General features: G+C 40.3%; 14 protein-coding genes and 1 long non-coding RNA gene across 23 annotated transcripts; 10 read left to right on the forward strand and 5 right to left on the reverse strand.

The window, feature by feature from the left end:
- Positions 1-21,848: 21,848 nt before the first annotated feature.
- On the forward strand, positions 21,849-26,711 carry rgs18 (regulator of G protein signaling 18). Of its 2 annotated transcripts, none has more exons than XM_034555696.1 (5): positions 21,849-22,192; positions 22,672-22,772; positions 22,967-23,028; positions 23,548-23,714; positions 25,301-26,711. In XM_034555696.1, exons 1-5 carry the CDS (start codon positions 21,878-21,880, stop codon positions 25,553-25,555), a joined length of 900 nt encoding a protein of 299 aa, XP_034411587.1. In that variant the 5' UTR covers positions 21,849-21,877; the 3' UTR covers positions 25,556-26,711. The 2 variants fall into 2 exon arrangements, with proteins under 2 accessions (XP_034411587.1, XP_034411586.1); XM_034555695.1 differs by having other exon boundaries at positions 21,855-22,188; positions 22,668-22,772.
- Positions 26,712-30,365: 3,654 nt separating this feature from the next.
- rgs1 (regulator of G protein signaling 1) lies at positions 30,366-31,792 on the forward strand. The gene is made up of 4 exons (XM_034556047.1): positions 30,366-30,376; positions 30,680-30,759; positions 30,836-31,002; positions 31,267-31,792. Exons 1-4 carry the CDS (start codon positions 30,366-30,368, stop codon positions 31,441-31,443), a joined length of 435 nt encoding a protein of 144 aa, XP_034411938.1. The 3' UTR covers positions 31,444-31,792.
- A 4,000-nt stretch (positions 31,793-35,792) lies between these two features.
- LOC117746995 (regulator of G-protein signaling 13-like) lies at positions 35,793-37,568 on the forward strand. The gene is made up of 5 exons (XM_034556363.1): positions 35,793-36,013; positions 36,128-36,187; positions 36,276-36,337; positions 36,421-36,587; positions 36,696-37,568. The coding sequence occupies exons 1-5, from the start codon at positions 35,943-35,945 to the stop codon at positions 36,879-36,881; spliced, it is 546 nt and encodes a 181-aa protein (XP_034412254.1). The 5' UTR covers positions 35,793-35,942; the 3' UTR covers positions 36,882-37,568.
- A 5,400-nt stretch (positions 37,569-42,968) lies between these two features.
- LOC117746367 (regulator of G-protein signaling 2-like) lies at positions 42,969-45,091 on the forward strand. Its single transcript, XM_034555445.1, is given in 4 exon segments — positions 42,969-43,065; positions 43,396-43,529; positions 43,531-43,563; positions 44,882-45,091. Coding segments are annotated over 4 exon segments (474 nt in total).
- Positions 45,092-49,245: 4,154 nt separating this feature from the next.
- Positions 49,246-65,655, forward strand: cdc73 (cell division cycle 73, Paf1/RNA polymerase II complex component, homolog (S. cerevisiae)). The gene is made up of 17 exons (XM_034555613.1): positions 49,246-49,422; positions 50,113-50,218; positions 50,389-50,458; positions 50,585-50,647; positions 50,928-50,980; positions 51,258-51,346; positions 51,565-51,778; positions 52,919-53,017; positions 53,236-53,314; positions 54,603-54,667; positions 60,238-60,295; positions 61,179-61,214; positions 61,374-61,461; positions 62,136-62,297; positions 63,573-63,673; positions 64,486-64,627; positions 64,769-65,655. The coding sequence occupies exons 1-17, from the start codon at positions 49,292-49,294 to the stop codon at positions 64,803-64,805; spliced, it is 1,593 nt and encodes a 530-aa protein (XP_034411504.1). The 5' UTR covers positions 49,246-49,291; the 3' UTR covers positions 64,806-65,655.
- Positions 55,155-58,514, reverse strand: LOC117746472 (beta-1,3-galactosyltransferase 2-like). 4 transcript variants are annotated; one of them, XM_034555618.1, is made up of 3 exons: positions 58,058-58,514; positions 56,886-56,990; positions 55,155-56,741 (listed from the first exon to the last, which is right to left on the reverse strand). In XM_034555618.1, exon 3 carries the CDS (start codon positions 56,730-56,732, stop codon positions 55,590-55,592), a length of 1,143 nt encoding a protein of 380 aa, XP_034411509.1. In that variant the 5' UTR covers positions 56,733-56,741; positions 56,886-56,990; positions 58,058-58,514; the 3' UTR covers positions 55,155-55,589. The 4 variants fall into 4 exon arrangements, with proteins under 4 accessions (XP_034411509.1, XP_034411507.1, XP_034411506.1 ...); XM_034555616.1 differs by having other exon boundaries at positions 55,155-56,990; positions 58,058-58,124; positions 58,294-58,317; XM_034555615.1 differs by having other exon boundaries at positions 55,155-56,990; positions 58,058-58,129; positions 58,294-58,316.
- A 573-nt stretch (positions 65,656-66,228) lies between the features above and the next one.
- LOC117746368 (complement factor H-related protein 1-like) lies at positions 66,229-70,380 on the forward strand. The gene is made up of 4 exons (XM_034555447.1): positions 66,229-66,290; positions 68,024-68,215; positions 68,759-68,938; positions 70,163-70,380. Exons 1-4 carry the CDS (start codon positions 66,257-66,259, stop codon positions 70,378-70,380), a joined length of 624 nt encoding a protein of 207 aa, XP_034411338.1. The 5' UTR covers positions 66,229-66,256.
- Positions 70,381-73,839: 3,459 nt separating this feature from the next.
- On the forward strand, positions 73,840-75,396 carry LOC117746455. Its single transcript, XR_004611339.1, has 4 exons — positions 73,840-73,996; positions 74,092-74,253; positions 75,137-75,162; positions 75,281-75,396. It is a non-coding gene; the product is annotated as an uncharacterized LOC117746455 (long non-coding RNA).
- A 1,063-nt stretch (positions 75,397-76,459) lies between these two features.
- LOC117746369 (coagulation factor XIII B chain-like) lies at positions 76,460-81,032 on the forward strand. Its single transcript, XM_034555448.1, has 10 exons — positions 76,460-76,517; positions 77,423-77,614; positions 77,873-78,052; positions 78,167-78,351; positions 78,918-78,995; positions 79,094-79,163; positions 79,261-79,326; positions 79,715-79,792; positions 79,927-80,088; positions 80,941-81,032. Exons 1-10 carry the CDS (start codon positions 76,460-76,462, stop codon positions 81,030-81,032), a joined length of 1,161 nt encoding a protein of 386 aa, XP_034411339.1.
- A 641-nt stretch (positions 81,033-81,673) lies between these two features.
- On the reverse strand, positions 81,674-89,150 carry zbtb41 (zinc finger and BTB domain containing 41). Of its 3 annotated transcripts, none has more exons than XM_034555593.1 (11): positions 88,912-89,150; positions 86,989-88,269; positions 86,515-86,722; positions 85,799-85,868; positions 85,503-85,650; positions 84,804-84,933; positions 84,622-84,717; positions 84,438-84,544; positions 84,241-84,346; positions 84,022-84,110; positions 81,674-82,962 (listed from the first exon to the last, which is right to left on the reverse strand). In XM_034555593.1, the coding sequence occupies exons 1-11, from the start codon at positions 88,916-88,918 to the stop codon at positions 82,328-82,330; spliced, it is 2,877 nt and encodes a 958-aa protein (XP_034411484.1). In that variant the 5' UTR covers positions 88,919-89,150; the 3' UTR covers positions 81,674-82,327. The 3 variants fall into 3 exon arrangements, with proteins under 3 accessions (XP_034411484.1, XP_034411483.1, XP_034411485.1); XM_034555592.1 differs by having other exon boundaries at positions 88,803-89,150; XM_034555594.1 differs by having other exon boundaries at positions 88,695-89,150.
- Positions 89,151-90,058: 908 nt separating this feature from the next.
- LOC117746370 (protein crumbs homolog 1-like) lies at positions 90,059-97,172 on the forward strand. Its single transcript, XM_034555449.1, has 9 exons — positions 90,059-90,092; positions 90,233-90,416; positions 90,627-91,589; positions 92,932-93,482; positions 93,609-93,774; positions 94,848-95,766; positions 95,879-95,920; positions 96,053-96,175; positions 96,754-97,172. Exons 2-9 carry the CDS (start codon positions 90,368-90,370, stop codon positions 97,004-97,006), a joined length of 3,066 nt encoding a protein of 1,021 aa, XP_034411340.1. The 5' UTR covers positions 90,059-90,092; positions 90,233-90,367; the 3' UTR covers positions 97,007-97,172.
- A 1,989-nt stretch (positions 97,173-99,161) lies between these two features.
- Positions 99,162-103,963, reverse strand: LOC117747072 (sentrin-specific protease 5-like). Of its 3 annotated transcripts, XM_034556473.1 has the most exons (12): positions 103,803-103,963; positions 102,205-103,306; positions 102,019-102,124; positions 101,452-101,599; positions 101,309-101,356; positions 100,841-100,918; positions 100,288-100,425; positions 100,082-100,165; positions 99,924-99,974; positions 99,729-99,822; positions 99,531-99,609; positions 99,162-99,429 (listed from the first exon to the last, which is right to left on the reverse strand). In XM_034556473.1, exons 2-11 carry the CDS (start codon positions 102,974-102,976, stop codon positions 99,536-99,538), a joined length of 1,593 nt encoding a protein of 530 aa, XP_034412364.1. In that variant the 5' UTR covers positions 102,977-103,306; positions 103,803-103,963; the 3' UTR covers positions 99,162-99,429; positions 99,531-99,535. The 3 variants fall into 3 exon arrangements, with proteins under 3 accessions (XP_034412364.1, XP_034412363.1, XP_034412365.1); XM_034556472.1 differs by having other exon boundaries at positions 99,162-99,609; XM_034556474.1 differs by lacking the exons at positions 99,162-99,429; positions 99,531-99,609; positions 99,729-99,822; positions 100,082-100,165 and having other exon boundaries at positions 99,952-100,067.
- Positions 103,964-106,262: 2,299 nt separating this feature from the next.
- Positions 106,263-109,338, forward strand: ahsg2 (alpha-2-HS-glycoprotein 2). Its single transcript, XM_034556135.1, has 7 exons — positions 106,263-106,731; positions 107,423-107,533; positions 107,675-107,756; positions 107,872-108,026; positions 108,139-108,195; positions 108,354-108,425; positions 108,528-109,338. The coding sequence occupies exons 1-7, from the start codon at positions 106,534-106,536 to the stop codon at positions 109,149-109,151; spliced, it is 1,299 nt and encodes a 432-aa protein (XP_034412026.1). The 5' UTR covers positions 106,263-106,533; the 3' UTR covers positions 109,152-109,338.
- A 616-nt stretch (positions 109,339-109,954) lies between these two features.
- Positions 109,955-115,345, reverse strand: LOC117746594 (protein piccolo-like). Its single transcript, XM_034555836.1, has 6 exons — positions 115,050-115,345; positions 114,659-114,847; positions 114,407-114,528; positions 114,166-114,331; positions 113,621-113,736; positions 109,955-113,541 (listed from the first exon to the last, which is right to left on the reverse strand). The coding sequence occupies exons 1-6, from the start codon at positions 115,297-115,299 to the stop codon at positions 110,281-110,283; spliced, it is 4,104 nt and encodes a 1,367-aa protein (XP_034411727.1). The 5' UTR covers positions 115,300-115,345; the 3' UTR covers positions 109,955-110,280.
- Positions 115,346-116,176: 831 nt separating this feature from the next.
- LOC117746794 (profilin-2-like) lies at positions 116,177-121,250 on the reverse strand. The gene is made up of 3 exons (XM_034556101.1): positions 120,908-121,250; positions 119,368-119,560; positions 116,177-118,213 (listed from the first exon to the last, which is right to left on the reverse strand). The coding sequence occupies exons 1-3, from the start codon at positions 121,034-121,036 to the stop codon at positions 118,116-118,118; spliced, it is 420 nt and encodes a 139-aa protein (XP_034411992.1). The 5' UTR covers positions 121,037-121,250; the 3' UTR covers positions 116,177-118,115.
- Positions 121,251-123,934: the final 2,684 nt, after the last annotated feature.

Below are 123,934 nucleotides of genomic sequence, written 5' to 3' on the forward strand. Positions count from 1 at the left end.
TGCACTTACACTTGTGCTCAATGTGGTCACAATGTGTCCCTGACCACTTCCTTAGGTGGTTGGCCAATCGGATCATCTTTTGGGTGCATTAACACCTCTACTGTCATGTGGCCGAGCACTATCCGATTGCAGTCCGATCACCCAAAACCACGGGTATTTGTCAACTATACATCTCTGGTGTTCTGCATTTGAGAGTGCAGCTGTAGTATATTTCATATGCTGGGAGTGCGAACAACAGAGTATAAACCAACACATACTGTAAGTACCATTAGTCCTTCCAGAAGCACCACCAGGAAAATAATCAAAAATATAAAAGTACAGAGTGGCATCTAGTCATGTGAGCCTCTGAGAACTATTGACAGAACAAAAGTCTGCAAATAGAAATAGATTAAAGTTCAGGTGCACTGAGCTCAGTCCTCTCTCTGTTCTTTCAGACCTGTGATCAGCCCCGAGGCTCAGATGTTTGAGTCTGATTCAGGGAAAATTATGATAAGCCTAGGGCTAATTTTGTACATGCAGATTTTCCCGTCTCTGGCTTACTGGGATTTTTATAGAATCAGAGAAGTTGTGGTGCTGAAGATAGAGGGATTTGAATTCCTCTCTATAGTTCATTTTTTATTATCAGGCAGGACTTAATTTTAGGTGTCCATCTGTAAAGCGCTAATTAGTCCTTTCATTTTGATTTTGTTGAAGAAAGACACCAATTGAGTCATCTTGGGTGAAAGTGATTTATTTTAATACATGTTCATGCTGGTGAATCTGTCCTTTTGATCTTTCAAATATGAACACCAGAAAGCTGTTTACCCTACAGACAACAACATTGTTCAGAAAAGTATGGACAGAAAAGCCTTCTGTACATAATTTCCCGAGGTATGATTTCCCTGTTCTAGAGCTGCACCATGTCATTTGATAGCTTATCTTTCCCGCACAACATAGCAGAAATCCAATTGGTTTGGGTTTTATTGTTTGCACACAATCCACCTGCGACACAAACATACAGTATGATTGAGCACAGACATAAGATCCCGTTCCCAGTTGATTAAGTGGACATCTGAGCCCTTGGATTTGAGCAGCTCCAACTTTTGGAAACTTTTAACGTGATAAGCCCCAGTGCTCTGGGAAGAACAGTGTCAACTCTGATCCTAAGAACAAATAATGCATTTTAATGCAAAAAAACATTAAGCTTACTCTGCATAACAGTATTTGTGTGCTGTGGGTTTTGTTTTAAGATGTACTTGCTGTGGCATCATATACAGCAACTGAAAGAGCTCAACACATCGTAACTTTAAAAAACACAAGTAGAAAGAAAACAAGCAAATAAAAAGAAACATTTTGACACATTGACAATACATAAAAATGCAACAGAAATACAGAAACACTGCAAATTTCAACAAAAAAATCAATAGGCTCTTGTTCTGGGGAATTTACTTTGACAAACCGTTCCCAACTCAATGTACACAACAGCTTGTTCTGTTGCACATGGTCGTCATCAGTGTGTGGAGTCTGCTATCATACAAATGTGTTCATTGCATGCTGAGTAGCTGTTCTGATTTCATTCCCATGAGTTGAGAATGAAAGTTACTCCAAATAGAGTTTGTAGTATCTTTGGATAACAGAACTACTCGTACACACACACACTGATGAATTGTACTTATTCAATCGAATAATACAGCAGTGGGCGTTGCAGACACTAGAGATCTGCACTCAAAGGAGTGCACCTTTTTAGTTCTTGTGAGGTTATTAGTGCAAATGACCACTTTCACATACACTTTGTCATTTAATGCATCGTTAGTATATAAGGATTATTGCAGGTTTATGTCATACTTGTTTTATCAAGTTTGAGTATACCCAACTCTCTTGGCTACATGCCCATAACATTTAATATAAATAAATGTCCTCAAAGATAGTGCCATCTTCTGTTATCATAGTCTGAGCCCTGACGCCACATTACCCCCTGAGACCTCTCGCTCGCTCACCATGCATTACGTGTTCCCAGACCAGCCCCTTAAACAGATGAGATGTTTGTTCCTGTGGATCCGACAGAAGCCGCCACCTCTCAGTGCTGCAGTGAAGAGGGAAAATAATGACATGTCATCTGATAATGGCTGCATTGCGGACGAACCCGCCCTTTTAATGGATTTCTAATTAATGCTTGTGTGTTGGCCGATTCCACTGATGGCTGCTGAGAGGCAGGATAATGTTCTGGAACTACAAAGTCATTTTAGATCAGTGTGGATCAAGCCGAGGCCACAGAATCAGAGATAAGAGGTGCATTTTTATTCCATGAGAGGCGCTGGGCTGGCAGCTGCAGCCCAGAGAGCTTTTTTACTCTTTCCCCTCCATCTCTTACCCCTCACAGTCAGGGAATTAGAGGCCAATGACTCTACAGGCTGCTCAATACTTACCACTTTAAGGACTCAGGTTCATTATTATTACATATTATTATTCATGTTTTGGGGTCAGTGATTCATACCTGGTTAACAGTCATAATTGCTCTTCATGAAGGGGTGATTTGTCATTCAATAAACTTATATGCAGGCTTGTTAAAAGCAGAGTCATAAGGGAGTTGGTGTATTGAGTTCTGGGCTTTTCTCCCGAAAAAAAGGTCATTGTTTTTATGCGCAGAAATGAAAGGCACAGGCAATAAAAGAGAGTTTTCTTTACTGGCCATCTGGTGTCCTGTAGTATTGTATACTGTAGAATTTCCGACACGAGAGGCTGGCTGATTCTTTGATATTTTTTAGATTAATTTCCAACCGCTGTTGAGCATGTTTACTTCAAGGTTAACTAGAGCAGTGGCTCCCATAGCGAGTGCCACGGCACCCCCGGGGTGCCTTGAGGACATGAACAATGGTCATGCAAGATTTATCATATAATTTCGACAACATTGACATTAACTACAAATGAAATATCGCTGTATTGAGCAAGCTAACTACTAAACTAAAATCAGACATGATCAGACATGGCTGAAGTTGTGAAACTGTCAGTGGAGTCAGACTTGTGGGTGGTTCTCTCTCCACATGTCCAAGAAAAATGCCTGCAACCTACAAAATAAATGAAATACTTTTCACATATTGGCATATTGAATTGTAATTATTAATTCATAATTTTAATTAATCTGCAGAGCACCTGTTAGCTGAAGTATATTGGTCCACTTAATATTTATATGATAGAATATGATTAATCTGTATATACACAGTACATTTATAATAGTCAGGAACCTTCGAACAAGAGAGACCTCTTCCGACGCTGCACAAATCTCTACAAAACTTCACGTTTATAATTTTAAGAAAATACATTTCAAGAAGTTGCATTTGGATACAGATATGTATCGAAATACCCACAATGATGTCATGCTTTTAAGGAATATCTGAATCCTGGGGCTTGTACAACACAGATATATATGGAGGAAATAACAATTAACTTGAAGGAAAGGACAATGACATAGATTTGAATGAGATTAGAAGAGAAAAGAAACATGTGGTTCATACATCAGGGAAAATACCCACCGGACACAAAATGTCCCATTAAAGTAGATTTTTGGTTGTCATAAGTACATGTTAACTGACGAAGGAAGTAATGGGCTACCATTATCTGTGGTTAAATTCTTAGCTTTGTAGTTTGATCATCTAAATATTACGTTTGCACGAACAACTGCATGACGTGGCATATCCATGAGCACAGCAACGTCTTGCTTTGTGGCCATATGTCTATTTGTAATTTAATTTCCTTAATACACACTGCACAGTTATTTGTATTCTATTGTGTATATATATATATTATATATATATATATATATATATATATATATTGAATTTTTTATTTTGTATATATCTGTCATCCCTGTTCTTATATTTTATTTTATTTTGTTTATTTAGTCTATTCCATTTGGTGTCTGTAAAGTGTTGGGCGCTACAATGACAACAAATTTCCCCATGGGGATTAATAAAGTATCTATCTATCTTTGAAAGGGACATTGGTCTGATCCAAATCCATATATACAATCCAGTTATCTGATATGTGCTGCATGTGCTATCGAAGACATATTTATATTTGTGTGGAGTTACGGGAAGAATCGCGTAACACGCACAATCTTTTTGTCTCGGCACAGAAGCCCTAACTCTGCCCCTGGATCTCAAATGTCTCCCGCTTCATCACATAAAATTATTTTCAAAGCTTTCGGATGCTGCGCCCTTGCTCTGCTTCTTCTTATTTTAACAGCAAGCATATTCGTTTTACGACTGAGCGAGTGACAGGTGTGCAAATGTTTCCCTCTCTCATCTGTCTGAGGCACATCAGACTGAAATGAGAGGCGGCGGTGTCGTCGCCGGTCAGTGAAACTCAGTGAAGATTCAAGACACATTCACAGCCTTTTATCCTGTGTTGTTGAAACAATAATGTCAGCAGAGACCCTCGCACCCCAGCTCATCTGAGAGAAGTTGTGTGCTTCATCTACATGACTTGCCATATTTCAGCATATTAGATAGAAGGTTGCATCACTTAACTTCCCCAAAACAGCTCAAAGGCTTCATCACTTGACTGGCGAGAGGAGTAGAGCAGTGACACGGATCACGAGCCTTGTAATATGATATGGGATTTTTTTTTTTTTTTTTTGCAGTGAAGGGTTGTGTTCTTAATGAGTTAAGGGTGGGGATAGTGTGACTCCTTCACTTAGCCTGCCCACATTTTCCCATCCAGTCTGAGGGTTTGAACAGACAACCTTTGAGTCTCACCTTTAGGCAGCCGTCACTCAGCTGCAGTGTTTCCTCGTCCTGGTATCACATTCCAGCACGAGGCACTCATGATGCTCCCAGTGGAGATCCTTTCTAGGACACGCACTCCTTCCTAGATCAAAAAGACTACAGCAACAATTTGGCTGCAGCGAGCAACAAGCATAGGAAACACTTTTGTTTCAACTTTTCCCTCAAGATGAACAAAGGACAAAAAACGGGGCACAATTCCAGATTTAGCCCTTCAAACAGTTTTCACAGAGTAAGTATGAATTGTATATCTGTAGTTTTTGTATTAGTTGTTATTTGAACTTCTTTTGCTCAAGATTTATTACAGTGAAGATGATTTACGTGCACTTGTATTGTTCTTAGAAGCATAACAATGTCATGTAACCTTCAGATTAAGGACAACACTATATCTGACTAAACATTGGATGCTTCTCTTTACTTTATTTTTTTTAATCCCTGTGCACCCACTTTAAATTTCAAACACGGTGAATCTAAAAGCCAATTTCACCTATGTGTGTTATATATTTTAGTTTTTTTAACTGGAGACGTTGACAAAATAAAGACTGATACATTTTAATAAGCAAACACACACAAATACAATACAATGCAACTTGATACTGTCAGCTATATCTACATTCATTTCTTGACCTTTTTATTGCTCAGTTGCATTTCAAGTTGCACGATTAAGCAATATTTCCACACAAACAGTGGATCAAATCGTGTGCAATGTAAAAAATAAAATAAAAACAGATACATGCAGTGACAAGAATTATCACCCAAATCTGCAGTTCATGCCAGCTCTCCAGAGCGTTGTGGTGACGTTCAGCGCTTTGATTAACAGCCGCCAGCGATACTGTTTTGGTTCACTCTCACCGCTCTCATCAGCGTCGTTTCCAGGCATATCCGGCAGCTGTTTTCAACCAAACAAAAAGATTATTCGCCTAACACCCAGAACAAAACAACAGACGGACACGGTTAACACAGTGGAACATTTAGCAGATGAAGAGCCAGACGAAGACAGAGCTAAAAGGATCCAATGGGTGTGTGATTAGTTTCTTGTCAAGTTCGCCATATCAACATTACATGTCAATGATGTGTTTTAACGCATGTTAGGCTGCACCCAAGTGGCCAAAAACACAGATCAGGATATGTATCAAATGTGAAAACACTGTGAGTGTGAACGGGGTCGCTTGTGGAGATGAAGCTACAGAGAGTTAACAACCTAATGAGCAGCTTGACTTCACAGAGATGTATAGAGCTCCAGAACACTGTTCAGCTGTCCGGCCCGCGACTTTACTGTTTTGGTTCACTCGGCTCTTTTAGAGTTGTTCTGGCAGGCGGTGTTTGTAGCGGAGATGCCCCCACCCCCCCCAAAAAAAACCTGAACACTACTACCTGCTCAGTATCAAACAGCAGTTACACAGTTAACCATTACACTTAAAACGAGATGATATGGCAAAGTTTATAACACAGAGGAGGTTGGCTTTAATAAGAAGTACATTTATAAAACTTAACGCTTTAGCATTCATTGTAATTCAAAATGCCGTTTTGTAGTAACTCCAATAATACGTAGTATAATAATCCTGCTCTGTAATTAATCAAACTATTTCTATAACGCATTCAACGCTGTCAAATAATGGCAGGCCTTGTATTAGAAAAGCTCAATTAACAATGTTCTGATTGATGGATTATATCTTCGGTCCAATAAATCTCTGAAATAATAAAACTACTATTACAGATTTGACCTTAAAGGAACTTGGATGTCCTATTTTCACCTAAGAGTATGCCGATATTTGTTTTTATAAAATAAGACTTTCATAACTTTACAGATACTGTATATTTACAGCACCCACACATCTGTTGGTATAATTTTCTTACATGACGGTTATTTTTTAATGTCTTCCTATCAAAATATTATAATATCTTTACTTTAATATAATTTAAATGACTTTAGAGGTAGTCGGAGCACAAACAAGGAAACAGCACACTGGTTTAATGACTTTATGTGTGTTGCTGTTTAGAGTAGAATCTAAAACAGTCATGTGTGATAGAAGTCTGGAAAATAGCAGGAAAGATTTATTACAGCTTGTTAAAAGCTTAAATAGATATGCAGACTGCTTTAATTTGCATAAATGTGTGGTCAAAAGCTGACGAGCTCTAACGATATAGACTTCGGTTTCGGGGGACAACTTAATTGTTAAATTGCAAACATTATCGACTTCGTGCAAAACAAAAACTGTTTATCAGTTGCCAGAAAGTCCTGGCTGAAAAAAAAAAAGACATCACGTTCAAATTAAAGGTTTAAAGCTGATCTCGATTGCTCTTCTTCTGTCAGTGAGCTATGTGGCTGCTTTCTTTAATATCTATGCAACTGATCTGTTCCTTCTTTGGATAGCAAACACCTGAATTAGTTATTCATAACTCAAGTGCCTGACTAATTCACTTTGCCAAAAATACATTTGGCACAAACTGACATTTTCAGAACAAGTGGTGTCTGCAAGGTTTTTGAATTGAATAGAGTGAATATTTGAGGCTGAATGTTTTTCTTGCCTGTTAATTAGTTCTTATAACAGAAATGTGTGAAATGAAGGGTGTCCTCTATCACACCCAGAGTTAATCCCCCTGAATATTAGAAGGGAGGTACCTCGACAGGTCCCTCATGGGCCCACATGAATACCAAAGATGGACTTTTTGAAGTGGAGAAGAATGCCTCACCTATCTAATTTCCTGTTTTTTTTGTGATAGTGGGTTCTGCCACTGAAAGTATATCACATCATATGATGAATCCCCCCTTCACTCTCCTCACTCAGACAGACAAAGAAACAAAAAGAAAAGAAAGAAACTGGCAGACGGATGCACAAATGGTTGATTGGATTCATAAGCAAGCTCTGACTTGCGTCGCCTCAGTTGGCCACACTGTGAGTTATACAATTGGTAAACCACACAGTGTGTTTTTTTCTTTTACCCTTGACTTAAAACAGAGAAGATTGTGTCCTGAAGACAAATGAGGCTGACTGCGGGCACAGAATGAAAGGTTTTGTTTAATCTTGGCCTCGGATACAATCTAAGCGGGTTAATTAGGGCAAAACATCACTCCACCACAGGGAAGATACTGTGTTGATACATTAAGGGTACAATTTGAAATGCATGGATATGGTGATGATTTGCATTGATGTTTTTCAAGTGCAGAATGTAATTTGAAAAACAGAAAGTGAGGTATCATCACCTTTCGATCCAATGTCCAACGTGTCTGAATTTGCATGTTCAGTAACAAATGATTAAAGACATGAAAGCAGACAAAACCACTTCAGCTGATCGACAATGTCTCAATTATGTGAAACAATTAAATGAAACAATTACTGGTTTTCCATTGATAGTTTACAAAGAACTGAAAGAAATGAAAAAGTAATGAAACTATGAATTCTATGAAGTTAAAAGGTTTGATCTGATCTGTTGCTCAAAGACAAATCATCAAGTGTACATCGTATATATGTTGCTATTGAAAGGATGTTTGCAAATCTGTCTTGTTCTTATCTTGGATCACACCCAGTAGGATGTAGCACAGTGAACAAAACAAGACTAAAAGTCTACTGCCAGGGCTACGGGCTCTGTGAGGAAAGTTAATGGCAGTCCAAAAAACTATAATCAGTCCAATTGCTTTTGAGACATTTCACTAGGTACTGAAACTGTCAGCCTCGTGGTGGAGCTAGAGGAAATCACCAAAGTTAGGTAGCTTCATCTTCTGGGGACTATATATTAATCCATTCAATAGGCTGGTTGTTGAGATATTTCCTTCTGCACCAAAATGGTGGACCAACTGACAATCTATATGCAGCTATTCCCCTCCCCCCTCCCCCCACGTTACTAAATATGTCTCCCCAATGTTAAAACCTTTGCCCAACGTGTCCCCCCTGATATACGCCTCATGCAAGCCTTGAATATTTGTTCTAGCGCCGACACTGAGGAACACACACACACACATGAATACAGGAAGAATATTAGTTCTGCATTCATGTTGCAATGACCTTTGTCATTGTGAACACACGTTGTAAAAATAGTTGAGTGTTTTATGTGAGTATGTGGGTGTGAATAGTACGATTTGCCATTGTCCTTTAGCCTCCTATGGCTACGGTGTTTAAAAAAAGTTTTAAATGATATTGTTTTAAGTAATAAAATAAAATGACACATATTGCACATAAGTGTAGTGAGGTAGTGTTGGGTTCTTAGCTACAGTGGTTTTGTGTTGCCATCAGTCTGACTGTGGCCGGAAAGAAGTGTGTTCTGTGGGTGATGATGCTGTCCGCTCTGCTGTGTCTCAGGTTGTATGAGCAGTGCTTGTGTCTGAGCAGAGAGTGAGCTGGGTGGAGTGAGTCTCTGATGATTCCCTCTGCTCTTTTACGACAGCGCTGCACGGAGTCCATGGAAGGAAGTGTTGTCCCTGTGATCCTCTCCGCAGTCTTTATGACTCTCTGCAGAGCCTTCCTCTCTGCCTGTGTGGTGTTCCCATACCAGATAGTGATGCCTGCGGTGAGGATGCTCTCTACCAGTCCTCTGTAGGCCTGGGTGAGAGGGCGACGGCTCAGACCAGCTTTCCTGAGCAGCCTTATGAGTCCAGCTCAGGTCAGATGTAACCTGCATTGGTACATTGTGAAAAGATTGACAACACTAGTGAGATTATACAAGATACGCTTTTTTAACTGAGCATAATCAACACTGAGAGCTATTTCTTGTCATACCTCCGACAGGTCGCCAGTCTGTCACAAGGCTAACACATGCAGCACACATAGAAAAACATGTACATTAACATGTATAGGCTATTGAGAGTGTCCAGGCCAATACACATAACCTGCATGGCATTGGAAACACTCGAGCACCTGTGACACATGTGAAACAGGTGGAATTGATTTGATAATCATTCAGTAAGTTGCAGCTCATTCAACGGGGTTTCGTGTCTCATTGTGAGCATTCTTATGTTTTGTATCTCGGTCTTTCCGATGTATAAAGTGTCTAATATATTATCGATTGCATGGTGGTCTGCTATTAAAGTCCGACACTGCTGCGGATTGTTGGATGAAGTGTCGCGCCCAAGGGCAATTTAATGTCAACACTCGGAACACAAAATGATTTTTGTCCTCAGCCGATACAGATATGAAAATCATCACACTCCCATTTCTAATCCTCATTCGCCACTGCAGCTGCTAACTCGTCTCTATACCACCTGATTCCTACCATAGTCCGCTCTGCTGCAGCCATGAACACATCACCAGTTCTCTAGAATCATATGTGGTGCCCCACCATGATGCAGGTGCACTTTATATTATATGAAGTTGTACAACATGGCAGAATAAATACTGTGAAGTTTAGAGGGTGTGGATATCACACACACAGAATGTGTCTTACATCATTATCTGTTGAACTTGGATTTAGCAGTCGTCACTTATACAATAGTCTTTTTTTAGATCTTTTTTTTTCAGACTGCGAGAACACGTTATTAACATAAGAAACTAAATATGAACTGATTGTTTCTATTGCATGCCTTACTGTAACTAATGACAGGATTGCATATCCTGTGTCGTATTTCTGGAATTTAGTCATTCAAATAAATTAACTACAGTACATGTCATTCAGCTGACGATTTTATCCAAAGCGACTTACAATAAGTGCATTAAACTAGAATCATAGCTAACTGTAATCAGTGTCAGGTCAGTGATATTTTGATTCCATTATGCATATTTGGTATGTAATGTATTTATACTTGACAAGGCTGATATGTACAGCTATATGTAGCTATTGTAATTCACCGGTTTCATTAAGAATAATGATGCTCTAAGGGAGTCAGGATGATATAGTCATGGGCAGATCCATAAACGTGAACCCACGTTCACTGTCTTTCTTTCACTAACCTATTTTTTGTTACAGTTTTACAGTATAGGAAACTATATATTGTGTGCAGGTATTTACTTTGTGTGATATAATTACAATAAGAAGCACACTGTTAACAAGCCACATTTTGCTTGTGATCAGCCAGGATCAGCCTAATGATGTGTGAATGTGAATGATTCTAATGATGTTCTTAACCATCACAGCTCACCACAACCTCACATTGGGTTGCTTTTTTATTCAGTATAAACACTTTAATGAGACCCAAATGAATTGAGTTAACTAGAGCACAAGCTATTCAGAATAACTAATAAGATGGCGATGTTGAAAATGTATGAAAATTGTTGCTAAAACATTGTGCTGCTTTCTATAACATAAAGGGGTTTGCTGTTATTAGCTACTGTAAGAGGAATGAGGTTTCTGGTACAATCTAAGGTGTCTCTACAGGTTGGACATCAATTTTAACACCACTAACGAATCAACAAGCTTAAAGTGTTTGCCTCTACCCACATTAATGGGAAAGGATGAAAGTTTACTACTGTATCGTTCAGAGCGGAGCAGTGTAGATGGCCTGTGATGAACAGGCCATTCACTAAGCCCCGCCCTCTTTGTTAACGTTGTTTTGCCTGTCAAGCTGTCCGCTCTACGGTACATTTACCAGTATGCAGTTTACAGTAAATAAAATAGCAGATTTTCCACACCTAATTCTCATGGTCAGGCTGGTGGGAAAAAAACACCTTCTGGGCCACACAGGAAAAATAAATAACCATATGTGAGAATGGCAGTAAGAATAAAACAAAACACACATGATAATATTTAGCTTTGGTGACGGAATAAAATATATTAAATAAAATTTAAAAAAATGCTGTCTACTCTTTTAAATACCGCTCTCACGAATTTGAATTGTGAAGCTTTTATAATTTTTTGCCGTAAAGTGACTAAATGAGACGAAAATATAATAATCCAATTGAAAAATCCCATTGGCCTTTTTGTCGAGGGGAAACAGCGATGCTAATTTACGGTGTTGGCCTACAAAAATATGTCATCGCTGCAGCAGTCTCTTCTTAAATATGTTAACATGTATTTACTCAGATTGGAGCTTTACGATATTAACAGTGTGCTCCACCCAAAACTGAGACATTTCTACCCCCCCAGTAGGAGTCTCCAGTTTGACCGTTGGATAGTTTTTTCTGTGACCTGGTTTCTTTGCATATTAATCACGCCTCCATCCTCTTACACTCACAGCCAGAGGGATTTCATAGATAACAGTCTGTTTATAGTACACTGATAATTGCCGCAATGTGTTTCACAGACCATCAGCCAAATGATTCACTCTAATTAGACTTGCCTCACACGATGTGAGAGCGGGAGAACTGAAATTGTAGAGTTCTTAAGTTATTGGGATGAAAGACAGAGAAGGAAAGGGAAGGAAGGGAGAGCAACCTCAATGATCAGCCATGAAACATTCCAACCTTCACAATAATTCAGTGAGAGAAAGGGGGGCGGGGGGTGGGGGGGTGAAAGATAGAAAGCAAGTGGCACTGTGGCAGCGTTTCATGATTTTACCATAAATAGTCTAAATGAAAATATGAGAATGTAACCTCTGTAATTAGAGATACAATAGCATACAGTTGGATGAATGTGACTAATTGTCTCCTTTATTGTGAAGAGCCGATCAAGAGTCACATGGAAGCTTTCTGCATAGCAATACTGTTGGGGGAATGTGCCGAACAATATCTTTGAAGTTTATTGACATTATGACTCAGACACACTGAAGAGCTATTTCAATTCTGAAATACAAGTTACTATCCTCCATTCAAACCAATGGAAGAACAAATATTGCTCGGGATTGTATAAGGTGTTCTAGAGGTGACTTTTGGGCAGCAAGGTGGCACACTGAGCCGGGTTAAGGACCTCAATGCCGGAGGACTCGGCAAGAGACACTCTGACCAAAGCGTCCTTGAGCGTGACACTGAATCCCCACCAGCTCCAGAACTACTGGCCTGGAGCTGACTCTGACCTTTGACCTCCCTGCAGAGGGGAGAAAGTAAATAGAAAAGATCTTGCTTTTACCCGTAATACACTATCTACTTTCCCCTGGCTGCACGGACGAGATAGCAGCACCAGTCAAACAGATTCAGTGAGAAGAAGCAGGAGCATAATAAAAAATAAATATAAAAATCGGCAAAAGTTGTTTCTATTTGTGGAGGCTAAATTAACAAACGTCAGTATTCATATATCTAAAATTATAAGGTTAGAAAACCAATCAAGTCCATTTCCCAAACATAATTTCTGTCTGTATCGTGTTTAAATTATTACAATTATTGAGGTTTTTTTTTTTATTTAAAAAAATATTACCCTAATATAAAATCAGACAGCAGACGACTTCACAAACTGCTGGTCGTGCAGAAAAGCTCTTCACAATTCAAACTCCAATCTGTGTCACAGTGTGAGCCTGTTCTCTGAGTCAAACTCCTATTACATTTCTTGCTACGAAGAGGCACCGAGGTGAAATATCAAGCGTCTGCAAAGTGTTAGCAGTCCGGCAGCGTCCAGCCGCGCTCCAACATCTGTCACGGCTGAAATAGGGCGACTTCCTCCTCATCCAACCTCGGGAGCAAGGCGATTTGTTGCTCTCCTCTCTGTCTTCATCAGTGAGGCAAATGCTTTCAGCTAATTGATTAAAATGATCTCTGTATTTTACAGCAATGTCATTAGCATCTTTATAATTTTGTCCGCAGTGTGCGACTGTGTTTCTACCTGCGTTCGCTTGGTGTCTGACGGTAATAGCGGTCTTTTGGTGTAGGAGTCTGGACTAGAAATAAAAACAACACATGCTGATGTGAGTAAATGAGATTTTGTTTATGTGCATTGACAAAAAAAAATATTTACAGAGACGTCATCCAATTCATGCATTATCTCATGTATCAACAGAACGTAAGATTTGATTACTAAGACAAGCTGGCAGATGCAGTCTCTCCTCAGTAAATGTTTATTGATCAAGAAAGACTTGGCATGTAAATTCTGATTTGTATGTGTGTGCTGTCTGGGGCTGAGTAGCTGCAGAGTAGAATCCATCACTATTGGCAACTGGACCTGATTACTGGAGAGACTCTGAAAGTCTCATAGACCTATGATAAAGAACTCTGTCCAGGCCTCTTTACAACCACATCACTCAGGGTGTCTGCACAAGGGAACGGGGCATGCAACAACAACAAAAAACACCTCGTGCTGCAGACCTCGTCTTGGCACAATCACCTTCACTCGGCTCCGTCCCAGCAGAGATGCTCGTGTCTGGTCCGCAGGAATGCGTCTTAAGTCTTCCGTAAAGTCATATTTTAAGGAAGAAAACTCCAATTGGATAAGAACATAAACTTAAAATCACAATGAAACATAAATTTGAAAAGCGTGTGCAGAAACAGATGCATTATTCATGGTGTGGCAGAGTGGTGGAATCTGACTTGCATTTGATTCTCATATTCAATGGAAGTAAGATGCAGTAGCAAAGCCAATTTGTTCACACAAGGAGGCGGGGTGGTCCATTTTGATTTGAAACACCACGCTCGCAAAGGAGAAAAATAAAATGTGAAAAACGATCTTTCTAGCAGCGGCTATGGTAATCAGGATGGAGTTAGCATTTTGCAACTGCAGGCAGAAAAACCCAGTCTGAATAAGCTCCTTGGCTCACGGAGCAGGTCCAGACACCACATCTTGTATGTGTAAGTGTGAACAGACATACAAATACATCAACCGGTTCAGAGTCTTCTCCCATTCTTCTAACTGAGGAAAATATCTATTCATGTTCCACAGTGGCAAATCCTTGAAACTGGATTACTCATAAGAACGTTCCACTTAGTTTTACATCTGTTTGGCTTTTGGTTGCATTACGAAGCTCCACCACATCAGGAGGTGGCGGCATTGAGTCGGTTTTGCCTGTCAAAGCGTCTCATTCGAGGCCAATATGTAAACGAACCCTTGCTGGGCTGTGTTCAGGGTCCGTGGGCGACATTGTTCATTGTTCATTAGAAATAGATGAGACAGCACACATACGCATTAGTGTTGAATTTGGTTCATTATGTTTGCGGATTGCTCCCTCCAGGTGGGGGCAAACTGCCTACCCCAAGCGAAGGAGTTCAAGTATCTCGGGGTCTTGTTCACGAGTGAGGGTAAGGTGGAGCGGGAGATCGATAGGCGGATCGGTGCGGCTGCAGCAGTAAAACAGGCGCTGTACCGGTCCGTCTTAGTGAAGAGGGAGCTGAGCCGGAAGGCAAAGCTCTCCATTTACTGGTCGGTCTACGTTCCAACCCTCACCTATGGTCACGAACTCTGGGTCGTGACCGAAAGAACGAGATCTCGGATACAAGCGGCCGAAATGAGCTTCCTCCGTAGGGTGGCCGGGCTCAGCCTTAGAGATAGGGTAAGGAGCTCGGACATCAGGGGGGAGCTTGGAGTCGAGTCGCTGCTCCTTCGTGTCGAAAGGAGTCAGCTGAGGTGGTTCGGGCATCTAGTTAGGATGCCTCCTGGACGCCTCCCATTAGAGGTTTTCCGGGCACGTCCAACTGGTAGGAGGCCCCGGGGAAGACCGAGGACACGCTGGAGGGATTATATCTCCCGGCTGGCCTTGGAACGCCTCGGGATCCCCCAGAATGAGCTGGAAAGTGCTGCGGGTGAGAGGGAAGCCTGGGTCGGCCTGCTGAACCTGCTGCCACCGCGACCCGACCCCGGATAAGCGGGTGATAATGGATGGATGGATGGATGTTCATTATTGGTACATTTGACGGTCATTTTTCTTTGAACGGACAATTTCCTGAAATCCAAGTTAATCAAATTATAATTACACTAATTATTTTGTGACAGTGTTTCCCTACTTTGGAGGCATGTGACCTCTTAAGATAAAGCAGTGTCTACTTTAGTCTGTAAATTAAAATGTTGACCTCTAAAACTTTTTATATTGTCTCATTTTAATACGGAATCGAGGTCCAACTATCCAATATTTCTCCAAAACAATAAAGACTGGAGATAAGAATTCAAATTCAGAGCCCTTCAAATGTACTCTGTGTTATCCATATATATGTTATGTTCTCTGGCAAAGTTAATAATGCATGACAATCAGTTACCCTTATCTGTTGGCTTATCTGACACAATCATAACATGTGCTGTTGATGTGAAGCTCACCTCGTAGGTTCAATTGAATTCTTGAACAATATTTATACAATAATTGAGAGAAATACTACAGTGTAAGTTCCTGAATCGGAGGTTGTTTCCCACATCACAGTCATTTCACATTAGAGCAGAGCAAACATTTGTGTGATTGCCGGTACATTCCCCATTCACTTCATGTTGTGAGCTGACAATTTGCACTGAAAAGTGTCTCGCCTCATCTGTGGAGGGAGCACCTGCGTGACTCACTCAAAGGGAAATGATGTCACCGATGTGCAGCCATGTGTGCCGTCTGTTTCTCAGACACAACAGCTAAAAGTGGAGCTCATTTCCTGGAAGCTCTCAACATTCTTGTAAAGTGCAACGAGCACGCCCGATCGCAACGCTGTGAAAGACGTTTCACACATTTAGTGTGCAGATTTAATATTCAAAAATATGATTCTGGTTAGAGTCGAAAAAAATACCATGAGGTGAATTAATAGAAGAAAAAAAAATAAATAATAATATCTTATGTTATAACATTACATTTTGATGTGGATCCTATTGCTTTGGCCTCTTTTCTCTCTGGATGTGCCCGCTGCTCTGCATCACCCTCATTCTCAGTACTTTTTGTCTTTCTACTGTAAAAACATTTAATATGAGCCACATGGACTTGGCCAGTGATTCTCAAGGTGGAGTCTGTGTCAGGAGACAGATAGATAGATACTTTATTCATCCAGCAAGTGGAAATGTGTTCGCTACAGCAGCATTTATACATGGTATACAGGTAAGCAATAGAATATATATATATATATATATATATATATATATATATATATATATATTAAAAAAAGAAAACGCACAATATATTTAAAAAATAGAATAGAATAATATGTAATTAAATTAAATAACAAAGCAAACAAAACAGTAGTGCCAAGATGCAGCCAAACAAACAAACAGCGGAATAGTGATATATTATATTATTTGGACAGAGGTGATTTATTGTCTCATTGCAGTGGATGAATGTTCTCCTGTATTTGTCATTGTGACAGCGGAGCTGGATGAGTCTGTTGGAAAAAGTGCTCCGCGGTCCCTGCACTGGGTGTTGGAGAGGGTGGTCCGGGTTATCCAATATTGATATTTCTTCAGTGTCCTCCTCTCCACCACCTTCTCCAGACTGTCCAGTTTGCAGCCAATGATAGAGCCGGCCTTCTTCACCAGTTTGTTCAGTCTGTTGGTGTCCAATGCTGCTCCTATAACAGGAGAAGTACAGAGCACTGGTCCAACAGACTGGTAGAACATCTCCAACATCTCAGAGCACTGGTCCAACAGACTGGTAAAATATTTCCAACATCTCAGATCACTGGTCCAACAGACTGGTAGAACATCTCCAACATCTCAGATCACTGATCCAACAGACTCGTAGAACATCTCCAACATCTCAGAGCACTGGTCCAACAGACTGGTAGAACATCTCCAACATCTCAGAGCACTGGTCCAACAGACTGGTAGAACATCTCCAACATCTCAGAGCACTGGTCCAACAGACTGGTAGAACATCTCCAACATCTCAGAGCACTGGTCCAACAGACTGGTAAAACATCTCCAACATCTCAGAGCACTGGTCCAACAGACTGGTAGAACATCTCCAACATCTCAGAGCACTGGTCCAATAGACTGGTAGAACATTTCCAACATCTTGCTGCACACATCCAAGGATCGAAGTTTCCTCAAGAAAAAGAGTCAACTGCTCCCCTTCTTGTACACAGCGTTGATGTTGGCCTTCCAGTTCAGTCTGCTGTCGATGGAGACGTCCAGAAACCTGCACTCCTCCACCATGTCCGCATCCTCTCCCAGTTGTGGAGCCGTCGTCTTCTCTCTGGTGGCCACGTCCAGAAGCAGGCGATATCTACCCCAAGAGTAGAAATGCTAGTAAGCACATGCTCAGTCTGTATTACGATTATGAGGATGTCTTTGGAGTGCTCTCCCCTGTTCGGGTTCCTGGCTCAAAAAGTTTGAGATCCCCTGAACCGTAATGCCCATAATGCCCATAATGAATAAGTTGTTTCTGATGGAATATATACGTTGAACATTAAGCTGGGTAAATCCGTTTGTCACCTTTCAGCACATAAGCACTGGACCGCATTAGCCGATAGTCCACCCCATAGATAAATGAGTGGAAGAAAATTCCTTTTCAAAGAGATCATATTATTTACATAATTCAAAAATATAATGTATGATATGTGCAGTGCAGAGGAGCGGCCTTGGCTAACCAGTGGGGCACGCTCACACGCACTAAGAGCCACTGGCAAGGAGAAGCTCTGATCACAACACAGAGTGAGAGCCTCACTCCACGTCGTTTGCTGCTGCATTAATGCACCGAATGACAAAGTTAGCACTTTTAAATGGCCTTGCTCAGAAATATATATCATGCACCCCTGTGTGCCTGGATGTTCCCTTGTATCCGTGGATCTCTGCTAGTTGTTCCTCAATCTCAGCTGGAGACCAAAGCTGAGCGGGCCTTTGTCAGGACCCCCAGACTGTGGACAACTATGCCTCTTAAAATCAGACAAACTACATCTTGAGCATCTTTTTTTTTATTGCAAAGCATTTATGAATATTTGATATGTTGTTGAGCTCCATCATCTCTCCCTGGCCATTTTATGTATTTTAACATTATTGTATCATCTTTCTGTTTTAATGATCAATCTGTTTTTGTTTTTTTATCTGCTTTTGTTCTACCCTGTTAAGAAAAGTGCCATATACATAACGTATACTTCAAGTGGTGCTCATGTGAAACCCTAGGCTCACGTTTGAGACAAGATGAGCCCAGTAATGTCCATGAGGTTACATATAATGTGTTACTTTATGTTTTGCATTCACTGCACAAGCAACCCAAATACCCAGTAGGAATCATTATCTATAAAACTGCAAGACCGAAGCTGGAAAGCACCACTGCTGGGTAATGAGAGGTGGGCATACATTGTTCTCCTACACCACACAGGCAGCAACCATAGTCATAGTAAGTAAGCTGAGTTTCACTTGTACACAAAATCAATATTGAAATACATCATGGCTAAGAGTTGGAGAGAATTGAAAATAAAGTTGTATTTACAATTTTATTTCCACTCTATTTGACTGCATGCCAACTCATGGTCAGCTCAAAACAGACACACAGACAACATATGGAGTCAATATACAGATTTGTGTGGGGTCCATAAAGTAGTGGCATTGTAAGTTGCCATACTTCAGTGTCAAAATGCTCTGTTAAAAGTAAAAGCACTGCATTCAAAATCATACTCAAGTACATAAGTGTTAGCATCAGAATATACTTAAATAACAACAGTAAACGTTTGGCTTGAATTAGGCTTGCACATAGCAAAATGCAGTAGGACATGTTGGTATTTCTGGCACACTGCATATGAAATACTATGTGTTGGTTACATACAGAATCTTTTTCTAGCATACTAAATAGTACTGTTGGTTCTGTAACGCACTGATAGATTTCAGTTCGGTGATAGCCTTCTTGAAAGGCCGGTGTGATATGGTGTGATCTACCATAATGCGCACATTGGCACTGAACATTGACACTGGACATAAATCATGAGGTGCAGAATTGAAAACATATGAAAATAATTTCTAGTATAGGGGGTTGCAATCCCTAAATTACACCCCTTCCTCGATCATATCCATCCTAATACCTGCACATGAAACCATTTTCTACCTGTTTACAATGGCTCAATGCACCCAGCCTGTTTGGTCCATGACACCATACTTCAGCCCATGATTGTGGAAGAATCTAAATTCATAGATGAGTGAATGGAGAATTTTCATTTCCAAGTGCCATTTCCTCAGATACAATTTTTTAGCTTTTAATCATCCAATGAATGAATGAGTGGATAACATCATTTTGATATTAAAAAAAAATGGGATAGAAGCACAAAACTGATTAAATATAATGTCTAATGTGGAAAATTATGAACAGAAATAGAAGAAGCTCTTCATCTGTCCTTCCTAGTTTGACATATTCTACTCTTGGGAAGGTTCAAGGCCTTATGGATGCCCAACCGCTCAGCTCTGCACATGCCTTTCTCCACATATGCAGTGTCCCAATTTTAGATAAAAGCAATCCCACTGAGGCATATTGTTTATTTTCCTTTTGAATTGAAATTGCAAACCATAAATTTGTTTCTATGTTTATTGAAGGTGTGTTGGTGTTTTTTTGTGTATTTGTGAGTATCTTGCTGGTTCAGTGGAGTCTGTTATGTTTTCTATTGTATATCTTTCTGTGTGAGTTTAATACGTTTTCAGAAGACGCAGACATACCAGGCAGACTAGACTTATGTGAACAGATGTTTTCAGACAGGAAGTAACAACACCCCACCTTCCCCTTCACCCGCGTAAGCAGTTTCAACTCCATCACTTCCCCTTTCACCAAGCAACATCCAAAACACACTTATAAAGATATATTTGCATATTATCGCTACCTACAGATGTACAATTGTGTTTAGTGATGCCATAATACAGGAACAGAATAAGGACAATATGCAATGCAGGTGCACATTTTCAGTTAACCAAATACATCATGTGATTTCCTATTGTGTTTATACAATATTTAATGCTTAGTTCAGTGACACTTCAGCCAAAATGTTTATCCCTGAGCAAAATTGCTTTTAGACAAACCTCTGCTCTGGCAATAAATGCAGAAGCACAGTCTCTGTTTTTCCTTCCGCCTTTGCTAACAATGTGTAATCACATTGCATGGAGAACCAAACACAAGACTTAGTGTTGGTAGTTAAATAATTAAAACTGTAAATGGGAATATTATTTCAAAATGATCAAATAACACAATCCTAATCTTTTGTCCCAGCTGGCGGGAGAACCTCCTTTCCTCTGTGTGTGTGTATTGATTTAGTTAGTTCTCTCATCTGGCGTGTTGACAAGAGGCAAATACATACAGCAACGCTAATGACTGCTATTTAATTTGGTTTCAGTGATTCAGCAGTCCTTTGTTTACCTGAAGGGGAAAGGATACTGCAGCTCCAGTTTATCGGCTCACTGCGTTGTAGCTGAACTCATCCCTTTGCAGTCCAGAATGTGTCTCTTTTAATCAATGGGTGTTGTTTTTAACGTGTGGATAGAGAAATGCTTTGCTTTTGCTTGCAGTTACACAGGTGTAATAATAAGTAAGATCACTTTCATTTGCTAGGTTGCTAGCTGTAGCTAGCATTTTCACGTTTTCTTTTACACCATAAAATACTTCAGTACGTATCCAACTCGAGAATTTTGTGGGGTTTTCTACGTGACTTTAAAAAGCTGGTTGGAAACAAGTGGCTAAATTGTTGGGGACATAAAATGTTATCACGCCGAACACGGAGACTCTGATCACTAGTGTGGCTTTAAACTATTCCAACAGCCTTCTGGTGTCAGACTCTGCACATAAATCTTTCTGCACAGTGAAGGTCAAACGTACATGTGATGTAACACGATGTAAAACACACATCTCTGAGTTGAGTGGGACTTTAAATGAAGACAAACTATGACTGAATCATTGTTGTAGACCTGCTGTTTTTTCTTAATTAGTTGTCCGAAGTAAAGAAACATTGTCATGGCCGTCTAACATGTTATCTTTCAAGACAGTTTCAGTCTCTCTCGAACAAAGACATCACATTTGTCTCCATCAGACAACAGTCTCCCCAGAACATACCTATTCCCTGTTACGGCCCTCTGTGTCACAGTGAGTTTGTCTTTCTCCATTAAGGCTTGGATATTCTGGAAAGAGCTGGGCCCAGACTATGTGCAGACACATTTTATTATTCATTACATTTCATTCTTTCCATCTCTGCAGGGCCTGTGCTTGCTGGTGGTGCAAAATGAATTGTAGAATAAGAGTACAAATCTCTGCAATGAGAGAGAATAAACAGAATATACAAAAAAAGTCTGACAACACAAGTTGGTTTTATGTTATCTGCGTTATTAGGTCATAATTGCTTCAGTACAATTTGCTATTGTACAATTGTGAGATATAACCTCAAGCAAGAGCAAACAAACCAACAAAAGAATCGTGGATGAGCCCAACCAGCTGTCTTTTTCACATTTCTCAGCACACGGTTGACAGGATGTTGAACCCAGGGGGTTTTCTGTGTCTGATGGAGTTGTTAGCAAAATGCGGTTACACCATTACAGGAAGTAGAGCAAGAAGGTATGGGAAATCAAATGTAAAAGAGAGCAGGGTTTATAAAAGTCGAGGTGGTTCATCGAGCGATGGGTTAAAAAAAGAGCTATTTGTGGCCTGCAGACAAACCAGCATGGAGTCACTTCTTTTTCTATTTCCTCAATTCAACTCCATGGCCCCAAAGGAGGAAGCGTATTTCAAAATGCTTGGTCCAGAAGACTTGCAGGCACCAAAGATGAAGGACGATACTAGCAGGTTGGTGTGTGAAACTCAGTTGTTTTCTAATGTTTACTATGTGTCATTTCATTGTGTGCTTTCATGAGTGTTAAAGTTGATGTCAGAAATGAGGGAATAGGGCCATCTTTATCACGAGAAGAGATTAAGCAACAGTTTCTTTCTGTGTGAAAGTTGTATTTTACTAAAATGCTAAATAATATTGTGCAACAGCTATGCGATGTTTCTATATAATTCATTTGAAAGCCTCTACAGCTGACATGTAAGGCTGTTCGACTGTTAAAAGCTGTCCTTCACGATGAGTCTCTGCTTCCTTTTTGTCTTGCAATTTGTTTTGTTCCACAAAGATGTTGTGTAATTTATAGCTTGTCTCGTAAGCCACTTTAGAAATGTGTCTATGAGGCGTAATTCACTTATAAGTTGCTGATTTGGTGAACAATGCCACAGTTGCACGTACAGACGGTTTGTGGAACTTGATGTATTTACTCCTCTGTTGGCAGACAGAAAGACAAGGAGAGGAAGAGCCGACTAAGCCTTTTTCTCACCAAGTCAGGCTCTCATGAAAACGTCAGTCCCCATAAAGAGATAAATACGGCATCCACCAAGTGAGGCAACATCTATTAATTTCATATACGTGCAAAGTTGTATTTCTTCATGTCTTACCTCGGTTTTCAGCATCCTCCATGACTCATTACACACTCATAGAAACTAAACGTGTCACGAGAATCCAAAACATTTCTTGCAGCATCGTTAGGCAAGAGTTGACCTTAACTCTTTTTTTCTTCTTTTTTTTTTGCAGCATCTCACCAGAAGCAGCTCTGCAATGGAGCGACTCATTTGAAGAATTGCTGAAGCACTCAGGTCAGAGTAATGCCCAAAACTTCTCAAGAACGTTCAGGCGAATCGCCGTCCAAATCAGTTCCTTTTGCTGTCAAACAATTTGCTCCATTTGAATTGTAAACTGTTAAGAAGAGCTCGAGGCGATACATAGTTAATGGAGAAAATAGTGAGAGTTTCACTACATCTTTTAATGTGTTGACGTTGTGATACAGAAACTGTGCAACTTCCCCATAAGCACAAAAGTTGCACTTCAGTGCCACATTAAAACAGTATGTGCTCATTTCATAATGGTTTATATAGGCAATGCTGTATTATGAAGACTATAATACTGTAATAAGTTTATTGAAGTAATTAATTATTGTAATTATGTGTACAGTAGTGCCATTACGGAGAAGTTATGTAGAGTCTATGCCTCCTCGATGCATCCTGCCACAATCAAATGTGAACCAACAGGCTCAGATAGTGATTCTGCTTTGAGCAGCAGTTCATCTCTGTATTGTGTCCCTATAGTAACCAACAGTGTGTGTTTCTCTTCATCAGACGGGGTAAAAAGCTTCTCTCAGTTCCTCAGAACAGAGTTCAGTGAGGAAAACATTGAGTTCTGGCTGGCCTGTGAAGAATACAAGACCATTGATTCAGACACAAAGCTGCTGTCCAAAGCCAAATATATTTATACCATTTATATTGATTCGGAGGCCCCTAAAGAGGTATGGCATGGCGTGTTTATTTATCATACATTGCACAGATGTAATGCTGCATAATAGGCTATACAGTGGAGCTACAAAAAGCGGAGGTTTGAAATATTATGTCATTGTATAAAAGGAACAGTGGACACATTCCTAAGCACTGCATAGTCATGGGCCTGCAGCAGGTTGACCTTTATAAACAATGGTTAGGAGCAACAGCCGGCTGAGGTCATGCATCTAGTGCACGCACCACTGCAAAGCAAGTCGGGTTATTTCTGTGTGAGACAGTTTTAGATTAAAAGGTTTCCGTTGCCTTGCAAGGATAAGGCGACCCCCCATCTGATATGCTTTCGTGGCCTCTAGCAGATCTGACCGTTAAGTGTTTGGTGTCTGGTTTGAGGTTTTGACATTCCTCTGCAGAAGTGGAGAGACCATCACCCACACACTTTCCGTCTAAGATGAATGTCTGTGTAAAAATGGCACACGCTGTACTAATATGAAAGTGTATACCAGCTCGAGTGATTTGCAGAGATCCAAATGTAAATGCATGTTCAATATTGATGGTGGGAGAGTTGCAGTTTGGTACACATGAATATTTTGAGAGCTGTGTTTGTGATGAATATTTTGAGAGATGTGTAAGAGGCTTCACTATACTGTTGGTCTTTTAAAGAAAAACTCCTTGCTTAAAGACAATTCACAGCCAATAACTCCCATAACTAACATTTTTCTAGTCAGTGTTTTTAAACAAAAAAACTAATTCACAAAAGCAGGCACCAGATAATTAACATTCATATCTGTGTTGATATCCAGGGAGCTGGTGTGTGTCAGTGATTGCCTGTGTGAGCTTTAAACTCAAATTAGCTCGATGCCAACCAAAACAGATAATCAGTCCTTATCAAGTCTCAGTCGTATCTTTCAAAAATAAGAGCAGGGTCATCAATAACACAAAATGTAGCTTTGGCTCACAAAAAAATGTTGAGTAGAAGTGTCCTCGTGGAAAAAGATCCCCTTAAACTGGTTTTTAAGAGAACAAGCATTAAAGAGCATCTTGATGCTTGGAAATGCATGAAATATAATACTTCATAGTTGATCTCATGTGTGTAAAACAAACAAATGTTGATATTCTCCACTGTTTTCAAGTGGCTCTTTTTTACACTGCTCTCATCTTGAATCTTGGGGCTTCCCCCCTTTTTCTTGTCCCCATCAGATGTTTTCTCACCAAATCAACCAGGCTCTTTATGCAGACCGCAACCTCGGGTTCTGAAAAGTGAAGCCAATGTGAAAAGTGCCTTAAACGTGCGTTCTCTCTCCTGGCCACCAGGGGGGTCCAATACAAATATGGTGACTTCACTTCACTGGTTGCAAAAAAAACAATTTGGATGGCCAAAATGTTGAACTCAAGGCTTCAAAAGCACAGCGTTGTGTTGTTCTAAACTTTATTTAAATCCTGACACAACACCCACAATCATGCATTCAGACATAGACATAAGTGTGCATTGTAAAATATGGCATTCCTTTAGTATAGATTTCATGTATGTGGTTGATATGCCACGTTACTATTCTGCATGGCTTTTCAGCGTTCATGTTTAAATTTCTTTTTTACTTAGATCAACATTGACTTCAACACCAAGACGGCCATTCAGAAGGTCATAGCACAGCCCACAAAGAGCTGTTTCGAAGCAGCCCAGATGAAAGTCTACAGCCTGATGAAAAAAGACTCCTACCCCCGGTTCCTCCACTCTGACATTTATCTGCGTCTCACCAGGAGGAAAGGCCCGGGGGCCAACATGTTTCGCAGACGGTCACGCTCCTGTGTATTCAACGACAGGGGCGAGGCCACAACTGAACCTTTGGCCTGGTAGTGGTAGGCTGGCATTGCAGGCGTATCCGTGATTAGAAGCACAACAAGTGCAATGTGTGGTTTGGAGACTTATAAACCCCAGGTTTGCTTCTGCAGTGTGTTATTTTTTTTATAACCACTTAAATAATACCATGGCAGCTTGACAATGATTAATAATTTAAAGTAATAGTTCTAGATTTCGGAAATACGCTTATTTGCTTTCATGCAGAGAGTAAATTGAGAAGCTTGATACCACTCTCCTACCACACAGATGTATCTTCTCATCATCTTCTTCTTCTCATCTTGGCAAGAAAGTGTATAGACTTATTTCCCATGATGTCACCCGTTAAGTACGATACTACACAGCTGGATAACAGCTGACACTAGTCACCTTTTCGACCAAAAGAGTACGTATAGAAATGTAACGAGGCCACTACGTAGGAGCCGTTTGGTTATCTGAACATAATGGACACCCTCTGGCCAATCAGAACTAAGTATTCCTTGTGGCCATCATAGAGTATTGCACATGTGGAACAATCTAACCATTCTCCTTCCCTGAGGCACTGCACTGCTTGTGGATTGAACCGTTATTGATGATTTTAAGATTTCTTCAAATCTTGCAAAACTTGAATGTCAATGGGAAGGTCAAGGGAAGTTAAGCTGAAGTGCCTCCGTGCTACTGACAGTATCCATCCAGCCGTACAGGCAGCCACACTGAGGCCACTCTCCTGACTTCACTCATTACACTTAAATTGCTTTGTCTTCCAGTCCAGTAATATCACCTTATACAACCTTAATACAGTTGATATGGCATACAAGCTAATGTGACTGTATTTCATTCAAATTGACTGGTGATTTTATCCCTCGCATTGTCCAATCCCCTCCAGGCTAACATGCAGAGAAAGCCTGCAGCCACAGTGACTGCAAAGCACAGCAACTTTTTAATAAGGGATATACTGTATATCTCTCATTTCTGTTTCTGAATGCAAATGGGATTTTCACACAAAGAAAATGCATTTATCTTATTTGAATACTAATATGACATTCTAATAATTATATTTGCTGTTTTTCATTTTTCTTTCATCTAATATAATGTATGTATTACCATGCTCATATGTGTTGCCTTGCTGTTGTACATACTAAACTCAAATAAACACTTTCTTAAGAAGCTGTTTTAATGAGGCCTTCCGTGTCATTAATTAGTGGTTGAATGATCACATCTAAATGTGAGAAATGGAGACATAATGTTTGCATATTACACTAGTGGGGAAAAATGAGCTTATCAACACCAACCCCTCTAGCACATAATTATTCATGTGACTGCATATGTATGCACACGCTATACTTCTTCCAAAGACAAATATATGTGAAATAAAAACGTTCCCACTGGCCCCCAAACTCTTGAGTACGTACATACATGTGCACAGAAGCTGTGCACACACACATATACACACAGAGATGGTTTATCTCATTAACCGGATGTCAGGGTTTCTAATAGCCTTCAGAGGGATAAAGTCCATCTCAGCCCAAAATACAAAAATAGAACCCCGTTGACTACCTCAGATTTTAGATTAATAATGCACCCATGTAGATGGCAGCATGTGTGTGCTGCAGTTCCTGCTGTCCTCTCACACAAATAGTCAGAGAAAAGGGGGAAAACGGGATGATGTGTTCACAAAGGTATAGGAGCTCAGCTGGCCTGCCAAATTCATCACATTTTAAGATTAGTTGCCCGCTAAGAATTCTGCTGGCAGATTTCTTTTTTCTCTCCCATTGGTATTTAAATGTGTGACTCAGTCTGCGCTAAAAGCCTCTGAAATCATCCGCAAGGTAAAGATGTATTGTCGGGGTGCTGAAGGGGAAACAAAAGAGTATAAAGCAGTGTGCCTGGAGATATGAGGCTTGTAAAACCAGATGAATACCAGTCGAAGAGGAGTTTAAAACTAAACCTTTGGCGTAAGGTTTGCTCAAACAAATTGTTTTCTTTCAAAAATAATTCGTCGATTGCCGTAGCCTGTCAGTCGTTTTGCACCCATGGGCTTTTTTAAAGTGGAAAATATTTTTTCTTTTATCCAACTCTACGTGAGACACATTTAGTAACAGATTTGCTGACTCTAATGCTTTGATATTGAGTCGTGAAACTTTCCCCTTAAAAATCTGTTCGCACTTGATGCTCTTGGCCTGCAAAGATATTGAACGACCTCAATAAAATATCAGCGCAACTGCAAGCAAATTGGGCCACGTTCAGTTTATGAAAGACTCAAGCTGAAACTTTGTTCCTTCCATTCTAAACACCTACTTCAAGTGAAGTATTACGCGTTAATGTGGGGGAACAAGGCACCGTCTAAGGCCCGATGGGCGTCTTCTCTCCATACTAAAAGTGGCAGGATGTTTTTCAGTGAATAGGAACCAGCTTTCTCTTAAGAATCTTTGCAGACTGAAGGGTAATTATCCTCCAAACCAATTCTGTGACAAAGACAAGTCTGTCAGCAGCATTGAACCGATAAAGACATGCAGAAAAAAAAAATACAAAATGTTTTGTTGTCTTTTCACTGTGGTTGAGTAGATGCTTGGCCTGCAGTTATTCTATGGTTAATCCGGCTGTATGTATTAGTTACGGTCCATCAGAAATTGGGAAATAATTCCTGCTGAAAGATGTGAATAGAAAGAAGATCTCTTCGGGATCCCTGCTGCTCACTGTTTTCACCATGTAAGTCGAGGGAAAGAGATGAGACACTTTCTTAATAAATTAAAGGCATACTTACTGGTTTACTTGCAGGGGAAATCTAATTTAACAGGGGGGTTTTCGGTTACATCTGCACCCTTCACCAACCTCCCACCCTGCAGGGGAATGGTCAAACCCCTCTCATCATTCATTGACAGAGACACATGGGGGGGCCTGGAGATGACTAGAGTGCCACCCTGTGTACGGTGAAAAAAATTGCAACTTGGTAGCAAGTGGATTGCTTGTATCACTAGTGAAACTCAGCACATTTCAATGTTGATGTTAGAATGAAAAGAATTAATGCTCTTTTACTAAATTGCACTGATCTTTCCTCATTCAAATCCCAAATCAAAACCCACCTGTTCAGAACTGCTTTTAATGTGTGTTTGTTTTTTTTTTTTTTTTTTTTTTTTTTTCTTATCAGGGTCCGAGCGACTCAAAGTCCCTATTTATTTGTTTTATTTGTTTTACCTGTATTTTAGCTATTCTTATTTATTTATTTTTAGCTTTTAGGATGTTTTAATTATGTGAAGTGTCTTTGAGTACTATGAAAAGCGCTATATAAATTAAATGCATTATTATTATTATTATTATTATTATTAAATTAGCCATTACAGGGCTGTGTGAAGTCCCCCTATGTCCTTGTATGTTAACACTGACTGCTCAAAATACATTTTGATTTGTAAAAAATGGATACTCGACAGTGAACGCTCAAAGAAGACATAGGTCCTCATATCTTTCCTGGCGGTCCCTTTTTTGAAAAACAAATTCCTCTACTTGGAGAGTCTACACACATGCAAATAGGGGCAGCCCGGGTGTTTTCCATCACCTGCTGTGATTTACATCCTTGGTTTGTTTGTGAGCCATCACATCCCTACGAGTGGTCAGGGAGGTCAGGACGGGTTCAAATGCACTTGATATACTTGTGAAGATCAGACCCAAAGGACTGGAGCGCATTCCTCCACATATACCTCACGAGTAATGATATTCTCTGGGCTGTGAACTGGCAAATCAGAAATATATCTCTTGTGTTGATCTATCTCAAATCCCACAAATATGTACTCAAACAGATTTTTAGTAAATGCAAAGAAATCTAAATCAAACATCTATTAATGGAAGTGTAAAGGTACCAAAGAGACATTGCGAACATTGCTGCTGACTAATGTTGCAGCAATACATTTTGTACATGTCGGTGATCCCCTGACTTTTCCTCGAGCACAGCCATGAGGTTGAAGTGAAACATCTTGGCAACTACCAGATGGATTGCTACGACATTTTTGACAGACGTTCATGTTCCCCTCAAGATGAATTCTAATAACCCTCAACATTGTATCACATCATCACTTTTCTGTATTCCAAAGCCTGTGCAAATTTGAAGAGGTTGACTAATCTATGAGCATGCAAAACATCTGTCCAAATCAAAACCATATGTTTCAAGGGCTGGTGAATACCTGCATCAACTGAGCGATGAGGCACATTGATGAATCTGTGCACTTTTGCCACCTTGATAAATAAGGAACACTGCAGATATGCAAATGGCAGGACAAAGAGAGTTTTCCTTAATCGTGTATTTGTTTATGGCTATTTGTTTATGGTCAGGATCTTTCCCCCGGAGCTTCCTGACCATTGATCATTGCTATAGTTAAATCTTTGTTCTGAATTTGATGTCATACGCCACCACAGCAGGCAATTATGTTAACATATAGCTGGTTATACTCATACAAATACAGTTCTTACTGATGGATGAAACATGTTCTGTAATCTAAAATTCATTTGTTTAAATAATCTTAATTCAATTAATTTAAAATAGATATAGACCCTCATATTGTCACATGCACGTTAATGATGAGCACTGATCCTGGACAACAAGTGAGTTTGGCGTAAATCCCAGCTGAGCTCTCTCCTCATGGTGCGACAGACACGGAAGGATGCCACGTCTCTCGTAACAACAACACTTTGCATACAGATTTCCATATATTCCATTCATGTTGGGTGGGGATCATTTAGGTTTGTTCAGTCACTTGACTCCCTCGTTTCCAAACAATCACAACCCCATCTTCAGTCTGGCAGGATCTTATCTCTGTCTCCCTTTGTAGAGGACGAGGAGATGGCCATAAAGTGAGTTACTGCACATTTGATTATTGGGCTTTTACAATTTTCAGCAAGCAACAGCTTACAGCAGCCATGTGGAAAATGCCAAGGAGTTTTTCACTCACTGTAAGTCTCACTTTGCATTGTGCCTTTTTTTCTGATGGGGCTTGTCGTGATATATGGTTCCTGTCATATGCTTAAATGCACTGAAAGTCATCTTAGAGCATAACATACATATGAATTACTTGACCTGCTGTGCAGGTGGTATGTGCTGTGGAGTTCACAGATAACTGGGCTAGTGATAGATCTTGATGCTCTTTTCAAGGGTAGATTGTGTTGCTTTCCCAAGGATCCACTGGAGGATGTTGAGACTTGGAGTGAGTCTGTGGACAAAGTCCTCAGTTGTAAAGGTGAGAGTATCCTCTTATTGTGCATGTATTTCATTGTATATATTGCGACACGCTTACTGTCGTCTGTGATTCCCAGCCGGACAGATAGCTTTCCGGGAGTTTCTGAAGTCTGAGTACAGCGAGGAGAACATACTGTTTTGGCTCGCCTGTGAGGAGTATAAGAAAATCAAGATGGCGCCAGAGATGATCTCCTCTGCCAACAGGATCTACTCAGAGTTTGTCGAAACAGAAGCGCCCAGACAGGTAAACCATTGCGAGCTAAAAACGTTTAGGAATTCAAATTTTTAAATTTTTAAAAAAGACGGTTATTGATTATAATTATAATTTTGCAGGTCTACAGTGATATAGTGACTGTTATAAGGTGGTGTCTTTGTGTATTTTACTGTGGCAAAACTTCAGAAGGTTACTACTTAAGTGCACACAAGTTGTTTCCCCCCCGAACATAACAGTGAATGATGATGTAAATAGTTTCTGAGACGCCCTCTGGGCAATATTGTTTGATTCCAGATCAACATAGATTGTGGTACCAGAGAAAACATAACAAAGAACATCTCCCAGCCTTCCCTGACTTCGTTTGATTCAGCACAGAAGCTCATCTACAGTCTGATGGCCAGGGATTGCTACCCGCGCTTTCTAAAATCTGACATCTATCAGGGACTCCTGAGAAGAACTAATTCAAGGTGACTGTTTTAAAACGGACAGCCTCTCAGACAAAAGGCTCGCAACCGCTTTTCACCAACTCTGATCTGCTGTAGCCCTCTTTTATTTCAGTGTGGATAACAGGTTTACGCCATACAATCCAGATCCCAAGCAGAAATAGCTTTTCTGAACCTGTGTGTTTCCCTAGACAGTTACAGCTCAAGAGAATGTGTGGCTTGTATTATACTTCCTTTCTTTAATTATGTCATGGTAAAATCTTTAAAAAGACTGTGCACTTAATTCTTCTATGATTATCTATTTTCTCTCCTCCGGCCCATGAGGTTAATAATAAAAAGAATCCCTTTATTGTAAAGTATTATCACCACATAATTGATTATGCAAATATGAACCCTAACATGCTCTGAAAAAATTCAACTTTCACATGCAAATAAATATGCGAGTGTATTGTTAAACATTTGTCTCGATTTTGTGTTTTCTTGTGCTGGTTTGGATGTATCCTAAAACCTAAAAAGTTGGTTGACCTTTGGGTGTGGTCCTTTTGAATGATGCAAATCACCTTCGTCATCACAGAAGACCTGTCTGTAAACTCTAATCTGGTCATTAGTAAAAAAATACACCAGATGGCAACAGACTCCTTCAAGCCGCATCATTCAGTAAACGAGATACAACAACAAAATACATAACACTTCCTCTCTCTCTCTCTCTCTCTCTCTCTCTCTCTTTGTGTGGCGTATGTCTTCAACATCTCAGTTGCGTTAGACGTTGTTGAGCATGTGAAGAGGAACTGTGTAAATCACCTCAAATGTGCCCCACACAGGGAAGGGCATGGATGGGAGATCACTTGTGTAACCAACTGAGCACATTATGTGGATCTTCCCCCAAAAGAATATTAGTATATGTTGTGTCATGCAGAGTATTCGACAGTATTCGTTATTTGCTTTGTCATGTCGAGCAAGCACCTGGTGGATTTTACAAACTTATGTAATCTTCTATGTAAAACTCTTCGATGTAAAAAGCATGCAAATACAAAACAGCATAATAAAGCAGGATTTCCACAGTGAGACGTGATTTTCAGATCCACAAAAATAAAGCAGCATATAGGGATTAAATAAAAAATGACAAGATGCATAAAAATGCTACAGTTACATTGTTCCCTTTTGCATGTACAATCGTAACGTGTTTATGGTGTCATTGTTTTTTTGGGGGGTTTTGGAAAGTGGAAGTAGGCACAGCGTGGTTTCTCCATGCGACTGCAGGGTGTTCGACCTACATTTAGTTCTGCTTGCGTTGGTGTCATATTGAACGTACGGAGGATTGATTATCAGAGGTGTTTTCGTACAACTCACTTTGACCACAGCTTCCTCTAGTTCAGACAACTCTTGTTGCACTCACCTGTTTGTGGGAGAAGGGTGAAGTTCATACTGTAAAAATATCGAGTTTGACAAACCACGTTTTTAATCTGCACTTGTGACTGTGTGTAGCCCAGCAAAACTATAGATATTGCAGGAAGTGAAGAAGACACAAATGATAGAAACTGAGCAAAGTAATAATTCTCAGAGTGACAGCATGGAGGAAACTCACAAACGAGTGCTGCCACTGATAAACAAAATGTCTGAGATAACGGTTTATGTCACCACAAGCCTTCAACAGCTGCCTTCTCACACAACACATTTCCTGTCAAGCAATCTAACATGAACAGAGACAATGTGACAAAACAGTACTTACTTGTGGTCCAAAAGCCACTCGTTGAGTTAAAATGATATATTTAAGAATCCTTTTTTTAAAAGGGACCTTCCATTTTGTTATGCTTTAGCTCAGACGTTTACTCAAAATCTATATTTCTTGCAAAATAGGTATACATTCCTGTACGCATTGCCATAGTTTTCAATTGCTTCAGTATGAAAATCAGCTTGTGTAAACACACTTGAGATGAGATACTGTTGGTATTCACTGTGAAGTTGCATTATGATTTTGTAGTAAATCAGCTGTGAGTGCAGACTGATTGAAAAACAAAAGCAGTCCAATACAATGACTGAGGAGGATGACATTGAAATAAAATAGAGAGGTGGATAGAGCAGAATTATAGGTTATAGCACAAGGTTTTAAACAAATGACACTTTGTAGGCTATCCTGTAGAAATACATTCATGGTGCCCAGAGAATGAACTCTAATGACTTTGGTGATCCTCCCTCTTTTCTTCTAGCACCAGCATGCAGCGTAACAGTTCGTATGATATGTTACAAAATGTTTTTTCCGACAAAAGTCCAGCAACATGTGTCATTACATGCATACATTGTTTTCAAAATAAACTTCTGTCTTCACTAGAAACAACTTAGTTAGGTTTGAACACAACTACTTGGTTAAGTGGAGAAAGATATTGTGGTTTGGGTTAAAATATCAACAGAAGTGGCGTTACTTAAGTACAAAAGTTACCTGACAAATAGATTTCACAGTAAAAGTTTGAAATTGATGGTAATCACTGAAGGGATGCAGGAGTTTGAGTAATCTAATTTAGTGAAATTTAGTTAAAAAAAAAAAACTGAATTAGCTACATTAAATGAATCTATATGAGATGTAAGGAAAGTCTCTAGCATTATTCTCCAAGGCTTTATATACAGCAGCGACATGACTGGGTATATTGGACCATGTTAGCTGAAAATGTGGGAGATCAAATATTCAGTTTCACATATGAGGATCGGGAACATACAGGATATATAAGGTTATGAGAAAAAGTCTATGATGAAAGTGGTGTCCATTGCTGACTGCCACTGTGTTATAAATGGGAGCGGCTTTGTGATTAAAGCTGAAGATCTCAAATGTCATGTGATAAAAGCAGATAATTATAGAAAAGCTGAGTACAAGCTATAACAAACCACACTTTTCTTAAACATAAAGTTGTCATAAAAGACAGCATAAAAAGTTCTGATCAGTGTCCTGACGTTTCCTGTCAACAGGAAGTGAATAAAACATACTTGAGTGACACGGCTCACAACACGGAGGAAGAATAGAAGATATTTTATTCAATGATGTTTACAATCTGGTTAGATCTAAACTTTCTAGATTTCAGATCAAAATTATTTCCTGAGCCAAAGATGTCTTATTTTACTGTATTTATATTGCATAGATATGGCACTGGATGTTTTGTCTCTACCACTTTCAGTCCTGTCTGAAATAGAAACGCTGTGGCGCCTTAGAACATGAACACAGTGTCTCTGGTTTGCTTCCGGCGGGCGACTTGTGTTTCATATCATCACCCTCTGTTTCCCCCCATATTTCCTGTATGCCTCCAATCTAGTAATGGCAAGAAGCTATTTATTGTGAACTGTATGAAGCATTAGCAAATAGAGAAACTTCTAATGCACCCAGAGCAAGACTGAGTACCAAATGCTACTCTGACAAAACAAGACAAAAACTATTTTAAAAGACAAGACCCAATATACACGCCAGTAAGAACTGCATGTTGAAGTAATGACATGTAGAAACTTAGATGCTGGGGCCTTACTGGAGCAACACACATGGATAATAAATATACTCTGTATCAACAATCCAGTTATTTCTAGACAGGGTCAGTGACACCAGCTGAGTTTAATTGCAGTGCACTGTGAATGTTCCTGAACAGGATAGAGGTAAATACGTGCTAAATCATAGTGTATCAGTCAAAAAAAGGAAAAGAGTCTTAAGTCACTGGTTCAGTAATGTCCCTTATCGAGCATTGTCTAGCTTTAAGGGAAAGTTTCCCACAACATGAAACTGTTCACAACTAGGTCTGTGGAGTATCATACGAAACTGGGTCACAATCTCTGGAAAGAGACCTTGCTTTTAAGTTATTCAAATGTATTTGAGTGTCATATAGTCCCATTAAATTCATGAGAAGGCAGACATCTCTACAGCCGATATGTCCCAAAAGAATCCTCAGCTCACACTAAAACAATCTAGATTGATAAATAGCAGTAGAGGTAAGTAGAGAAACATATCTTTTTAACAATTTTGGTAAAACTCCCCCTTTAAGTTAACAAAGTGAGCTGGTTAAAGGAATATTTTGACTGCCTAATGCTTTAATTCTCTAATATTTACAAAACCAAAAGCTAATACCAGACCGAATCAGCTTGCAGCAGCAAAACCCCTCAGTGTATCGATTTGAGCCAGCATGCATTTTATTGTTTGTCAGTTCACCTTTTCATTTGTAGAGGGGAAATCGTTTCCAAAGCCTGAAACAGTGGCATTGGTTCTGGGGGGAGACTGGACTAAGGCATCTGCTGCTGAATTTTCCTCTGCCATATTTGCATGCAGGTCTACGTACAGTACACACGGACCGTAGTTGCAGTTTGCGTCGGTTTGCGTCACACCCAACTTCCTCTTTTTCTGTGGTTAGTTCATCGTGATGTTGTGACGCTACACACCAACCTCATGTCAGACTTCTGCTGTGTATATATATCTAGTCGACGCCGAACAGACACAGTCACAGATCTCACAAGTCTCGAAGAGCATCCCAACACGGTCACACATACAAACGCATTGTTGCAATGCCGAGTCTAGTTGGATCACCACCACGGGAGCTGCAGCACCTCAACATGGACACGAGTAGCAAAAAGAGGTAAATATATATCACAACTATCTACTTTTTGTGTGTCATTGCTGTTCAGCCTTTTCGTATATAAGTACAACTTTCCAGTAAATAAGCTTGATTGATTTGTGTTTGTTTAACCAGGGCAGGAAACCTGAAGTCTCGACTGAAGTGTAGATCGTCTCAAGCCGCTAACACTGAGGGGTGAGTGAAGGAAATGTCTCCACTGGGAACTAAAGATCTGAAATGTTGGTGTTGCTCATGTGAGTGACAGTGCGCCCCCGTTTTGCAGGCTTTGTTATGAAGAGATGTCCCAGTGGTCACACTCACTAGAGAGCCTTCTATCATCCAAATGTAAGTTACACATAATCCCATTGTCAAGTTTCATCATCAGTGTTCTTCCTCAACGCTGACGAACTAACTTCTCATCTGTTTAGATGGCATGAAGATATTCCAGGCCTTCTTGAAGTCAGAGTTCAGTGATGAAAACATTGAGTTTTGGCTGGTGTGTGAGGACTATAAGAAGATTAAGTCTTCCTTCAGGATGTCCTCCAGGGCTAAAAAGATCTTCAAACGCTATATTCAAGCTGAGGCTCCGAGAGAAGTAAGCACAGAGGTTTTTTATATTGCAGAGATGTACTTTATTTTCGCTATACCTAACACCACTGTTGCTCCTTTTTAATCGTCCCTATTATTATTCCTCTGCGTCCAGATCAACATTGATCAAAAGACCAGAGAGCTGATCAGGCGGAACATGAAGACGCCCACCACCGTGTGCTTCGACGATGCCCAGAGGATCGTCTACGGGCTGATGGAGAGGGACTCTTACCCACGTTTCCTCAGGTCTGACATCTATCAGGCTCTACTGGACTCCAGATCAGAATCAGTTAAGATGTAAAGAAAACAGATGCCACAGACATGATGTTTGTAGAAGCTGTACTGTAAAGCTGAGCCTAATGCAGGACTACCTGAGAGAAGCTGTGGGGTTGGTTGTCTTGACTACACGGGCGTTAAGTCTTTAACACCAAAAGGAGCCCCAAAAACTTTCCTTCTGAGATGGAGAAGACATGCTTCGGGGTTGGCCATGGCCTCATATGACTGTGTTAGTCAACTCTGTCGTAAAGACAGTTTGTTCAGAACCAGCCGGTGTCATGAAAAGGGACGGAGAGAGGCCAGAAATGGTTACTGGCGTACATTTTCATATCTTGTGACAACCGCCGTAAAGGAAAGGACTTCCCAGATATGCTGCAATTATGAAGTGAAAATGTGAGGGACTTTCTGTACGAGATGCCAGGAAGTGTATGTGGTGCAAAAACAACACCCTCCACCCCAGAAACAAGTGCTTGATTTATTGCACACATCTTAAGTTTTATTGTTGTCTCACTAAAGCAATAGAAAAGTATGCTATCAAGACGTGTATTTGAATTACATTTGTTTTACATTCTGACAACGATACTGTTACAATTATAATATTTTTTAATAAGCTATATGTATTTCACAGTTTGTGAGAACGTTATGTGAATGGGAATATTGAGGTGAATTTGTACATATTTGATAATAAACTATATATTTGCTTTTAAATCTACATGAATCAAATGACTTTAAACCTGCAATGCCACAATGACTAAAGTCTGTCCTCTCACATAAACAGCTCAGGTTCCCATGACGATTTAGATACACATCTCCTTGAGAATCCGCCAAGAAACTTAGTCACCAAGTCATTCATTCATACTCATTGTTAGAATATTTATGTCTAGCAGCCCACCAGAAGTATTACTCATGTTCTCTGCAATACGTCAATCAATCTGCAGTGCGTATTAGGATTCCAAGCTTTAATAAACATTTTGGGAAAAAGCAAGAAAGTGAATAAGCATATTTCTCAACATTTTTAATCAGTCCTTTAACCCTTAACATACAGTATCCCCCGTGTTTCCACTTTAACTGCCTTAAGTTTATTTACTTTGTATTTTTCATCAGCTTGTCTCTAAGTTTACAGTGAAATACCATTCAGTTACATTTAGTGTCGTACACCATTTCTCTCACATTTCACATTTTGAAGGATAAACAATTAGGACCACCTTATGCAGAATGTCTTTCATGCACATTGTGCAGTTCATTCATGCCTTTGCTTTAACATTCAGTCTTTCATTTATTGGTGTCGGAATTAGACCTCATCCTCATGAATTGTTCTTAGTTTTAAAACTGAAACTGGATACAAAAAAAGGACCAAAAGGGAAGTTTATGAGTGGAAACCTATGAAATATAACTCTGATAAAGGTTACAGAAATTAGGGAGAAGTGTTAGGACCCAACTGCTCAGCCACATCCTCTTTTAATGTCACTTGTTCATCCTTGCTTTTGTGCAAGCAGACACACTGAGGCAAGTAATAATGCTTCTGAACCTATTTCATGCTTTTAGAGAGCAATAGACATCAAATTGTCAGTGTAAAAGCAGTAATTTTGTGTTTTTGCCAAAAGGGCTTTCAGCAGGATGAGAACATCCTTTTTATTTCTCACAGAGGTCGTTGGGGTGTTTTCACTCGGATGCAGCTGAGGTGTTAAACTGACGCAGATTAATCACTGCCTGACTAACCTTATTTGCAATGTTCTGTTTATTAGTAACAAGAAGATCCAACAAGAGATATGACCATGAGAAGCAACAGAAGACCAAAAATATGAGGTCATAACCTGAGAGACCGGATATTTGAGTTGTCACACACTGTATGACACAAATCTACAAATCGCTTTGTATGTCAAACGTTGATGATATCCACTAGAGACCATCGGCTGCCATGTGTGTTATGAGACAGAAGTCATCCTTTTGCAACCACAAGGGGTGTTGCGTACAGGAGGTCACTGGATTACTGTGTGATGTTGCTCAACCAGTTCAACAGAGGATGCTTTGTTTCAGGTCTATTTCAGAGGAAGGTGAAACATTTTCTGACTTCAGTCAAACATATTCCACCAGTGGTATAATCAATACAGCATCAATTTGAGCATTGTAAAATTAGAACTGAATATTTTTTAGAAATTGAAGACATGGAGACTAACATGGAGTCTACAGCCACGTTAGCTTCTCTGTGAGGCCGTAACTAAAGGTCCTGGGACAGCGATGTCGTATGTGTACAGATTGTAAAGCCCTCTGAGGCAAATTTGTAATTTGTGATATTGGGCTATACAAAATAAACTGAATTGAATTGAATTGAACTGAATCAACTATACTTCACCAGCATGCTAACATGCTCACAGTGACGATAGTCACATCAGATATAATGTTGACATGGCCACCTTCACAGTTGAGTGTGCTAATATTTGCTAATTAGTACTAAACACCATATACAGCTGAGGTTGATGGTAATATCATAAGTTGTACTTGATCTTATTTGATTTGGTTTATTAGACAAATGACACTTTTGACAGTGAAACATTGAAAAGGGAATGAGTCTCCGAAAATGTAAACATCATTACCGGTACATATAACAATAAATGACATGTGGATGGATTATGTTACGTCAGTGTACACAGTAGCCTGAGGGAACAAACTCCTCCTCGCCCTCTCTGTTTTTGCCTTCAGGCAGCATAGTGCCCCTTTTTGGTCTTAAATCTATCAAATCTATCCCAGCATGCATCAGTTGGAAGACGTGGAGACAGCCAGAACACACACAAAGAGTCTCCAGTATTATGCAAAACAAGGTCCTATATTTATATCTACAGCAGAGAGGGGTTATATAACTTAATTAAGAAGAACACAGTTGTATGCTGCAAACTTATTGAATCATTTGTGAGCCATGCAGGCTACAACCGCTTAAAATGATGCTGGTGATGATCAAAGATTATGCTGACCCACTCTGAGTTTCATTCATGCATCAAACTGTAACAGTTGTGTTGCATATTCTGGTCCCCTGTGGCCTAAATAGGTGTGATTGGACTAGTTTAATGTAGGAAATGGTGCAACATTCACTTGTAAGCAGACCCAGATAACTATTCTGTTTCGTTTCTCTGCTCTGCCGGTGTTCACATCACTTCCTCAGCAATGATTTAATAAGGAATCATGTGTTTCTTAGAAATAATGTAATCATTAATTCATTCTTAGAGTTTTAATGTCCAATTATGAAGTGGGTGAAAACATTTATGTTTTCCAAAGCCGTGCAAACTCCTTGCAGATATTCTATTGAAACAGAGACATGGAAGGTTTCAAGGGATATAAAGACCAATTATGGTGTCTATAAGTGGTTTGAATATCAGATTTTCTTCTTTTGAAAAAAAGTGAGAAAATGTGACTAGATTCAATTGCTTTTGACGTTATATATATATATATATATATATTGACGTTATATATATATATATATATATATATATATATATATATATATATATATATATATATATATATATATATATATTATTGATTGAAGTAGCTAAAGTTATGATAAAGGTTTTGCTTCATTCAGTATGTTGCGTAATACAGATGGTTGGAAGCTTTGTGCCAGTCTGAGAAAAAATGTGAGTCCTAATAATTATGATTCATGATTGAGTTATGAGATCATTTCTAATAATCTTGAGTATATAATATGTCATAATTATGATATCGTGAGATGAGTTGTAATTATGGGATCGTTTTGCGTATCATTTAAATAGGATTTATTATCTCATAGTTATGATTGTATTGCATATATAAAAGTAGAAATGCAAGCAGACAACCAGTGATGTGGGGTCATAAGTGCTGTAGTGGTAACTTTAAAGTGAGTATTCTAGTAATGTTTCACACAACACATATTACATAGGCCTCAATACTGTATAATCTGCTGAATGGATAGGGGGTTGTTACTGATCTGTTCTAGCTGTTACTGATATTGTATGCCCTTTTTCTTGTTTCTTTTTATTTCATAGTTATTATTTAATACAGTGATTACTTCCCAAAAGATTCAAAGAAATCACAATCTTTGTCTATTATCGCCAACCTCCACCTCCATCCACTTCTATCTCATCCGCCAACAAGAAACGAATATAATGTCAAATACATCAAATACATATCTGAAATCTAAGCAATCTGCACATTTGCAACCCTTGTATCTTTCCCCTTTACATTTATATAACTGTGAAATAGTATTGTGCATGCAACCTTCAATTCTTAGCGTATAAGGTTTCTAAATTAATTTCTAATCCTACAAGTTATCGTCTCCATTTTGTAAAAATCACTAATAATCAATCTCCTTCCATTTGTCTGTGTTGCCGTTGCTCTCAGACATTTTTGGGTTATCTGCTTAAGAGTGCTGCTCTTAAAATTTAAAAGAGGTACTTGGTGAGAAAGTAACTGAAGTGTTTTACCCTGAAGTAATACTACTAGCTCTAAATAGAGTGTGCACTGATGATATCCATAATTTACAAGCAGCAACCTCAGGTTGTGAAAAGTGGAGCCGATGTGAATGCTGAAGTGCCTTGCATTCTTTCTAATAGCCAGTAGGAGGTGACTCCTCTCATTGCACAAATAAGACATATTGTATGAAAGTCTATGAGAAAATGACCGTACTTCTCACTTGATTTATTTACTTAGTAAACATTGTAAACATTAGTTGATGGTCTCAATCCCCAGACTTCTTCAATAGAGTATGATGTAAATTTAGTAAAGTATCAACCCATTTATAGTAAATTAGACAGCAAAGCAGGGTATGCTTACGGTTGTGACTACATTGTGATTGACAGGTCTGGGAGCTATCTGTCTTTTTATCTCTCTTTTAACCCTTTGACTGTTTTTTTTAGTTCACGAAATTTCTTGGAATAGTTTGGCCACCTAAAAACAGTTGGTGGCAGCCAAAACTGTGAATTCAAGGTTGCAGGCCTATTGAATAAAGGCTGGGACACAGCCTTAAGTTATGGGGTGTGACACGTGCAGTGTGACTGGAGTCGCGATGTTGGAGGGTTACAGCACAACGCGCTAGTATTAAAGGGTACGTTCGAATGGCTGGTGGCTGATACATAATAAAACATTTGTTAGAATAGAATATTTCTTCAATAATTGCAACATTTTATTTTTCACTCATGAGGCTATAGACACCCTCCCTGTGGACACCCTGAGTGAAATGAGTCAATCATCTCATGTTGACCAAAGCATGACATCATGGCGACTATAATAAGCTTAAATATGGTAGACTGTTTAGAAGAAGTGGAGTCTTATATACAGTCTGTTATCATGTGCATATTCTGTCCCCTGTTAATATCAACAACAGCTACATCTGTGTTAAATGTTTATTGTAGTTCAAGTAATGCTTGGAAACATGATGAAACAGGCTTTAATTTCATGCACTTAAGACTACTGTTATTCTGTTTATGCAAACAAACATTTATATTGTCAACGATTGCAACCAATGGACTGTCGCAAATGTCACATTGAATTGACCCCAAGTTTCTACTGCTAATGTTACATTTTCCCTTCCAGAAAACAACTTTCACTCTATAATAACTTCTAAATAACAATATTATCACTTCCAGAATACACTATTACAAACACAATGTTTTTAATGATCTAAACTAATTAATGTTGATTCCATGGTATACCATTTATTTATCAAAACTGACAAAACCTTCAAGGAAAGAAAATGATAGCTCATTTGAATATAACGTCTTGAATTGACAGCCTTTTAAAGAAGCTTGAATAGAACATTTAAAAAGTAACAACATAAGAAAGCAACAGTGATAATGGAGGGGAGCTAATCCAGGAGCTGTAAAAGAAGAAAGACACAGAAGGAACTGCATTGAAAAAAGACAAACTGCTAATAGAAACTCGTGACTTGACCTCTGACTAGAAATAGCGGAGACTTGAAAGGTTAGCTCAATAACGGAGAGACTATGTAATGCATTTAACTGGGGAGAATGTGATGAGGGTTTTTGATACACAGCAAACTTCTGTTCTATAATTCAATATTAAGTAAGAGTGCAAGGTTTGACGCACTTAAATTATTCTTCTAATTTCATAACACTCAGACAGTATGTCAATAGAAGTTAAAGATAGAGTGCCTGTAGTTCAGGAAGAAACTTTGGCTTTGACCATCAGTAAGACGAGGCAGTCGGGAACCAGTGGTGAAGGTGGAAATCTCACTTCAATATAAGGATTCAGCAGCAGAATGTATACGGAGACATATACACTGTCAATTAGTCAGAGCAGGAAGTGCAATTCAAATTCAACAATGAACTCAAAGACGTCTCTGGACCGGGTATTTATTTAAAATGTTCACAAAAAACTTACTTTTCCTTCGTCTGCAGACTTCAAACAAGTGAAACATGCCGACTGGGAGAATCTCTTGAGACACTCCTTTCCCAGAATGTAATTTTCATCCGCTTTCAAGCAACGCAAAACTAATACCACGGTTGGTTTCTGTTCTATTTATAATGATATTATGTTCCCATGTGTAAAAGGTGGACAAATAGCATTTTGGGACTTTCTGAAATCAGAGTTCTGTGAAGAGAATCTGGAGTTCTGGCTCGCCTGTCAGGAGTTCGAAACTTCTGACAGTCCGGAGGAGCTAACACGGAGAGCAGCAAGTATTTATGAATGAGTTCATCGGTGCTGAGTCCCCCAAACAGGTAACTCAAACACAATAATAACTGGCAGCAAAATGTGCTCAGACCCAAATATAAACAAAACCCAATTTAATTTACGCATAAATATTCAGTGTGTTTATCGCACAAGTAATAATATTTGCTGTTTTCTAGAAGACGGTTCAAGAAGGTAAAGTCCTAAACTTTAGAATGTTCGGCGTTTTTAGAATATTCAGTGTTTTTAGAATGTTCAATGTTTTTAGAATGTTCAGTGTTTTTAGAATGTTCAATGTTTTTAGAATGTTCAGTGTTTTTAGAATGTTCAATGTTTTTAGAATGTTTAATGTTTTTAGAATGTTCAGTGTTTTTAGAATGTTCAGTGTTTTTAGAATGTTCACTGTTTTTAGAATGTTCAATGTTTTTAGAATGTTCAGTGTTTTTAGAATGTTTAATGTTTTTAGAATGTTCAGTGTTTTTAGAATGTTCAGTGTTTTTAGAATGTTCAGTGTTTTTAGAATGTTCAGCATTTTTAGAATGTTCAGCGTTTTTAGAATGTTCTGTGTTTTTAGAATGTTCAGTGTTTTTAGAATGTTCAATGTTTTTAGAATGTTCAGTGTGTGTTTAGAATGTTCAATGTTTTTAGAATGTTCGGCGTTTTTAGAATGTTCTGTGTTTTTAGAATGTTCAGTGTTTTTAGAATGTTCAATGTTTTTAGAATGTTCAGTGTGTGTTTAGAATGTTCAATGTTTGTAGAATGTTCCGTGTTTTTAGAATATTCGGCGTTTTTAGAATGTTCAGTGTTTTTAGAATGTTCGGTGTTTTTAGAATGTTCGGTGTTTTTAGAATGTTCAATGTTTGTAGAATGTTCAATGTTTTTAGAATGTTCAGTGTTTTTAGAATGTTCTGTGTTTTTAGAATGTTCTGTGTTTTTAGAATGTTCAGTGTTTTTAGAACGTTCAATGTTTTTTGAATGTTCAGTGTGTGTTTAGAATGTTCTTTACAGCTTTCTTCCGCTGCCTCAAAAAATGAAATCTATTTATATTTTAAACTACCAATCCCTCTTATTTGTCCATAGTAATTATATTTTAATTCACAACGACATACAAATGCATCCTGTAGCATATTTTAGTTGGTATCCACACAAACGTCTCAAGACACCTCCAGAGCACATTTCACAGCCAGCCTTTCGAACCGATCCTTCTAAGCAAGCTGACTGTAATAATTTACTGTACACCAACCACAGCAACCAGCATTTAAATACTTACTTTCAGACCATAGTAATGATGCAGCTGCCTACACACGCTGTGCAATATTGTATACTGCACAATACATTTCAAGATTTAATTTTTTTTCGTCTTTCCAGGTCAACTTAGATTACTACACAAGAGAGATCGTCGGACAGAGTCTTCAGCAACCATGTCCATCGTGTTTTGTTGTGGCACAGAAGAAAATCTTCAACCTAATGGAGAATGGCTCCTTCCCACGCTTCACTCAATCTGAGCTATACAAAGTCCTGCTTGCTGCACAGAAAGGCCTTGAAGATAAGGAGCACTGGAGATCTAATGCGGCATGATTCAAAACCAATCAGCAGCTCCATCTCCTGCACAAGGACTAGTGCCATACATGTTGATGGTGTTAAGTGACACAGGGTCAAGGACTGCTTTTGAGAGAAACTGTGTCGGCACTTCCCTTAAGTTGCCACCTCAGTCAGTGCCAGCTCTTTTATTTGGCACTTAAACAATATTTAATGACATTTTAATGAATTTTCCATGTATGCTTCATTAACATTGCAAGCTTCACTTTTTGGTAAATCCATACAAATTGTGCAACTTTTTAATTTATTGATATAGTGCGCAAAAAAATGTATCCTGTGTCCTTACAGTTGATGTGCTACTGCCACCCAGTGGTGACTGGGAACACTTCCATATATACATAATAATACCTTTGGTCTTATTTTGTTTGTTTGTTGCAGAAACATGTTATAGGTTGACTGCAATCATGAGATAACAATATTTTTTGTGATTTAAAATGGCTGTTAGTTTTAAAACACAATTTTCTAAATGCATTCTGTCAGTCGTAAAAAGCAATGTCTTGTAGTAAAGAAAATAAGAAAACTAACAGAGATGTTTTCTTTTGTCATTTCAACTTGTGCTGATCTTTTAATTGAAACTAAAACAGCTCAATGGAATCCACCCACCATTCGTTTAGTTACACCTATGGCCCTGTATACGCAAGACAAAAGATGTTTAAAATCAGGTCGTAACAAAAAAAACGCAATTATACAACATGTTTTGGTGTCCTCAAGCTAACGATATGTTGCAGCAAAGTGCTGTGCCATTTGTATTTATCCCATTTAAAGCCTGTGTAGCTTCTCACTCCATTTAACAGACAACGTCAATTTAGTCCCTGAGAGTTCAGGGCTTGAGGCCTCAGGGGGGACATTTGGATAGTGGATTCTTAACCAGCTTCCTCCTCCTACATGTAACTATGTTTTTTGTTCATCTTGCAAGATATTCGGTACAAATGGTTCCAAGCGACTACCCAAACACATATGTACTTGTAAACTGCTCAACTGCACCAAGATAGGCAGTTATGTTGTCACAGACGTTAAAGGCAAGGTTGGTCATCTTCTTAAATATAAATATGTTCTTGTCTAATTAGCTAATGTCTTGGATTCATTACTTTTCATTATATAACACATGTATTTTTTTTTTAAAAGTCATATATCTATCTCCCCGATCCCCGCACTCCCTAGTCGCATAGATGACGAAACAGTGAAAAGGGGGGAAGAGCTGGTTCTGGCAGCAGAAGAGCTGCCTGCTATTAATCAATAGTAGATTTAATTTTCTCGAGTCGACTGGTAACTTCTAATATATAATATATAAATAATATATATATAAAATACACATATAAATAAAAATACATATGTTTAAAGAAATATATAGAGAGGAATGTATAAAATGATATATAGAGAATATATACATATATAAATAATAATATAAAATGTATATATAAATAAATAAATATGTATGAATAAATATAAATAATAAATATAAATTAAAAAAAATAATTGATATTAATTAATAAGAATATATATATATATGGATAAATGAAATAACATGAATAAAAAAATATATAAATATAATATTATATATTTATACATATATAGAAATAAATAATTGTAATGTAATATATATATAGAAATAATTTAAATATATATATATATATATATATATATACAAATATATTTTGTATATATATAAATAGATACATATATAAGGTCTATATCATGGGCTGTTATCTTAATGTGTTCCAGTTTGGGGGTTAATGATGACATATTCATCATTAAATTCCTCACACCAGAATCATGAGGGGTAATTAAATATGACATCATTCTATTAAGTCTATGGTTGGCACAATTTGTCTGTGTCTGTTTGACCTGAGGCGAGGTAAAGTTAAAGGGTTCTTTCATTCAGTCTCAGCCAGTCACTGTTGCCAATTCATATAAAAGTTAATCAAATCCACTCAACGATTTATGTTTCCGTTATCCAGTGTTACATTGGAGCCATCAGGAAGTACTAGAATATCTTCAACGAGCAACCACACCCTGAACTCAAAAGGTGGTGTCTGCAGTGTAGGGTCTTTAAATCATTGTTGAAGATTGTTTTCTTATGATTACCAATTTATTTTAAATGTTGTCATATTTTCAGTAAGTTACATACCCTGTTTGTGACTACTGGATCAGAAACAGACAGACAGGCAGCTAAGTTATGTTGTAAGATTCATACTGTTTCAACTTACATGATCCTGTACATTTATAAGTAAGTAAGTACGAGTGCAATGGTCATACCTTTTGTGTTTTCAGCAATTGCCTTTATCAGAAAATATGTCACGAAAGGATAGAAAGAAGTTCAGCTTATTTACTCCAACAAAGAGAACTCGGAAGAGGTTGTCAAAGTGCTTTCTTATCTTGAAGTGGTGGAAAAGGTCAAGCACAGTTGTGATGAAACAGAGGTCATCAAATAAATAGAGGAACACAAACTGGAGAGGGAACAGCTGCTGACAGACCACCTGAAGCCCAAACAAGTCTGCCTTCCAACACTCAAGAATCAACTGCTAAACCACATTGCATTTGTATTGAGAAATACATTGGTCTAATCAGTGCAACTGAAATATGGATATGTTCTTTTTTCCTGGAGGTGTGGAGACTTTTGTTCAAGGAAATGCCTCTACAATCAGTGCTAAAGATCTTGGGTAAGATGATGTCAAGCTAAATTCTTGAACCAGGGAGTTTAGAAACACTGTGAAACACAAGCCATATGTGACAGAATACAGAGCGAGACGGAACTAACAAAGTTAGGGCCTTGCTAATGACAGTTGTTGTTTTAAGTAAACATAAGCATGTGCTTAAATACTTAACGCCTGTCTTGAAATCACCAGGCAAAGATCCACCCTTTCAACATACTCTTGTCTTCTGAAAACTACAAATGAGGCCAAGGCTATCAGGGTAAAACCAACAGACACAAAGGACAAAAGAAAACTATGACATCACTATTATAAAAATACACAAATTCACATACATACACAATGCTGCAAAAAAAAACATACTATACAAGTATTCTCAAATATTACAATTGGCACGTCTCGCGGCCAATAACTCCCGGACAATAACTGTGGACTGAAATTAATCGCACTACGGAAGGAATTTTGCAGGATTATAGTACGTGTCAATGGACCAATTCCTTCGCCCAGGCTTCCCTGAAAGATGGGCTCACAAGTAAAATACCTATATCTACCTTATAAATAGACAGCTGTACCAATGTCTCCACAGCTGGGACTGGTAGTGTGTAGAACTATATTTAATAAAATCATGATTATTTCATTAACCCGGCAGATAAATTTATACATAAGATTTCTTAAAACAGCTTGGAAATTAATAACTCCTGCACACAAACATTTCACTGGCACTACTCCATCTCGGTCTCTTCAGTAATATTCTCATGGCGTCATTATAAGCAGTGCCAAGATGAGAAGTGATAAGACATGATATGTTATTGTATATCATGATGTCAAGAGTTTAAGTGCTTTGATGATTCTCAGTGAGACTCATATCCATTGAACAGTAACTTCCACTCATTGCAAGAGGAACAATGTAAAAGTCAGAATTGTTGAGGCTTAGTGCAACTGTAGGTTTATGTTATGGAGATTTGCTGTTGTCTCTTGTATGTATTTATGGTATGATTTTAGCAGTTGGGATTGGTAGAGAAACCCTGTTCCTCGGCCCTTTATATTTCTTCAAAGAATGAAAAACAAACCGCTTGCAGCTTGGCACCAATTCCTTTTGGAGAAATCCAAGCAAACAACTACAGCAGTGCTTCTTATTTTAGTCAACACTAATTGCTGTAATTGCTGACAGCATTCACTCAACTTGTCCCTCTGGTGTAATTGACATAAAGAGGAATAGATTTCTGACCATGTTACTGTGAAAGATATTTGTCCACACAAAATACTGTCAGTTTCAATGGTAAGACAAGGCACTGGGACTTTACCAGTACTGTTTGCCAGTGTCAACAAACCATCTAATAAATATCAAGAATTACGTTTATCGAGGTCGGATGTTATTTTTCGACCTGGCAAACGTGAAGGAACAATGTGTCTTGTGGCTGCTCTGACATGCGGTCTAGAAAGTTTTAAACAGATCAGGCATCGCGCGAGGCGACATGATGTTGATAACTGGGGGCCTTGCAAACACACTACATCAAGACAAGTGAAGATGGCGGATGTGTTGAGTGTTCTCCGTCAGTATAACATCCAGAAAAAAGAAATCGTCGCTAAAGGAAATGAAGTTATATTTGGAGAGTTCTCTTGGCCGAAAAATGTGAAGACCAACTACATAATCTGGGGGTATGTCAGTGACAAACTGCCTGTGAATGGCCTCTGAAGGCCCGCTGCTGAAGTCCATTAATGCCTTGCGGTGCTGGGAACAGCGGACGGCTCGCTAGCTAGATGCTAAGATGCTAACCTAACTCGACTCCTCGCTGTTGTACTTAAAACTTTAAGCACTCTTTGGTTACTTTGGCGTTATGGGTTCGTATTGTAACAAACCCACGATGCCTCTTTTCTAGCATATACACTTTTCAATTTGTATTCGTTTTAAAACTTTAACGTGTTGTATAGAGATGCACTGCTAGCTAATAGTAATAGTGATGTGATGCTAGCTAACTACTCGGGACGTTACAAATCCTTGAGTCACAGGGGTCCAGCGGATCAAGCAGCTAGACTTCTGCTCATGGTCTCAGTCTTGACTAAAACAGCTTTCAAAAGCAAACTGTGCTAATGTAACGCTGCAGAAGGATTACGTTAGTCGGTAGATCAACGTCAACCGGTTGATACTTCTGCGTTAATTTCAGATCCAGAGTTTCGTTACTTTGAGCAGGTAATATAACGTACGTTATATTTACTTCATATTACAGACTTGTGCACTTTAAATTAACTTCATTGTGCAACCTGGAGCAGTTTAGTCATATGCGATGAAATAACGTTGAGATTTGAGTGTTTTATCGTTTGTTTTATTGCTTGTGTTTCTACCCTCAGTACTGGCAAAGAGGGCCAACCCAAAGAGTACTATACGTTGGACTCTATCTTGTTCTTGCTCAACAATGTGCATCTTACACATCCATCCTATGTGCGAAGAGCTGCTGTAAGTGACTGGAGTAACTATCAGAGTGCCATAACCTGTCAGTTTCATTATTATTTGAGGATAATCTATTATTTCATCCACCTTTTCTGTCTCACGAAGCATTTTTTTAGTGTTTTTCCTCAAATGCCATGAAAGTGTTTTTAGGTGACATGCTTTTATGTTGTTGTTAGACTGAGAACATCCCTGTTGTCAGACGACCTGATCGAAAAGGCTTGCTGTCATATCTCAATGGCGAGATTTGTAAGTAACACTTTCTAATTTGTTTTGATTGACTAAAACATTATGAAAGCTTTCAGGAGTAGCCTAGCTGTAGTTGATCTAATTGGTAATTTATTAATGCAATTTTCTAATTTTGTCTTTTCACAGCCTCATCGACAAGTATTGACAGAAGTGCACCTATAGAAATAGGTTTGCAAAGGCCAACACAAGGTAATCTTGCATCCATATTTGTTGCATGAAGTTTGAAGAGCTATTTTCACCTGCAGTAATAATTGTTGTTTAGATTCTTTGTTCTTGAAATCTTGACAACAACTTAATAAATTGTATCTTCTGCTATCTGTTATGTGTTAATCCTGCAAGCGGATCATGTTTTCACAGATATTTTCTATTAAAGGGGTCGTAGTAAGTAGTTCAGAGGTAGTGGGCAGGAAAGTTGGTACCGACTTTGTGCTGTTAATGAATACCACTGTTCTGCTTCTTTTTCTTTTAGTAAAAAGAGCAGCTGATGAAGTATCTTCTGAAGCCAAAAAACCCAGGATTGAGGTAAATTGACATAAAATATCTTCCACTAAAAGTTTTTAACACTATACTCACACATGTTAGTCAATGCAGCTCTGGAGCATTTACTCTTTGAGTTATTTGATTCTCCACTTGGAAATGGTCTCTGTGTACATTTTGTAATACATTAAATGCATTTAGTTGTAGTTAAAAACAACCCACACAATTGTTGTGGCCAACCTGGCAAATCACAGGGCTCAGATATTGCATCTCATTTTATTTAGCAATTTGCTAATGGTGTGCACACTGCTTTCCTCTTCAGGATGAGGAACGAGTGCGATTGGATAAGGAGCGTCTGGCTGCCCGTCTGGAGGGTCACAAAGAGGGCATTGTGCAGACCGACCAGATCAGGTATAATGATAATCTACATACTGTGCATTCGGTATGAGGCAATAATCTAATCTTGATAAATTCACCATTGAGATAAGTTCTGATTTTTATTCAACATTCCAGTGTCAAGTGATCAATATTTATCTGATCGCTGGATGTCCTGTTTTACTGTATAATGACACTCTCAGACCAGTTAATTGAAGCCGTGAGTTGTTCAAATGATCCTAACTTTTCTTCAGATCACTGTCTGAGGCCATGTCAGTGGAGAAAATCGCGGCCATCAAAGCCAAGATTATGGCTAAGAAACGTTCCACCATTAAAACAGATCTGGATGAAGACATAACTCTGAAGCAGAGAAGCTTTGTGGATGCTGAGGTGGACGTCACCAGAGATATTGTCAGCAGAGAGAGAGTTTGGAGGACCAGGACAACCATTCTTCAGAGCACTGGAAAGGTCAGAGTCCACTTCAAGATAATGATTCACATTGGTATTTCAAACGCTGTTCTTTCTCTCTTGGCAGCAATACGTTGCATTTCCTAAATTGTCAGACTGTCCCTTCAAATACCTCTGTTGAATTACCATGTAAATGTGAGAATGTTCTTGTATTCTTACCTGCACATTGGATTAATATCATACATTGATTTCTGTCTTGACAGGGTTTAATGATTAATGAATAAAGTCTGAACATTATATTTTATGTCAGGAAAGCATTGTTGTAGTGACCGTTTGTGTGATTTAAAGAGGATTCATTTGAAACATTTAGATCTCAACTCAAGACCACCTTACTCTACATACCTGAGCTCTAAAGCAGCTGTCCTATTTGACCAAAACTGCTGAATTCCCTGGGACAATGGCCTTGAGTGTGGGAAATGCTTCAAGACATTCCAACTGTGTAAATACCTTGTGTAGTGAGGTTACATTTTTAGCCACTAGATGGCAGCAATAGAATGAATTTGAACCCTGTTTGTATTTACTCTAAAAAAGTTTTTCACTGGGCCACTGAAGGACTTTGAGTGTTCCTCTCAAAACCATTATACTGTTGAGTGGCTTTATGCTTTGAGAAATTACTCTGGCAGCCTATAAATCGCTTTCCAAATATAATGTGTGCACCAAGATTTGTTATGTTTTAGCCTTTCATTCTTTATAAGTTGGGCATTTCTCACACCTAAATATTGTGCTTGTTTAAACCCTTTGAAAAAGACAACTTTAGTTTGTTTTCACAATGTCACATCTCTGTGTTATGTTCCACTGCCATGGTACATAAGGCTGATGTTATGTCGTAAGACATATGATTCTGTTACGGTTAATTTGTTGCCAGAAGATTCTTTAGTTTTAGACTGAACTCTAATATATTGGTAGATGCCACATTACAGTGTATTCAATGTTTTCTTATGTAATATTAAATAGGAACCATGAAAGCACATAGTAATTACTATGCAAATGTTAAGACAGTTCTAATGGCAGTTTTATCTATCTGTTTACATCGAAGCCTTTAGGTCGGGACCCTAAACCTTAGTGGTGTTCACCAAATGATGGTCATTTTGTGTAAGCATGCTGAACTCATCATACCTTATCTGTATTGCTCCTCTGCAGAACTTCTCCAAGAACATCTTCGCCATCCTTCAGTCCGTGAAAGCCAGAGAAGAAGGGCGAGCACCGGAGCAGAGACCAGCACAGAATACTACTCAAGTGGTGAGAGCGGAATTCTGTTTGCTCTGTTTGTTTGTTCATTTATTTTTTTATTTGTGTGTCTCTCAAAATTAACTGGAAGGTTGTATGTAGTTATTTATAACTACATATAACTGTCTTAGCTCATTAAATGCAACGGCTAATGACCATTACAGTTTTGACTAAGCGGTGTTCTGACCGGTATGTAACTTAAGGAATTGTTTGTTTCATGTTGTTTCCAGGACCCGTCCCAAAGGAACAAGCAGCCGGTCCCAGCTGCTTACAACAGATACGATCAGGAGCGATTCAAAGGAAAAGAGGGTGAGCTTCTGCAGAAAATCTTAATTTGGAAGGTTTAACATTTAAAAAAAAAAATTGTTTTAAGTATGTTTGTGAGGCATTTAAGGAAAACAGGGTTAACTAAACATTGACTTGTGGTTCAACGAAACTTGGATTTGATTTACCCCATTTACACACGGAATCAATAAACATATGACAATGAGAGGTTTAGATGCACATTGTATTGATAAGACACCTTCAGAAGTGGGCAGGTGAAATAGGAGTAGAGTCTGTACAGAAGCATTGCTTCCAGACACACGCAAGCTTTGCTAACTAATTTACAAATTGATCGCAATAAAATCCATATGACAAGAACGGTTATTAATACTAGAGATGCTCTTATTTGCAGTTTTCTTGGGTAATTCCAATGTATTTATTTTCGTCTGACCTGCCAATTCGAATTTTTGCAAACTCTGATTTTCTTTCTAGAAACTATTATTGGCATCAGGGCTTAAGACACATTTGTTTAACACTGTCCAGAAGAATAATTTCAACCATCCCTCGCCAATGTATCTTTTTACTTTATCACCAATAGTGGTTATTTGCATAAAAACACATTATTCAACTCCATTAGAAAGTAAATTATTGCACTTGTATTTACATACTTTCTTTGATTGAAAATAATCTTGGCATTTGTGGTTTAACTTGCGTATTATAAGATGCTTCACCGTACTTTTAGTAAGATAAACAATGTAATTCCCCCTCTAATGTCTATGTATAACATCTCCTTCAAACAACTATATTTTCTTGCCAAAAAACTAATTTCACAAGATCACATTTGAACATAAGATTTCTCAGACACTTTTTTGTTAATTCCTCGGGCTTCTCAATAGCTGGAACAATCTTTTAGAAAAATTCGCATAGTTGAGTGTTTCAGTTGCTGTGCCACTGTTGCCGGTGTCAGGACCCTGCTCCACTGACACATTTTTCTTTGTGGTAACTGAGCCAACAAGTCTATCCACTGTAAAACTCTGCCATCTAAGGCCTGTGTGAGTCCTGTGGGTCCTGGCCTACACATCATATTCTACAGGCTTAAGAAAACGTGTTTTTTGCAACACATGCAGTCATATCACATCGTCAGCTCTCAGAGCAACAGGGATTATCCTCTCTGCACTTTTGATTCCATTTGTAATAGGGATTCTACTTTTAACAATGACATACAATGAAACATTTGTAGAGATACGGTTGAATTTGGGTATTATATTATATATTATTATACTCTATTGTGTTCTGCCAGTAATCTACAACTTAGCCTGTGTTATTTTCTTAGAAACGGAGGGTTTCAAGATCGATACCATGGGCACATACCACGGCATGACCCTGAAGTCGGTGACGGTAAGAACAAAACCTGGCCGTTTGCTAGTGTTGTAAGAAGACAATTTCACTTTGCAAACTTCCAGTAAATGTTCCATGTATATGTATTGAGATCTGCTAATCAAAGCCTATATGCATATATCAATATCTTGATATGAGACCAGATATTGTCTTAGATTTTGGATATCGTAACATTGCCCAAGTGTCTTTTCTTGCTTTTTAAGGCTGCGTGACAGTATAATTATCTTTATTTCTGAACTTACCATACTGTTCTGGCCATTCTTTTATTAGCCTTTAACCACTTAGTCATTATATTCTTATTGGATTATTATTTATCAAATCTAATTTGTATAAATATGTTGTGAAAGCACCAGTAATGTTTTCTTTTTATAATTTGTAAGGCCGTCTTTAAAGGTGCGTGAAATGGATTTGTCAGGGCCAATATCTCACTCAAGTAATAGTAATTGTGCTACATCCTCAAATGTAGCTGAGTTAATGTTTTCATGTCTTTTGAAATTACTTCATTGACTATTTGATATACATGTGGAACATTTATTGGCACTGTACCCTGTCCACTCTAGTTTTAGAGTAGCCTGTATCTTTAAGGCAGCATATATAAAACACATACAGCAAATCTTACAGTATTACAAAAAAGAACCCTCACAGTGAAACACAGCTTATTCTATTGTAAAATATTATGCGATACATACACTTTCCAGTGTTGTCCAGTGAGTCAGACAAACATTGTTCATCCATTTTGTACAAAATGTTTGACAATAATCGTAAAACACTCATCAGTTTATAGACACACATGTATGTAGAAGTTGTATTGTGTTCCCAAATGGATAACGTTGGGATTAATCCCTTGGTATCAAGTTAAGAACAGAATGAGCTGAGATTTAAATAATTTATTTGTATGCAAGGAAAGTTTAATGATAACAAGTTATTTAGCTGGTCTCTCTCGGTTCATTCTGTTCAAATGTACCCTGCCTGCTCTCAACACGTTTATGCAGGTGTTGCGTTTGTTACTCTGGAGATGATGCCAGTATTTAAGCAGTTCATTGGGATGAAACCCATGTGAAGTTATCAGATGGCTGTACTTGCAGCTGGAATAAGACACCCGCCAGTGGTTGAATAGGAACTCGTTGGGTGGCGGGGTAGGCTCGATCTGGAGCTTCGCCAGGCATATTCCCACATACACATCCTCCAGATGCAATAGGCGGATCCTTAGTGATGCACGATAGATTTTTCCCGCCAGGTCTCCAGAGAAGACATAACCAGTCCCAGAGCAGAAGGTGGGATACTTTTCACCTGGGTACAGCTCAGGAGGCATGTACCACTTGCTGTTTTTGTTTCGGTTTGGCGCAAAGCCTCTCATGTTATTGCCGGTGAAGTAGTTCTTCTTAAGCTTCAGTTCTGGCCGGAGCAGCTTGTAAATAAGGTACTCTGTGTTGAGGAACATATCGCTGTCCGTCTTCATGACATAGCCGGCTTGTGGGCAGTGAATTGCCACCCAGTTCATTCCCATCAATGTCTTTATGGTGAGGTTTTTGTAGGTATCCAGAAAGTCCTGCTGGATGATATCATGATACCTCTGGCTTTCTGCTTCGAGCATCCTTTGCTGTAAAAGTCCCAGCTCGCCCTCATTTCTCCCCAGCAGAAACAGCCGGATGAATCCCAGAGCAGGAGCCACGCTCTCATTCCCCCATGTCTGCCTTATGGCATTTCTTGCCTCCACTTGCCGAGCCTCAGTGGATATCAGCAACACCAAAAATGGTGACGGTCTGCTGTCTGCGCATTTGTTTGGCTCATTGATGACATAAGGGAAAGGCCCTTGGCTTATAGTGACACGAAGGTCTCCCTCTACACTTTGGCTAGTGTTGGCTGCCAGAGTGTTTTCAAAACGTGGGTCTCCCTGAGGAGAGGAGACACCCTCCTCAGGGGAGGTGACGTTAGCATCAGACTTCTGATGAGGAACGATGACAAACCTCCACGCTGAATGTGGCGCGCTCAGGTTCCCTTTGGGTTTGGTGCTATGAAGTTCAGCCCCTCCGTACACCACAGGATAGCCTCTCCACCGGGGCATACCTGTGAACTGAGTCAGCCACACATGGTGAACCAGAAACACCAGTAGACCCAACAGTGAGAGGAGAAGGATGCATTTAGCTGTGTGTGCACAGCAGTGGCGTCGTCTCCACTGCATGATGGGAGGGGGGGTGAATTGCTTAAGGAACTTTACCCCAATAATGATCGCTCATTTGAATCATTTGACACTCGCAGACAGTATTGTTGTCAAAGTTGTAAAAGTGGGAGTCCGCCCTATTGTTTCACGTGTTGTGATTGCCTGGAAGACAGAGGAGGAGAGGGGACATATTTGAGGATGATACGACATGTCACATTTAAGCTGCTGCTGATTTTAAATAAGTACATTTATGGGAAGAGTGTTGCCCTTTGCGACTAACACAGAATGATGACCAGACTGTGTAGTTACCAACAAATCTATGGGGGGGGAGGGGTTATTATAATTTTTGGTTTTATGACGCTCGCCTCTCATTTTCACTGCTCATCAGGCTGCTGTTTTTTTTGTTTTTTATAACGACAGCCAAAGAAAGTACGCGACAAGTTGGTGAACATAGTAAAGCATTTAGCGGCCATATATTTTCTTCAGGGTGGTGAAGTTCAATACAAGAGCTGAAAGGAGAAGATATTTAGGCGTCCAGAAAAACTAAATTATTGCTCTGTAATTGCGTAAATGTGTAAATGCGCAGCTGCGAACAAGATTTATGCATAAAGATCATAAAATATGTACAATAAATTATTCTGCTACCTCCAAAGTGGTATAACAATCTGTCATTACTGGTTTAGGTTAAGTCTTTAGTTTAAACGTCTCCTCTTGAGTCAAGATCAGTGAAGTAATATTATATTATATAGTTGGGGTTCTGGAGTATCGCTCATGCCCCTTTGTTTTCATATGACATTTGTTTCATGTAGTATCATCGTTATTATAGTATACATTTTACAGTGCACATTTAACACAGGTAATTAAACTCGATTATGGACACAACATACATTTCTTTGATTCATTTCCACACAACTCTATCATAATGCTACAATACTAGTTGTACAAACATCTTACACAAGAAAGAAAACTAATCAAAGGTGCAGGCATCTTTAGTATTCAGTGGGGCGGTGTTAGCACAGCAGGCTAATGTAATACAAAAATAAACTGCAGACTACTCTAGAAGTTACTGTTACTGATGACTACTGATTGTTCACTGGACTTTGTTCCATTCGATGTCATCTTCTGTTTAGCTTGTGTTGTTTAAAAATAAACAACTTGTTCTGCTGTCTCAACTCAACGTGCTGCTCTTGAACAGCATCCAGATGAAGAATGGTTATAAACGGACCGACCTGTTTTGGCGTGCTGCTGGCATCCTGAAGTGGAGTGTGGTCTCTAGGTTGTTTCCTGAATTACACACTGCCCTTTGAAGTACCCCAACAAGACAAAGAGGAGTTTGTAAGGGCTGTTGGCTCCTTAGCATGCGAGGACGGAGTCTGTTTCCCTTTCACATCCTCCACACTGCCCATTGTTTTACCAGCATGGCTTATTTAAGTCAGCGTTGTGTGTGTTTGCATTTCAAACTCACCTGTTTTAGTGCTCTTCTCTTTCTGCCATCCATCGTTTTGTAAATGATACCTGCCGATGTTGAAGTTGAAAACTCTGGGGTTACATCCCAGGGTGGAGGAGCGTGAACGTCACGTGGCTCTGAGCAACAGTTCGACCTCGTTGTCGGCTCGAGCTTAAGCAATCTGCGGTCGCTCTTTCCGCCGTTCTGCCGCCGTTCTGCCGCCGCAGTATTTTCTGCAACTAAACCATCTGCCGTGTGTAGAAAGTCTGCGTCCTGTTTACAGCATCACGCGCATGCCCAGTGGACGTGAGTGCGAGTGCACGTGCGACACGCGTTTTCAAACGGCGCTGAATTAAAAAAAACCGATGCTGACACGCGTATTTGTGTAACTGTAGTCCCCTTCAAGAAACTCGTAGCTATCTACCTCAAGCATGCACACGTGTGTGTGTGTGTGTGTCTCTATTTGTGCGCGTGCGTGCGTGCATGGGCAGAACATGTGTCAGAGCTCCCGTGTAGCAGTCTCTCCATCTGCTTTGGCGCATTGTCCCCAGAGACGTGATGCTGCCTCTGGCCAAAGGGAGTAGAGTCAGTGGTTGACAGTTCGCTGCAGCCGTGCGTCCTTTCACTGTCCTCGCTTGTCGTATTGTGTGTATATCAGAGGAGTGGTGGATAGATGTCCGGATGATGCACAAAGCCTTGCATGTCTCCGTTTGTTCAGCATTTCTTCTATTTCAGTGCAGATCCTTTTTTCTTCTTTCTTCTCCCGTTTCCTCTTTGATTCAGAAGCTCTCACATTATTGTCCCTCCCCCCCATGTGCACCTCTCTCTCTCTCTCTCTCTCTCTCTCTCTCTCTCTCTCTCCTCCTTTTTTTGTTTCCAATTTCCTCTTCTCACCCTCCTCGTTCATCCGCCCCCTTGCACTCGTCTCTCTGCTGTCCTTGTGTTGTCTGCGTTGGGGCTAGAGGGGTGAAAGCAGCGGGGGAAGGGGAAGATGAGGAGGAAGCAGCGCTGTGAGTTGTGTGTGTGCGTTCTGAACGGCAGCTCCAGGCTTGGTGGCGGTACGCTCTCCCATCACGTCACGCCGTTTCTGCTGCTGCTGTTGCTGCCTGCTCTGTTAGGGGGGGGGTTGGGCTGCTGACCTATTTGTATTCACGCCCCCTCTCCAGAAAAAGAGGAATAAAGCATTATCTCAATTTCTCGTGCTGCGAAGTAAGCGGAGGCATGTCGGTATCTAATTGAAAGATGTAAATGATGTTACAGCAGTCTCTTGGACAGTGGCACCCAAAAGCCTCTTTAGTTGCATTCTCTCATGTGTTTCCTGACAGTCTCTTGTGTTGGATGATAATTGGAAAATGAATAATTACAGCAATGTGTCTGCTGCGCTCATTCAGCCATGGTGGTCTGCCATGTCATTTTAATTCTACCCCAGTATGAGTGGGAGCTATTTTATTCCCCCAGAGGAGGACAAGCGAATAAGGGTGCTTGTTTTTTTTGCATGTCTGCTCATTGGCAGTCACGACTTATCTTTACGCGCTCAATAAAGGGATACAGTACATTGTTTAAGTTGCTTAACTTGAGGCATTTTAGGTATTTCCGCACACACGCTAACCTCTCAATTTTAATTAAGATTATATCATTTGAAAATGGCAACCGTCTGCTTGTCACTGATGGCGTCAGCTTGTGGTCTTTTCAAAGAAGTGGTGGTTGAAATGCTTCACTGGGCTGGACAGCCACGTGGGGCTCACTGTAATACAACCGGTTGTCGGCCACAGACACACTGCCAGTGGCACAAGAGCTGATGGACAGCTTTGTGTGTCGTTTCTGTGTGCGAGTAAAATCAACTTGGGCTGAATCAATTGCCTAGACATCTGGTGATCAATTAATCATGCAGGTAATTTAACAGTTGGTCTAATGCAAAGTACATTTATTAATACTCCCCTTGGATGTTGTCGTGTGTTCCAGGAAGGAGCATCTGCCCGGAAGGCCCAGACCCCGGCGCTGCAGCCTGTCCCTCGTCCAGGTCGGTGATACATTTGACAAATCCAAGTACATTCATGCATTCTTCTGCTTACATTGTCATACAATGTTTTTGTAAAGGGCGTTGGAGTGCTAATATTGTTCCTTTTTTGTTTTAGGGTGAGAAGAATATTTAGGAACTTTTGTAGTTGTGATCAGTCTTAGGAAGACATCTTCGACATAATAAAGATATGTGCCAAGCAGGGTATCTTTCCGTTAACTCGTCACAAATTCGCCCAAAATGTTATGTTTCATCCTCCCCAATTAAATTTGGAATAATGTGACATCAGTAAGATGGAGCCCTGCTGCCAAGTGCGGCTGGGTGATATGGCCAAAAAAAAACATGTCACTTGGGGGGGTGAAAAGTGAAAGTCTTGTTTCCCATGCTTTGGGATGTGACGCAACTCGATGGTTTCATACTCTTACTTAATTTTTGGCTTTGAACTAGCAATGCTTCCACTTTTACTCACCAACCGAGACAAATTACAAAGAACTTGAGCATAAAACGTCTTCTTCTGCCATGACCATACCATAGGAAAATATGAACATGTTTTCTGGATGAATTGTCCTCTAAAAGGGACTTTTGTTTGGAGAGAAGAATCCCATGTCTGTTCACTCTTTAAATACAACCCCAAGATGCTCTTTTTGGAGGGCGGGGGGGAGGAGGATATGTGAGAATACAACAAACACATCAGTCTTGTTTGTTGTAAATGACGACTAGACTGGTTGACTGGCGTATTTTCTAGTAACAGACCTGAAACAGGAGAACAGTAAAGCGGTTTCATCGAGGATCATTTGTATTTGTATCATTATTTACCTCGATGAAATATAGTCTCAATATGTGTTTATTTGAACATTCACTTTGAAAATGTTTCTATTCCCTCTAGTTTCACAAGCCAGACCTCCACCGAACCAGAAGAAAGGTACGTTGCTTTTACTCAGTTAAATTTGTGGCAATCATATAAAATACAGTTTCTAGACTTTATGTAATGTATTAATTAATGTTATTTGTTTGTTTGTTTATTAATTAATTAATTGTCTTTCCAGCACTGCCTGTTTTTAACTTTCATGACTCTCTACAGGATCCCGGACACCCATCGTCATCATCCCCGCTGCCACCACCTCGCTCATCACAATGCTCAACGCTAAGGATCTTCTCCAGGATCTTAAGTATGTGTGCTTTTTGCCAATTTCTCTCCCTATTATTATAGTTTAATGAAAGATACTTAGGCCTAAAATGTTACAAAAATAAAAGGATTAAAAAAAGCTCTTAAAACCAACGGGCCGCGTGTGATCCAGGCGCTGAACTTAACTGAGCTGTGTCTGGACACGTATACATACTGTATACTCATAACCTAAAGAACGTAGACCCCAAGTTAACAATATATAAGCTTAAGCTGTCTAAATAAGGTTGGCCAGATGTAAGCATGTAGCTTTTGGCTCCTTGAGGTTGAAACTTGAGGTTAAAATATCAGATTAATCTTACTTAAAAATATGTACGGTTATTTAAATATATGTACTCATTTGCAAGCTCATCTACTACACGAGTAGAGCCACAAGTCTAACTGTATGCAATGCTGGATAAATTTGAGCAAGTAAAATCAATAAAAAGCCATTATAAGAATAATATAAAAAGTGTGCAGGTGAAGTGTGTCCGTGACTGCGACAGGCCTCGGAAATGTCTTTGAAGGGAAAAGTGTTTTTGTTTTTGTGCATTGGTTTCCCATTAATTCAGTGCTACTGGGTAACACATTTAGTAATTCAATGATCAAGAAACGGCATTTCTATTTGCATCTTTCTCATCTATTCCAACATCGCGTATATCTTTTTTTCTACTGTACCAGGTTCGTCACGCCAGAAGAGAAGAAGAAGCAGGGCATACAGCGCGATAACGAGGTTCTGCTTCAGAGGCGCAAAGACCAGATCCAGCCTGGAGGCGCGACGCTGAGTGTCACTGTGCCTTACCGTATCATTGATCAGCCACTTAAACTGGCCCCACAGGACTGGTGAGCATTTCCAATGAAATGTTGTATTCACATGATTTATGTGCACTCTTCTTTTAACTGCATTTGCTCCACTGCTGCTGTTTGGCTAGAAAGACGCAACAAACTAAATATATCTCTATAAATACATTTATGATCAAATTGGCGCATGTTCTGTGAGGCTTGTAATGCGTTTTAGAAACATCACCTGCACGTCAGATATGAACACATGATGCTCAGACGGCGCTGGCTAATATTGCATACCTAGCTGGCGTAATCACAGTTATCAATCATGACTCCACACCATCTTTTTTTACGTCATCAAATTCCTATTAACTCCTATCATTTATGACCTAAACTGCATAATCACAAGAGGGGCACGGAGACATTTTGACACCAGAAGATTAATATTTTCACATTTCTGTTATAATCTAGTCGGCACACAATTCTGGTCTCTTTGAGGGGAGAGGGTTGTGTTTTCTCCTCTGTTTCTTTTTTATTTCTTTTCTCAGTTATATTTCCTTTTATATTCAAACATTTGCGATAAGTGAGCACGGCCTTAACTCCTGTCGTCGTCAGGGTGGCAGTTTGGTGTGTGTCACCCCAGGGTTATTAACATTAATATTATATTAGAATAGTGGATCTCTAATTAAGATTAAAATGTCAACCGTCTGTACACCATACAGCACCAAGTGCATGGAATATAGAAACAATGCTGTTCAAAGATGTACGCATAATGTCACTCATTGATCATAACATGATATCAGGCAGTTAGTATTCATGGCAGCTGGTGGAGTTTGTATCCAACCGTGTAACAAAAGCCGCAGTTGCACCAAGAAGTTCCCGATCATTTTAGTCCAGGGACTACTTTTAATTAAAATGTTCCCCTTTTTTTTTGTTTCCGTCATGGTTGTAAGACGAGACTGAGGGCTAAGCGCCCAGTTCAGGGTGCCTTCCCGGTTCATTGTAACAACATGCTGGGAAAAACATAATTGGTTGGTAAATCCGTTTGTCTTGTAAAGTGAACTAATGAAATGAAAATGAAATTAAGTTACTCAACAGTAAATCATCTGAGTGTTTGATGGTGATTTATTTGTTCTTTAGAACGTAACCTCCGTGAAACAATCAGAAAATGACTTTCTTTTATTGGTCTTTGCGGTCCAAATGCAATGTGTTCCTCAAAAGGTTCCCGGCCCCTTGGGAAAGTTCCTGCGTTAGAACAATGGCTCAAAATGTCTCCTCACCACAACCACAACAACAACAACAACAACAACAGCCAATGCATGTGTCTTCCTGCAGGGATCGAGTGGTGGCTGTGTTTGTGCAGGGTCCTGCCTGGCAGTTCAAAGGCTGGCCGTGGCTGCTGCCTGATGGATCTCCTGTCGACATCTTTGCCAAAAGTGAGTAATGAGGTCTGAAGAGTTCTTTCAGAATTTGTTACCATACTGTAACTATGTATCGAACATAACTCAACATTAGCAACAACAAGCTGATGTCTAGAGTGGCCTCAATATTGAAATGATTTGTAGCTTGACTGGTGATTGGTCCGGTGTATTTGTGTCCCACCTTTCATACAGTCCCATAGAAAACAATCATATCTATACTAGTATCTATACAGTGTTTAGTTGCTTCAGACAAAGCTCAAGTCAACACCTGTTTTTATATTTGATAGATTTTTCATATCCTACTTAAGCTTTCATAATGTGCATGGACCTGATCAGAATGCAATCAGAGCAACTATTTTGATGATTGTTTGAGTCGCCTAATTTCATGCAAAACGATTTTCTGTTTTACCGGATTAGAAATTTAATATCTTGTGGTTTTGGATTGTTGATCAGACAAAACAAGACATTTAAGAATGTCACCTTGAACTAAAGAATTTGTTTAATCATTTTTGCCATTTTCTGACTGTTATAGCCCCAATATCGAATCGATATTGGGGCTATAACTTTGGAAGAAAGAAAACAAATACAACGTTGGTTCAACCTACACAGGCCGGATGTGAAAGTTCTGTGTCGCAATTAAATCAAGCTGGAATTATCTGCTTAGTAAAGTAAAAAAAAAAAAAAACATTCAATCTATGATTTCTTGCCATAATTGACTGAAAAAATGTGCTGGTTGACGGTGGCATACAAGTGCTGCTTGTTTATTTCTGCCCTCAAACCAGATTCATCCATATTAATGTGTGCATGCATGTATGTTTCCCTTCCAGTCCGAGCCTTTCATTTGAAGTATGACGAAGCGAAGATAGATCCCAATGTGCAGAAGTGGGATGTGACCGTCCTGGAGCTGAGCCGTCACAGGCGTCATCTGGACCGACCCGTCTTCCTGCACTTTTGGGAAACCGTGGACAGGTCCGTCTTTTATTATTTTTGCATGTTTATGTGTGCCCATCTCTCTACTGTTACTTATTATTCAGCTGTTTGAATGAAGTTGATTAAGACGATGGCTCTGCACAAACTCACCACTCTTCCTTTCTCTTTCACATTCATCAGATACTTGGTGAAACACAAACCTCACCTCAGGTTCTGAGCCCAGATCAGAGCGTCTCGGAAGATCCTGCAAATGAATTCTTCGACCCCTCCGACTGTCCTCGGTCCACCTCTTGCAGACGTAGCCCCCTTTAATTGCAGATGCCATCCCATATTCCAACATGATCCCCACTTTGACAGGAGAAGGAGAACACAGTATCCAGTGGACCTCCTCCAACACGTCCTGGAGGACTCCTCATGCAATGCGCTGGATATGTCGCTCTGGACACTGGAGAGGAGATCGAGGGGATGTTTTTGTTGTAAATGTTTTCTAATGTTTTCATGTAGTACCAAAAAATACCAAAATATGTTTTATATTAAAAAATGCAATATACTGTGGAAACAATTCAAATGCGATGTTAAGCAACATGATGGGGTCGAAGGGAGAGGAGGTTTTCATGTATGCCGACGATAAGAAGAACGGGCTTTTGAATGATATTGAATTGAATTTTTTGAATTAAGCTCAGAACTGTTTAGATTGAAAGAAACGTGGAGATGACTCTTGGTACAAACAAAATGACCACTGAGGTTGAGGAAAGACTTCCTTCACGCTTATCTTTTGTTTTCTTTTGGGTGTTTGTGTACATATATGATACGATGGAACCTGTTGAATCCAAAGCTCTTTGAGCCGAGAGATGCAGGTAAGTGATGTTAATACGACTCTGCGAGAGGAGGCAGTCAGTTCATGGCTCAGTGTTTTGGACGGATCAGCACATCTCTTGGTCATGCAATGGCCATGTTAAAGTCTTCTTTTTCTTCTTTGTTGGTGTTGTGCTAGAGGAGAAACATTATGGAAAGTATTGCTTTAAGTCGTCACGTTAAATTGACAATAAAGCTTCCAGAGAAACAAATATCTGTGCACTGCCTATTATAGATAGGTGTTCCTTTTTAATTCACCACCCCCCCCCCCCCCCCCCCTCCTGTAGTTTTATTTGATAGTAAAAGAATGAATGTATGTGAAGGTGACCCAATGGAGAAGAGTCCCTTCTTAAGGGGTCCAGAAACGAGTCCACCAACTATGCCTGAGCTGAATCAAGCTGTAAACTCAACATTGACATCATCTTTAAAGACACTATTCTGTACTTGTTAGTAAACAACAGTTGCTTTCTGAATAATGAATATACAAGTTGTCACGTCAAAACTATTCATCCGATTTGACGTGACAATCCAGGATGTTCATCTCGAGGCAGTTTTGATTCATAGTTTCACAGAATGTATTTGCAACTTGATATCAGCGCTTTAACAATTAGCCTTTTGGTGTTGTGGGATTACGTCACCAGCCAGGGAGGCCCATAGTTCCCATCACGACCCCGGGGGAACGGACTGGCTGGTGGCCGTCGGCCTCCCACTGTCTGCTGCTGCCGGCCCGGTTGACCCGGAGCTCTTTCTGCTGCTCAAAGCTCGGAGGAGAAAGAAGTGTGAAAGCCTTCAAGGTTGCCCGAATGCAGCGTGATGAGTGCGTATCAGCACTGCTCAGTGCACACAGGTGAGCTGCTGCCAAGTATGTACGTGTGTGTGTGTGTGTGTGCGTAAATGCACATCTATTAATATTACTGTATGCTCCTTTCTGAAACCATCTGTAGTTGCAGTGAGACATTCAGGCTCTTGGCCTCTTTAAAAGGGCACAAAATAAGTAGTGTTGATACCACGTTTCTACACTAAATATGAATGTACTGTACAGTGTGAACAGTGTGTGATTGCCTGCCACAATAGAAATATCCCAATCCATTTAAAGCCAAAATGCAACCAGTGTTATGGGTTTAATAATAATCAAAATCGTTACAACACTCCTGGCATGTAACTTAAGATAACATGCCATGCAGAATCTTTTTTTAATCTATATTTCTCTTGTCTAACTAAATCATTTTTACAAGCAGCATGCGTTAGATTCCTAATTTTTTTTCATGACCACAAACGCATCTAACAATGTGTGAGCAATTTGTGATGTTCACAAATGCATTGTCCAACCCACAAATGAATACAAACCAATTGGAACAACTGTAAAACAATTTAACATTTTATTTACATCCCAACTTGGATAAATAAATGTAAAATTCTTATTGATCAACTCTTTCCTGAGATATTAGATGTCCTTGTCTACCCTCTGATGAAAAGAGCGCATGAGCTCCAGCAGATGGCAACCACACACTGACGGCTCAAAGACTGGTCACATCATGATCAGCAATATCAATAGAGGTTATGTTAATACATATTGATTATGGTTCCTCATCTGTTTTGTTATATCATCAAATGTGTTTTCCTCTTTTACTGCAGTCTAAGCTTTGGCCGGACTCAGGTTTGTTGGGTATTTCGTAACGATGACCTCTGATCGTGCAATCATTTTGAAATCTGGACTCTAAACAAATGAAATCTGGACTCTAAACAAATGAATCACCTGTGGGTGCAAATCTGTCAAAACAAAAACGCACGAAAGCCTCCGAATGCTGCAACATTTACTGAAAAGTTATATGACAACAATTTTAGAGTTGAAACTAAAACCGTAGAGCATCATACAGTAAAGAAAGAAACAAGTGTCCCAATGTTTTTAATCAGATTATGGTGTTCACAATGTGGAGATATCATTCTGACTGCTAATTATATTCTATTATGATTAAGGTTAACTCATAATAATACGGTTCTGTCTTGTAAATATTACTTGTACTTGTGTATGTCATAACTCTGACTTACTATCACTTTATGAGAAACGTCCTTGTATTTGTAATATTGGTCATAATATGAAAAACATGACAAATAAAAAGACAAATGGACGATATTGATTTTATTCAAATCTTTTAAGAAGATGCCAAAGTGTTCTCTACTGTATATCTCACATGCATCTCTGATATCAATATGCAGTACGTTTGTAAGGTATATATGCGTGCTGTGTTTTATCAATGTGTTGGCTGCAGAGCAACAGTGTGATGTCAGAGTGATCAACTCACCCCCCACCCCACCCCTCCCACCCCTCAAATGTGTTGGGGAAATACCCACGACAATTATTAACTGGTTTTGATTTTAACTGGGCTCTTCGCTCTCCTTGGTTGTGCAGTACTTTAATTTCAAACCAAAAAAATGTGCGTGATATATCTTGGATTTGTTCTTCTGGCTTGTTTTCCAGGATTGCTTCATGGTAAGAACAATAAATTCTATCGCCTGTCATTTTATTTATTGATCTTCAAGTGTTTCACTGCAGTGCCTTCTTACCTCTCACCGTTTCAGCACAAAGTACAACCGAGTCTTGTCCAGCTCCCCGTCTGGAGGCTGGTTATTGGGTCCCTGTACAAGACTTTTATAAGCATGAAACAAAGCTCCCTTATGCCTGCAATAAGGGACGTAAACCAGCAGCGGAGGGTTGGTGGGCCACCAGCACATGTCTCAATGGCATCTGGTCTCCTCAACCACAATGTATAGGTAAGTGTTGACACTTGTATTTCTGCTTAAACTCTATGTCCCCTTTAATGTTATGTTGTTTTTTTCAACACTCCTTGGAAAACTATTATGTGCATAAAATATGTTTGTTTTTTTCTGAATCATAGCGTTCAATATTTATATCCGAGAATACAAAATTATTGAAAATTCTGATTTTTCATTCACATTAAAGGCACTTTTCCTTTTTAACAACAATAGTTATTGGTAAAATGTGTTTCTTTATTCCCCCTCAGATTAAAAAGCCTGCATTGCAGCAGATATAGCAAATACACTTGTATTTCTGCTTTAACTCTATGTCCCCTTTAATGTTCTATGTTTTTTTTTCAAGACTCCTTGGGAAACTGTATTATATGCATCAAATACGTTTGTTTTTCTCTGAATGATAGCGGTCAATATTTATATCAGATTTTTTCATTCACATTAAAAGCATTTTAACAACAATAGTTTTTGCTATAATAAATAAAATGGAAAAGATGTTAAAGATAGCCAAGATGGTAAAATGTGTGTTTCTTTATTCCCCCTCAGATGAAAAAGCCTGCATTGCAGCAGATATAGCCAATGCAAAATACACAGAACAGCAAGGAAGTTGGTACGAGGATGGACACACAATCAGGATAACATGTAATGAAGAATATGACCCTAAAGGCTGGAAGGACACAGCTAAATGTATCGATGGAAAATGGTCCCCTGTGCTGGTCTGTGAGAGTAAGTCTGTCAGCAAGCTGTAAAACCAATACAATGGATTCTTAGATTTGAATTGTCACCAGCTGCACCAATCCTAGTAATCAATTCAATTCAGTTTATTTTGTATAGTCCAATATCACAAATTACAAATTTGCCTCGGAGATAGTAGCTCAGTGTATCCTAAAACATCCCGCAGCAGCATATCTAGGGGCTGGACCAGGGCAAACCTGATTCAGCCCAAACTATAAGCGCTATTAAACAGGAAAGTCTTAAGTCTACTCTTAAATGAGGTGACTGTGTCTGCCTCCCAGACTGAAAGTGGAAGCTGGTTCCATAGATGAGGAGCCTGATAACTGAAGGCTCTGGCTCCCATCCTAATTTTGAAGACTCTAGGAACCACAAGTAGCCCCACATTTAGTGAGCGCAGCTCTCTAGTCGGGCAATATGGTACTACAAGCTCCTTAAGATATGATGGTGCATCACCAACCAAGGCTTTGTAGGTGAGGAGAATCATTTTAAATGTGAGCTAATACAGGAGTAATGTGATCTCTTTTCTTAGTTGTTATGAGTACCCAGAGCTGCAGCATTCTGGATTAACTGGAGGGACTTAAAGACTTATTAGAGGAGCCTGATAATAAGGAGTTGCAGTAATCCAGTCTAGAAGTAACAAATGCGTGAACCAGCTTTTCTGCATCTTTTTGAGACAAGATGTGCCTGATTTCTGAAATGTTACATAGATGAAAAAATGCAGTCCTTGAGATTTGCTTCACGTGGGAGTTAAAGGACAAGTCCCGGTCAAAGATAACGCTGAGATTGTTTACAGTGGTGTTGGATGCCAGGGCAATGCCATCTACAGAAACCACATCACCAGATAATTGATCTCTGAGGTGTTCAGGGCCCAGTAAAATAACTTCAGTTTTGTCTGAGTTTAACATCAGGAAGTTGCAGGTCATCCATGTTTTTATGTCTTTAAGACATTCTTGAATTTTAGCGAACTGGTTGGTCTCCTCTGGTTTGATTGATAGATACAATTGAGTATCATCTGCATAGCAATGAACGTTTATGGAGTGTTTCCTGATAATGTTGCCCAAAGGAAGCATATACTGTATAATGTAAATAAAATTGGTCCAAGCACAGAACCTTGTGGAACTCTGCGATTAATGTTGGTGGTCATTGAGGCTTTATCGTTTACAAATACAAATTGAGATCGATCACTCATCCTTTGCCTCTTCTTTTTATTCACAGAAAGTCTCCGTGCATGTGGAGCGCCCCCTCAAATCCCCCACGCAGTCATCATTCTTCAGGGATACCAGGACTTGTTTGCTGCGGGTACAGAACTGCAGTATGAATGTGAAGATGGATATACTGTAGAGGGAGGAGACACCAAAACATCCATCCATTGCATCGCTAGAAAGTGGACTGACGGCCCGGTGTGCAGTAAGTGGGGTAACACTTTATATTAACCATCTTTAATAAATGGTAATAAGTATTTTATTCAACTTTAGTTCATTATTATTATTTAACTGTAAACAATGAAAAGAATAGTGTGCAGTAAGCGAGCATTGTGCTGAGATATGAAATGCTAAAAAGACTTTCTTGAATGCAAAATATATAATCGTCCGATCACTAAGCAGCCTGTTAAGCTTTGGATTTCTCCACAAGATGAAATAATGTGCATGGGACTGATACTCAATATCATAATGGGGGAGGGGGGTGGGGGCATTAATAATATATTATTTTGTGAGGTTACATGAGAAAAATACTTGTTCAGGACTTGAACATCCACGTCGTGGGGGCCGAGATGCTACCACATCAAAGTTCTGAATAGCATTAGCTGTTCTGTACTGATATTTATTTGGTTTGGAAAAGTTTGAATTTCTTGTTTTGCTGCAGTAAACTTAGAGGCCATCCCAGGCCAGTCTGTAGTGCTCAATAAAACAGCTATATATGTCCGTATTATCTAATATCTCTATAGTATACTGTTTGTGTAATAATAATGTTTTTCCACTTCCACAAAGATACTCAACGGGATGCTGGACTGGGTGGCTCTGCAGATGTGGGAGCAGCTGGCAGTGGGACACAAGCTGAAGGTGGAGGTAGGTTATTGACAAAATGGGTATAAATGAGTAATCCATTTATCTAGTCTCACTATATTTATATTGTATATCAAAAGTCTTTTCTTATTCGCACTTAGCCAGCAGACCGGGTACTGGACATGGTGGAGGTTCAGCTGGCAGTGAGACACAACCTGAAGGTGGAGTTAGGTTATTGACAAAATGGGTATAAATGAGTAATCCATTTATCTAGTCTCACTATATTTATATTGTATATCAAAAGTCTTTTCTTATTCCCACTTAGCCAGCAGACCGGGTACTGGACATGGTGGAGGTTCAGCTGGCAGTGGGACACAAGCTGAAGGTGGAGGTAGGTTGTTGACATAATGGGTATAAATGAGTAATCCATTTATCTATGCTCACTATACTATATATATATTGAATATCAAAGGTATTTTCTTATTTCCACTTAGCCAGCAGACCAGGTACTGGACATGGTGGAGGTTCAGCTGGCAGTGAGACACAACCTGAAGGTGGAGGTAGGTTGTTGACATAATGGGTATAAATGAGTAATCCATTTATCTATGCTCACTATACTATATATATTGAATATCAAAGGTCTTTTCTTATTTCCACTTAGCCAGCAGACCAGGTACTGGACATGGTGGAGGTTCAGCTGGCAGTGGGACACAACCTGAAGGTGGAGGTAGGTTGTGCATATACATTTATATTATTGATTGAAGTTAGATTTACATTACAATGTACAGTCTTTCATTTTCAAAAAGGATAATGGTACAATTGTTAGCCATTACTCTCTATCAGAAAGAAAAGGATCCCAAAGAACATCCCAGAGGGATAATAACTGGTGTCTTGCCTTTATCAGGAATGAGAGAGACCGTAGACCTCTAGACACAACGGTTAAATACATTTATCAAACTTTGTAGGTCGCTAAGGTAGTCAAAAAGCTCCTTGGTGGCAAGGCGCCAGGGGTGGATGAGATCCGCCCTGAGATGCAGAAAGCGCTGGACATTGTTGGGCTGTCTTGGTTGACACGCCTTTTCAGTGTCGCATGGGGGTCGGGAACAGTGCCCATGGACTGGCAGACCGGGGTGGTGGTTCCCATCTTCAAGAAGGGGGACCGGAGAGTGTGCTCGAACTATCGTGGTATCACACTGCTCAGCCTCCCGGGAAAAGCTTATGCCAGGGTGCTGGAGAGGAGGCTCCGACCGCTTGTCGAACCTCAGATTCAAGACGAACAGTGCGGATTCCGTCCCGGTCGTGGAACAGTGGACCAGCTCTTTACCCTCGCGAGATTACTGGAGGGGTCCTGGGAGTTTGCCCAACCAGTTTACATGTGCTTTGTAGACCTGGAGAAGGCTTTCGACCGCGTCCCTCGGGGGGTTTTGTGGGGGGTGCTGCGGGAGTATGGGGTGCCGGACCCGTTGGCACGGGCCATCCGGTCTCTGTACGCCTGTAGTAGGAGCTGTGTTTGTCTCCTCGGTAGTAAGTCAGACACGTTCCCGGTGTTGGCCTCCGCCAGGGCTGCCCTTTATCACCGGTCCTGTTCGTGACCTTCATGGACAGGATATCTAGGCGCAGCCAGGGGGCGGAGAGGATCCGGTTCGGGAGTCTCGGGATCGCCTCTCTGCTGTTTGCGGATGATGTGGTCCTGTTTGCCTCCTCGGACCGTGACCTCCAGCATTCACTGGGGCGTTTTGCAGCCGAGTGCGAAGCAGCAGGGATGAGAGTTAGCACCTCCAAATCTGAGGCCATGGTGCTCTGCCGGAAACCGGCGGATTGCTCCCTCCAGGTGGGGGCAAACTGCCTACCCCAAGCGAAGGAGTTCAAGTATCTCGGGGTCTTGTTCACGAGTGAGGGTAAGGTGGAGCGGGAGATCGACAGGCGGATCGGTGCGGCTGCAGCAGTAAAACAGGCGCTGTACCGGTCCGTCTTGGTGAAGAGGGAGCTGAGCCGGAAGGCAAAGCTCTCCATTTACTGGTCGGTCTACGTTCCAACCCTCACCTATGGCCATGAACTCTGGGTCGTGACCGAAAGAACGAGATCTCGGATACAAGCGGCCGAAATGAGCTTCCTCCGTAGGGTGGCCGGGCTCAGCCTTAGAGATAGGGTAAGGAGCTCGGACATCAGGGGGGAGCTTGGAGTCGAGTCGCTGCTCCTTCGTGTCAAAAGGAGTCAGCTGAGGTGGTTCGGGCATCTAGTTAGGATGCCTCCTGGACGCCTCCCATTAGAGGTTTTCCGGGCACGTCCAACTGGTAGGAGGCCCCGGGGAAGACCGAGGACACGCTGGAGGGATTATATCTCCCGGCTGGCCTTGGAACGCCTCGGGATCCCCCAGAATGAGCTGGAAAGTGTTGCGGGTGAGAGGGAGGCCTGGGTCGGCCTGCTCAACCTGCTGCCACCGCGACCCGACCCGGATAAGCGGGTGATAATGGATGGATGGATGGATGGATGTAAATTCATTTGGGGTAACTGTAATTAAAAAAAACGTGAATGTATAGCTACTGACCATTCAAAAGAAATCTGTCTGGTATCAAGAATAATTGGTATAGAACTATAAGTGTTTGTTGGTGGAAAGCCAGTCGGGGATGTTGTCTTCATCATGGCACTAATATTTGGTTGGAGTGAAGCTGGTGACATCATGTGGTGACAAACACCACGGTGCAGAGGAACCACACAAAAACAAGAATAAAGTCAATTTAGAAAGCTATTATGAAAGGTTTTAGGTAAACAAAATGAAATCATTCATTCATTCAATTATATAATTGTATTACAATAAGATGTGTTGTTGCCGCTGTGGTTGAGACATTATAACAATGTTAAATTCTTCTGTATTAAGTTTCTGTTGAACGCTGTGGAGAATACCCACAAGTCCAAAACGGCGATGTTGTGCTAGTGGATGCACTGTTTTTGAGATACCAATGTAACTCCTACTACACACAAGTCGGTTCAGACACTGTGACGTGTCACAACAATGACAGCTGGTCACAACTACCCGTCTGCCAAGGTATAAACAATTCAATACCAACATTTGTTATCCCCCAAGTCTGTCAACCATATATTCCAAAAAGTTTAAATTTTCTATCTGTTCATTTTGTGTAGTCGCATTCTGTGCCCTGGATCCTACAACGGCCTTGTTCCCGAGAGGACTGAAGCCTGAACCCCAATATATAAAGGAAGGAGAGGAGAAGTTCCTTCCATGTATTTGGAGATATTACAGCAGCCGTGTTCGGTGCATCAATGGAGAAATATATTTTACCCGGTGTAAGTATATACGTATGCTCTTTACATTTAATTTGCCACAATGCTCTTAATTTGAACAGTGTATTCGTCAGATAACATACAGCATTTGAATATGAACTACATCTAAATCACTTAGTTCCAAGAAAATAAATCGTTACACCTTAAGGGAACTGATGGTGTATGGATTCATATTTAACGAATAAGCTTGGCATTTGTTTTCATATAGTTAATACATACCATGAAAAGCTAACCATGAATTGATGCTATGTTTGCCTGGGTAGCTAGATGTATGTCTATGAGCCACACTCTTGCATTGGGGAACATGGGCACTGTCATTTATTTTAAGTCAAACTCCCTCCCGGAAATGTAAATAAGCCCAAGCACACAAAATGAAGTTATTTTACGTTTGAAAGATCTTTCACTCTGAAATAATATCCTGTTTCCCGAACAAGTGGCAGGATCTGAAATGACAGGAGAGTTAGAAAGCAAGTAAATGAACAGGCTGGGAGAGGAAAATGGCAAGAAAGTGGTTCACATTGTGACACTCCCATTGTCGGCCTCCATCATTGCAATCCATGTGGCAGATAGCTTCTTCCCTTCAGCCTCCGCCGTGCCCCACTTTAGTCACATGACCCTCTTCTGTTTCACCACACAAGGTCCCGTTGCCCCTCAACCTCAACCCCACAAAGCACGGTTCATAACTGGTAAAATAACTCAAAACATACAGATTAAAGAAGAGAAAATATAGGATGAAACCAATCTTAACCGTTAAGAGCAGAACTGATATTCTTAAGTAGGAGCAGCAATGCACTCATTCTCATTCACATACTAAAAAACAACGTTTCTGTGAGTTAAACTGACTGAAATATTCACTGCTGTTCTGCTGTCTTTGGTCTATTTTTAGGTTGTCAACTATATTACCATGAACATGTAAGTGTTTTGTGTGTTTAATATTGAACCACTCTATATCAACCTTTATTATATCTGGCTGCGTCGCATTAATTAATGAACATTTCTCATTGTTGCTTTTTGTCTGTGTTGTAACCAGGGACGGTGTAACTAAAGCAGAGCAGAGGAATCACTAACTTCCCTGAAATAGGGTCGACGAGAAAACAACGACACCCAAAAACATGTCATCATTGACATCAGCATTATGCTTTAAATAAAAAATATTTTACCTTCAACATTCTCTTCTATCTTTATGATTGTAACTCTTAATGCATTATTATCCAGCTCTATATTTTGGATACAAAATGAAGTTACATTGGTCTGCAGTAGTCTGAATAAAATGTTCACAATGGAAATCTTAACAGAAATCTTTGCATTGTGTACTTGACCCATTGGATAAACAGTAGGTATGAGCTCTTCTTATGTTGATACACTGCAGGCAGACCAAGTCCATTGTCTGTGTCTATGGTTCATGGTGGTTTCATAACTAAATACACTATGATTTAGAAGCCCAAATCATGATTGTTTATTGAGAGAATCATAAGTTCATCATGACCTCCCAGTAAGCACATATATGGACAGATAAGCAAGAGGAGTCTCCAGCTGTCCCAGAGGGCTTTTAGCTACATGCTAACATGTTCACAATGGCAGGATAAACAAAATGGTCAAATGATAAGCAGGTGTAATGTTTACCACGTTCACCATCTCAGTTTAGTTACCATGCTAACTTGTGCTAAATAGCACTAAGCTAAGTAAATAAGCTATTGACTGATTGTAACATGATACAATGTTCTTATTATCTCAAGATAACATTAATTTTTGTCAAGACAATATGAGAGTTATCTGTCACACTCCGAACTCACCAAAAGCAGATGGAGGTACATAAGATAATTCAACACGTGTAGTGTATACGAAATGTAATTCACTTTCAAAGTATTTAATCTGAACAGCTCTTACTTTGTGTCAAGCTGTCGTTTTAGAAATGATCTGATTGAATCATGTGACATTAGATACATGTGTTTTCATATATTCTGTTGTGAAGACCTGGATGGATAAATAATTAGGCAACTTTTCTTCCTTTCTTTACACGTGTGCATGAAGCATATTTTGCCTTTTGCCTGTATCTATTTTTTTTCGTTTGGCTCCAGAGCAACAGCATGATGATGTTTACTCCACAAACATTTTGGGGACATGCTCACAACAACAATGAACTGGTTTTGATCTGGACTCGCCTCTGAGCTCTACTTTGTGTCGTGGGATGACTATATTGTTGACCAAAATGTGCATCAGATATCTTGGATTTGGCCTCCTGATTTGGTTTCCTGTAGCAATTCATGGTGAGAATATTGAATATTTTCACAAAGAACCATTTGAATTTGTTGAAAATAAATGTCACTGTAGAATCATTGTGCTTATCATTGTATTTTAGCACAACATGCAACATCGTTGTGTCGTGCTTCCAGGCTGGATGGTGGTTTCTTTGCTCCAGACTTATTCTCATGACGCAAAGCTGACCTGTACCTGCAATGATGGACGCAAACCAACAGTGAGGGGTTGGTGGGCAACCAGCATATGTCTGAGTGGTCTCATAAACCAACATGTATAGGTTAGGGGTTTAAACATACCTTTACCGTTGTTCTTTTTATTTTATTTTTAGCCCATGGCCTAATGAAACACAACTTGAAGAGTGTTTATCCAAACGTAATATGTAGTTACAAAGTGATTTTTCCCCAGCTGTAGATTTGTTTCGATATTTTTACCCATATTAATTTGCGTTCTTATAAAAAAAGACGAGTAAAGAATCTACTTATCTTCTAATCACCAGTCTTTAATCAATTAAAGTAAAATTCTCAAGGAAATATTTCAGCAGAACATGCCTTTTAAAATGGAAATGATATTGTGGTAAATGTGACTCATCTGACCAGAGTACACAAAGCCTGTTTTCCTAATTGTGTGTTCAGCATGGGGGCCGTAACTCAGCGCAATGTTTACTGTTTCTTAACTTTTTTGGGAAATGCCCATAACAATTATTAACCGGTGCATTTCTAAACTGAGCTCTTTGCTCTGCTTTATCTAAGTGGTTTGATTCCTGACAAAATGTGCGTGAGAAGATATCTTGGATTTGTTCTCCTTTTTTGCTTTCAAGGAGTGCTGCATGGTAAGAACATTAAATGATGCCTCTTAAAATCCTCTTGATTTGGTCAATGTTTAATATGTACTTTTGTTTGTCGTTGTATTTTAGTGCAAACGTCCAACCAGCCTTGTCCAGCTCCCCGTCTGGAGGCTGGTTATTGGGTCCCTGTACAAGACTTTTATAAGCATGAAACAAAGCTCCCTTATGTCTGCAATAAGGGACGTAAACCAGCAGCGGAGGGTTGGTGGGCCACCAGCACATGTCTCAATGGCATCTGGTCTCCTCAACCACAATGTATAGGTAAGTGTTGACACTTGTATTTCTGCTTAAACTCTATTTCCCCTTTAATGTTCTATGGGTTTTTTTCAAGACTCCTTGGGAAACTGTATTATATGCATAAAATATGTTTGTTTTTCTCTGAATGATAGCGGTCAATATTTATATCAGATTTTTTCATTCACATTTTAACAACAATAGTTATTGCTATAATAAATAAAAAGGAAAAGATGTTAAAGATAGCCAAGATGGTAAAATGTGTGTTTCTTTATTCCCCCTCAGATGAAAAAGCCTGCATTGCAGCAGATATAGCCAATGCAAAATACACAGAACAGCAAGGAAGTTGGTACGAGGATGGACACACAATCAGGATAACATGTAATGAAGAATATGACCCTAAAGGCTGGAAGGACACAGCTAAATGTATCGATGGAAAATGGTCCCCTGTGCTGGTCTGTGAGAGTAAGTCTGTCAGCAAGCTGTAAAACCAATACAATGGATTCTTAGATTTGAATTGTCACCAGCTGCACCAATCCTAGTAATCACTCATCCTTTGCCTCTTCTTTTTATTCACAGAAAGTCTCCGTGCATGTGGAGCGCCCCCTCAAATCCCCCACGCAGTCATCATTCTTCAGGGATACCAGGACTTGTTTGCTGCGGGTACAGAACTGCAGTATGAATGTGAAGATGGATATACTGTAGAGGGAGGAGACACCAAAACATCCATCCATTGCATCGCTAGAAAGTGGACTGACGGCCCGGTGTGCAGTAAGTGGGGTAACACTTTATATTAACCATCTTTAATAAATGGTGAATATGTAGTTTATTCAACTTTAGTTCATTATTATTATTTAACTGTAAACAATGAAAAGAATAGTGTGCAGTAAGCGAGCATTGTGCTGAGATATGAAATGCTAATTAGACTTTCTTGAATGCAAAATATATAATCGTCCGATCACTAAGCAGCCTGTTAAGCTTTGGATTTCTCCACACGATGAAATAATGTGCATGGGACTGATACTCAATATCATAATAATATATTATTTTGTGAGGTTACATGAGAAAAATACTTGTTCAGGACTTGAACATCCACGTCGTGGGGGCCGAGATGCTACCACATCAAAGTTCTGAATAGCATTAGCTGTTCTGTACTGATATTTATTTGGTTTGGAAAAGTTTGAATTTCTTGTCTTGCTGCAGTAAACTTAGAGGCCATCCCAGGCCACAGTCTGTAGTGCTCAATAAAACAGCTATATATATCCGTATTATCTAATATCTCTACAGTATACTGTTTGTGTAATAATAATGTTTTTCCACTTCCACAAAGATACTCAACGGGATGCTGGACTGGGTGGCTCTGCAGATGTGGGAGCAGCTGGCAGTGGGACACAACCTGAAGGTGGAGGTAGGTTATTGACATCATGGGTATAAATGAGTAATCCATTTATCTAGTCTCACTATATTTATATTGTATATCAAAAGTATTTTCTTATTCCCACTTAGCCAGCAGACCGGGTACTGGACATGGTGGAGGTTCAGCTGGCAGTGAGACACAACCTGAAGGTGGAGTTAGGTTATTGACATCATGGGTATAAATGAGTAATCCATTTATCTATGCTCACTATACTATATATATTGAATATCAAAAGTCTTTTCTTATTTCCACTTAGCCAGCAGACCAGGTACTGGACATGGTGGAGGTTCAGCTGGCAGTGGGACACAAGCTGAAGGTGGAGGTAGGTTGTTGACATAATGGGTATACATGAGTAATCCATTTATCCATTTATTAATAAATGGTGAATGTGTAGTTAATTCAAATTTAGTTCATGATTATTTAACTGTTATCAAACGATGAAATGATTGTTATCTCGTAACAGTTTTCTTCTTCATTGCCTGCATTTTCTTGGCAAGCAGGCAAGGATGAGTGACATGAATGCACAAGACGGTTCATTCATGTCACTCTGCTACACATGACGTACTTGGTAGACGAGGTCGCTCATTTTCTGAATGTTTTAAACATAAATTTTGGTCAGATCTTACTTATTGGACCTCTAAAAAGAAACTGCCACATTTTATGATCCATGGAAGTGAATTTCATTTTATTCAAATATTTTTTTCTCCCAGGCAGAGGAACCATAGCAGGTGGGCCTGTTGGTTCTGCAGTGGGGGGAACCGGTAGAGGGACACAGCCTGAGAGGGAAGGTAGGTTTTCATTAGTATGAGATATGAATAAAGAATAAAACAACATAAATGTCAAAGATAATTCAATTTTAATGGTATTTTAAATTGCTATATATTTGTTTCCAGAGACCTTTTTTTATTTGTTTCTATTTCAGTCAACAATTGTGGACCTGCCCCGGTAGTTCCTAATGCTGATTTTGTGGGAATTAGCGAAATGGTTGTGAGGTACCAATGCTTTAGATTTTACAAACGAGTGGGTCCAGAGATGGTGGAGTGTCAAAGAGACGGCACGTGGTCCAAAGTACCCGCCTGCAAAGGTACAAAAGAAGAAGAAACAACTCTCCTCTAAAGGAGCAAAAGCATGGAACTGTCTACCAACAGAATTGAAAATGGAACACGATTTTAATGTTTATAATAGAGGTATTAAATCGTGGTTAAAAGAGAAACAACATTGTTCTCACACCGAACACCCCTGTAAACACACTTGTACTTTGTGTATGTATCTGTGAATGTATTTGTGGATGTATTTTCTCTCTTTTTTAAAAAAAAGCCTCCTGTGGACACGTGTTGTAAATTAGCGTTTCGCTACAAACACTTAACATCTAGTTATTGTGCACATTTTAATGCCACTGTGATGTCCACATAAAGTCAAGTCAAAGGTCTGACAATGGTTTTGTTTCTTTTGTGCAGCCATCTTCTGTTCAGTGGACACTAATCGATATCGTTGGTTATTATCTGATGGAATTAAATACATAGCAGATGGGGAGCGGCTGAATTTGGCCTGTGTGCAAAAGTCTTACTGGTTGACGGATCACGCTTCTGTGGCCCTGTGCATCAATGGAAGAGCTTCGCTTTCCGAATGTAAGTATCACTTTAAGATAATTCCTTTGACAGTACTTATGTGATTCTTCAGTGTAAATTATATATTGATATGCTAATAATACACATATGAGAATGAGAAGTCAATGAGCTGCTTCACATTCACTGCTGTGCTTCTGTGTGATTGTTTGCAGGTTGTGGCTGGATAGGACAGACGTTGGTGAGTGTTAAGTCTCTTTGTAATTACCCTGATATTGTTTCGCACTTGTTTATTAATTATTACATTTGTGATTATGCATTTATATATTTTGCAATATTGTTTTTATTTGTAAAACCTGTGTTGTCACCAGGATTCTTGCTAAGGCTGCATCATCGAGGGGAAGATGCTGCTACTTTTGGATTTGCTGAAAACCGCCTGGAGGCATTTGAGAGAAAAATGTAGTGATATGTCAGAAATGTTTTTTTTCAAAAATCATTTCAGATGTTTCATTTTTATGTGAATGGCCACATAATGGAGAAGCAATTAGTTTGCATGCTTAAAGCTGCAAAAATAAGGTCTCAATAAAGTCTTGAATATCAACACTGATCTTTCTAGATTGTGGCTGCAGTTTTTGAGTCTAAATTCATCCATACAACTTTGATCCATATCCACGTTCTGCTGTTCAGGGTCACGAGACTCTTGCAGGTGGGGACCGTCCTGTCTTTCTGTCACCTTATGACTCACAATCATGCATTTTTTCAAATCAGATTTTCCTGATCATGAGACAAAGTTTGAGAAGAGCATCGCCTCTCCTTCAGAATATGAAGATTAACTGTTTGAAATGTAACTATCCAACACTTCATTGTGATGTCTGACTGCCACATAATTCATTCCAGTGTGTCTCTTTTTCTACACATTAGTTTAACAAGTCATTTCATTTTTTAGATCAGATAATACAGATTTAATGTCTGTATTGACTTCTGATCATTATACGCTGCATGAGTGAAAAAATGTCCGTGCATCGCACAATTACAAGCCCAAAACTTGAAAGTGACATGTTGTACATGAAATACCCCAAATTACAATAAATGTTAAGGCCACAGTTGCAGTTTAATTATTTATTTATTGATTTGGTAAGCCAATTAATTTATAAAAAATAGTCATGGTTTATCATAAGTTACTACAACCAAGATCAAGAAGTTACAACCAACACATTATTGCTATTTTTACTCGATAAATTACTCAACTGATTTGTCCAAATTGACAAATTACTTTTTCCGTCAATCAACTGACTCCTTAAATATTAAATAGCTTTGTCTCCTTAAAAACACATAAGTTATTTGTGCCACCATAACTCACTGACAACAAGAGATGATCAAACATCAGCCATCGGAAAATGAATTTTTCATTTTTAGATTTGAGTTCATCTCATACTTTTGGTACAAAAATGTTCCAACACCTGCTTTTTCAGACAGAGAGTTATGGTGATATTTGTCATCGTTTTACTTAAGTTACAACAGAAAGACGCTTATTTCAATCCACAGTTTTTTTTTTTTTTTTACATACCACATGAATATGTATTTTGGTGACAATGAGGAGTGAATTTCCTGAGATCAGGCTTATCAAAGAGGTTATCCCATGCTTGTCTTAAATATAATCATGTTGCATAATTGTCCTCTGTATTGAAGTGCGAGTATATTTTTGTGGTGAATACTGTTTGCTGGACGGTGCCTTCCCAGATTTCTTTCTGAGGAGCATCAGTGTGTGAGCTCAGAGTTTGAGATGTTCTGCACAGAGGAAGCTGAATCCAGTCCCAGCAGCGTGCCCAGGTAGGACTGCTCTCGGGGGTCCAGCATCTGATTGGGCCTCACAGGGTGGACAATGTTGGCGGCCTGAGGGGTGAGGGTGTACTTTTCTAAGAACGCCAGGTCTGTAGCCGCCTGGTAGCTGGAGTTCTGCTGCGGTCCTTGATCCTGCATGCTCACAACACTGTGAGTTTGGGAGGAGAGAGAAGTGGACCTACTAGCATTCGGGTCACCCTGCGCTTCACCCGCCATCTGGACCGGAACTAAAGCGACGGGCACGCAGACATTCGTAGGAGAAGGGCTGCTCTGGAGGGCTGACTTAGCTTCAGCGACGTATGCCTTCGAGGGCTCCTCATAAGGAATGGAGACGGTTTTGTCCTCAGCGAGTGTGCCGTGGGACTGCCCGGTGAAACGGGTGCTGTGCACGTGGTCAACGTGGTACTTGAGCTTGTCTTTTCTTTTAAAGGTGGCGCTGCAGTTGGGGCAGTTAAAAGGACGAGCGTCTGAGTGAGTCACCATGTGCTTCGTCAAGGTCTTCTTGATCCGAAATGACTGGTTGCACTCCGGACACCTGTGGGGTTTCTCACCTGTCACATGAACACAAGGGAATGTCGAAGAAGTGTGTTTACATTGAGACATTGAGGATTTCTATCATGTGGAACAACAATTGGGGCCGTTTATCAATGTGGTGGCGCTGCGTAGTGATCAGCAAAGTGCACCGGGAGAGGCGCTGCTGAAGCTTAGAGGAAGAAAAGAGACGTTTGTGTTTGAGTGGGGGCTCGAAAATTATTTTTTAAATGCTTTAGAAACAGAAGCTCTGTGTGTGAATTGTATTTTGCCAGTAGAACTGTTTTACAAGGTATTTGGCAGGCTATGGCTATTTGGCTTATTGTCATATTCTCAGACCTATACATAGCTTAACCATGTTATGGGGACATGGTACTGCAACACTTTTAGGAACAAAAGACACATTATCGACAACATCACTGACTATCCCGGAAACAATGTGGCACGTTGACCACACACACGGCTCAGGATGATCAGGATGGCATCACCTAGTTTTGATCCAGGAAAACCTGTTTACACTCCAGACAAACTTATAAAGACACACAGCATAATGTTTGGTATTAAACACATTATCAAATCATTTCCTCTTATGAATGTGAAGCATTTTCTACTTTTTTTAAATACACATCCAACCATCTGTGGTTTGTCCAGGTATGTGTTTCTTTAGTAAGCATCCAAACCCCCCAAGGGTTATGTTACATCAGATACAAATGTAATTGTGTTTTTATGGGCTAACTCACTAATATCCTGCAATGCACAAATATGCCACTTCTCATTTCCTTGTTTTCTAAATGGATCATCAACTGGTAAGAATGCTTTTTATGCACCTTAAGTGTATAGCCAGTTATCAGCTAGAAATGATTTAAAGTTGTTATCTTTGTAAACTGCATGTGTGTCGAGGTAGAATAGAAAGCCTGACAATCATAGCAAAGGCAACCTTAATGGGGCGGGGCTTAGTGGACAGACCACTGAGATAACAAACTGTTTGCCCCGAAAGCATCTAACTGACACTTTTCTGTTGTCATACATGTGGGACAAATATGAGACAAATATATACACGGACGTATTTGTTTCCTCACCCGAGTGGGTCCTGAAGTGCATTTCCAGACTGGACTTTCCTTTAAATTCTTTCTTGCAAACCTCACACTGATGCACAGCGGTTTTATACCTGTGAACAAAGTCCTCATTAACGACATAAAACAAGAACACGGAGGGCAGCGAAGAGAAACACTACCACTTCTACAGCATCACCACAACAAAAAATGAATAAGTGTGACTGATTTATAGGAAAAACATACTTCTGCCAAACTTTCTCTCCCAAATGAATGCTCTTGTAGTGGACCGTCAGGTGATCGTGGCGCCTGAAGCACTTGCCACACTCTTCACATTGGTGTGCTTTCTCACCTGTAATGGTTTACATTATATTATATATAATGTAAACTGTACTGAAATGTGTGAATGAGACAAAAGAAGACGCATCCAACCGCCGTCTTACCGGAGTGTATTTTCTGATGTTTGGTCAGGTGATCATGGCGTATGAAGGTCTTCCCGCATTCGTCACACTCGTAGCGCTTGTCGTCATGGTGAACTCGGAGGTGGAGCCTGTCCGGGCGACAGTTTGCTCATTACAAAAAGGCAACTTTGGCAAACTTGAAACTTTCACATTCTCCAGATCTCACCTGTAAGAGCTGCCATGACGGAAACTCTGGCCACAGATGCTACAGAGGTGAGGCTTCTCCCCACTGTGGATCCTCAAGTGCTCTCTCAAAGTAGTTCTATTTCTCAACAAAGCAGCACAGGGTTGCACATTAGTTATCAAAATAAAAGTTATGTGGGCGGAAGTTGAGAGACAGAGACGTACCGTTCCCTTACGGATTTACCACAAACAAAGCAGGTCCACTTTCTCTTTCCTCCATGTGTGCACTCAATGTGCCTCTTTCGGTTGCCTGTGTCATTAAACTGTCGACCACAAATCTCACAGGGAAAGGGACCTGAGAATGAGGGAATACAAACTCTAGTGTCAAGTGGTAAAACAGCACACAAGCATGCACAAAGGCTCTGTTTGTTACAGTAATCTTCAAAGCACCAGAGGGCAGACAAAATGAGATGTACTGTGAGGGAGAAAGAAGAGTGCTACTATTATTTCCTTTATACAAACAATAAGTCAAGTTTTAAATGCATTATAAAGAAACAAAGAATGTTGAATATCCTGTAAAGATTTGAAATATATACTCAAATGTAGATTTTCAAGACCTTCGCTTTCTAAAAGCATTAAACATTTAAGAACAAAAAGTATCGTCTTTGTAAAATCCTCGTATTTATCCTCATAGTGCCTTTATCAGTGAACTATTAGTAACTAGTGTGGCCTAGTTACCAAGAGTGAAGGTTTATTTTATTTTGTGTGTTTAGTTTATTTAGTCTATTCCATTTGGTGTCTGTAAAGTGTTGGGCACTACTATGACAAACAATTTCCCCTTGGGGATTAATAAAGTATATATCTATCTATCTTTATCTGCAACTGTAGGAGCTGAAGGATTTATTTCCACCATAAATCTCTCACCCAAGTGGTACTTTTCTTGGTGCTTTAGTCTGGCGAACCTAGACTTGAAGTATTCGTCACAGAAGGAGCATTTGAAAGGCCGGTCCTGGGTGTGCAGGATCATGTGCTCCTGCAGATGAGGCCTGCGGGTGAAGGTCTTCAGACAAATCTGGTTCGGAAGGTTCGGAATGTTAAAATCAAAATAAACTCTTTACACAGAGTAATATTATTGTATAAATACATGCATCTATTACCAAGCCTCATCTACTTCAGGTCAGCTTGCATATCAGGCAATAATATGACAAACAAATCCTTACAGCACATTTCCAGCCTTCGCTCTTCCTCTTCCTCTTGGTAAGAAACTCTTGGATGTGGTCTGGATGAAACCTGGCAGGAGAGTGAACATATCACATAACATCGCATTGAAAATATGACGGCAGCACACACATCTGCCATCATTGAGATCTAGTTAGCTGTACTCAATTAAATACCCATTTTTAAACCCACACTATAAACCTTATAACACACCTGTGTTAACACTGGAGATTAGCTTGTTAGCCATGCTAACAACATGATTCTAGAGATGACAACGTTGGCCTGCTGACCTTCGTAGTAAAGAGTTAAATATGTGAACGGACTGCAATGAAATATGACAGACATTAATTTCCCCCCAGGATGATTTGCAATAACTTTGGTGATTCTTTGACTTTTCCTTTAGCGCTATCATCAGATATTTGTTTTTTATTTTGGTTTATGACCAAATACCTAAACTGAAAACTACATGTAACTATATTTTCAAAATTCTAAACTTTTTTAATTTCCTTAACAGCCAGCAAAATATTGTATCAAGGCAACTGAAATGGCACGACAACTATGCAGTAATAAGACAAGAAAATAAGAAATCGGATTTACTGCAATGATTGTCAGCTACAAGATGGCCAACCAGGTAAAGCTGTCTAATCACTGGGAACTGATTCCAACCATCGGACCAGAGGTCCGGGTGGCTCTTCACCAGAACTCTACAGGGTCTCACCTCCTGACATGCTTGGCCAGGGTTTTCTTGCTGGCATGCAGTTTGTTGCAGAAGGGGCATTTGTGCTCCTTCTTCTGGAAGGGCGCGTCGCTGGCGTGCTTCTTCTTGTGTACGGTCAGGTTCGACTTGGTGGAGTAGCGCTGAAGACAGACGTCACACTGAAATGGTTTCTCTCCCGTGTGCACTCTGGTATGACTCTCGTACTTCCCTGCAAAGTGCAGGAAATAAGTGGATACGTGGCATCAGTGTTAGTTAAGGATTTCTTTGACATTTTACAGACCAAACGGTAAGTAAAACTAGATACTTAATGGTGACGATTCTTTGGTTTAACATCTCCGTCTGGCATGGTTAGCTGACTGAGTAATACTAGTGATAAAACTACCCTTCTACAGCAGACACCACTACTAACACAACTACTAAGATATAACATTAATGATAACACTAATAATCTAGATCTTACTCCATATTTCCCACCTGCACGGTCAAAGGTCTTGTCACATTTGGGGCACTTGAGAATCTTCTTGCTGGAGGTTTGGATGATGACAGGAGCCAGACCCTCAGGGTACACTGGACTCTGGATAGAGCTTCCTGCTGCTGGCACCTTCACCTTCACCTTCACCTCTCCATCCGCCTGTTGCTGATCCCTTTCTGGATCTAAAACCTGCTGACCCTTGCTCTCATCTACTGCGCACACCTCAACAACTTTACTCAGGGCGACCCCGTCTTCATTCATGTCTCCATCCTCTTCCTCCTCGTCCGCTACATCTTCCCCCCGAGCTGGTTTGGAGGTCTCATTTGCGTCCAGTTTGGCCAATCGGTTTTCTACAGTCAACTTTCCTGCTTCTTCCATTCTTTCTTCATCGTGCTCTCTTGGTGATACAGTCCTTTGTTTTTTCTCAAGAGTGTCGATAGTGTGCTCCACAGTGTCTCTCTGATATTTGGTGGGTGTCCTCCTCCTGCGAGCTGATCTCCGCGTGGTGGCAGTGCTCTGAGCTGCCGTCTTCTCTTTCTCAGTTGAGGTTTCCTGATTTGCATCAGTGTGACTCTCAGCCACGTGGTTCTGCAGGGAGTTTTCAGTGGTAAACTGGCGACTGCACATGGTGCACTGAACATAAAATGGGCTCTGGATATCGGTGTCACCTGCCGGTGAGTCACTGGAGGTCATTTCCACCTCAGGTGACCCTCTTATCTCACCTTGTGCCTGGATCCCACGTACCGGGTTGTTGTCCCCTTCGTCACACAGCAGCTTTAGTATATCCATCATGTCCAGGAATTGGGCCGCTTCAGTGAGAGCTGGAAGGTCCGTCTCTGCGACGGCGCACTCGGAGGTGTACAAGAAGCCGAGCAGGTGCTGAAAAACAGAGTCCTCCACGTGGTCCAGAGTCACGTGCGCTGTAGCGGGGTTCTTGGACAGCTCGGCGTGAAAGTAGCTGCTCCCATGGGCCAGCACCACTTTGTGGGCACTGTAGAGCTTCCCACCCACAGACACCGACACATCGCAGAACCTCCGTCTGGTCCGGTCCTCATTCAAGAACTTGAGGAGCTTGTGACTGTGCTGCCTCATAGCCAGGTTCCTGATTTGTGCGGTTGAATCTGGGACAGTTTCAGAGTTTGCTTGTGCGTCGGAGCCAAGCACAGTGCCCGGCTCTGGAGCGGATTCATTGCTGGCACCGACCGGTCTGCTGCGTTTGGGACGCGGCGGATTACAAGGCTTTCTTTTCATTGGCGAGTCTGTTGGGCGAACATCAATCACGCCTGAAAACCAGAGGAATACAATGCTGAGATTGAACAATAATCCTCTGAATGACTGGGGTTTGAAATGATAGTGAAATAGTGACATACAAGAGGGCAGACAAATGGCTCAGCGTGTACATGAAGCTGACTTTAAGGGGACACTGGTGGGAAGTTATTTAAAAATGTGCATGAAAAGAGGCAAGATTAAGGTACATTACTCCCATTTATTAAAAGAAAGCATACCGAATAGCTCATTGTTATCAACACTGTGTGTTTCTTAATAGACAACACAGGCCCGGCGGAGGTATGAATATAATGTATATATATATATATATATATATATATAATGTAATGTAACTTTACGGCAATCCTGACTTCTCAACGCTCAAGACGTTTAACGGTATTGATGCAAAGCGTCTCTCCACCTTAAGGACCCCTTCACGTACCAGCGGGACGGACGGGCCCCCTCCGAGGAGACTGTTGACAAACGACCCTTTCTGCTTCCCGGAAATTGACGTCGAACCTTTTTCGGGGCGTTTAAAACGGAATCTTACCTTTTAAGAATACGAGCCGTTTTTTTAAAGGTTTGCACACTCCAGTTGACGAGAAACGCGGACAACAATACGGAGCAATAATAGTTCCCTCAGAAGTGTAGCGCCCCACCTTGCATCCTGGAAAAATATCGGACAACGTAACAAACCGTCCGCCCATTGGCTCGTGCAGCTTTTGTCCTCTAACGCGCTCGTTTACGGCCGTAAACAGAGGTCACCATTAACGCGGTAGCGCGAGACACAAACGGCGAGGTAGCTTTGTTAATTAATTGTGTATGCAAAGCATGAAGAGTCAAAAATACGAATTAAATGAGGGTGTCGTCGAGCAGTGTCATAAGGTTCACGAGAGGGGTCATTAGACGAGGGTATCATGGGTAATGTAGTCTAAAAGCTTTTACTCCACAAAAGGAAAATGTTGTAGGCTGTTTTTTACTCCACTGCCAGCTAATTGTACACAAGTTACTGAAAATGAATGAATCATACAAATATGACCATGTCAAATATATTGCATTGTTATACATACATTTAAATCACCCAACACTTAATGAAGGTAGTTCCATTACTTCCATTGGCAATACCTCCACATTTACATGTTGCTTACACAACACTATATATAATTGTGTTTTACTGAAAGAGCCCATTTTGGCTTCATAGCGAGTTCTTTTACTCGTTTAAACGTTAAGTATATTTTGTTGATAGCCGTTATACTTCTAATTAAATAAGTCATTTTTGATAGAGTTAAACTTGTAGCATAGTACTTTTTGTAGTATTTCTACTTTAATTTAAGTACAATATTTGATTACTTATTCAACCACTTGTCTTACACTTAACCCACTTGTCTTACACTTAACTTTATGATATGAGTCTATTGCTTTAAATATATGTGAAAATGCATAGGTTATATTTACACAGACTTCCCAAAATGTCAAGATCCTGGGCCATTACATACTGTTGGTGCCATTGTAAAACTAGAGCCAGAGCAACTTCAAAAACAAGTAACCCTAAAACGATCAGTAGGTATTTTGAATGAGCCGATACGATGCTCCTAAATAACGTCAGTGACTTTTTAATGACAGAGATACCTTCCGGATTAGATCCACCAATTGACTCCTTCGAAAGAGTGGGCTTCGGTCCAACCAACTGCTGCAGCCAAATAACTGGGGGCACGCTCTGTAGTACACGTGCATCCATGTGCGCACGTGTATTTTAAGTGTATGTCCATGTTCTACAGAACTACAGAAGATGGAATTTGTAATAAAGAGTAACTGAATTACAGGTTTAGCCTCTGCTCTGGTAAGGTCATCCCTCACTCTCTGTTTTAATCAGACTTCTGTCTCCCTGGATGAACCACACGCATTGCAAACACATTTAATGTTTAAGACATTGTAAGTGCATTAGCCTAATCCGTCCTATCTGGCTTGCACCGCTCCAAGCATTTCAGTGAGCACATGCATGGCGGAGGAGCAGAGCTGAAGATGGAGCTGCACACACGAGAGCTCCCCTCCTGTCTTTGACTGAGATGAAGATATTGCCAAACATCTATTAATGTGGAGGACTTGTTGAGGACAATGTTGAGATTCAGTGTGCAAGTGTGGATGTTATGGTCGCTATATGCAGGTAATGTTTGGATACACTGTTTCACTTGAGGTGTCCATTAAGTGTATAGCGTAATGCACAACAGGCAGTTGTACAGTTGCTTTACATTTTATACAAACTTTAAATTAAGTAGTTATTATTTTATGTTTTTGTTGTTGTTGTTGTTGTTATTGCTGTTGTTTTTAGTTTCTCACGGAGAAAGTTATTATTGGTTTGTTTTTGTCTCTCCAGGCACTTTCTCCGATGAGGACATCAACGCATGTGAACAGCAGCCATGTCAAAATGGCGGTCTATGTGAGAGCCACAATAGAGGTTTCCGATGCCGTTGCTCCCAACAAAGCCAAAACGGGCGCCTATACGGAGGAGAGAACTGCACAACGGCACTTTCAGGGTGTGATGACAACCAATGTGAGAATGGAGGAATATGCTCCCCCCTCTACCCAGATCAGCACACATGCATCTGCCTTGCTGGCTTCACAGGCCCTCAATGCCAGACCCCCACCGTCTTCTCACTTGAATCCCGAGGCTTCATGTACATAGAGACTCAGCTTCTAGACCCGGAGGTTCCTCTCAATGTGACATTCAGCTTCAGGAACGCACGACCAGTCGGCACCCTCTTGCAGCGCAGAGTGGACGACCTGCTCCTCAGCCTCGAGCTGATGGACGGGCATCTTTCTCTCCGCAGTCTGAGAGGTAAAGGCTCCAGCACGCTGGTTCAGGAGCTGCCAGAGTTCTTGTCCAACAACAAGTGGCACACAGTTGAAGCATCTCTGGGTGGCGTGGTCAGCCTCATACGGCTGCTCTGCACTAAAGGAAGCTGCACCAGAGACTCCAGCGCTGAAGTCCAGCTGCTTGAGCAAGCCTCTGCTCTCCCTGACCCGGGAACAGTTCGTCAGAGTCTCTTCATAGGAGCAATCGGTGGGAACTGGGGTTCGGGCAGAGTAGCAGATGACGCAGACTACCCGCCTTCTTTTCTGGGCTGCTTCAGAGATGTGTTTGTGGACTCACATCTGGTTTTGCCCGCTGTATTACCGGATGATTCAAACGTCCAGGAAAACGTCACTTTGGGATGCAGCGACAAAGACAAGTGCGATGACAGCCCGTGTCAGAACCGAGGGCGCTGTGTCAGCCAGGGCTGGAGGAACTACATGTGTGAGTGCCACAGGCCATACGAGGGAAACAACTGTGCAGATGGTAAGTTGTTCACATGCATTATCATCGCTGCACGTCATTGTAAATACAATTAAACATGATTAATGCAACCAGGCATACGGCATTTTGTTTTCATACTATGAGGATTACCACTTTTGAGAGTCTTCAAGGATGATGAAACTGATTCATGATGTGTTTGTGTATGATGTGTAGGTCTCATGTGTTTTAAATGAGGACTAGATTTACAGAAAACTGAATTATTAACCATGTTTTGACTGTCATTGTGGAGTGTGGAGCTTTTTCATTAATTGCAGTATTCAAATGTAAAATCTCCAGACATAATTACTGCAAGACATGCTGTAAAAACAGGAATTAGTCAGGTCAAGTTCAACCTCAGTGACTAGCTAGAAAGCTACCCAGCAGGATAATAAAATTAGTCTGAAGACTTTAAAGGAGCTTACAGAGTCAGTAGAAATAGCACTGCGTTGGGCCAAACAGTCATGCAACTAGAAGGCATTCAGCAACACCTGGACTGAGGATTAGAAAAACGTGGGTTTCAGGAGCTCAGCTGGCACGCCTTCCTTTTTAGGGAGTCTTGTTTTCATACTGTGAAGATTACCACTTTTGGCACCTGTACACCTCCAAGACATGTTTCATTTATGAAATGGTGGAGCAGAAGGACTTTTATTGGTTGGTTTTCTCAGAAGCTTCTTCTTTTCAATGAACAGAGAGCATTATTATTATTATTATTATTATTGTTAAAGCAAAGCTGTAAATAGAACTTCATCTGTCTGTCAAAACAATCTCTCATTAAGTTGATGAATGTTATGATCCATAACATTAATAACTGCAGGTATTTACAGTTATTAGCTATCTGGCAGAGAGATAGATGAGATATGTATAGACCTATACTTCGCTAGTATATAGACCTTTTCATTGCCATTCTGTTTTTCGAGGAAACAGCTTTGGTCTCTGTTTGCTTCCTGTCACCTCCATCATTAACAAACTTACAACAGGAAATAGAAAAGGGCCCATTTAGAATGTTAATGGTGTCAAGTTTTAAAAAAGGTCTAAGAGGAGACACATATTTATATGAACACATTGTTTCTAATTCATTTTAACTGTACAAGAAACAAAGTGTAAAACCAACAAATTGTTGTTTTATGTCTGCTGGGCTATCGTCTTCTGGAGCTAAGCTAAGCTAACCGGCTGCTGGCTGTAGCTTCCTATTTAATGGACAGACATGAGAGTGGTATCAATCCTCTTATTTGACTCTTGTTAAGAAAGTGAATAAGCATATTTTTAGATGTAGACTACTTTTCATCAGGTGTTGTTTAAGTTTGACTTTCATGGCTTTATCTCTCTCTTCCCTGTGCCCACGCAGAGTATATAACAGCAAGGTTTGGGGGAAAAGACCTGGAGAGTTTTGCTGTCTTCTCATTGGACGATGACCCAAATGATACTGTGACTATATCCATGTTCATTCGCACCAGACAATCCAGTGGCCTGCTCCTCATACTGGCCAACAGAACAAGTCAGTACCTCCGCCTGTGGCTGGAAGAGGGAGAGGTCAAAGTTCAGGTCAACAACTTTGAGACCCTCGCTGGTCGGGGAGCGGTTAGCGATGGTCATTTCCATATGGTGACTGTGAAGCTGGAAGGAATGGTAGCCATGTTGTTCCTGTCAGCCCACAGGCGGGGCTCTATGCCCATTAGGCCCATCCAGACCCATCCCGGGGATCTGGTTTTCGTTGGGGGGCTACCAGACTCAAGGGCCACTGCCTCGTTTGGTGGCTACTTTAAGGGATGTGTCCAGGACCTGAGGATTAACAGCAAACGACTGCAGTTCTATCCCATCGCCACTCCAGTGGAATCTCACAGCCTCGAACAACTCGTCAAAGTTGCACAAGGATGCAGCAGTGACGACGCCTGCGCTGTGAGTCATTTTATTGTCTTTAATACGCTTGTGACACATTTTCATTCCTTATCTGCAGTCATAATGACGGAGGGCACTGATACGAGGCTACTCTTGATTTATTTGGGTACGTTTTCTCTCCATAAGGTCAACCCCTGTCTCAATGGAGGAGTGTGCTACTCCATGTGGGACGATTTCATCTGTAACTGCCCCCCCAACACTGCAGGGCAGCGCTGCGAGGAGGTGAAGTGGTGTGAGCGGTCTCCCTGCCCCGTCTCGGCTATTTGTCAACACCGCTCTCAGGGCTTCGAGTGTGAGTGTCCTGAGATGAGGACCTGTTGTCGTTGCACTATTCCTGTTTTAGAAAGAACATTGTCCTAAAAATACATGGGATAAGAAAGTCTCAAAGTCCGTCTAAGAATGGCTGAGGATCATGCTTTGAATAGATGTGTCCAGCGACTTGGCACGTAAACCTATTCGCTAGAGGATCCATAATACATGTGGATGCCTTTCATAATACTAGCCCATTTCTGATCTTTGTTTGTGTCCACTGGAGGGACTCTCCAGTCTCACTGGTGCAGCTCTGATTAATTACAGTGTGAATGAGTAGAGAACCGCTTTGAGGCAGGGATCCTACTCAGAATTCCTGTAAAACGTTGTAATCCCTGGTCAGATTAAGACCACAAGTCTTCCTGGAGACTGGTTCACAAAGAGAAAAGGAGCTGCTGATCCAGAGTAGCTGCCAGTCAAAGACGTGTTGTCTGTTTTTCTACAAGTGCCTTTATTTCCACACATTTTTAGCATATATTAAGTTTTCTCACTTTTCGGCATTCAGTGGCCCATTTTCCCTTCAGCTCCTTTTCCCTTTGTGTGACATATTTTGGAAGTCTCTTTCTCTGGTTTTTGTGGATTCTTAACGACCCAGCTAATGACACTATTTATACCTGTGTACCTGTAGCTTGTTTTTTCTTTTGTGCACTTTAACAGACAAAACAGACAATATGCTTTTTGTAACTGCCCAGTTTAAAATCCTAAAAACGTATTTATTAAATCAACGTTATACATTGACAGCTGATGAAACATATTTTCACTTTTTGAGTGTTGAATTCTTGATAAATAATAACAAAGTATGTTTTTATTTTTTATTGATTGTTTGCTATCATGTATTAAGTATTACATGTTATTCTCTTTAACTGTTTGCCTTCCTGCGGTGATGTACAGGTGTTCTATGGGACGCTGTGACATCATCGTTGGAAGTGGTTACAGATGCTCCGGGCTTGAAACGTTCAACCTGAGAGAGTAGATTTACAAAATGAATGGTAAAACTACAGTTAATAGTGCAATTTGATTTCAGCTGATTACATCTCTTGCACTTCTCTCCTTCAGGTTTGTCTAATGTGACATTTCGGGTTGAAAGCAGTATTTTGCACTACCGTAGCAACGGGAAGATTAAGAGCAGCCTCGGCAGCGTCTCCCTCAGCTTTCGCACAAGACAGTCCAGTGCCACCTTGATGCATGCACAGAGGGGCTCCGACTACCTCACCGTCTCCCTCCTGAATGCTCATGTGGTCGTGGCGCTCCAGTACGGGGCTGGCAAGGATTTCTGCAAGGTGACAGTTCAAAGCAAGGGTCCAATCAGTGATGGAGGGTGGCACACTGTGGAGCTCAGGATGGAGAACCAGACACTCCCGACTTCCACGTGGATCTTGACTGTGGATGGAGGCAAGGAGGAGCAAGGCGTGTCCAAAACAGCTGCGGGGAACTTGGATTTTCTTCGGGAGGGTGCAGACATTTTTCTGGGAGGACTGAGCATGGACACCGGAGTGAACCTATCCGGCTGTTTGGGCCCGGTGGAGATTGGAGGCTTTCCTCTCCCTTTCTACTTGAACACAGACTTAAACCTCCCGAGACCTCAGGCGGAGCAGTTTGCGATGATGAACGGCGACGCTGACCCACGATACGGCTGCTGGGGAGCCAGTGTGTGTGCCCCCAACCCTTGCAGTAACGACGGTGTGTGTGAGGACTCGTTTGACCTGCACCACTGCACATGTCCCTCAGAGTGGACGGGGCCACTTTGTCAAGACCTAACAGACGCCTGCATCTCCAGCCCCTGCATCTATGGCAACTGCATCAAGGTGCAGGGGGGATTCGAGTGTGTGTGTGAGCCGGGGTACCGTGGTATACGGTGTGAGGCGGAAGCGGATATGTGTGAAAACAGCAACTGTAGCCAAGGCGCCTCGTGCCTCAAAGGTTTCAATAGCTACGCCTGTCTCTGCCCTCAGAATCTGACGGGAGAGTACTGCGAGTGAGTTCTTCCCTTTTTCAACATCTCTGTGACATAAAGCTTACAGTAGCATACACCTGTAATTGGTGTATGAGCTCTGAGTTGTACTGACTTACAAACTGGTCTTTTACAGGGAGAACATTCCTGAAATCCCATGGTACATTGAGACCAATCCGTAAGTGCTTTTACATGAAATATTGAAAATAAACCCACTTCCATTGTTTCACTTAGCCCAGTAAGCATTGAATCCACCAGTGCCCAGCTGGAGGCCGTTGACATTTAATGCTGTGTTCTTTTATTTGTTAAGACTTCCTCAGTTGCCTGTATCTACGTGCACGGGTACAAGATGGAACTACAACTGCTTTAATGGAGGAAATTGCTCAGAAGCAGATGACAGTTGTTACTGCCTGTCTGGGTTCGCAGGACAGTGGTAGGACATGCATTATTATATTTAATCCTCTTTGCTGACCTCGAGGTTTCTCAACCCTGTGGGTTCAGACCCTAATGGCTCCACATGGGGTCGCTAACCCAGACAAAGCCACCCGGAGTTAATGTTAAACAAATGAATTGGAATAATTGTATAGGTTTTGAATACAGCACAATTGACATAACATCTATTTGTAAATACCTGCACACATGAGAATCATGGGAACTGAAATCAGGGTCATGAGCCAGAAAAGCTTGTCAAATCCAAGACGGGCCTGTTACCAACGATGTTATGATCTTAACATTTGATTGACTAACCTACAGAAAAGGATTCCCCACGTTTGTAGTTACCCTCAGTTCAACAGAGAGCTTTTAGCACCGTTCAGCTCATTGTTTTGACTTTAGAGCCAGCAACTTAACATTTTTTCTTCATTCTCTTATGAAGCAACTAACTGCTGAACGGTGGTAAAACAGTTAGCAGCTATGGAGCCAGAGACATATCCTTACTTTCTGGAGTTGTATTACATGGTGTATTCTCTTGTTTTTGTTCTATAACCCCATCTGTCCTATGTTTCCTCGCAGGTGTGAGAAGGATGTGGATGAATGTGCCTCGGAGCCGTGTATGAACGGAGGCTTCTGTCTCAACTACGTGAACAGATTTGAGTGTGTGTGTGATATGGATCACTCGGGAATACACTGCCAAATGGACGTCAGCGACTTCTACCTGTACCTTTTCTTGGGCCTGTGGCAGAACCTCTTCCAGCTGGTGTCCTACCTCGTGATACGCCTTGACGATGAGCCAGAAGTTGAGTGGGTCATCCACATCAACGATTAGGCCCCCCGGCTCTCTATTGTGATCAAATTGGACTAAACTTGAAGTAGAGAGTCACACTGGAGGACATTTAAACACATTTAAAAAGCCACAACACATGTGATGTGTGATCAGGACCCTGCACACAGTTCATCAGCTGGTCTGTGAAGCTTTATAATGAAGGGAGGTCAGAGCCACAACATCAATTGGTGAATTCAGCTTTCTCTTTCTCTCAAATTAAATTAAAACCCATGAAAGTTATTTTTCTGATCCCAGCTCTATAAAAAAAGGAAAGAGTTCATGAGAAGAGAAGAGGCACAATTGCAGTAAATATACATTATGTGTGAAAATGTATTTTATTTGATCTAGTGTCGTGACGAGGCCAGTTATAGAAATGTGTTTGTTGTGAACAGATCTGTTTGCTAATGAATATGAATTGCTCCATACAGCACAAATATCCATACATTTTATAAGGTTGTCATAGTGAAAACCACACATTAGTGAGTTTGTCTTGTGCCTTAATTTTCCACTTTTTATCTACTTTCTTATCAGTGTATGTTTTTTAACATAGTTATAATCTACTGGATATGAATACAATACCTGTCTATTGGTAGGAAGTTGTGTTTTTATAAATATCTATGTACCCTAGTATAAATAATGAAGGCTATTCTGCATGAGGTGCATACAGAAACTGATCTGTACGATGAAGACATATAATAAACCTTTATGCGAACAAACAAGAAAACAATAAGTTGGACACTGATTTCAAAGTGCCAATTTAACGTTCTTTGCAAACAACATACATATAGCTTATTTTCATTCATCTGGTGCTAACGGATAAACTGTACTCACTGACTTACTTTGGCCTGTGTGCTCCATGCCGGTCACAGGCCAGTGTCCAGCCTTGTGTCCTCATGGGGTTTGTGGTTTGTGGTTTTCTTTCCTTTTCCACGACTTCTATACGTGTCTCCTTCCATGTGCTTTAAAGGCTTTTATAGTGTTTTTACACAGGTCTTTGGGTCATCTTCTTGCAGGGTTTCGGTAACTGTTTTGTGAGGTTATCTGGTGATCTTCAGTTGTTTCTCTGTCCTGGAATAGTTTGTCCATGAATTTGACTCTAGTGTCACATTGCTTCAGCTTGAGTTGACTTCTGCTAATCTTGCACTGTTTATGATCATACTGCCAACGCCTTGCTTTCCTGTTATAAGTTTTCAGGTTGTGTTTTCAGCTACTTTTATAGCATGAACGTCTAAAAGAGTCTTGAGCTCCTAGATTATACGGTTTTCTTTCTTTTCATCAATGTTTCTGTAATCATTTCTGCTTCACAAGGGATTTCCCTATGAGTTTCACCAGAGCCCCGTTGGTCAGCTTTACCCGCCACGACGAGGTAAGACAGACAGTTGGTCAGAAAAATATCAAAGTACAACAAGTCATTTCAAGCCAAAGTATATAGTTATGACATAAGAAAGAAAGAAAAACCTAGTTTTGTATAACTTAATGGCAGCTTTTAATATGTGAAACATAATCAGCTTCTTAGCAATATAAACAGTATTCCATAAAGTTGTAGAAAGAGTCATAGTATACACTATGACCTTTTTATGACTTGTTTTCTTAACATTTTGTGACATACTATGATTTATTTTTGCATTCTATATACATGTATTTATATTGCTTTTTTCAACAAACGTTTTACATGACTTGTGATTACACAGGAATATGCTGCTAAATGGATGTCGGCAGAACCTCTGGTGTGCGGCCTCGACAATGAACCACAAACAGAGGCATTCCACGGCAACCATCCGGCCCCCAAATGTCTATTATGATGAACTGCACTAAACTTTCTATACGGGGATCACAGTAGATTTGAACAAATCCATATGTATTAGTGTATTCATACATTTTATCTGGTTCTCATACTAAAATCCACACATTTAAGTCTTTCTTGTACATTCATTTTCCACTTTTTATCTGGAGCAGTTTTCTAATCCGCATATGTTTAATAACTGGGACACTTGCATACAGTTAGAATCTACTGGATATGAATAAAATACTAGTATACAGCTAGGAAGTTGTGCATTTACAGAATATCTATTTACCCCATTATAAATGATGGAAGGCTGTTCTGCATGTGGTGCATACAGAACAAGATCTTTAAGATCAAAACATAAAATAAACGGTGTGAAATGTATACAAACCCTGTGCTTTTAATTACAACTTTATAAACATAATTCCATTCAAATCAATGATTTTGACAACACATTTCAAGTTGGACACCTTCACTTTAAAAAAAATGTTTTTATCTGATATTTTAGCAGATATCAGGAAGTAAGCAACGCACTGAAACACAGACAAGGACCCTGCCAGAAGAGATCCACTGGGAGAGGCAGTCCATTCGGGAAGGCTCTGTTGTTGCACCCTAGATGTGTAAACGCCAAGCCAGCCAAAGTCTAACAGGAACATTACGTTATTCTTCTTCAAAAACATTCCTGATTCATTTCTGATCACATAAATACAGTTATCATTTAAAGAGGTTGCATGATCAACGCACCTGATTTAAGACACTATCAGAGGGTCAGCCGTGGCACTCAGTGCTGGAAGGCTGTTGAAGAGCTTCTGCTCACGAGAAGCTATAAACAGTCACGTGTGGATAGTTGATTTATTACCATAATCAGAAGCAGCACATATCAGCAATATATACTGTACATACTACTGTAAGATAGTGGTCAGGCCTATTCATGGAGCTTACAGTCACAGAGCTCTTTGTAAATCCTCTTACGTATCTTTGGTATGTGCCTCTGTGAAAACTGCAGTGGTTTTGTCAGAGCAAGGCATCTACAATACTGTAAAGAAAATAGAATATGCTGTTAGTAAGTAATGAGTTCAAACAATCAGACAACATAACTGAAGCCATGCATATTAAGATTGGAAAGCCTGTTGGTACCTCCAAGACAAAAACTCCACAGTCGTTTTCATTGGTCTGCTGTGGGGTTATCTGTAAGGGGCAGGAGAGGGAGACGAGACATCAGCCATGTTTTATGCCCATGTGCCACTACTTCTTTAAGTCCACCATGGCGGCCCGTAAGACCTAAAAGGAAATACCTCATTGTATGACACTGCCCAACCGCTTTCAAAATCTGCCTGCTTCTTCTCCTTTGCTTCGGTCATCAAGTATTTCAGGATGTTCTATCATAACAAAAGCGTAAAGAAATGGATGTAAAGCAGATTTTAAACTTGCTACTGAAAAAGACGCTGAAATCTTTATGTAGATTGTTTAGACAAAAAACAAAACAAAAACATAACATTACCCGTGCAACCTTCTGGAGTGCGTGTCCTTGAGAGTCGTAAAGGCAGATCTTCTTTTTTTTAATGTCAGCTGTCACCAGACACCAGTGAACCTCCAGGTGGATGGGCACCAAAAGCAAACTCTTAGAAAACAAATCCACCTGTGTTAGGAAGATAGGGTTTTAACTGGTATGTCATAAGAATATCAAAAAGTCATAGGATAGCATGTCATAAAAGTAATAGTATGTATTGTTTGACACAAAGAATGTCATATTAAAGTATGTCATGAAAATGTTAACATAGAATGTTGTGTCAACGCTACAGCGTAGTAACCGTACAAGATGTAGCCACAAAACTTTTCAGATATGTATTTGAGAAGAAAAAAAAATGCCACAAAAAGCCACAAAAAAGTTTTTGTACAGTATGACATAAGAAAAGCATAACAATGTAATAGCATGTGTCATAATTCGTACAAGTATAGTCTGCCATAAAATAGTCAATCTTTTCTCATAATAATTCGATCGTGCAGACTTAAAACTTTAGAAATCATTCCACCACTTCCAGCTTAGACCTAACCTGCTTTGTCCATCTCTTCACACCCTCGTATCCTTTAGTCATGAGCTGCCTGTGGAAGAAACTGTTGAGAAAATGGACCTAAGAGGCGAGACAAAAAGGAGATTACAATCCTTCAATTATTTGTCCTTGAAAAATGTGTTCAAAGAAAAATGGACCTGTACCTGATAGCACTTTAAACACAATAAACAAAGTTAAAGATGACTTGTTCTGATGGCATTATTATTATTATTGAAACTTTCTATAGATAACGAGGATAATATCGTGACTTCTTTTGGCCAGTTTCATATTTAGCATACAGATATGAAAGTGGTAAGAAAGCAAACATACATATTTTCCAAAATGTGATGAAAATGTCACACCATTCCTTAAATAGTACTTCAATAACACTGGCAGGTAAAAACGACACCCATCTAGTTTTCCAACGACAATTACAAAACTATAAAACATGCCATCTTCGTAGAAGATTACCTTGTGATCGGCCGATTCCAGAATTAATTCTCCATACATGTTCATGACCTGAAGCAGAAAGTCACATTTAGTAAGTAAAAGTTACATTCAGCATAAATCCAGGCTTTTCTTCATAGAGAGAGTGAAGTATCGGTGATGATGACCTGGTCGTTGAGCCAGTTCTGATTGGCCAGTGTGGACAAGTCGTCCAGTGTCAGTGTGTGTTTCTTGTAGACCACCTGGAAGGAGGGAACAGTCTTCTCAATAATGGAAGTTCGGGATTTGATAACTTCTGAGAAGATGAAACTTTTCCTGTACAGACAGAAAATAAAATATAATTGGTCACGGGATAAAACCACGACAGATTCCCCACATTCTACCACCATACTCGGACCACACCAATCTTCGAAGTCGTCCTTCAATTTGATCTCAAATACACATCTGAAAAGTTTTGTGGCTACATCTTGTACGGTTGCCACGCTGTTGCGTTGACAATGTCTGTCCAGACAGACCGACATTGAAACCTGGCAAAGTACTCAAACCGCCTCCGTCGTAGTTCCCGTTACAGTCGTGTCTCCGGGACCATATTTTGCCATGATGACACAAACAAAAGATGAAAACGATACTCAACACACGCTGTAATTACTGCTGTTGAAAAAGAGGCTTTCATCACGCATACAGAGAATCAAATGATTCAAAAAAGGAGGGTTCAGGCATTTGACAAATTGTACCTGTCGCTGACATCAGTGTTAAACTTCCTCTCCAGATGTCTCAACACGTCTCTCCTTTGTAACGGGATGAAACATCCATACATCCTGTAGAAGTCTTCAAGAAATTCTATAAAGAAATGGAAACATTTGTATCTCAAAAAGCTGTGGGGAGGTGGGGTTATAGAAATGAAAGAAATATATATATACCATGGATTTCTTTTCTCAGTAGGCTGACATCAGTTTGAGAAGTATTTTTACTGATGATTCTCTCATCAGTGCCTCTGTTTGTAGCCTGGTCCTGACCTGGAGTGACAGGAGTGAATTGTCCTGATGGGCCGTCAACCTCGAGCTTTTGAACCGGTATCATTGTCCTTGGTTCTTTAAAATGTGCAGGTAACACACATGCATCGCTGTCTGTACTCAACGGGGGTTTGACAGTGTGAGAACGTTTTAAAGGCTCTGTAATTTTACTGAGTTGTACAGAAGTTTCAGTTTTCTGAGATGGCACCATAGCTGTGGGCACGATTTTACTTAAATTACCCGCAGAAACATTTGTGTCCATAACCAGATGGTGCAAGGAAGTGGAAGCAATCAATGTTTCTGACAGACTGACAGAGTCACTAAGCTTCAGTAGGGAATTCTGCCCTCTGAGAGTGTCTGACTCTCCTGTATCGCATCCGAGAGGTGAATTTTCTAGGTCTGGTGTGTGGTGCATTGGGACTATGCTTTTATTTTCCTGTGATTGTGTCTTTACACTGTGGCAGGTCCCAGAGCTGATCCCACAAGCTCTTATCTTTGATCTGAATATCCCACAACGACATTTCTCCCTCCTCTTTCTCCACATCCAAAGCTGTAATTTACAACACATGCGTCTCTTGGCTCGTCTGGAGTGATGAGAAACTCCCTTGACTGCAGATAGGAATTCATTTATTTTCTTGAGGTACTTTGCGTTGCCCCCGTGGCTCCGTAGTCGGTGCATCTGGGAGAGGTTAGTTAGAGCGGACGATGGAGGGTCACATGAGAGCGTTGCGGGTATCTTTCCAACTGCTGGAAAAGAAGGTCTAAGTCCGACAGCTCATGTGCAGCAGAGTTGAAACAGGGTTCTATTTTGTCTCGGCCAAGGTCCATTGTCTCTAATGTCTGCTTAAGAAATAGAGTTAGATTGCCTTGATAGTTCAAGTCAGATGCAGCCAGCTGAGCCAGTGTGGACTTACTAACTCAGGATTTTCAAAGCTTAAGCTGCAGTTTTTGTATTTGCTTCCTCTTCTGGCAGCTTCTTCAGTAGAGTCATTCCCAACATGAACAAATGCTGCAATAGAGAATGGATTTGTTATTATAGACAAAGCTCCCACACAGTTGCATCTCACTCTCACAAATAAATAAAGCTACACGTAGTTTGCCTGGTAAGCAGATTCTGGGTTTATAGTTAACTAAGCGTGGTGGAAACACAGTAAACAGTCACGTGTGCACAGATGACTTAGTAACAAGTATTGTTTCCACGTTTTAGAATTCAGGAGCTGAGAGACCTGAAGATTATCAATGCATTCTCAAAGGTTGTCAATGTTTTTGCAAGGCAGTTTAAGAACTCGTACATGTGAGCCACACATGTCAGGTTACTTTACAGGTTAAGTAACAGGTTACTTAACACACACGGTTATTTGTATTCCTCCAAACTCAGTGTTACCAGTCTGGCACGTGTTCTTCTTAACACGTGTTTCCACGCAAACAGCCTTGCTAAATTAGCTAACATAGCTAGGTGGCCCCACAACTGTGGGTAACAAATGGCGAGCTGCAGCCTGCCTTACCCTGACTGCCTCGTTTGCCTCATTGATACTTCGGAGTTGCACGAACTGCGGTCTCATAAAAGTCTACCAGGTATACTGGCTGGAGAATAATGCACTATTAATGTAGCTGTTTGGTTCTCTCAACCTGCAGCGCACGTATCATCGTGTAAACCATACATTGCACATCGAGTCGCGTGCGGAGGGCGTCACTCTCGTTCCGACCAATGAGATTGGACTGAGGAGTACCAGAGAGGGAGGGACAATGCCAGAGTTTAGCGAAACTAAACTCTATTATTTAGCAGTGCCAGCCGAGTCAAACTATTTCCTACGTACAAAAAAATCTCTAAAAAGTATCACATGTGTGTTTTCCATTTAATTTGAAGAGGAGCTTTCTTACCAGTAACCAACACAATAGGTATCTGCTCAGTTTTAAGTCTAACTATGAATGAAGCATGTAGATACACAGTTTTCATGTAACAACTATCATTTGGTACTCATTTAGTCATTTGGCAAAAAAGACCGGATTGTACCATTCCGACCCCTCAGGTCGTCTAGTCTACTTTCTGTTCCAAGAGTCAGAACTAAACATAGAGAAGCAGCGTTCAGTTCTTCTGCTCCACATATCTGGAACAAAGTCCCTGAAAGCTGCAGGTCTGCTGAGACCCTCAACTCCTTTAAATCCAGCTTGAAGACTTTTCTGTTGGCTGTTGCCTTTAATTGAACAGATTCAAGGATAACTATCAATTTCTTTTCTTTTTACTGCATTGCAACTTTTATTCTATTTCTTGCTTTGTTTGTTTTAAATGCTTTAATGAATGTTCTTAATTGATTTTAAATCTTGTTTCTTTTGCATTATGTTTTGATGCGTTACAGTGCAGCTGCTACATGTCGGGCTGCTGTGAGTTGGACTGTGTCCAAAGTTTGTTGGTGGCATTCAAGTAAAGCTAACTTGCATTTTAACACATTTAAAAGTATTACTGTATTATTATTTTTGCGAGACATGTTGAAGAAGATGTTCAGACACTCTACTAGTCTTTCAAATACATCTTTTGATTTTGTGCCACCAAATTTAGTTAAAAAAGGAATTTCCTAAGAAGTTAGCTGGACTGTTTTACAGCAGTACTATTACAGGAAATAAATAGTTAAATCTTCGATTTTAAACAGCTAAATATGATTTATATGAAAAAGGTTTTGGTTCAGGTACAGCCCTAGAACCGGCTAGATAACATAGTGGAGCATTTAGCAGCAAAAGGCCAGATATGGATAGTGGACCGATAGATCAAATAAAAAGGTTTTTAGAATATTCAGTGTTTTTAGAATGTTTGGTGTTTTTAGAATGTTCAATGTTTTTAGAATGTTTTGTGTGTTTAGAATGTTCAGTGTGTGTTTAGAATGTTCAATGTTTTTAGAATGTTCAATGTTTTTAGAATGTTCGGTGTTTTTAGAATGTTCAATGTTTTTAGAATGTTCGGTGTTTTTAGAATGTTCGGTGTTTTTAGAATGTTCAATGTTTTTAGAATGTTCGGTGTTTTTAGAATGTTCGGTGTTTTTAGAATGTTCAATGTTTTTAGAATGTTCGGTGTTTTTAGAATGTTCGGTGTTTTTAGAATGTTCAGTGTTTTTAGAATGTTCAATGTTTTTAGAATGTTTTGTGTGTTTAGAATGTTCAGTGTTTTTAGAATGTTCTTTACAGCTTTCTTCCGCTGCCTCAAAATGCCCCCCCCCCCCCCCCCCAAAAAAAAGAAATTAATGAAATATATTTATATTTTTAAACTACCAATCCCTCTTATTTGTCCACAGTAATTATATTTTAATTCACAACAACATACAAATGCATCCTGGAGCATATTTTAGTTGGTATCCACACAAATGTCTCAAGAAACCTCCAGAGCACATTTCACAGCCAGCCTTTCGAACCGATCCTTCTATGAATGTTCTTAATTGTTTTTTAAATCTTGTTTTCTTTTGCATTATGTTATGCATGTGAAGCACTTTGAATTGCCTTGTTGTTGAAATGTGCTATACAAATAAACTTGCCTTGTAGAAAGACCATTTTTTTGTTTGACAGCTTTGTTATAATTTTTTTAATGTCTGCTAAACCATACAGCACTAAGAACCAGGATATGTAGGGAATAACTGTCATTGAAATTAGTTACACGTGCATGGACAATGTCAATATTGACTCTTTTGCAATGGGGTGAAATGTCATCAAATAATTCTGGAGAGATTGGAAATATTGTTATCTCAAATAGTTGGAACAATAGAAAATTAAACCCCCAAAACAGTGGGTCTTTTTTACTTGTAATTCTTTTCATGCGTTAGTAGCCTGGGTCTGAACCGGAGGGACACTTGAGTATTGTGCAAATGGTCAAATACAGAGCAGATGAGTGGGCAAAAGCACAAAGAGTTCATGTCCCTCAACTATGTCCTGTTGGCAAATATCCTCTTTGCTGAAGATCATTGAGCAAGTCCCTGAGTCACAGATAGTGTGAGATGTTTCTAGTGATTTGAACCGTAGACGGCCCATTCCACGGCAGACTCTTTCAGCTTACATTTGTTTTGGCTGCAATCCTAAAACAGCATCCAACTCACATGTGTCATATATGGAGTCAGGAGGGATGATCATGATGTTTGACTTGGCTCTGTTTTCCTGTTTAAATAACTATATATATATACACACCTGTGGCTGCATGAAACCAGCCTCCCCTCAACTGCTTAACTTCTCTGATACTTCTGTGCAGCTCTCACAGAAATGCATTTCCTGGGCATCACTTTGATTTTGGGACTGCTGGCTGGGGTATGGACTCAGATCAATGTGGTACGACCGCAGTGCGACTCCCCTGAAGCAGAGGAGGCTGCTCTTGTGGCTCAGGATTTCCTCAACGCCCAGCACACTCATGTCTACAAGTATGCACTGAACCAGATTGAAGACATCAAGATCTATACTAAGGTAAGTCAGGTGTAGAGTTTAGTTGCAGGCAAAAGACATTTGTACAAGTAGTTAACCTTTCTCTTCCCCGGTGTTTCGACAGGCAGGAACATGGGATGCACAACATAACACAATAATCACATTTATTCCCTCATAGCCACCAAATAGGAACACATAACTTGAAAGGTTAAAACTGCACTGTGATATGAAAGTGTAACTTTGTATGAACACTGAATAATATAAATAGGAAAAACATCCTGTAAAAATATGATTAAAACTTGTATTAAAATACCAAGTAACAGCATTATGTGGCTAAGTAGTACATTATATTTATATATATATTATAAATAACGTAGTACATTTTGATTTGTTTTGTTAAATATTCTCTTTATCATTGCACGTTTTAAAGTGTACCTATTTCTTTCTTTCCTACTATTGTGTTATTTTATGTCACCAACCCAAGTGTATTTCTGAACACTTTGTGTATGGGTGCCTCTATGTTCCCAAAGATTAAAATGCAAACTATGCGTTAAAATGTGTCATTTGAAACTACTTATGCATCTTCATTCATGCAAATATGATAAGAGCATTTCACCCTTGGGGCCTCTTTGTATGTCGCAATTGCACAACATATAGCATTCTGTTAAATATCTCTCAGAGGCAGTAGATTTTAAAATAATATTCAAACATGTATTATTTTATGTCTCCTCAGCCTGATGGAGACAACACGTATGTGCTGGAAGTTGAACTGCTGGAGACCGACTGCCATGTCTTGGATCCCACACCTCTTGCCAACTGCACAGTCAGGCCAAAAATATTGACGGTGAGACTTCATACCAGTAGTACACAGACGCTCTAATACACAGCTACATGAATTCAACCAAGTGTCAAGATACAGATATATAATGATAGAACATTTCCAGATTGACTTCTGCCATTTGGACTGATTCTTGTCTCTAACCAGGCAATAGAAGGAGAATGTGATGTGGTGCTGAAGAAGGTCGGTGGAGCTCTGACTGTCACAGCTTTCAAGTGTAAAACCGACGGTAAAACTTTGTGATCACAATCAACCATATCACACCCACATATATTCAGAATATGCCACACAAGTGTTCCCCTACATGTAAACACCTGCATGTGTCTTTGTTTGCTGACCTATAGAATCAACAGAGGACCTGTGCTTGGGCTGTGCTACCCTCCTTCCCCTAAATGACACCAGAGCACTGAACTTTGTCTATGCATCTTTGGCAACCTTGAATAACATCACTCTGGACACAGAGTACGCCATTATGGAGATTGGAAGAATGTCGTCACAGGTGGGCAGAATCACTCTGTTCAGTTAACCCCCTTCCCCCCTAAGATTATATGCATCTGCATGTTCTAAATTGTGTCCGTCAGTACGTCAATACTTCCAATATCTTTTTTCAGGTTCTGTCTGGCGGGCCAATCTATTTTGCAGAATATGTTGTAGTTGACGCCACGGCTGTAAGTACACAAAGCACCAGTTTAGTTTTCCACTATTATTATTGCTAATGAGCTTCAAATAATATAGGAATATGACCGATCTGGTCACCAAAGCTAACCTTAAAACAGGTCAAATTTAAGTTAATTGAGTTGACATGTTTTTGTCTTTTCTCCACCAGGCACGTGGTATTTGCACTGCCAAAGGTTTGAGCACCGATCACACAGTGGACTGCAAGATGTTTTCAACTCTGGTAAAATACTGTATTTTAAACTTGGCCAAAAATAAAATCACTATACTAAAATTATGAAGTTTTTTTTTTCCTAAACCTCTGCTGATGCATACACTCTTTCAGATGCCTGTTGTAGACGCCAACAGCACCGTAATCGATGCCAACAGCACCGTAATCGATGCCAACAGCACCGTAATCGATGCCAACAGCACCGTAATCGATGCCAACAGCACCGTAGCAGACGCCAACAGCGGAATAGCAGACGCCAACAGCACCGTAATCGATGCCAAAAGCGCCGTAGCAGACGCCAACAGCACCGTAGCAGACGCCAACAGCACCATAGCAGATGCCAACATCACTGCAGCTCCTGCCATGCCATCAGTGGTCCATGTACACACAGGCAGTCCGTCACCCAAGCATGGTCTGAGGCACCACAAACTAACAGCTCTTCATGACCCTGAGCTAAGCGGCTTTCTGTCTGCAGAATCAGCAGAGTCAGCTGAAGTGGTACCTGAAGCCCCCGCAGTGGTTGGAGTTGCCGCTCCAGCTGCCACTCTGGCTGCAGCCGATCCAGCTGCAGCTGCCGGAGCAGTCTCAGATTCCTCAGCCAGTGCCGAAGTCACTTTAGTTGTGATGAAAAAAGATGTACCTGTTACACCCGCAACTTCAGTGGTTGAGACCCGTACGACTCAAACGGACCCCATTGCTCTTGTGCCAGTGTGCCCAGGAAGGGTCAGGTTCTTTTGACCTGTCAGGTCCCACAGACACACCATACTTAACTGATAAATTACCTTGTCCCGAAGGGAGATGTAATGCCAATACACTTCCTACAAAACACTAATCCCTTATTTGAAATTGTCAAATCACACTAGCGATACAGCAACATGGATATAAAAGATTTGTATGGGATTCTGATGAATAAATCTCTCAAGTCAAAGCTTTGTGTTCTTTCTTTTTGATCGTTCATTATTTAAATGTGTGATGAAATACTTCAAAAGTATTTTTAATAGTAGCAGTCAATGAGGGATAGAGTTACCCAAAGCCTTTTTACGGGTTAGATGAGGACTCTACACAGAAAATGTTGCACTAGTACCGAAATGCATTTAGATCATTCATGCAACATCTTTAGGGTGAACGCAAAACAAATTCCTTTTTGCCAGTTTTAGGGTACTACTAAGAACGCTGTTGTTCTGATAAATTCTAGTAAGTGTATTTGCATGAATGGGTCAATGTTCAGGATGTAGCAGTTCATGGCAAGGCAAAATAAGCAAGTCAAATTGGTTCAACAAGGTCAATGCACCTTTAGATTCTAAATGTAGGTTAGATGCCAACAAGTACCAAGGGTAAGCGTCAACTTTTGACAAACTAGACAAAAAACAAAAACAATTCTAACTGCCCATGCCACAGGTCTTTACACCGGCATTTCAAATAGTCACCAAAACACAACTGAAACTTCTCAGCTTATTTAAAAAGAATTACAATACTTAAGTAGTTGTTTCAATCGTTTATTCACTTTAAAATGACATTTCTGCTTCCCAGTTCCACTTTCTCACTGAAAGGCTAGTTCAGTCCTGCAAGAGATACACATTAGTCCTGGAGACTAGCGTAAAACATTTTGAGAATCAATTTGAAATACCATTAGCTTGGTTGTCAGTTTCAGAGTCCTTTCGTTGAAATGCATTTCCTGGAACATGAAGTGGAATCCTTTGGTTGAACCCAGAGGCGTCATGGGCCTCCAGGAATCTTTTAATGACACACGGAATTAAGGGCCCAGGGGCAAAGGCATGAAATGAGGCTCAGCCAAAGAGATAACTAATATGATTAACCAAATTTATCAGCAGTCTTGTACATGACGGGTGAGGGATTGGAAATTTCTTTAGCCAGCAATTTGGAGTGTTGGGTTTTTTCCTGACTGATGCTTTGCAAGTGTTTGTGCAATTAAGCTTGAATCATGAACCAGGTCACTGGAAGGCAGTGGTGAGTCATTGTAATAGTTAGGCTCCCTACCTGGTGGGCCCTGCTGCAGCAGTACATTACTCTTTGGTTCAGAATAGGAGTGCACAGTCGCTCTACGATTAGTGGATTGCTTTGAGCCAATCAATGGCTGCAGTTGGGACATGTTTGGGGCCGTCAACTTGTCATAAATGTGTGCTTGGGGCATTTGCTGCTTTTTTATATGCTGTTGAAGATATTGGCCGATGTAAGACCCAGATGGATTATTCATGTCCCAACCCAATAGTTGGACTTTTTTCTGCTTTGTGGGCTGTACAGTATATGGATCATATTTTAGCACTGGATTTCCTTGTTTACTACTTGGAGCTTGTGGGTTAGAGGGCACATTGTAGGAAGCTGGTGATATGCTTCGTGGTAAATTCTGCAGCTCCTCATTCTGTTGTAGATATGGCCAATTAGGATATAGAGAATTTGGAACATACTGGTAAATTGTCCATTCAGGATTTGTAGGCTTGCTATGAGTATCTGGTAGTGCAGCAAGGTTGCCATCTGGTGGCTGAAGTTGTGGCATCTTTTCATTTCCAGATTGAAGGGACAGATTTGAAATGGGAGCAGAGATGGACGTCATGGTAGCTTGCATTGCCATTACTTCAGTTGGCTCTTGAGGAAGGGGAGCAGAGCTTAAGCCATTGCCAAAACCAGAATTTGCCCCGGAAGGAAGGTATAGTGGTCCAGGATAGAGTGAAGGGGCATCTTGACTAACAGGTACAAATGGAATAATTTGATGGAGATGGTGATGATATGAAATTTGTGGACAGCAATTTAAAAATTCAGATGGGCAAAACTGAGGGCAGTAAACAGGTGAGTCTTGTGGGACTATGCCGCCAGGCTTTGGTAAAGAATAGAAGGGGAAGGGGTTTAAGGCCTTCTCTACTTGGCCCTGAGGGGCGTCAGGCTGTGGAAGACTTGGAGCAGCAGTTGGCTTTTCAGGCTTTGGCTGAGGGTAGAAAAGGTAGGGATAGAGACCCTGCTCTACTTGGCCCTGAGTGGCTTCCGGCTGTGGAGGCCTTGGAGCAGCAGTTGGCTTTTCGGGCTCTGGCGTAGTGTAGAAGGGGAAGGGATAAAGGGGCTGCTCTACTTGGCCCCGAGTGGCTTCAGGTTGTGACGGCCTTGAAGCAGCAGTTGGCTTTTCGGCCTCTGGCTGAGGGTATAAAAGGTAGGGATAAAAGGGCTGCTCTACTTGGCCCCGAGTGGCTTCCGGCTGTGGAGGCCTTGGAGCAGCAGTTGGCTTTTCGGGCTCTGGCGTAGTGTAGAAGGGGAAGGGATAAAGGGGCTGCTCTACTTGGCCCCGAGTGGCTTCCGGCTGTGGAGGCCTTGGAGCAGCAGTTGGCTTTTCGGGCTCTGGCCTAGGGTAGAAGGGGAAGGGATAAAGGGGCTGCTCTACTTGGCCCCGAGTGGCTTCAGGCTGTGGAGGCCTTGAAGCAGCAGTTGGCTTTTCGGGCTCTGGCTGAGGGTAGAAAAGGTAGGGATAAAAGGGCTGCTCTACATTGCCCCGAGTGGCTTCAGGCTGTGGAGGCCTTGAAGCAGCAGTTGGCTTTTCGGGCTCTGGCTGAGGGTAGAAGGGGAAGGGATAAAGGGGCTGCTCTACTTGGCCCAGAGTGGCTTCAGGCTGTGGAGGCCTTGAGGCAGCAGTTGGCTTTTCGGGCTCTGGCGTAGTGTAGAAGGGGAAGGGATAAAGGGGCTGCTCTACTTGGCCCCGAGTGGCTTCAGGTTGTGACGGCCTTGAAGCAGCAGTTGGCTTTTCGGGCTCTGGCCTAGGGTAGAAGGGGAAGGGATAAAGGGGCTGCTCTACTTGGCCCAGAGTGGCTTCAGGCTGTGGAGGCCTTGAGGCAGCAGTTGGCTTTTCGGGCTCTGGCTGAGGGTAGAAAAGGTAGGGATAAAAGGGCTGCTCTACATTGCCCCGAGTGGCTTCCGGCTGTGGAGGCCTTGAGGCAGCAGTTGGCTTTTCGGGCTCTGGCGTAGTGTAGAAGGGGAAGGGATAAAGGGGCTGCTCTACTTGGCCCCGAGTGGCTTCAGGTTGTGACGGCCTTGAAGCAGCAGTTGGCTTTTCAGGCTCTGGCCTAGGGTAGAAGGGGAAGGGATAAAGGGGCTGCTCTACTTGGCCCCGAGTGGCTTCAGGCTGTGGAGGCCTTGAGGCAGCAGTTGGCTTTTCGGGCTCTGGCGTAGTGTAGAAGGGGAAGGGATAAAGGGGCTGCTCTACTTGGCCCCGAGTGGCTTCAGGTTGTGACGGCCTTGAAGCAGCAGTTGGCTTTTCGGCCTCTGGCTGAGGGTAGAAAAGGTAGGGATAAAAGGGCTGCTCTACTTTGCCCAGAGTGGCTTCCGGCTGTGGAGGCCTTGAAGCAGCAGTTGGCTTTTCGGGCTCTGGCCTAGGGTAGAAGGGGAAGGGATAAAGGGGCTGCTCTACTTGGCCCCGAGTGGCTTCAGGCTGTGGCGGCCTTGAAGCAGCAGTTGGCTCTTTGGGCTCTGGCTGAGGGTTGAAAAGGTAGGGATAAAGGGGCTGCTCTACTTTGCCCCGAGTGGCTTCAGGCTGTGGAGGCCTTGAGGCAGCAGTTGGCTTTTCAGGCTCTGGCCTAGGGTAGAAGGGGAAGGGATAAAGGGGCTGCTCTACTTGGCCCAGAGTGGCTTCAGGCTGTGAAGGCTCTGGAGCAGCAGTTGGCTTTTCAGGCTCTGGCTGAGGGTAGAAGGGGAAGAGATAAAGGTGCTGCTTTACATGGCCTCGAGGAGCTTCAGGGTGCAGTGGCTCTTGGTTCTTCGGAACAAGTAAGGTAGGTGACAAATTCTCAGGGGTTTCAAGTTCTGGTGTGTGTGCAGGCGGGACACGGTTAGGATTAGGTGGTTTAACATAGAATGGATAAGGGTAAAACAGTGCATCTTGACCAGTTGGCTGTTGGGTGACTGGAGGCTTTGCAGAGGGTTCTTCTATAAATGCGGTTACCTGGGGAGTAGCAGATTGTGTCGGATTTATCAGAAATGGCGTGGAGGGATAAACCCCTTTTCTTGGGGTTTCAGTTTGTGGTTTCAGACCATCAGTGGGCCTTGTGTGTTCAGTTTGACCTGGTGACAGTGATGGACAGGATATTAGAGTTTCTCCCTCTCCAGTCAATTCAAGGGTGTACATTTCATCCTGGAACACAAAAAGGGTAAATTGTTTATAATACAACGTTAAGTGGGGAATTTTATCATCAAAAGAAAGTGTACTATACCTTTTTCTCCAGGCAGGGTGCATAGCTAACAGAGATGACCACACCCTCTGGATGTACAACTACACTGAACCCACATCTGGTTGAAGCCTTCATCAGTGGCTCCCAGTTACCAAACACTGTAAAGTAATACATTACAGCCAAATAAGCATTAAAAAAAAAAAAAAAAAAAAGGGGAAACTGAGATCTGGTTACATTGTTCAAAAGGACAACTTAAGGTCACATTTGATGTACGTGTGCGTTTACAAAACGGCAAGAGTTGGCTGACACCAAACACTGTAAATAACAAAATGCTCTTCAGATGCATCACATAGTGCTGAATCACTGCCTGGCGTGTGCTTTGAGATTTCTCACTGCAGACATTCACATGAAATAGCATTAATAAAATAAAAAAATAATTTAAAAAAAATCACTTAATGAAGTCACTGATGCACAAACCAAGCATCCTGACATGTGTTTTTTTTACCTTTTTGACAGGCATTGCATGCCTCAGTTTAGAGTTCATCTTAAAACATCATTCAAGAAAGAAGAAAAAAAACACCACTTACAATTCACTTTAATTTGAGCAATGGATACAGTCCATCCCATTTTCACAACCATGCCCTGAGCATGGCAGGCGACCATCGGAGGGTTAGGTGAAGACCGCCTCATCAAAGGGCACGACATCCTCACTGGTAACCCCAACCAACGCAAAAGAAGAACGTAGCAATCCTCCTAAATATAGAAAGCAAGATGTTCCAAATGTACATGGTTCAAGTGTGCAGTGCTTTCAGAATACAAGTATCCCACCTCAAGAGTAACAAAGCAACCATCATAAGGTGCAACTAAGACCAGATCTCTCAGTGTAGACCTAATTGAGTAGCCACAGCTTGGTGGCAACTTGGACAGCGGCAGAGGAGAGAGTCGACTTCCTGAACAATTAATGAAACAGAATTTGTTGTTTGTTATTAAAGTGCATGAAACTACTCTGCAAATACTTCCAAATATTGAGTACAGTACAAATGATAGAGTAGTACATGCATTACTTTACAATAGACTTACCCCTGTCCACAAAGAACAGAGATCCAGGGGAAGAAGTAGAATCTTGGACTTGAAGTGTCATGGAGTCTCCCGTACATTCAACCTTTGGATCCATTTTAAGGAGACGATCTATCGCTGCACTCTCGGGCTTTAAATTTGGCTTAGAAAAACCATCTCCCCATCCTTGAAGGTGCATGGGCTCACTCCAACCTATTGAGAATAGGGTTTTCTTTAAGCTCAAATACGTAGACTTATTAAACTGCCTGAACAATGTACACAGATTCAACTACATGCCAAAGATGAGTATAATGAATGCACAGGGCGTGTCAAAAACTATGTTAAACATACATGATTAATAACTTTTACAGGGCATTTCATGCAGGATTGTAAAATGAATTTATCCGTTACATACCCATGTCCTTTTGATGATCTGCATCAACATCCAGCAAGTTCTTTGTGGCCTTAGGAGTTTGTCCTATTAAGAGCCTCCCGTGGTGCACATTAATTCCTTCAGATTGACCTTTGTCAAGTGTTGAGTTTCCTCTTAATTCATCCATTGCCTTAAGTTTTGTCAATCGAGCACAGTGGCAAAAGGATCTGGCAACAACTAAAAGTGTGAAACATACCACAATCTCTCTGCCTCTGCTCTCTCTGTACGCCATTGGAAGAAAGAAAAAGCACTGCACATGGGCCGCTTATTTCAGCAAATGCTGCACTCTCTTCTGGCAGGTAGTGTGACAGCCTGAGCACTTAAGGTCTGGTCCTGATTACAACTAATCCAACGCCTCACCGCAGCAGGTGTTGCCAATCGAACAAGTAAGGCTGGGGTGTAAGTGTGTGGCCCTGAACATCCCATACCAAGATAATGAAATGTAGTCTTTGGAAGTGGAAGACTACCAAAAAAAAAGATGACATGTGACTAAGACAAAAATGTGATTGTTCTTCAGGGTTTTTTGGCAGCCTTGCCAAGGTTTTTAGGCTTAATTAAAAAATGTTCAGGCCTTTTATCAAATAATCTGCTTAATCCTATATCTGTTATGCTTTCCCTGAGCCTGTATTTTTTCACAGAGAAAATGTCCTTAAAAATAATAAAGCATATATAAATATAAATGCATATATGTAATGATGCACAGGGATTAAATTGAGTACAAAGACATATTAATGAAAGCCAAAAGTTGAGTCTAATGTCATTAGTAAAATGTTTGCTTCTCCTGAATCCTTGTGAACCTAAGAGTTAGACAACTTTCACTTTTATAAAAAACTAATTTAATGAAATATCTGACACAATTTTGAAGTAATTAACCTACGTTACATTACATTTCGCTAACGCTTTTATCCAAAGCGACTTACAATAAGTATAACCTATAACTAATGACAGCATCCCACCCATTGAAGCTTTCCAAAAGGTGTGTGCATTGTTGTTAATGTATTGGCTGATTAATACAATAAATTAACCCGATACCCAAATTTAAATCTCTTAAAACAGTTAACATACAATGTTAAACTCAAGAGTAACAGATGGAACATACTGGCTTTAACTCTGGTTGGAATAATTTTTATTTGATCCGTCTGTAAACAAGATGTCTAATCAAGTCATGGCATTTGAAATAGATTTTGTGGCAGAAGGACTTTCCAACTAAAAAACAAGACAAAATATTGCAAACTTTTTTTCTGTTGTTTAATTCTGTACATATTCCACAAAGTCTGGAGATTACTGATGCCAAAATATCCCTTAGGAAAGTGCCATTTAAAGTTACTTCTTGCTGGGACAGCAGTCAAAAATCCAACTCGTAGTAGCAACAGATCAGATCGATTTTTATGGCACAGAATACAGTTATTCTCAGAAAAATTTCACAAGACAACTTACAAATGTTCTTATTCCAACCAACACCATTTTCAATAGGTTTAGTGTACAGAGCATCAGTTTTTTTCCTTTTAAATATACTTCTAAGTACCGTACTATGACAATTTGTGAATACACATTTGATGACTAAAGCACAAGGCAAATAATTCCAAAGTGTTGGAGCCCAACAGCCTTAGTTTACAGTCAAAATGCATTCATACCTTAGTCAAATGACATTGCCGTTTCATTGGTTAATGGACATAAAGTTAGCAACAAATCAATTAGTAATGAAGGGTTTAAGTAGTGTTGAAGTCCAAGGAAGCAGTTAAATGTTTTACAGTCATTTGAAGTTGTCTTAATGATTTACAGTCAACAGGTGATGCCAACAATCATCCATCAGAATAAGATGAAGTAGTTATGATCATCCTTTTATACTGACAATTGGTCCAAAGGGGAGGGGGGAAAATAACAGATGTGTAGTGATTTACAGAAAAATTTACAAAAAGCAGTAATTGACTGACAAGACCGAGCTGTCACACAGGTGGAATGTCCACTGAGACTCCAGGAGGTTGTGACAATATCTTGAGACCTCAGAAATGCTGACCTTGCACTACACTCAAAACAGCCCAACACCACATCATTAACTTTTAAGACCACATTCAGGTACAATAGCAAAAGCATGTCATGGAGGGTAAAAGACATTGTGCTTGAGGGTGGCGCACTGGTACACACATACAGGACTGTCAATTTTTTTTTTTTTTTTTTTTAAATTGAGGCTCAAAGACTTGAAGATGGAGGCAGAAGAGAAGATGGTTTTGGCTGGAATATTACACAGGGATAGAAACGGGGATCGGTTTGCTGAGAGGGTATCATGCAACTTTTAAATTCCGACATGCTGATTGGAAAAAAAAAGAAAGAAAGATTTTTTTTTTTTTTTTTTTTTAAAAAGACACTGGCATCTTTTAGTAATGCTCAAAAAGCAAAACTATTTCCACTATTACATGTGTACTTCCCATTGGAATATTAGCTAGTTGCTCAATGAATTTTAAACAAGGTGAGTTCAAATATATTTTACACTTTTGGTTAATAAACATTTTAATGAACATGCCATTAATGTAGTGTCAAAAACATGAGAAGTACAATGTTTAAGTGGGGAAACTTAGTACAAAAAAAAAAAAAGTGGGGAAGGAGTAAAGCAAACAAAAGACCGTTTATAAAACTAGATGGGGAGGGGAAGTAACATTGAATGCCATCTTATCCTGGAAGTAGTGCCAACCTCACTCATGGGTGGGGAGTGAGCTGCTAAGTTGATGGATGGGTGGAGAGGTTGCTTAATAGACAGACCTCCTCAGGTAGTCAGCCATTGTATGTGCTTTGTTGTTAAGATTTCCACCATGGACCTCCTCCTTTCCCATGACTAAAACCAACACTGGAGCACACAAGGAAAAAAAAGAAGAGAAATGAACTTCTCCCCCTACAGGACAAAGGGGGAAACAAAGGTGACAGTATCTTACCACTCTTCATTGCTATTAAAAGTTTCCAAGACATTTGACTGCTTGCAGGAGAAATCTTAATAGCAATATTTCTTTTCTCTTCTTTTTGTCTCTCAATTTCATCTACATGAGCTTGAAAACATTAAAACCCTGATTCTCTCAAGTATTTTGCCATCGAGAAAGCCTTCTTATTCAATCCGCCGCCATGAACCCCTTCCTTGCCCATTACAAGAACCAAAACTGAAAGAGAAGAGATAGAAAAGACAGTTAAGGAAAGTTTAAAAAAAAAAAAAAATAAAACAGAAAGGCATTCCAAGTATCATTACCAGATATGTGTAGTCCAGAGATATTTTTTGCCAGACAGGGCTAATGGCCTGCAAGTTGTCTTTGCTACAAAAACCCAACAATAGGTGATTTCACTACCAGGTAACTTGATGAATTGAGACATCTTAAGACTGCCAAATTATGACAATTTAGTGTGAGAAAATGTATGGAGTTCCAATTGAACAGTTATGACGACTCACTAGTGTTTCTTAAAAACAGGAAACAGTCACCGAGTAAACCAGTGAGCAATTTCCCACACAGCCCGTGTATCATCCATAACACATGGTTGAATATCGCCTTTAGTGATGCGTGGGTCCGCCCACCCGCGGGCAAGCTTACTAGCAAATATCAGGGCAGGCATGTCAAAAAGCAATAAAAGCAGCATTTTGAGTAAGTTTGATCATTTACAAAAACACGGCATGCAATAATCTTATTCTACATTTGTGTGTGTCGTAACAGGTCGAGTGGGTGCAGGTAATAAAAACCTTCAAAAATAAATACCCACATATCAGTAGTCACCATTTTAGCTTAATTATTTTGAAAGTAACATTTATAAGCTGTGGGAAGGTCAGTGATTGGTCAGGACAGCTTCTTCTGACTTTGGTTTTTAACAGCAGGTCAGATGAAATTGAACAACAATGAGCCACTTCATATTGGTACAGCATTGGGTTGGGGGTATGTAAAATGTTTCCAACCACCGCCAGCCTCACCAACCACAGATATTTTCACACGGTTGTATGTGATAGAGTCAACAATAATTTAGTCAATATAATGTTTATTATAAGTAGTGACAAATGCCATCATAGTTTACCAATGCTATTGCATGACCTTTCTGATCAACAGTAAACAAATTAAATAAAAAAAATTTTAAACCATTTAATTCTCATATTTAAGATGCTGGGAGCAGCAAATGTTTGGCCAGGAGAATAAAATCATTTTAACTTGATTGTGGGATCACACTTCTTTAAGTCACAAAACTCATACGCCCTGTGATGTTTATACAACAGTATTTTAAATCTTGAAGACACCGCTTTTTGATGAGGTAAACGGTTTTGAAACTACACTGTTACCTTTTCCAGCTCTTCCCACTGAGACATTGTATGTAGGTTCTCCTCCTGTGCTCTTTGTCCTGATGTCCATTGTCCAGTCCCCGTCATCATGGAGGCTGTCTCTGAGGACTGAACACTTCTTTGAGCCCAGACCAAGACCGCTGGTGTAAAAGCTCTCCCTGTCCTTACCGATAATGACATCTATTTCTTGAGACTGGAAAAAAAAAAAAAAAAAAACACAAAACTACAGGATTGGCACAATGTCATTCAGATCCTCAGACAGATTTAAGAAACATGCTTCCAGATACACGACTATCATAACACCTGAGTATAAAAGACCATTTTTTAATAAGTACATACATAAAAGTATGTCCACTAGAAAGAACATGAATTCCACAAAAAGTCAGTAGCTTAGCAGACATGATAAAAATAACCTTCCAACTGTTATACCGTGACAATGAATAGGTGGGCATTGTGCCTTGACCTTTTTGGGAAATGTATTTACTCTTTGACAGTCTACCCAGGCTTCAGGAAAGCCTGCTTTGTGTGTTAATCCACACAGTGCTTCCATATTTGTTTAAAAATATATATGATATTAGTTCAAATGTAGAAATTTGTAATTTAACTTAAAATAAACCAGTAACAATTCCAACCATTGAATGTTAGGATTTTCTGTTGGTAGTATGTAGGTTAGGTAGTTATAGACCGAGAAAATTGAATGTTAAAAAAATAACCATTATTTTTTTATAGAACGAGTAATATATGGAGTAAACTGGCACCAGAACTAGGTATAAACCTAAGCGTGATATTAACAGAAGTTTATATCCAGAACTTGAAAACCTACACCGTCTGGGACTGACCACATCCCATCCCTGCAGTGAGTAACGGAAGTTAAGTGACGTCTATGCACCGGTCTGGCTCTCATGCCATCCCTCTCAATGAATTACTAAATAAATAAATAAAATAAACAAAACGCATTGTAATTTCGATCAAAAACCCCGACACGTATGAATATGCGGTTAGACTGCGCGGGTTAATAATTAGAAACCCTTATCGTCGGTTGACCAAGCGTCCGCCAGATTTAACCACAGGTATCCGGTGAAGCAGCAGCAGCTTAACGGGAGCTAATCACGGCGGCCGGGCACACAAAAGCGTGCCCGCTGTCTCGAGTCAGACACCGTCTACTCGCTGGCTTTACATCCCCGTGAGGAAGAACACGGCGGCGGGTTGGCTTTTTTAACAAAAAATTTAAATAGGCCACGGTTACCGGCAGAGAGCCGCTTCGGGGTGTTAAAAGTAACGGGCTCGCCACGATGAGCGAGGGCTCGTCTAATCGACACGAGGTCTAATCCCGCAGCGGCTCCTCAGGAGGAAACAACCGAGACAGGCCACCGTTAGACGAGCTAGCGCAGAGCTAGCGCGGGACCGTTAGCTCGGCATTTAGAGAACGGGGTTTTTAACGCGATTCAGTCCGGGCGAGCTCCTGCGTGGGTGATGCATACACAACATCGTCAAAACGAAGCACACGATGCCCTCTCTTCACCTCATGTTGACCCCTTACCGTGATATTGTTGAACATACCACCGGCATGTGCTGCCCAAACATATTTGGCGTCCGTATATCCAACAATGGCGCTATCCTGACAGCTGCCATCGGCCATCAGGTTTTCCACGTAGCTTTGCCAAGACATATTCAAGAAATTGATGCTATATATATAAAAAAAATCCCTAAAGCTTCGGAAGTATGGTTGCCAAACAGGACACAACTCAATCGGAAGAAAGCCTGCAGCCGAATTTAGAGTCTCCAATCTAACCCACACTTCGACGTTAACCAACGTCAAGGCTAGGGCAGCAAAGAAAGCCAGGGTAGTGAGGCAGCGGCAGGGTGTAGTCCGTATCAGATCACTCCGCACAATGAGCTCCCGGCGCTTTTATGGCAGCGGGCGGCGGAATAAAGAGGGACTTATCAGCTCAGCCAAGAGTCAACTGTCTGAGGGAATGTCGGGGTACACATGTAGGGAGATGAGGATTTACCAATTGAATCGTTTAGTCAACCAGTCTTGTATTCATTGAAGCTATTGTCATGTTGAAGGAGCAATGACAAAGAGTCTGCTACAGTGACTTAGTTCTGTTTGAGTTCTAATTGACCCAAACACACATCAGTATAGCAGAACATGTGGATTGCAACATAATTAATATAGATTTGGTCATGGATAGCCATATAAAGCATGACAAGTATCTCATTTATGGTTAATCGCCTTCATCAAATGTGCAATCACTGTTTGTGTCAAAGGGTTAGCGCTTAAAACTATTTAGATTTGGGGTTTTCATAAAGGTCAGAACAGAAGAAAACCAAAATAATATTTGATGGTTAAAAAGGTACATTTAGCAATTGATACCCCTCAGTTTTACACAGGTCCATTATAAACCAAACACTGGGGTTAAATAAAGTAAAAGTGTTATTCTATATTTAAATCAAGTCAAGAACAATCTCTCGACCCATCTTTTTCTTGATAAAACCAGGGATTTGAACATCCAGAATTACATTATCACGGCCACAAGAGTGACAACTTTATATTGGAAGAGCTGATGCCTGAACATGGTTAAGAAAGAGTCACTTAAACGTTTTCCCTGAATATTTTCTTCCAACATAACAAAGTTTGAACTGATACTATTTATTTGTGATAAATGGCTTAATAATACCAGAAGCAGTATTATCAGCCAGCTTTATAATACGTTGTATTACAGTACGAGTATGCCTTTTTAATCAAGTCTTTGGGTCAATAATTCACTTCTATTTTGTAGAACAATGATCATCAACAATAGACTAGTGCACTGTTTGAATTTGCATTTGCTATTAATATGCAGTCAAATAATTATTGGCATAACACAATTAGCATTAAGAGATATAAGCCATCTTAGATGGTGGCAAGTTCTTCGAAAAAGGAAAAAGAAACATGTTAGCCTTTCAAAGTGAAACGTTCTCTTTTTGGCCACCAGAGGCAGTGTTCTCTATGGTTTGTATACTGATTACTGGCAGAACTATGAAAACATGTCTTAAAACTGGTAGTATCTGAGGATTTTTTAGAGTTTCTTTGTTTTATAAAACTGAATCCATTCTGGATGATTGATTTATAGAGCATTTTAAATTGTATGCAAATCTATTCACACACTTTCTCAAATTTGTCACACTGTAGCCTCGAGTATTTATTTATATTTATTTATGTTGACCTTGTTAGCTAAAAAGCCTTGAGAGAGTTCACTTCTTCACCTCACCAATGACTGCACATGCATTGCAGTGCTGTGACTTAGTCATGCAAGATACATTCCAATATTTCTTGAACCACAGGTTGGTTATTCAACACAGTGCTTGCGAAATGCTTAAAATGTTTTTGTTCTTGATTTTTAAGGAATACAAAGTCATAGTGATCCCAGGAGTTTACTGCATGCTGAGTATGCTGTCTGATATAATACCCATGCATCAATAGACTATGGTTGAGTAAAGATTTAGAAAAGAGATTAGCTGAGTTAAAGGTCATGCAAATGCTTTGTATCAACCAAATTGAAACTTTAACAACTGGAGAACTATAAGCCAACGTTCTTTGCTCGTTACATTAGTAATCAAACACCCTCTTGGTAAAAAAAATATATATATAGGTTGTGGGATTGTTGCTGAGTTGTAGTATACCCTTTTAGTAGTGATATTTGTATGATACTTTCCATGACTCTATGAAAGTGCACACAAGGAATTTATAATAAAGCACCCTCAGAGAACAAGAACAATGGGATCATGTGATCTCTTTTTATGAGACTATACTGTAAAACCTCTACATGCAATGCCTCTGTAGGAGGATTATGATAACATCAGCTGGCATATACTGCAGCATACAAATAGCTGATGCATTCAAGTACATTCAAATAAAGTCTGATATTTATTGTTAAAAAAGAACAACTTATAGACAGTTCAGTATGCTATAGTAGTATTGTGATGGCTGCTGTGTTTTAGAAAGCACCCCAGGTGCGAGGAAAAAGTACGGCTCAGTTATCACTCCTGTCATTGTTTAGAAAAACGTGACAACCTAAAGTCAAACGAGAGAACATTCTTAATGGCATCAATTATTCACACAGGAAGAGCATACATGATAATGATAACCTCCATTACTATTTTAATCACTAGCTGCCATGACTACCATCTGGTTGTGCAATTTAATTAAACATAAATCAAGATATGATCAATCAAGGACACTATGACATAAGAGGGCCCCTGAATCAAATCTAATTTTAAAACCGTCATCTTATCAGCTTCTGTGGTGCTTATTTCTAAATTAATTATTTTAATCATCAAATCACCACTCAGTACATCTGCCAGTATGTATGGTATTCCAGCATAAAAAGACAGAAACAGGCTGATCAGTGATGAGTGAGATTATAGTGAGACAATTTCCCAGAACCCAAGTTGACGTCTTAACTTTGCTATTTATTTTCTTTGTATTTAATTGACAATAAAATAGAACTGAGAAAAGCGGAAAAATGAATAACAATAGAGTAGCTGGATCCAAACGTTTTCAACTAACTGCCTATTAATCAAC

Source organism: Cyclopterus lumpus, chromosome 17 (assembly GCF_009769545.1).
Source record: "Cyclopterus lumpus isolate fCycLum1 chromosome 17, fCycLum1.pri, whole genome shotgun sequence".
In the NCBI taxonomy this organism is placed as follows: Eukaryota; Metazoa; Chordata; class Actinopteri; order Perciformes; family Cyclopteridae; genus Cyclopterus; species Cyclopterus lumpus.

What these genes read in the sequence shown, in the direction of transcription:
- rgs18 (XM_034555696.1), top strand. Translation starts at nt 21,878, where the DNA reads ATGTTGAACCCAGGGGGTTTTCTGTGTCTGATGGAGTTGTTAGCAAAA. An exon ending in AGAATTGCTGAAGCACTCAG is followed by an intron (nt 23,029 to 23,547) that starts GTCAGAGTAATG and finishes TCTCTTCATCAG; the next exon opens with ACGGGGTAAAAAGCTTCTCT. An exon ending in ATTCGGAGGCCCCTAAAGAG is followed by an intron (nt 23,715 to 25,300) that starts GTATGGCATGGC and finishes TTTTTTACTTAG; the next exon opens with ATCAACATTGACTTCAACAC.
- rgs1 (XM_034556047.1), top strand. An exon ending in CAAAGTCCTCAGTTGTAAAG is followed by an intron (nt 30,760 to 30,835) that starts GTGAGAGTATCC and finishes TGTGATTCCCAG; the next exon opens with CCGGACAGATAGCTTTCCGG. An exon ending in AAACAGAAGCGCCCAGACAG is followed by an intron (nt 31,003 to 31,266) that starts GTAAACCATTGC and finishes GTTTGATTCCAG; the next exon opens with ATCAACATAGATTGTGGTAC.
- LOC117746995 (XM_034556363.1), top strand. Translation starts at nt 35,943, where the DNA reads ATGCCGAGTCTAGTTGGATCACCACCACGGGAGCTGCAGCACCTCAAC. An exon ending in GAGCCTTCTATCATCCAAAT is followed by an intron (nt 36,338 to 36,420) that starts GTAAGTTACACA and finishes TCATCTGTTTAG; the next exon opens with ATGGCATGAAGATATTCCAG. An exon ending in AAGCTGAGGCTCCGAGAGAA is followed by an intron (nt 36,588 to 36,695) that starts GTAAGCACAGAG and finishes CTCTGCGTCCAG; the next exon opens with ATCAACATTGATCAAAAGAC.
- cdc73 (XM_034555613.1), top strand. Translation starts at nt 49,292, where the DNA reads ATGGCGGATGTGTTGAGTGTTCTCCGTCAGTATAACATCCAGAAAAAA. An exon ending in TTCTTCAGAGCACTGGAAAG is followed by an intron (nt 51,779 to 52,918) that starts GTCAGAGTCCAC and finishes GCTCCTCTGCAG; the next exon opens with AACTTCTCCAAGAACATCTT. An exon ending in AAACTGGCCCCACAGGACTG is followed by an intron (nt 62,298 to 63,572) that starts GTGAGCATTTCC and finishes GTCTTCCTGCAG; the next exon opens with GGATCGAGTGGTGGCTGTGT.
- LOC117746472 (XM_034555617.1), bottom strand. Translation starts at nt 56,849, where the DNA reads ATGCAGTGGAGACGACGCCACTGCTGTGCACACACAGCTAAATGCATC.
- LOC117746368 (XM_034555447.1), top strand. Translation starts at nt 66,257, where the DNA reads ATGAGTGCGTATCAGCACTGCTCAGTGCACACAG. An exon ending in GCACTGCTCAGTGCACACAG is followed by an intron (nt 66,291 to 68,023) that starts GTGAGCTGCTGC and finishes TCACCGTTTCAG; the next exon opens with CACAAAGTACAACCGAGTCT. An exon ending in TCCTCAACCACAATGTATAG is followed by an intron (nt 68,216 to 68,758) that starts GTAAGTGTTGAC and finishes ATTCCCCCTCAG; the next exon opens with ATGAAAAAGCCTGCATTGCA.
- LOC117746369 (XM_034555448.1), top strand. Translation starts at nt 76,460, where the DNA reads ATGTGCATCAGATATCTTGGATTTGGCCTCCTGATTTGGTTTCCTGTA. An exon ending in CCCTGTGCTGGTCTGTGAGA is followed by an intron (nt 78,053 to 78,166) that starts GTAAGTCTGTCA and finishes TTTTATTCACAG; the next exon opens with AAAGTCTCCGTGCATGTGGA. An exon ending in CAACCTGAAGGTGGAGTTAG is followed by an intron (nt 79,164 to 79,260) that starts GTTATTGACATC and finishes ATTTCCACTTAG; the next exon opens with CCAGCAGACCAGGTACTGGA.
- zbtb41 (XM_034555592.1), bottom strand. Translation starts at nt 88,959, where the DNA reads ATGGGCGGACGGTTTGTTACGTTGTCCGATATTTTTCCAGGATGCAAG. An exon ending in CCAAGAAAAGTACCACTTGG is followed by an intron (nt 84,934 to 85,502) that starts GTGAGAGATTTA and finishes CCTCATTCTCAG; the next exon opens with GTCCCTTTCCCTGTGAGATT. An exon ending in CGTCATGGCAGCTCTTACAG is followed by an intron (nt 84,545 to 84,621) that starts GTGAGATCTGGA and finishes TCGCCCGGACAG; the next exon opens with GCTCCACCTCCGAGTTCACC.
- LOC117746370 (XM_034555449.1), top strand. Translation starts at nt 90,368, where the DNA reads ATGTTGAGATTCAGTGTGCAAGTGTGGATGTTATGGTCGCTATATGCA. An exon ending in GTTATGGTCGCTATATGCAG is followed by an intron (nt 90,417 to 90,626) that starts GTAATGTTTGGA and finishes TTGTCTCTCCAG; the next exon opens with GCACTTTCTCCGATGAGGAC. An exon ending in GCAGTGACGACGCCTGCGCT is followed by an intron (nt 93,483 to 93,608) that starts GTGAGTCATTTT and finishes TCTCTCCATAAG; the next exon opens with GTCAACCCCTGTCTCAATGG.
- LOC117747072 (XM_034556473.1), bottom strand. Translation starts at nt 102,976, where the DNA reads ATGCACCGACTACGGAGCCACGGGGGCAACGCAAAGTACCTCAAGAAA. An exon ending in AACACTGATGTCAGCGACAG is followed by an intron (nt 101,600 to 102,018) that starts GTACAATTTGTC and finishes CTGTCTGTACAG; the next exon opens with GAAAAGTTTCATCTTCTCAG. An exon ending in GGGCAGTGTCATACAATGAG is followed by an intron (nt 99,975 to 100,081) that starts GTATTTCCTTTT and finishes TGCCCCTTACAG; the next exon opens with ATAACCCCACAGCAGACCAA.
- ahsg2 (XM_034556135.1), top strand. Translation starts at nt 106,534, where the DNA reads ATGCATTTCCTGGGCATCACTTTGATTTTGGGACTGCTGGCTGGGGTA. An exon ending in ACATCAAGATCTATACTAAG is followed by an intron (nt 106,732 to 107,422) that starts GTAAGTCAGGTG and finishes ATGTCTCCTCAG; the next exon opens with CCTGATGGAGACAACACGTA. An exon ending in TTTCAAGTGTAAAACCGACG is followed by an intron (nt 107,757 to 107,871) that starts GTAAAACTTTGT and finishes GCTGACCTATAG; the next exon opens with AATCAACAGAGGACCTGTGC.
- LOC117746594 (XM_034555836.1), bottom strand. Translation starts at nt 115,299, where the DNA reads ATGGCGTACAGAGAGAGCAGAGGCAGAGAGATTGTGGTATGTTTCACA. An exon ending in AGATCATCAAAAGGACATGG is followed by an intron (nt 114,848 to 115,049) that starts GTATGTAACGGA and finishes TATTCTCAATAG; the next exon opens with GTTGGAGTGAGCCCATGCAC. An exon ending in TGCTCAAATTAAAGTGAATT is followed by an intron (nt 113,737 to 114,165) that starts GTAAGTGGTGTT and finishes ATTACTTTACAG; the next exon opens with TGTTTGGTAACTGGGAGCCA.
- LOC117746794 (XM_034556101.1), bottom strand. Translation starts at nt 121,036, where the DNA reads ATGTCTTGGCAAAGCTACGTGGAAAACCTGATGGCCGATGGCAGCTGT. An exon ending in GTATGTTCAACAATATCACG is followed by an intron (nt 119,561 to 120,907) that starts GTAAGGGGTCAA and finishes TTTTTTTTCCAG; the next exon opens with TCTCAAGAAATAGATGTCAT. An exon ending in AGTGGGAAGAGCTGGAAAAG is followed by an intron (nt 118,214 to 119,367) that starts GTAACAGTGTAG and finishes CTTCTCTTTCAG; the next exon opens with TTTTGGTTCTTGTAATGGGC.